This window comes from Adiantum capillus-veneris, chromosome 9 (genome assembly GCF_014529385.1).
Source record: "Adiantum capillus-veneris isolate H3 chromosome 9, ASM1452938v2, whole genome shotgun sequence".
NCBI classification, from domain to species: Eukaryota; Viridiplantae; Streptophyta; class Polypodiopsida; order Polypodiales; family Pteridaceae; genus Adiantum; species Adiantum capillus-veneris.
Genome location: NC_140939.1, coordinates 49,172,767 through 49,316,945, shown reverse-complemented (window position 1 = coordinate 49,316,945; position 144,179 = coordinate 49,172,767). Strand labels below are relative to the sequence as shown.

General features: G+C 41.8%; 1 long non-coding RNA gene across 13 annotated transcripts; it reads left to right on the top strand.

The window, feature by feature from the left end:
* The first annotated feature begins 36,330 nt into the window (after positions 1-36,330).
* Positions 36,331-104,758, top strand: LOC147450458 (uncharacterized). 13 transcript variants are annotated; one of them, XR_015189276.1, is made up of 5 exons: positions 36,350-36,521; positions 36,688-36,758; positions 36,869-36,939; positions 39,648-39,747; positions 104,470-104,758. It is a non-coding gene; the product is annotated as an uncharacterized LOC147450458 (long non-coding RNA). The 13 variants fall into 13 exon arrangements; XR_015189278.1 differs by having other exon boundaries at positions 36,352-36,499; positions 36,869-36,944; XR_015189272.1 differs by having other exon boundaries at positions 36,353-36,521; positions 36,861-36,939.
* Positions 104,759-144,179: the final 39,421 nt, after the last annotated feature.

Below are 144,179 nucleotides of genomic sequence, written 5' to 3'. Positions count from 1 at the left end.
CTTGAAAAGCAGAGATTTCTAGGGTGAACAACTGCTGCATCTCATTCCCAAAAACCTCATCTACATCCTCAGATATCTCCATATTGTCTCCCGCCATTGATAACATTTCATCTTTCACAATGGTCATCAAACGGCCCAGATACTTCTTTGGTCTATAACCATTAGCACGATATTTATGATGTATACAGCTCAAATTTTCCAACTGATATGTGCCATTATCAAATTTATTCACAATAGTAAAAGGGCCTTCCCATTTGATTTGAAACTTTTTTTGGAAGGTATTGTCCAGTTTACTATTGTATCGCAACACCAAGTCACCCTTTTCAATTTTCTTGTCCTCCACGCATTCATTGGCTTTTACTTGAGCCTTCTTTGATACTTCCTCATAGTAGCTCAAAGCTAAAACTCTGCCAATTGCAAACATCGTAAATCCAAAAATCTTTTCTACCAGGCATTTGCTTGATCTTCATCTCCCAATGACAACAACTTGAGTGCAGGAATTTCCACTCCAATTGGCAATAAATCTTCCTTGCCATAAACCAAGTGGTAAGGAGACAATCCTATGCTTGTTTTGATAGCAGTCATGTAGGCCCATAACGCACAAGGCAATTCTGAATCCCAAGTCTTTCCATGTGTCTGGGTCACCTTTGTCAAAATCTTTACTAACTCTCCATTGAACCTCTCATTGAGACCATTGCATTGTGGATAATAAGGAGAACTATACCTATTCTTATTTTGATAGCAGTCGTGTAGGCCCATAACGCACAAGGCAATTCTGAATCCCAAGTCTTTCCATGTGTCTGGGTCATCTTTGTCAAAATCTTTCCTAACTCTCCATTGAACCTCTCATTGAGACCATTGCATTGTGGATAATAAGGAGAACTATATCTATGCTATATATTGAGCTTGTCACATAAGAAATCAAACAGCTCTCCTCTAAATCTTGGTTATCTATCAGAAAGTAGCTCTAGTGGCACACCAAATTTGCAACATATATGCTCATAAACAAATTTTCCCATTTCCTTACTAGTAATTTGTTTAACAACCTTCGCTTCTGCCCATCGTGACAAATAATCAATTGCCTGTAGGTATTTCTTTTACTAATCATAGGTAAGGGTCCAATAGCTCAAGGTCCCCTTTTTCAAACACATCAAAAGCTAGAATTGTCTTTTGCAATTCAGGCTTCAAAATTCTCTTTCCCATCCTCTAGCAAGTCAAACACAACTTGCACCAATGATTAACATCCCGTTGAATGTTTGGCCATACATAGCCTTCTTTCAAAATTTTATGCAACATGATTTTCATGGCAAAATGGCCTCCACAAGATCCCTCATGATTTTCTTCCAAAAATTTGTAAATCTCCTCTTCCCAAGGCACACGACGCAGAACCAAATCACTTCCTTTCATGTAAAGCACATCATCAAGCATTTTGTATTTCTTGGCTTTCCTTGTGAATGCATACTTTTTGGAAGATGATAAATCTTCAGGTAGGAGACCTGTCATAGAAAATCCATTTCCTTTGATAACATTTCCCTCCCATGATATAAAGGAGCATCTGCCTTTAGCACAAACACACAAGTGATCATTTCTTGGGCAGCATCATGAGCTTCCTCATTTTGAGATCTTTCAAACTCCATGCTTCAAACTTTTTGAGCAACACTTTCACTTTGAAGCATAAATTCTTCAGTTTAGGGTTATTGTTCTTCCATACTCCCAATACTTGCTTCACAATCAACAAAGCATCTCCTTTAATTTAGAAGCGTCTAATTCCCAGTTGTAAGCAAATATACAAACCACCTTCAAGAGCCATGTATTCTACTTCATTGTTACTTTTTTCATCAAGTTTCAGCCCTTGATTTCTCATAAGCTTCCCTTGTGCATCATAAATACATTGCCTCTTGAAGCAACATCATAACTTCTTCAATAAGAACCATCAAATTATAATAGTGAAGCATTAGAGATGGCAAGAGTCTCGACTTTCTTTATTCGCACCACCTCTTCTTTAACTAAAACAAGAGTGTCTTTATAAGTGAGAAGATCTGCCACGGTAGCCCGAGTACTTTCCTCCACCAAAAAAGTGAACTAAAACTCTTGAAGATCAATAACCCATTTCATCACTGTTTTTGTCATATTTGAATTATTGAACCGTTGGGGAAGCAATGAATAACTAGTGATAAAGATGAATGTATTTCGCATCAAGTAGTGCCTAAATCGTCTGCAAGCATAAACCATACTGGTCATCACCAATTCAATTTCAAAAAATATCTTTCATGAGGAGTCTTCACTCTACTAGCATAATGAACATGCTTCATATATTGAGATTCCTTTCTCCTTTGCAATAACATAGCCCCAATATCATCATCCCCCACGGACGCATTAACATAAAACTCCTTTTCCCAATCAGGAGTTTGCATAATGGGAAGTGTACTCAAAACCTCCTTGACTTTATCAAAAACATCGTCACAGTGTCGGGAGATATGTGTGCTCTACGTGAGCCGGGCAGGCGCCGAGCCTCTAGCTATGGGTGGTGTGAAAGAGAGAGAACAAGAGACACTGATAGCTCTAGCAATCACCGCAATCATCAATTAATTGAATATTACCTTGAGTACAACTTAGTCCTTAGCCAAGGCGGGATGATATCAGCACCGTCACTTGGATCATTTGCTTACTATGAGTTTAAGCTCCCATTTACAGGATTAACCGGGCCGTTAACGACACCAGACTTAACAAAATGCTAATTCAATCTCTAACGGATGACGGTGATGGAAATTCCCTCATGTTGCTTCATCTGCTTCGGTTGCCCTTAGATTCAGCAAGCTTCAACTCTGTGAGTTATTTCGCAGCTTCTTGCTCCTGATTGTCTAATCCAGGTATCCAAAGTTCTAGAATCATGTGAAAAGATGTGGTGTTTGAGACTCTTCAAGCTGATCTAGGTGGCTTCTCAATCGGAGCAACCGTGTGAAAGTTATAGCAGTCGGAAGGTAGAGTGCTTTACAGGTCCTTGCCAGATTGGATAGATGTAGGTGGGTAGTCAAATCCAATGTAAGTAGAAATGCTTAAAGTGCTTGAATTATGGAGCATGTTGGTCGTTTTGGATTGTCAATCAGAGCTCAAATAGACAAGTTATGGGCCGATAACGTTTTCAAGGGGGGCTAGTTCGAGCATGATTTGACCACCTTGGGAGGCATGACAACATGAGTCTTTTTGGGCTTGCAAAGATTTCAAAAGGTTATGGTAGGTTGAAGTTTGGAACTATTGCTCGTGGAGTAGTGCTAGATGAATTGTCTCATTTTCTCCCACTTATCCAAACCCCTTAAAAGGACCTTTTAAGACCTCAAATTTTTCCTGGTGTTTCTTACGTCTCCTTACACTTCTCATGCTTCTTCTTACAATTCACATTTCTTCTTACAATTCACATTTTTTTCTTACATGACACATGTCCCTTCTTACAAGTTCTTATACTCCTTAGAAGTCCTTACTATATGCCAAGTAAGTTAGAGGGATACTTTTGTAAGAGAAAAGTATTGTCTTGCAAGAAAAGCATTTTCTTGAGAAAATTCAATTAAGCGAGAGGATTATTCCATTAGTGAGAAAAAAACAAAAAGTGGACACCTCTTTATAGAATCCAATTTTGGAATTGTGCCAAGTCCATAGGAGGTTTGGTCCACTTCTCTTGATCTTTTCAATAGTGGGAGAAAGTCAAAAGGCAGAGCATGGTGACATGATTGCAAGTACGCCCCTGGAGAAATGTTGAGATATCAAAAAGTATAACAAGTCATAAGTATCAAAGGCCAACAAATAGGAATAGAACATGAAATGCAATGAAAGATCATGCAAAGTGAATTTTTCTTCCAAAAGATGGATCCAATCATAGCCAAATACTAAACAAAAAAAACACCTAAACTATTATGAAGATTAAACCACTAATTTTTCTTTAGATTTATGCATTAATATAAGCAATCAATTATGAACTTAAGGTAATACAAGGTCATAAACCTACTAACCTAGTAACCTACAAACCATGTTTTAATGAAGCTCGTAGAAGATTTGTTTTTAATATTTGCAAAGAAAAAATTAAAGCACATTACAAGGCGACCACCCAAGGCAAGTCAAGCTACTACATCTCTTGGCTCTTTCGATCCTCAAGGAGGTTTTCCAAAAGTCTACTAGTGTACCAAGGCAATGGCTAACCCCTAGCATCCCAAAGCATCAGTTTAGGACGTTGACCAAGCGAGCCAAAGGTGATTCCCCTCGCCTAATAAGCGCCAATAAGGCACTAGGCCTAGCATAAACACAAAGCTAGCATAAATATTTGATTTTCATTGTGTCAAAGAGCATTTTTGCTACTCTTTGTGGACGGTTTCTTGATTCATTTGTTCATTTTTTAGCTTTTTTTTTTCTTCCATAGAATTAGAGATACTTTTGGAAAATGGCTAAGGGAATAAAGCCTTAACATAGCCCTACATCATATTAGAAATAAATGAAGTATTAAGGTGATCACTCAGTGAGCATTTGGAGTCTAGGACTAACAAGTATTGATCCTGCATTAACCTAAGTTCAAGGACAATTACCTATGGTTAATATGAATAAAGCCAAACTTCTAATGAGTTAAACTTTCATAAACCCAAGTGTTGGTGGAACTTTAGTGTATGTCTATCCTTTGGAATGGAAAGAACCATAGCTTAGAAGCACATTCACTTGATCCAAGCATGCACGGAGTGTAGAGATTAGAAGGAGCAAAGAATGGAAGGATTTCACGTCTTTATTGACGTGCTACCTTGGGGGCACGAGATGAGAAGTTGAGGAATTAAATGTATTTTTTAGTTTTACCAATCTTACGATTTAGGCCAGAATCTGATACGACAACATGATGACTAGGTTTTGGGGACATTAAATGGGGTTTGATGCATGCAAGCCAAGATGATGCATTTTATTAGGCCAAAATTGTAGTGCTCAACATGCTCTCCATGCATGCCTTCACGACTCATCAAACGGAGTCTAAACGAGGAATTCCCGTCTGGAAGTAGAAGTACTTTGGGGGGCCAATCTTGTTGTTCTTAGATCCACCTTTGCATGTGTTCCAGGTAAGTTGAATCAAGTTTAATAGACGTTCAGTTACTAGTTCTTGGAAAGGGATACAACATGTGTTGTACATAGCTCAGATCGGGCATTAATTGCTCAACTTATGGCCGGTTAAGTTTTCTTCGCAGCTTGAACATCCATGGACACAAAAATTGATGTAGATGCAATTAAAGTTATGCTTGGTGATGCTTGGGTTGATATGTATACCATATGTGATGCTTTTATAAAAGAACAAGCTATTCTTGAAAGGCTTCCCATCTAGAATGACATTATTTGGATAATATAATGTTGATTGTGGGATATTCCAAACAGAGAAATGACAAGGCGTCTATGATTTGTTTGAGCCAGATCCGAAGGGAAGGACTCTCACCAATGAAAATTTCTTATGTTCACAGGGCATTGATATGGGTGAGAGAATTAAAGATGAGATTAATCGTTAGAGTTTGTTGGTGGGAGATGTTGTGCTAGCAATGCTTTGGTTGAAATGAAGCTGTGCTTGATATTTTCGTGGTTGATATGTAAGGCAAACGTGATGTATCTTGAAGTCTATGGGCAAAGGCCTCCCCAAACCTCAAGAAGTAATGGCTTACCAATAGGGTTTTTAGAAGGTATTTCCAATGTGAATGAAGGGGGGGGAAATAGAGAAAGAGGGCACAGGCAGCACACCGAGTGCAAGGCAAGGGAAGATCAACTTGTGGTAGCCCTTTGTCGTGAAGTGATAAATGCTCAACATGACGAGATGCCCTTGTTCAATATTGTCTGCATTAAAATTCGTGCCCTAGATTCCCATGTAGAGCAGATGTCAAGTTCAAGAAAAGAAAGCCATCATTCCCGTTCTCATGATGCATCCTCATTAAATTTTGAAAAGCCTTTAAATTTTGAAAAGCCTTTACTCGCTCCTATACTCCAAGGCCAGTTTACCTCTCAATTAAGCCCAATTATTATTTTTTTCTCTCAATCAAACTCTTTAGTCCTTATATACCAAGAATCCTAGCAGATCATTAGGAAAATTTTGAACTCATTTTTGGGCCTTTTAAGAGTGCCACATCATCAAAGTTGTACAAAAGAAAGCAACCCGGTAGACCCCTCTAAATATTGCTTAGAACCCCATGATATGACCTATCATTGGAAATTTCTTGAAAAACGGATTCTAAAGAGCCAAGGTCCGAAAAGTTTGGATGACTTCTATGAAAGTTATGCCATTTTTTTTCAATCAACCAGGTTTTGTTACCGTTACGGTAATCTAAAATCACCTTTTTCTAGATCTACATGAAGGCAATGTCCGATACATGCATGCTATATATCAATAGATAGCATTTGAAGAGTAGATTCTAAATATCCAACCTCCGACAATTTTGGATCTTATTTGCAAAAAATTTACCGATCCCCACTTTTTGAAAGCTATGCCACATCAACAATTCTTACAAGGCCCATTTTTGAGTCGAAACTTTTCCTAATGTATTTACTACCTTGTGTTCAATTAAGTTCTATGTCTCACTAACTCTCTCTAATAATCATTATCTCTTATCTATTGGAAATAAGCTACCCAGACTTTGAGATATTCAAAAAGATTAACGAAGATTCATGGTTTTGATCAGCTGGCAATCACAATTTTCTTCAATCGTGGATAGTTTTGATTAAAGGTTTGCAAATTGAGATGCATGCCGATGATGCGTATGGACTTAAGTTGTATTCGGTTATCAGAGTTCATGATTGAAGCTTTTGTTGGGTTCCACCACCAACTATTTGTTGTTTATCTATCGTGTATTGCTAATTACAACCTTAAAGAGGTGTGCCAATTTGTGTCTATCTTTTGTAATTTCTCTCTAATCACCACTATATACTCTAATTAATCCTTAATATATGACTATTATCATTCTTTCCCCTTGGTTTGAGCCTTTGCTAAGTGTCCGTCTACAACCAGAAGCCCTAGCGCTTTCCCCAGTCAACCATGTCAAAAATCCAAGGACAGAGATGTAGAAGATTTTTGGGCTAATGGCTACGATTTTACAAAAGCAGAATATTAAAATCAAGTGGAGGATATTATCAAAATTTGGGTATCATTTTGAAGGTTGAGAATGGGGAATTGTAGCACTCTAGAAAGGGGGAATTGAGGAACTCTACAAAGGGAAATCGGCCAAAATTGAAGAGCAAGATAACTCAATTTTTAAAAAAAAATTTTTAAAGTATCAGAGTCAACAATAGAAAAGAAGTAATCTGAAGATCCAGAAAGCTGGAACCCAGAGATGTTGCAAAAATTGATTCTTGAAAATGCTAAACGCTCAATTTTTTCTAAGTGGAACATTTTTAATGTCTATGATCTAGCATGATATTTGGAGTGCTACAAAGAGTCGGAGTTGCATGGGGTGCCAAAAGAAAAGTGGATTCTAAAGTTTGATAGATTTGTGATATGAAACTCCATTGAGCAAGTTTAGGAGCTTCAATTGCAGAACATTGATAGCTGGAGCAAGTTTAAAGCCACCGTTATTTGAGAACAATGGGATCAAGTATGTATGAAGATATTTTGGATTGTGTTGATGAACCTATCTATGCAAAGGTTTTGAAGTAGATTTGGGATAAGCTTAAAACTATTGTTAATGAGGGCTTGTTTGAGAATGACGAGCTACTACAAGATAAAGATGATGAAGAAGTTATCCGATCTATTTATACAAAGCTTGGAATTGTAGATCCATTGCCAATGGCTAAAATTAAAGATTTACAAGGACAAAAAATGGATAAATATTTATAGATTTTGGACACACGAGAGGACTTGCAAGGAAAGAAAAGGCATGAAGGTTAACAGGGTCTCCACACACATGAGGGCTCATAGGTTGTGGATGTACAAGACCATTTAGAGGGCTTGGGTATACCATATCTATAAGGCTTGGATGTTCAAGAGTATGGATTTCAAGAACTCCAAGGTGATGATTTAGAGGGGGTGCATACTCCTCCTTTAGCAAAAATTTGTGATGTGAAACTTAGAATGTGCCAGACTGAGCTTGAACTTTTTGATGATGCCTACTCAGCGGGGGTGCAAGATGATGTATAGTCCTTTGATTCTACTTGTGAGTGGATTTGCTATGATAATGAGATGCAAAACAAAATTGATATCATTTTTTATATGCATGCTGAGTCTTGTGCTACTGTTGTTCAAAGGTATTTAATGGAGGGTGAGAAGGACCCAAACTTACTTCTAGAATGGAAGGATCCTATGTGTGATATATATGATGAGGATTATTCTCACCATGAAATAGATAGACCACATGTTGACAAAAAGGATGATATACACAGGTTATGGATGTTTTGAATTATGCTTTAGAAAAATTTTAAGTCTCTTATCACCAAAAAATTCAAAACTGTGTGAGAGATGATGAGGATGATGAGGAGTTGATGAAGACACTTGATGATGCTACATAGGATTTTAAGTCTACTACAAACATGATACCTACAAATTTTAAGGTACCAAATAGGGTAATTTTTGTTATGGATGCTAATGATCTATTGATACATACTGAGGATGTTGTTAGAGGAGGGGATGATATGGATTTGTTGGTACCTTGTGGTCCAAGGGGCTGTTACGGCCCATGAGAAGATGCTTTTGTGTTTTATAGCTCAAGAACATTTTGTGACCTATGGTAGTTTACTTGTAAGAGATATTATCCAGGGGAAACTGAGGGCTAAAGCCAATTTGAGAGACCTAGGCAGACACATGACAACATAAATGTATGCATAATGGGGTTTTTTGGGCTAAGAGGCTCCAAGAAGGGCCAAATGAGTTGGCAGGTCAAAGTATCTGGAGTGTTGTGCTAGCGCTTGAGAATGTGGTGTTCGAGATGCTCTAGACGCTCGTCTAGATGGCTCATCAAATGAAGCCATATTGAGATTCAAATTTAGAAGGTTTTGCATATCCCCACCAGGCAAGGCAAATGGGGACAGATGCCAAGGCTGATTTTAGTAGGTAAATGTGAAGTACTCAAGTTGCAGGTCACATCGGTCCTTTCAGATGGAGAATCGCATCCCAAATGAGCAAGTTATGGGGAGTTGAATGTTCGATAGGGACCGATTCTGAGTCGATTTGACCGCTTTGGAAAACATGTCATCAGTTGTTTTTGGAAGCTCGACAAGGTTTATAGGGCTAGTGCTCAGCATAAGGGGTGAGCAAAAAGTGGATGCTCGCCAATTGGATGCCGGGATAGAGAGTTATAGCTGGCAGAGGGAGCTGGTGGAAATGTAGTCCAGTATGCTAGGTCCAAGGGGTTTTGTCTACTCGACAGTTGGGATGACTGTACACGAAAGGGAAGTGCCATGAAACTGTGACAAAAGATATATTTTTTTGAAATATTTGGGTGAATTTTTTGAGCTTTGGGCGGATAGGTGAACCATATGCTTGCATGTGGCTAGCAAAAGTTTCACATGCACCAAAACAGGACAAGATTTTGGGCTATTTGACCTAGGGCATGCTCCCTTTATGGGAATCAAGGCGTGGGAGAGAAGGAGCTCTCTGCACAAGGCTATGGCAGTGGACAGCAGGCGAGCCCCTGGCACTATGTCCGATGTTTGGAGGCCATTTTGGTATGTGTGGGCGAGCCTCTCGGTGGTGCTTGTGGACGATTGGCGTGCGGTGGATGATGACATGGCATTTCAGTAGGGGTCGATGCCCGCGGGCACCCAAACGAGCCCAATATTTTTATGGAGGATGGAGGTGCTCTCTCGTGGGTTGTCACGGTGCCAGGACAACCAAAGCGGGCCCCTTGAGGTGCTTCATGTGTGATGCTAAATCGAAGAGTTGACCAAGTTGGCCAAGCAAACAAAAAATGCAAAAAGTGGAGTTGATCCCATGTGTATACAAAGGATAAATGTACCGAACTACAGAACAAAGAAAAACCCACCTTTTTGTTTTTTTTAAAGTGGAATTATAGGCTATAAGAGGGTTTTTTTTTAAATTGTAGGGGCCTTTTTTCTAGGCAAGTTTTCACAGCAGGTGAAAGAAGATTTCCTTTGTGTAAGCCATGGAATTTTTGTAAGATCTTGTACCAAGAAACTCATCAGTTCCCCTCTCGTGTACCAAGAAACTCATCAATTCCCCTCTCGTGGTGTGTTGATTCCCTTCTCCCCCTTCCTTCCTTTACTCTTTGCTTGTGTAGCCGATTGGTGCGGTTATGTGCAACCCCAAACTGAAGTCTATGTGTAGAGAGAGAGAGAAGAGAGAGAGAGAGAGAGAGGTTTTGTGTGATCAGCGGTGTGTAATAGAGGCATGGACATGTGATGTGGAGATTCCAGTAAAGTGTGGTTGTGCACGTTGGTGCAACAAAACAAGTGTGTACATGTGAAACTTTGTGGATTTTTAAATGTGAATTCCAATGGATTGGGGTGTTGTGTATACCTTGAGTTGTAGTGAGGTATTTCGTTGTGTTCTGGGTGTGTACCCTTTCCCCCTTTCCAACGTCATTAGCAGGCATCGATATATGCATTGCTAAAACTGGAGGGAGATCCAACTTTAAAAAAATCAAATTTAAAGGGAAAATTACCAAAATACCCCTCTAATTTGTGGAAATTCCCAAAATACCCTTCAAATTTCAAAAATTCCCTATATACCCCTAATATTTTGTCAAAAATTCCCAAAATGCCCTTCAGTTTTTCCAAAATTCCCAAAATACCCCTGGTTGTGAGAGTAAATTTTATCCAAAAATTAAAAAAATGTAGCTTTTCATAAGAAGACTGATTGTCTATGAATACAAGATAGTAAAACTAGAATTTGAGCTGGTTATGTAGGCTTTGGAGATGAATTGCTTCATTATTTAAAGGCATAATTGTCTTTATTTGGGAGGTAATTTGTGAAAATTACATGCTAAGCACTAAAAAACGGATATACATTGTCAAAAACGAATAAAGATTAGGAAATCGTGAACAATCCAGCTAAAATAGATACAAGGGTATTCTGGGAATTTTTGAAATTTGAGGGGTATTTTGGGAATTTCCACAAATTAGAGGGGTATTTTGGTAATTTTCCCTATTTTAAAATATCAATGTTTATTTAGACGCTCATATTGACGCATATATCGACCATTATTTAGATGCTCATATTGACGCATATATCGACAATTATTCGGACATGCATTTCGATGCCTATAACAATGTGTACATGTAAAACAAAATCGATGAGTTTATTTTCGCGTTTTGGCCCTATTTTTCCTCTTCTTCTTCTTCTTGCTTGTTTACTGCCAATATCCGCCATAACTACAGATTTTCAATGTTGGAGCCTTTTTGGCTTTGGATTTCCACTCACGCCCTCTTGCAACAAAAAGGTAACCTTTTTTTGAGATTTATGCCAGATTGATTGCGTATTTATGAGGCAATCTCCCAAGATCTCTGTGCTCACATAGGCCAAATGTGAGTGCTCTAGCTTTTTCTTTTCCTGCATACACAAACACATAATCACATACACATGCACATAACACATAAATAAATACACACACACACATATTTGTATATAATTAAACACACTACCTGCATACACACATATTTTAAATAAAACATTAAAATTTATTAAAAGAATAAATTAAATTCATCATTGCTAAAATGTTGACTAAATGTTATCATAAACAAACAAATATATTGAAATTTGTTTATCACAAAAAAAAAATGTTGAGTGGGTTTTGATTCAAATCTATTTACGATTAATTATTTTACATTTATGCAATTTGTATTTAAATTTTGTGTGACACTTTTAAGTTGTGACCTGTCGTAGGTCAAATTGTTAATTATTTTTGCGACCTATGGTTACCAGATACAAAGTGGTTGGAAATGTTATTGTTACGATACTTTATGTTAAAGATTGATATAGTTTTACGTTATAATGTTAGGGTTCAATTCTTCATCTGTTTAGAAGTTGTTGTTTATGTTAGATTATTATGGTTTGGCCATCTTAATCGGTTTAGAACTCGCCATTTAGGTTACGTTATTAGGGTTTGGTCATCTTAATCCATATGGCCATCTTATAGTACTAGTTTGGTTGTTAGGAGTTGGCTGTGCAAAGTTGGCTAAAGTTGACAACTCTTATTGGCTTTTGATCGCATTAGTTTGGCTATTTCAATCTGTGTTAAGGGCTAGCAGTTTAGGGTTAGTGGCTTTCTGTTTGGCTGCTAATAGTTGACTGTTCGTGTTAGATCTCTTAAGGTTAAAGCGGCTTTTGATTTGGCCGCTAGGAGTTGACGGTCCCTGTTAGATTGCTTAGTGTAAGGCCGCTTTTGCTTTGGCGAGTTGGCAGTTGTTAGATCGCTTAGGGTAAATTAGCATTTGGTTTGGCTGCTAGGTGTTAGCCTTGTAAAGGTTGACCATATGAAAATACTCTAAAAATAATTTAGAACTGCTATAGTTCGGCCATTTCACTCTGCCTAGATCTAACTAATTGGAGTTAGTAGCCTATGTTTTGGCCATTTCAATCCTCTTAGGGTTGGCCGTGTAAAGGCAATTAGGGTTGACCGATCTAAACCAACTTAGGGTCATATAGATTTGTCCATTTCATTTTGCTTAGGGCTAACTGCATAGTATTAATAGTTATTAGTTTGGATGCTAATAGTTGATCGTGTTAAGCTGCTTAGGTTTGGTCATGTTTGGCCGCTTAAGGTTGTTTGCTCTACAATGGCTTAATGCTGTATTAATTTAGCCATTTCAATCTACTTAGGGTAAGCAGATTGTGGTTTCAATTCTTATTGGCTAGGGTTTTTAGGCTGCTTAGGACTAGCCTGTAAGGGTTAGTTGCTTTTGGTTTGGCCGCTCTAAACTAGCTTAGTGTCGCACTAGCTTAGCCATTTCAATCTGCTTAGGGTAAGCGGCTTATGGTTATAGTTCTTCTTGGTTGGCCTGTTTCATTCTGCTTAGGACTTGCTGCTTATCATTAATGGCTTTTGGTTTGGCTGCTCTAAATCGGCTTAGTGTTGCATTAGTTTAGCCATTTAGATCCGCTTAGGTTAAGCAGCTTATGATTTCAATTCTTCTTGATTGAATTGTTTTAGTCCGCTTATGGCTACCTACTTAGGATTAGAAACTTTTGGTTTGGCTGCTCTAAATCGGCTTAGAATTGCATTACTGAAGCCTTTCCAATTTGCTTAGAGTTAGCCGCTCAGGGTAAGCAGCTTATGCTTTTAGTTCTTCTTCATTGGGTTGTTTTAGTCCTCTTAGGGTTAGCAGCTTTTGTTTTGGCCGCTAGGAGTTGGCCTTGTAAAGACGCTTAGGGTGGCCGTGTAAAGATACTTTAAATCGACTTAGGATCTCTTTAGATCGGCCATTTTAATTTTCTTAGATCTAACTAATTGGAGCTAGTAGCTTATGTTTTGGCCATTTCAATCTACTTAGGGTTGGTCATGTAAAGGCGATGAGGGTTGTCCATTTCAATCTGCTTAGGGTTGGTTGTGTAAAGGCGATTAGGGTTGGCCGATCTAAATTGACCTAGGGTCGTGTAGATTTGTACATTTAAGTTTGCTTAGGGCTATCCTCTTAGTGTTAAGGATGCTAGTTTGCGTGCTAATAACTGTCTGTATTTAGTCGCTTAGGGTTGGTCATGTTTGGCCGCTTAGGATTACCTGATCTAAATAAGCTTAGGGTTGTATTAGTTTAGTCATTTCAATCTGCTTAAGGCTAGATGCTTCGGGAAGTACATTGATAGTAGGTTATGGCCAATACGGGTGTGGCAAGGAACATGCTTGCTGTGCTTTGAAGATTACGTTTGCTCTATGAATTGCTTGTAATGCTTGGATCTACGTGTATGCTATATTGTGATGGCAATGATTGAGTGGTACTTATGTGGTGCTCTCATGAAAGCATAAAGGGATCTTGGTGGGCATCCTTGAAACGTTGTCACTTGGAGCACATTGATTGCGGTCTATGTGAAACATAGCTAACATGATGTGCTTCTTAATGCTTTGGCCAAGCGAGGAAGCTTTGAATCATTTCTTTTATGGCCATGGAAGTAAAATACAGTATTTGCTTGGCTACTATGAGAGTGCTAAACAACACTACCTTGATTAAGAGGTATGCCAAATTTGATGGAGCCTTTGGGTCAAAGGGAAATGCCGCTCACAAGGAGTGTGAACGGCCGCCTACAACTGAAAATTAAAAAGCAAGGATTTGATATTAAAATTGGGTAGAAGTAAAAATAAATTGAGCCAATGAGAGACATGCAGAGGGAAATTTCTTTCCAGACATAAATCATCAACAGAGGAAAGCAGAAGGTCAAGTAGACTTTTGACGAGGGTGACCAATGCAAGGGGCTACAATACAGAGGTGATGAAGAAAGGGGGAGAGAAGCTATTGATGATGGTCGCACAATGACATTGGTAATTTTGGGCGACAATCTATAGCACAAACTTTGACCGTTGGCCAAAAACGAGCCTTTAACCCAAGTTGAATGAGATCACTGCTCGTCGATTTTTCTTTAGAGGAAAACAAGTAGGAAAGTGAATGAATATCCTTGATATGTGTGTGTGTGTGTGTGTGTGTGTGTGTGTGTGTGTGTGTGTGTGTGTGTGTGTGTGTGTGTGTGTGTGTGTGTGTGTGTGTGTGTGTGTGTGTGTGTGTGTGTGTGTGTGTGTGTGTGTGTGTGTGTGTGTGTGTATAACGAGGCCATTCCCATAGAATCATAAAGGGAAGAAACAACCGGTTAAAATTAACTTAGAGGGGCATAGTAGGTCTCGACAAGTGATTTTTTTTACCCAAGTTAGCAACTAAAGAATTTACTGGACATTGGGACGAAGCAGAGAATAGGAAGTGTTCGGTGATGAAGTAAGAACAGGGGGTGGGAGAAAGAGTCTGCTTTCACTCACGTTCTTTTATCTTGGCATTGTTTCTTGTGCTTCCTTATCAAGTTTCAATGAGGCTCTAGGCAATATAAACGCGCTTCCTCTCATCACAATCAAGAATAAGCTAGAAACATTTATCTTTGGTTGTACTTAAACATTAAATTCCAGATTCTAAGTTGTCAAAATTTATAAAAACAATTTTTGAAGCAATGTTTGTGTCTTTTACTACTATTTTCTCACAATTAATTGCTCGATTTGACTCGGCTCACTAATACCACATAATTACCCTAACATCTTTGTTAAACTTGACGTGAAACCAAGCCGGGATGGGACTTTGGTAGCGAAGGATGATGACACCACAAGAACTAGTGATGCAACAGATGATGCAAAAAATTGCGGCTTATATGCAACAGCAGTGGGCTTCTCAATAACAATTGCAATAAAGCGTACGTATCTTCCAAACACAATATGTAATAACTAAACAACTAAAAAGGTTTGAAGGTCATGATATTTCAAAGTTCGACTACACTATTTATGAACAATCTATGGAGGATTATGGTGTTAACGATCATGACACGCTCAAAGGTTTTCACTTAATTGCGGTTCTTGAGCTTAGGGCTCAAATTGAAGAAATTCGGTAGCGCATGGTGCAAGATGGCAAGAGTTTAAGAAGGTCTTACAAGAAGATAATTTCCTTGGAAATTCATAGTAAGTCACCAAACAAAATTTTATGAAGCATTTATCTTTGGTTGTACTTAGACATTGAGTTCCAAATTTTAAGTTGTCAAAAAGTAGTTTTTTTTTGAAGCAATGTTTTGGTCTTTTGCTACTATTTTCTCACATTAAACAGCTCAATGTTGACTCGTCTCACTAACAACACATAATTATCCTAAGATCTTTGTCGTGAAACCAAGCCAGGATGGGACTTTGGTAGCAAAAGATGACAGCACCACAAGAAGCAGCAATGTAGTTGATAATGAAACAATTTGTAAGTTATATGCAATAATAGTAGGCTTCTCATCAATGATGTCAACAAAGCAAACGTATTTGCACCACACATTATGTAGTAGCAAAAAAACTGCAAAGGCTTGAAAGTCGTGATATTTCAAAGTTATGCACTATTTTATGAACAATCTATGTGAAAGACAAAAGGGTAGACTGACATCTAGTTTTCCTCCCAACCTCCCTACTTACAGCCCTTGGCCCTTGCAAGTAGGTCCCATTAATGCATTTCTAGCCCTCAGCTCCTAGCCGTACTGAGCCATTCAGTCCCTAGCCCTTGGCCTGCTGCCCGGTCCTACCATTGGCCTGACATTACTCCCCCCTTGGAGAAGCGCTTTGGTCCTCGAAAACACAAGTGATGGTATCTTCATAAGAACACTAATGTCTTCCACCTACCGCCCTGTCCTACCATTGGTCTATCACTATGGAGGAATATGGAGTTAATGATCATAACACATTCAAAGGTTTTCACTTAATTGTGTTTCTTGAGCTAAGGGCTCAAATTAAAGAAATTTGGGTAGTGCATGGTGCGCATTGTCAAGAGTTCAAGAAGGCTTTAAAAGAAGAGAATTTCCTGAAATATTCACAGCAAGTCACCAAACAAAGTTTTATGAAGTGGATACAAAAAACAAGGGTTTATATGCAAGGGAGTTGCTATGAGCATTTGAGAAAAAGTTTCAACAGCTATCTACTAGCAAGCAAAAAATGATGTAGCTAGAAACGATCAACCTATTCATTCAAGCGGCTGATCCACGTCTTCAAAAGAGTTTGTGTGAGTTGTTGGAGGATCCATGAGGTGAGTTAGGCCTAAATTCTGACTGGAAAATGGTTTGTAAAGTAGTTAATATGATTGTTAAGCGATAGAAGAGGGAGGATAAGTTTATAGTGATTGATCCTATGGATGCACTTGAAGAGGAAACAACGGAGAAGCCAAAGCCCAAGCTAGAAGATCCGGTTCTAGATGAATTAGTAAAAGATATACAAGAATTTGAATTTGAAACTTGTTAAGCTTGAAGTTTTAAATGCAAGTGTATCTTCATTAGCAAAGACCAGACAACACTCTCCATGAAGGGACTTGAATAAGGGTTGTATGTGGTGTGACAGTCTAGATCATGTACGTAAATATTCTAATGATTTTAATGAAGTCTACAAGAAAAACATATTTTTTTGGAAGGATAACAAGATCCATCTTAGGGAAATTGGTGAATGTTTGTGATTCAACGACGGGAAAGGCGATATGAAGAAGCTAGTTTAGAATATGCATTGTAATGTCAATATGGTTGACAACACAACTTATGGATTACAGGTATGAAAAAGCTAGTTGAGAAGGTGTAGCATAATGTTAGTATGATCAACACAACAACTTATGGATTATCGGTATGCGATACAAAGGATAATTAAAGTGTTAGAGCCAAGGGTAATATGTGGCCCTATACTTTGAGGACAATTGAGAAAGGTAAATTGACTCATAAAACATTATTTCAAGTTGGGAATTGTATTCCAAAAACTACAAAGTGGTCAGATCCTATGTATTCTCTTTTGGTGTATGCTTTTCTTGCAAAATGTCAAACCAATGAAGCTATGGTGGAAGAGAAGTGTAAGAGAGATGAAGATATAATGGGCTCATCAAATAGATCTATGAGGCATAGCAACAATGATAAGGAAGATGGATCAACTTCCAAAGAAATTCTTGCACCTAAAATTGTTATGGAGAAGGCGTCCAAAGCCAAGAAGCAAGGTAAGCCTAGAAGACCTTCCTATAAGTTAAAATTGACATTGAGCTAGCTATATATATGAAGAAGTTTTTTGAGGACTACATCCTCAATAGAAAGGTGGAACTCACTAAACATATTGTGTATTGTTAAGAATGAGTTTCATGAAGAAACTTTTGGCATTATAAAGCAAAAGCGGCAAGTACTAGTTGAGTAGGAGCCTGATTCAGTCAAGAGCCAAATGATTCAACCCCGGGGGATTCACCATGGAAAACTTACCTCACCACGTAAGTGCAGGGGAGGGGGGGGGTTTTTACAAGTTACATAAGCGTATAAGCTAGGGACGGGCCCTCAATAATTTAACTCCCAAGCTTGAAAATAAGGGAGGGGGTATCATATTTTCGTGGGGTGGGGGGGGGGGGGGGGGAAGTGAGAAAAGGGAAAAATTTTGTGTTTCAAAATCATGGATTCCCAAAAGAGTCTACCCTCAAACTTGTGACTGAATAGCTACAAAGGTACATGCAAGAACTAACATTGATTTGATGGTACATCTAATTATCAACAGAGGTGGTTCCTTAGTATGTTGCCAGTCACTATGCTACAAACTCTTTGGCTAATTTAACTCAATTAGATCATGTGAGACCTAAATTTTATATGTAAGATATGTAGTTTCTTCATTGATTGTTGTATAAGCGTAGAAAGGGGGGTAATATTCCCTAATATGAGTCGTATATAGCACTTTTATCAAAGTTACCCGCTCGGAGGTGGCGATAGAGTGAATTCCCCGGGGATTCAACATATTAAGTCAATTATGGATTCTTATGAAGCAAAGATTGACGAATAATGAATGCAATATATAGTGGTCTCAAATCAGGTCACATTCGAGGTAAGAAATGCTCATTTTGATGATAATGTTGAAGATGATGAAACAAGAAACAGAAGGAAGACGGCAACTCAGAGTAGGAAGAAGATGGAGAAGGAGAAGACACAGAGCTTGTGTACGAGATCTCTGTAGTCTATCTCTCTGTATTAGAATAATAGTGTATACAAACTCAGAGCTACAAAGCTTATATGAAACCCTAAGAGATAAGGTGTCCTTTCACACCAAGTGTCCAGGGGGAAAAACCCAGTGGGAGAAAAGTGCCCCTGGTGAAGCGCGTATACACACTAACACTACTACATGTCTACAAATCCCCCCTGTAGTGATAGTGTGAATCCGTACAAGGTAGCAGATCATCATGTGTATGAGAGTAAGCCCAAAGCTTTTCGGAAAGCTTCAAACTTTTCTCGTGATAACGCTTTCGTAAATAGATCTGCAATGTTATCCTGTGTAGGACAGTAAGTTAGTGTGATCTCCCCTGCATGTAGCCTTTCCCTGACATAGTGGTAGTGAACCTCTATGTGCTTTGTTCTTGCATGAAATACTGGATTCCTTGCAACTGCCATAGCACTCTGACTGTCAGTGAAAATGGTAGTGGGTGCCTGTTGACACTCACAAAGATCTTCCAATAACCTGCGTATCCATACACAATCAACTGTTGCCGTGAAAGCTGCCTTGTACTTAGCTTCACAAGTTGATGTAGCCACTGTGGGTTGCTTCTTGCTTAGCCAAGATATACATGCATTTCCCAAGAAAAAACAATTGCCACTTGTGGAATGTCGTGTGTCAAAATCATCAGCCCAATCTGAATCGCTGTAACCAAGAAGCTGCATAGAACTGTGCTTTCCATACATGTCCCCCCTTGGAAAGAACATGGCAAGATTAGGGGTACCTGAAAGGTAACGAAGTATGCGCTTCACAGCCTGCCAATGATGCATACCTGGGCTGTGCATAAATCTGCTTGCTTGTGAACCCCAAATTGAATGTTTGGACGAGTGTTGCCTGCCAAATATATCAAGCAACCAACGGCTGCTACATAATTATGTACATCAAAAGGTTCTCCAGCATCGTGCATGCTCAACTTTGATCCAGTTTCTACGGGTGTAGAGATTGGCTTACAATTTTGCATACCAAACTTGTCCAAAATTTTATGCAAATATTTTGCCTGCAACATGTATATGCCATCCTCTGATTGCACAAACTGAATACCCAAGTAATAATGTAGCAAACCAAGATCAGACATCTCAAAGGTTTTTCTCAAAGCATCTTTAAACGCTTCAATTTCATCTGCACTATTGCCTGTAAGAAGCATATCATCCACATAAAGTGTTAGCATAATGAGAACTCCATCTCTCTTTTTGACATACAAAGTACTTTCTGTTGGACTATTCTGAAATCCCTGGCCAATCAAATAAGTATGTATCTTCTCATACCATGCTCTTGGAGCCTGTTTGAGACTATACAAAGCTTTACGCAATCTACATACCTTTTGCTCTTGACCTTTTACAACAAAACCACTTGGTTGAATTACATAAACTTCTTCCTGCAAATCACCATTCAAAAAAGCAGTTTTGATATCCAACTGATGCACTTTTCAACCATGATGAGCAGCAATTGCAACTAGTGATCTAACTGTGGACGCACGAGAAGTAGGAGCAAAGGTTTCATCATAATCTATGCCTTTTTGTTGCGCATAGCCTTTTGCCACAAGCCTTGCTTTGTACCTATCAATAGTACCATCTTGTTTCCTCTTTACCTTAAAAACCCACTTTGTACCAATAGGCTTTTTACCTGTAGGCAAGTCCACTAGATCCCATGTATGATTCTTATGAATAGAATCAATTTCTTGTTGCATAGCATCTTTCCACTGAACACACTCTAAAGCTTGTTCAAATGAATCAGGCTCATCTGCATCACAAAGAGTGCTAAAGCAAGCCAAATCTACTTGCTCTCTACCAAAAGTAGTACCAGCACGTGTTTTTCGTGGCAACGGTGCATCCAACTTGCTATCCTGCAAAGTTTTCTGAACCCATTTAGGCAAGGTTCTTTCTTCCCTGAGAACTTCTTGCTCTTCACGCACAATTTCCTCTACATCATGAGGTGTCACATGCTGATCAAAAGATTGATCAAGATTATCAACCTGTTGTGATTCTTGATTCTCCACAAAAGAAGGAAGCAAACCTTCAAATACATCATGTGTCTGCATATGAGGTACATCAAAAGCAACCATAGGTTGAGCAGTAGTTTCTGCAAGAATTACATCACGACTTTCAAAAATCTTGTTTGTAGCAGGATTGTAAAGTCTATAACCTTTACTTCCACTACTGTACCCCACAAATATACATTTGATTGCCTTATCATCAAGCTTCCCACGTAACTGCTGAGGGATGTGAGCATAAGCAAGACAACCAAAAACACGAAGATAACTGACTGAAGGTTTTCTGTCATACCAAGCTTCATATGCAGTAATGGTCTTCAAGGCACGAGTAGGACACTTGTTCAAAACATGTGCTGCACAAGCAACTGCCTCCATCCATAGCTTATGAGGCAAACTCTTAGCCTTGAGTATACATCTAGCTGTCTCCATTAAAGACCTGTTCTTCCTTTCTGCAACACCATTCTGTTGTGGTGTGTATGGCATAGTGCATTGGTGTTTAATGCCTTTCTTTCCCAAAAAATCCTTAAATGCACATGACATGTATTCACCTCCTCGATCGGTACGAAGAGTCTGTACTTTGCAACCTGTTTCATTTTCAACCATTGCGACATAATGTTGAAAAACTGCAAACACATCTGACTTTGCTTTGAGTGGATACACCCAACAAAACCTGGAAAAGTCATCAATGAAGGTCACAAAATAAAGGCTGTTTCCTATAGATGGCGTCCTCATAGGACCACATACATCACTATGTACAAGCTGCAACTTTCGTGTCGCTCTAACTGAACCATCCTGCGAAAATGCAAATCTGTGCATCTTTCCAAGAACGCAACCTTCACATACATGTCTTGGTGGCATCTCCAATAAAGACAAATCATGCACCATATTATGACGTTGTAAAGTCATCAAACTGCCATAACCAACATGCCCAAATCTAGCATGCCACAACTCAGCATCCTGCATGGCCTGAGTCTTTGTATCCAATGAACAAAACAAATCCTTCCTTGAAGTAATATGCCTGGATGCACCACTATCAAAGTACCAAATCATTTGTGTCTTGTCAACACTGTAAGCAGAAAAATCTGAACATACTACAAAAGCATAAGAATCCTGCACAAAGTTTGCAGACTCTTCTTTAGCTGTAGAAGAATCACCAGAAGCTGAAACAACCAAACTTGACTCTTTCTTCTTTTCTTTAGCAATTCGCTTTTTACACTCACTAATGTAGTGACCAGGTTTCTTGCAGTAGTGACATTTACCTTTCTTCTTGGACTTGTCGGAATCACCTTTAGAAGACTGTCCTGCACCAGACTTGGAGTGATGAGCACTCTCTTTACCCTTGTTTTTGTTCTGTACAACAAGAGCATGATCCATACCATCCACCTGTAAAGACTTGTTCTTACGTGATTGATCCTCCTGCAATAGCAAAGCCACTAACTCTTCAAAATGAAGAGGGTTAGGATTAGCTCGCAAAGACAGAGTCAAAGAAGTCTGAAAAGTCAAATAAGATGGTGGTAGTGAATTGAGTGTTTTGGAACCAAGTCCTTCTCTAGAATCACTTCATCAATGCTAAGCAATTGCTCTTTAAGATCCCTGATTTTTGTAAGATGCTCGACGATATCGTCACCTTCGTCCATCTGTATTTTGTCAAGTTGTTTCTTCAAAAACTCTATTCTGGCAGCGTTTCTTCCTCCAAACATAGCTTGCAGAGTGTTCCAAGCATCCTCAGAAGTTCTGCAAGATCTGATATGTGGTGTGATTGTCCTCTTTATGGTTAAGGCAATCACAGCCATAGCCTGTGCATCTTTAGTATCCCATCTCTTTTGCTCTGGAGTGACTTGTGAGGGTCCTGCACCAATAGCTGCACCACGACCAGGCGTGGCAGGTGCAATGCTACCTGGACGAACTTCATCTCCAGATACATAATCCCACAATCCTTTACCAACCAAAACATTTTTGGCCATAAAAGACCAAAGAGAATAGTTGGTACCATCCAATTTGTCTTCGGATGTAAACGCACCAAAAATCTCTTTCTCCGTAGATTGAGCCATACTGTAGATGCACACAAGAGAGCAAAAGAACCTCCAAGAGATTCACAAATCTCCTCTCCAATGCAAGCAAAACTCTACAAAAAATCTCAGCACAAAGCTAAGACAAGCTGCTTCCCAAAAGAACTGTTTACCTGAAGAAAATCTGTCAAAAAGCACACCCTCTTGATCTAAACGCCTTCGAAAAGTAACTTCTGCTATGCTGCTCAGAACAAAATTCTGAGGGCTCGAACGGCTTCGAAAGGGGGGAAAAACCGCACGTCGCCTACTCAGAATACTCCCGGAACGTCGAGGATGCTCCCACGGGCAAATTTTCCAAAAATTGCCTGAAAACTGCGATTGCGTGCGCGGACGCGAAAACGCAAGTAGAGGCTCTGGAAATCACCTTGCTCTGATACCAATTGTTGAAGATGATGAAACAGGAAACAGAAGGAAGACAGCAACTCAGAGTAGGAAGAAGATGGAGAAGGAGAAGACACAGAGCTTGTGTACGAGATCTCTGTAGTCTATCTCTCTGTATTAGAATAATAGTGTATACAAACTCAGAGCTACAAAGCTTATATGAAACCCTAAGAGATAAGGTGTCCTTTCACACCAAGTGTCCAGGGGGAAAAATCCAGTGGGAGAAAAGTGCCCCTGGTGAAGCGCGTATACACACTAACACTACTACATGTCTACAGATAATAGTGGTGAATTTATTTTATCTAGGAGTCATCTTTTTAGAACACATTCGGCAAGAACCACCACAGAGATGGTTGTTAAGCTTGGTGACATTGATGAGCCTATTCTAGTGCTTGTGGATCATGGTTCAAAGATAAATTTAATGTCAAAAAAATCTTACCAGGGAGAAAAGTGGTCTATTGATATGGATCATGGTTGGCGGATTCAAGCTGCTAACACCCAGCCTGGCAAACTATTGGCAGATTGGCTATACAGGCATTCACTTGGCCGAATATGCAGCCAGTCGGACACCACATTTGTACTCTATTACGTTTTCAAGCTAGTGTAGCTACACTATGTGTAGATCTTCATTTCAGAGGTGTATGTCAATTGCCTGAGTTGTAATTGTGGTATGACACTTGTAAAAGTCCATGTGAGTCGATTGTTGGCCAGTAGGTATAGAGGTCAGTAGCTTTAATCTAAAATGAGGCTTCTCGTTTGAAGAGAAAGAAGCTCTATTATACGTATGATCAAGAAACTACAAAGCTCCAACTTGTAATCAACACACCTAACGATTAGGTAATTTGTATTCAATATTGAAACTTGCATTGTGTTCCTCTCTCTATGCTCTTTCATTCAAGTGTAAGAATTGTTAGTTTTGTTGAGGTTCACAATTATACATTGTCAGGCATTTTTTGAATGAAGATAAAGTCATTAATCCATGCTAAAAAACTTGCCCACTAGCCCTCTAGTACATAGGTATACATAATGCTTTGAGCTTTAAGAGTGCCCCTGTTAAAAAAAATTATAAAGGCTTGGTCGTGCTAAGTTTTTTGCTGGAGTTTTAGGTTGGTTGAACTTTCAAAATATGGTTCTCAATGAGCATTTTTAGTCGTGCTTGATAGCATGTGGATCGGACTCATACATCATGAGTTACATGATTTTGAAGTGGGCGGTCCCTTACTTAGAAAGTGGTTGTGGATGCATATGAGGAAAGGCAAGTGGGTTGATTTGATGAATTTAATTAGAAATGATGTGGTCAAGAATTTTTGGTGATGGTTGAAGTGATAAGCTCCAAGCCGTGCTTTACGATGTCGCATTTGGTGCTCGAAGTCATCCGCCTTGCTTCCACCAAGGTTGCTAGGTGTAGGAGACAAAACAAAAAAATTGTATGCATGGGTAGGGAGATCGGAGGATGGTGCAAAGTGGCAATGGAATAGTCCCACATGGGTTGGAGTAAGTGCAAAATGGGGGGTATAAGGGGGGGAGTGGGTACCCCATAAGGTTGAATCAAAGGGGGAAATGGAGCTCTCACTCCTTGGCTATGGGGCTCGTGGGTGTTGAGGGAGAGAGGGGGCGCCCATTTTGGGTTCCCACCAGCTGGCCAGGCACCTAGACCTTTTTCTGGGCATTTGGATACTCCACTTTAACCACTCCCCAAGTCAAAGTGACTGACATAGAGCCCCTCTTTCCCAAAAAATGGTCAAAATGAGCCAATAAAAAGGGGAGATGAGAGAGAAAGATGTCGACTAAGATAAGGAAGATAAATCCACTCCAATAAAGTAGAAAATTATCCCATTATTTTAGCTTCAATTCCCTGCACACCCCTCTTTTCTTACAGAGACTTGCGTTTTTGGAGCTTTGGGAGATTAGACTCCCATCTTCAAAAGATTGTAACTCTCTGATGTGTTATCAAAATCAAGCATATGGATACTCTACGGAGATCTACATGACACAAGATTTGTCTTTATGGTCTTGATTTTCAACAATTTTAATCATGGGTCGGGTTAGAGCTGATTTTCGTCCGACTTTACAAGTGTTTGGCATATGTGTTTTTTGCAGCTTAACAATGTTTCTTCTCATTTTACTTCTTATTTGCATACTATCATTGTTTTGGTGCCCCCACTGAGGAGCAAGCGCTCTTATGCTCCCACTTCTATGAAATATGTTTATTCTGTAGGCAGTGAATGTAAAAGGAATGTGGGTCCTTACGGACAACCGCCTATGTATGTGCAAATTGTGGACAACACTTGAGGTGGTCGTATAATTGGATTGTAGCCTTTGGAGGGTCATGAGGTTTTCTGAAGCCAAGCACTGGAATCCGGGTTACCCAATGTGAGGTGGATTAGGTACTAGAGCGATCCATCGACATCCCTTGAGTTTTCCTCAGTAGATTCCTAACCGGGCTAATGATTATGCATTGGATATACGAGGGGATCAAGGTATTGAACAAGAAAATCAAGCCTCAACCTTTGGTGGTCATGTGGGTATTATGCGGGTTGAAAAGAAAGAAGCAGATGTGTTGCCAGTAGGTAAAAGAGAGAGGGAAGGCTATGCCGTGCCAGGGCCTAGCAGAAAGAAAGGGAAGGAGAAAGAGGGTGAAGATTTGAAAGCCAAGAGGAAGAGAAAACCTCGTAGACGATTCGAAGTGGACGACTTGGCCAAATAGCTTACACTTTATAGGAAGACATAATTGGAAGGAAAGTAGATTGCACTTTTCGACAATTGATGAATATGGTGCCCAAACTTAAAAGTCAATGAAAGTCATTAGTGAATCCAGAGAAAGAGCCGAAGCATGGACACGTCAGAGTGTTGTCTGTGGGTGAGTTACCCAACATCTATCCTGTGGTGAACGCTTGGCACAAAGGTGTGGGCATGGGAGAAGCCTACATCGATGGAGGTGCTCAAGTTTGTGCGATCACACACTCATGTGTTGAGAGATTGGGTCTCATTACATGCAAAAGCTTTGGGTTTTGGCTTCGACTAGCAAACCATGCTAAGGTGAAATGTTTGGGGATGATCAAGAATTTGGAAGTCGAAGTCTTTAACGTGAAGGTTATAGTAAACTTTCATGTTGTGCCAGGTGGTCTGGGAGCTTTTCCTCTCATTTTGGGATGACCTTGTTTGAGAGTTGTTGGTGCCGTGCAAGATTGGCGCAAGGACACAATCTGTGTGTATGGCAAGAAGGGTGAAACAAGAGTATTTGATATGATTACCAAACAACACTTGAAGATGTGAGCGAGAATGATAAATCTGGAACTACCAGTGATGATAGATTTGAAGACTCAAAAAGTAGCACTCCTTTGAGTTCCGGTGATGAGGGTGAAGTGTCATTTTTGTTGTTGAACAAGGAACAGAGAGAAGTTAGTGAAGTGTTGCAATTATAAGGGAAAATAAATGCTTCAAGCCGTTTGGAGCAACTGAAAGAGTTGATGCAACCAAAACAAGAAATGCCACCAGTGAAGAAAGAGTTAATTCAAAATATTCCGAGTACTAATTTGATACAAGGAGAAAGAAAGGAGTACTTAGCAATGTTGCACAGGTTTCCAAATCTTTTGATTACCTCTTATCAAGAAATAAGGGGTTTTGTTGGGGATCCTGGGAAGATCGAGCTAGTTGAAGGGAAAAAATCAATAAGACAGAAATTAAGGAGGATGGGTAAGGAACAAATGAATGCTTTAAAGGAAGAAGTGGATAAGATTTTGGATGCAGGGTTCATTGTGCCAGTGGATAATGCTGAATGGGTGAGCCCTGTGGTGGTCACTTCAAAGAAAGATGGGCGTTGGAGATTTTGTGTTGATTACAAGCCATTAAATGTGGTAATTAAAAAAGATCCTTACCCTTTGCCTTTTATTGACCAATTGTTAGATGTAGTGGTTGGTTTTGAGAGATACAGTGATGGTTATTCAGGATATTTTAAGCTTATCCTTGCTCCTGAAGACTAGAAAAACACTACTTTTATCACGCCATGGGGTTGTTTTTGCTTTTGATGCCTCCCTTTTGGGTTAACAAATGAACCTGGAGATTTTGAAAGAAAAGTAGATCGGGTCTTTACCCCATTCCTTGGGAATTTTTTCAAAGGATTCATAGATGATTTTTGTGTACACAGTTAAAGAAAACAGCATGTTCAAAAGCTTGAAATGACTTTTGCAAGGTATGATGAATATGGGAAGTCAGTTAAACCCTAAAAAATGTCATTTGGCACAACCCCGAGTGAAGCTCCTTGGACATGTGATATGAAAAAATGGCATTGAAGTGAATCCACAAAAAGTGGGGGCTTTATTGATGCTGTCATCTCCAAAAGATACCATACAATTGGCCACTTTCATATAAAAAGTTGAATATTTATCTTGCTTCATACCTTTGGTATAGCAGCTATTATATCCCTTACAGTAGACAGTCAAGAGTGGTCCCTTGGAATGGTCTCTGTTGTCGTGCAGCTCCGCTTCCATGATAAGAAAAAGAGCAAAGAAATGCAAGCTAAGATTCTTTGAAGCCTACACATTTACTGAGCAGTGATCATGGCTTGTTAATAGGACAAGTTTAATGATTAATGTATGCCAGATGCGGCTTAAAAGGGCCAACATATGCCTTAATGATACCAAAAATGATTATGCTTGAAGTGAGCACAGATGGGAGTTTATGATCTAGAACTGTAGTGCTTGAAGTGCTCTACCAGCCTGTCTTTACGGCTCATCGATTGGAGCTACGGTGAAGAAGTTATGGCATATTGAAGTTTAAGTCGATTGCAGATACACACCGGATTGGGCAACTGCAAATGAGGTGACAGAATTGAAACGAATGCACGGGCCTGAAGTGCTCACTTTGTGGAGCGCGTCGGTCTTTTCAGATCAGTGATCGGAGTTACTGTTGTCAAGATATTAGCCGTTAAAGATTCACCGGGGGCTGGCTCTGTACCAGTACGGTCCGCTCGGTCAGTGTGTCAACTGATGGTTTTGGAGCCTTGCCAGGTGATGTCTATGTTCTAAGCAGTATATGAAGGTCATAGGAAGTGACGACATGACAAACAGAATCATGACGGGCAAGTTGTGGCAATTTCAAATCGACGACTGTCATTAGCCGGGAGGGATCTGTGCGGTGCTCGTACGGAAGCACATAAGGTTACGACGAGTATCATGTCCGGAATGACATCTTTTGGAATGCAATAATTACGGGGAATGCTAACACGGTTGCGACAAGGAAGCTCTAGGGAAGTTAACTATATGCAAAGGGAACGTTTTCCGCTAAATGCAATCACCTATACCTACATCTTGAGGGCATGTGGCACTATTCAAGACCTTCTTACATGCAATAGAATTCACGATGATACTATCTGTCATTGGTTGCTTTGGTCGGTATGTATGCCAAATGTGAAGTCCCTTGAGGGGAACTGCCTGCCCAGTGAGGCACTAAGGCCGCCCAAAAGCCGGTGTCCGCCCATGAGCTAAAGAGAATGGCCGCCCGATATTATTTAAAATATATCTATTTAGTGTGAAGGGGTGAAAATAAAGGGAAGGCCATGGCGTTGCAGCGTGCAGAGGGAGCAGGGAAGGTGAACGGGGCTCACACAGGCCGCTGGGATGCTCAAACGGCTTGGGCCATGAAGGGCAAGTTTCAGAGCAGGCCAAGGCGGTGACTTTTGGCGCTAACCGCAGAGCATTCTGCACTGGTCGGGATCCGGCCCTGCCACGTCATACGGGTCAATTCCATTCTCCCTAGCAACGACGACGCTGTCGTTGCTAAGGGAGATAGGAGCTATTAATAACAAGGCGCTTATGGCATGCAAAGCAAGGGTTATTGTAGAAACGAAAAGGAAGGGAGTCGAGGGACGAAGAAGAGGTCTCCGGGAAGCAAGCTTGGGAGGAAGGGGACGAAGAAGAAGGTCTCCGGGAAGCAAATCTTGGGAGGAAGGTTACGAAGAAGAAAGCATACGGGAAGCAAGGAGAGAAGGACCAAGAAAAATCTCTCTAAAGCTCTCTCATCCTCTTGTCCTTGGTTAGCGAATGAAGGGAGAACTCCACTGAAGGCGGAGCAAGGCTTGGAGAAGGCGGATCTCGGCATGCTAAGGCGAGCAATAAAGAAGGAGGAAAACCATGCATGACTATCCCGGACTAACAGAATGCTCAGGTGATCTATTTACACTCCTCACTCAGACACTGTAAATCTTGGTTTTTCTCAAGCTGATCTATTAGATCATGTGTATACATGCATGCTTCAAACAAGCGGATATAGAGCATGTGTCACACGTGGACCTAGACTGAATGCACGTAGAGCACCCTCATTGAAGAAGCAAATCTACGAAGGTCATCAAGCGTATCTTCCAGAGAATCATGTGTTACGCGACGGCTTTTTGGGAAGAGAGCCACCGAGGATGTCTGCACAAGCATGGTTAGAGTAGAAGGAGATGTGTGATGACGGATTGCCCCCAGGGATGAAGAGACTATCTCTATGGTACGAGTTACCATACTGGCCCCAACTCATGATCAATCACTTGCTCGATCCAATGCACATATTCAAGAATGTGGGTAATCTACTATGGGACCATCTGACCGGCAAGAAAGATACTTTGGGAGCCAGGGTTGACCTTAGAAATGTGGATCGTATGGAGCAATATTGGCCACAAACAACGTCCGATGGATCGATAAAACTCCCTAAAGCACCATGGATTTTCACAGGAGCCCAAGAACGCAAAGTAAAAGAGACCATTCGATCTTTGCGGACCCCCACTGGCGTAATGCACTCGCTCCAAACGTGTTTTACTAAAGAAGGAAAGCTTACCGGATTGAAGTCACACGACTGGCATAAAATGTGTCAGGTATGTTCATAGTGGAATATATCATAGTGGGAATTGTGTAACAAACTTGTGTATGGACTTTAATATCATTGCTGCACGTGTTTTGCAGTTTATTTTACCGGTTTCCATTGAGGGATGTTTGTCTCTTGACGTCCATAACACAATCTACAAACTTGCAAAGTTGGTGCAATGGATCTCACAAAAGGAAATCAACGTAGACTCCATACCATTCGCCAAACTAAACGCTGTGGAGGTTGTGTGCATGTTTGAGAAACATTTTCCTACTACCATGCTAACCATTCAGGTGCATCTTCTTGTTCACATAGTTGATGAGGTGGAAATAGCTGGCACAATACATTCCAGATGGATGTTCTTTTTAGAACTTTTCATGAAAACGCCAAGGGATATGTGCATCAGAAGGCACGTCCGGAGGGTAGCATGGCAAAAGGTTGGCTGGTATCAGAGTCTCTAGTGTACATTGGAGAGTGGCTAGACGAATTTGATAAAGCCCGGGACACGCTATGGCGAACCATAGATGATGAGCGCATATCTAGGATTGTCATGTGCAATCTCGGTGTTGAGAAGAAGATGATGGAAGATCTAGAGGCTAAAATCAACCGATTTTGCATGCTTCACAATCCAGTGATGCAAAAGTGGATTTCACAATATGAGGATGCAAAGCAAGGGTGACAAAGGGCACGAATTGAGTGGAGACGGGGAAGACGACCACCGATGCACTATCTGACGGGTATGGAGAGCCTACCAACATTCATGAGCTTAAGATGGTTGCACAACCAATTGAAAAGCGCACAACAGTGCGGTGAAGAAGTGACTGAGGAAGAGTGGGAGTACTCTTGGGGTTGCGCAACCAAGGTAAGTTTGCAATGTATGACTAGTGACTTTCTAGATGTTTGAACGGCCACTCATAATCTTTGTTGGTTGTAGTATAAGTCATACAAAACAACATGGTGTAAAGGTCGACATTTTAGGGTGGAACGGATCGACAAAAAGCTTTTTACTCAAGATTGTGAAATCATGGCAAAATTTGAACAGTCTAGTCGACGACTGTCCTCTGATGCAGATCCTGTGGTGGCAGAACTCACTTACTTCGGCACGCTTCAAGAGATTTTGAGGATCGATTATAGAGGATTTTTTGTCGACTTGTTCGACGTGCAATGGTTCAAGATAATCATAGAGGGTCGCAACGCTACTGTGCGTAGAGGAGAGTCTGGTTTTCTTGAGGTGGATTCAACTACGAAGAAATGGACTGACCTAAGAGACACTTTCGTACTACCTGAGCATTGTGAACAAGTAAGTATGTAAATAGTTAACATCCCATTTTAGAATTTATGTGCTTGGAAGCTCTCATGTAAGTTATGTGGCTCTGGCAGGTGATATTTCATCCTACAAAGTCTGCATCAAACTGGTGGTACGTCATAGAGGTAGCCCCTCGTAGTGCACGGACGTATGAAGGCTACCATGTGCCAATCATAGCGGCATCAATGGAGGAGATCGGAGAAGATGCTCAGTCAGAAGCCGTTGAGGTGGTGCCAGACGAACATCAAGCTGCTACTCTCTATGGGGTGCATGCAAAGGATCTACAAAATGAAACGGAGGACATCTGTTTAAACGGAGAGCTCTATATAGATATAGGAAGTTATGGTGAGCTATGCGAGCATGAGAGAGAGATCTCTTAAAGCCATAAATACTGTATTTGAACAATTTTGCTCCGTTTTGTAAAAACTCTAGCTCTCTAAGTACCTTCCATGTTGTATAACGCTCTTTTGATTTTGCGCTCACATCCTGGGCAATCCATGGCCACATGCAGCCCCACCACCTGGTTTTTCGACTGCAAGATTTGATTGTGTGCGCTCTTTCTCTCTCTCTCTCTCTCTCTCTCTCTCTCTTTCGATTGAAAATTCTGAGTTATCGACTTGCCTCTTTCATCACTCAAGTTGAATAGAAGAAGAACGCGTTCTGTTGCTGCTAGCCTTTGAACATTCCAAAGCTACAAGCACCTTCAAGTTCTACGTCAAAAAAGAAAGAGATAGTTCGGATTCTTGTATGATTCTCCATTTTGAACAATTTTGCTCCGTTTTGTAAAAACTCTGGCTCTCTAAGTACCTTCCATGTTGTATAACGCTCTTTTGATTTTGCGCTCACATCCTGGGCAATCCATGGCCACATGCAGCTCCACCACCTGTTTTTTCGAATGCAAGATTTGATTGCGTGCGCTCTCTCTCTCTCTCTCTCTCTCTCTCTCTCTCTCTCTCTTTCGATTGAAAATTCTGAGTTATCAACTTGCCTCTTCCATCACTCAAGTTGAATAGAAGAAGAACGCGTCATTGCGTCATTATATTTATATGCATCATTGCGTCATTGTATTGAATGGTCTTTGCGCCACTCCAGGTACGTATGCTCTAGGTATGTTCTCACAAGCAGGGACGACGAGCACCTCCTCTCTCTCTCTCTCTATCTATCTATCTACTTGTCCATGTTTTCTACTCCATTCATTCAATATTAAGTTTAAATGTTCGTGTATTTAATGCAGGTATGGATGATGAGGAGTTTCTTTCTTCTTTGTCACCCTAGCAGAGACAGTGGTACGTGGAGCGTCATCACTCTGGCGCACGATCGCGCGTTCCTACTCCATCCACATCTCCCTCTGTTTCGAGCATTCAGCGCGCTCCGAAGCTTCGATGTCGACGAGAGGATCTTCACACTCGTTTAGGCGCCGACGCTCTAGTGATGGCGCTGGCGGTTGTTGTGGGGATGCCGCCGCCGATGCTTCGACACCGCCTCGTGTTCGACGAGGCTCTTTACCCTCCCCTTCTTTTCCCACCCGGATACCAGCCACGGCATCGCCATCGACACCAGGTTTTGCGCGGCTGACTGTCGTTCCTAGCAGCTACACACCACTAGCTACTCTCCAGGAGTCACTCTAGTGGACACTCCTCGCTTCGGGGCTCAAACTCCAGTGGAGACACTTGACGTCCGTACCCTCGTCGACACGCCGCGAGAGATCCCTGCCGGGACACCCAGGTTCACGCGTCAACGGCGAGAGGGCTTGCCTTACTCCGACGACTTTAGCGGCGGCATCATCTTGGATGATGAAGGCAAGAAGGTGATTTCGCGCATGCGCGGTCTTTTCTCTCAGGTGTTTAGACACTACATACTAAACAGATGGAGTGAAGTACCGAATGATTTAAAAGACAGAGTCATCAGCATTCTTCGTGACAAGTTTCTCGTTCCAACACGGGATGAGCGCTTCAATGAAGACGTGATGAAGGTTCGAATGCGCGAATACTGCAAGCCTAAGCGTTTCGAAGTGCAAAAAGCAATCAAGAATGGGTGGAACAGACCAGATTGGCTGGCCGAAGAAGATTGGAAGAATGCGAAGAAAGCAGCGCGCAAGAATCCTGACAAGTGGAAGCAACAAAAGGAGGCAGCCAGAGCGTGAGTAGAGGCAGGGAGCTCGCACCACTTGGGGAGTGACGGGTGGAAATCATTTGAGGCCGATTTTGTAAGTGTTTTCGCATTTCTCTCTATGTTTGATAGTTTAGGGTTTATGGGTTTTTAAATTCTAACATAATGGATTCTTTGTATGTTTTGACAGTGGTCGATGGCAGGACGTGATTCCACACCGTACGAGCGCGAGCACGTAGGCAGGAAGGGCTTAAATGCCCTGATGGACATTTTGAGTTCTCGCGGCGGCATGGTTAGTATTAGGGTTTACTCTTTTCTATTTGTTGTATTGTTTTATAAACGTTGCTATATGTTTATACTTACAAAAAGCTGTCTTATTGTTTCTTTTTGCAGAATCCGACAGATACGCCGCTTGGACGGGATGAGACGTCTCATTAAACGACGTCAGTCTAGCCGTAGCTAGATAGCATTAGTTTCTTTTTGTCATAGCTTATGTATCATGAGACGACTTTAATTATCCGTCTTTTTGAAAACCATGCATATTTTTTCAATAATGACAATGGTGTTGTAACTATTACATTTGCAAAGTTTAACAATCAAGTGATTTTGGCTATGATGTGTACAATTTTCATTGGTTTACTTTCATCAATTCACTCTTGTCAGTTTTGTATCTTTATTTTGCAAACAATACGTACTATGGATGATGGAGCTAATGGTTATATTGTCTTGTGGGTAACTATTTTGGGTCTATATCTACCTTTGCACTTTTTTTCAAAGGTGAATCAATTAATGAAACATTCAATATGGTTGATGGGTGAATGCCCTGCCACCAAAATTTTTTCCTCTCGAGCGTCGCTATGAACGTCGCTATATAAGGCTCTGCAGCCTCGCTATAAACGTCGCTATAGATGGCCTGCAAACGTCGCTATAGGTGTTGCTATATAGCGACGCTTATAGCGACGTCCCTGTATCGACGCTTTTAGTGACGCTCTTAGCGACGTAGGGGGTTATAAAACCCAATGTATTTCCGTCGCTAAAAGCGTCACAAGAGCACACAACCTCTTGTAGTGTTCATAGAGCTAGAAAGACACAATTTGCTTTAGCCAAAGAGAAGAGAGTTGCGAGAGTAGCACCAAAGGACCATGCTTGATTCTATCCTAAAGGATTGGAATCCTTCTTGGAAAGATCCCATGCCAAAAACAGGAGAGCAACACCTTGCTCAAGAACTTCTTGGTTTAGAACTCTCTACGTATGACATGAGAAAGTGGATAAGGATGCATTTGTTAAGGCACACACATTTGGCCTGTGTTAAAAAGTATTAATATAGGAGCACAGACAAAGTGTTTACATTTACAATTTGAAAAATGAGTTAATAGAGCAATCCATTGGAACCAAGTTTTAGTTGTCATTGGAGAAATTGGTTAAGGAAAACAACACATGTTATGCAATATCTAGCAAAAGTAGGGTACACAACAAAAGGAAAGATTGGTTGCACACAACGTCAAAGAATGGCCACAATGTCCATAGCCAAGAGGGTTGCTGAAGATTTTGGTTGCATGCTTAGTGAAGAGGTTGATTACATGATTAAAGGCTAGACAGGGCCCGAGACAGCATATGACAGATGGAGGGTAAAAGCATGAATAGGTGGTACATTAGCAATGTGGTAGCTACCAACAAAAGAACTCACCAAAAATCACAAAAAGAGTAGGAAGAAGTCATCCAAACAATATTTTTTAACACTTGGAAGAACAAATAACAAGTGTATAGTAGTGTGGTAGCTACATGTTCAAAAATTATTGCAATCAATAAATACTAAGGTGGTATTTATGTGGTAGCCACTTGTTCGGGACACAAATAGCTATACCACCTATTCGTGGGATAGACCTTGGAATGCTTTTGAGAGAAGTGCTTCAAGTGGATAGCGAGCTCTTAGCATATTTTGTTAACACACTTGATGAAGCACATGAAAGAAAAATGCACACCAATCTCCTCTTTGGTTTGATGAAGGACCTAGTAAGGCGATAAAAATATTTGCATCTTATAGTCACCCATACTACACTTGACACCGAGAAGTTTTCTGGGTACTTTTTTTTACTAAAATTATACTTGCACTTTTTCTTTTTTTATTGTTTATTTTTACAAGACTCACAATTGTGAGCGATATGATCATATGTTCATCACAAAAACAATTACAAAGAGGCCCTGCTCATACCACCTACAATTGACAAGGAAGCCACTTTGACACCCGTAAACTAGTTGAACTGGGAGCCGCCGAATCAATGAGAACAACATACGAACAATCATGAAAAAAAGCTTAACCCATATCTTTTGATCTCTCTTCACAACATCTTTTCCATTAGCAATCATATGTATAGCAATTTGTGACACATGCACAATCTCTTCCTTTTGATCACAAAAGCCACAAATTGCACAAAGCAACCACGATCCATGACACAAGAAACCCTACCTTGGTGAAAATTGAACAACTTAAGTTCGTGTGTTTGATGCCCTTTTGAAGAGCTAGGGGTTCTATGTTGGTAAAGGTTGATGTTGTTTTGAAGAGCTAGAGTTTTTATCATCTTGATTTTTCTTGATTCGGTCTCTTTGTGCTCATTATTGTTGTCTCACTGCCAACATATCCATTGTAGGTGACCATAGAGAAGCGAATTCGCTCTGCCTAGGCACGACTAGGTCAACTTAGTTGTGACCTACAATGTTGTCTTTGAGGGAATGCGAGTTTGAACTGAGAGTTGCTTTACACAAAGGAAGGAAGAGTCAATGTGGCTACATGTCCGAGAGTAGACTTCGTTTAGTTTGGGTATTGCAATTTGTTGGGGTTAAATTTTTTCACATTGCCATGCGTTCTTGAAAATGTGACCCACTTGGTGACTGTATGCTTCAATGATGTGCTCTCTCTCTCTCTCTCTCTCTCTCTCGAATAACAGGTCTTGAGCTCAACTCTCCTCGTGGGATTAAGGTCTCTTGGAATAGTTTCCTACGACTCTTCTTCTTCTTCTTGTCTCTCTCTTTCTCGGTACATATAAGAGTTAATGGCCTGGTATACTTAAAAACGCGATTCTCTCCCTTCGCCCTCTCTCCAGCGTTCAAATGGAAGACCTCTCTGTTGCAGCAGTTCATCCTTGACCGACTGTCTAAAGCGGTGCGATGCAGCTCGCTACGAGGTTCCTTTGACCTTCTTTGTGCTCGTGCGCGTGTCATGTTGATTCACTTGAGTGCAAGCAGCTCACACTCGAATGCATGCACAAACACATGCATGATTTCTTTCATAGCCTTAATCTAAAGCCTGTCATAATTTTTGCTAAACGTAAGTGTGGACGTACACACCAGGTTTTTGCATCTCTGAGAATTGAAGGTCATTTGGCCGGCCGAGACTCGAATGCAGCATACAATATTAACAGGTGAGGAACCTCTTTCTCACCGTGCTAAATTTCCACTGTTTGTAACCAAAGTCTTAGTGGATGATTTGTAAGGGCGTTACATGTATATTGTTTGTCTGTAAGAGAGACAGTCACCTATAAAAGAAAACTTGCAAGCCAGTCATCCACAAGACAGTTATAACGGCCATCGACTCCATCATATGTAAGGTAGACTATAACCACAGCTTTTTCAACCAAGACTTTCCTTTGGATGCATTTGTACGTGCATTTGCATCACATGTACATTGTTTGATTGAGAGAGAGAGAGAGAGAGAGAGAGAGAGAGAGAGAGCAGTTACCTAGACACGAAAACTTGCAAGCTCGTCATCCGTAACCATCAGCTCCATCACGTGTAATGTTTACCATAAGGCTTTTTCAACTAAGACTTTTGTTTGAATGCACTATATCAGAATATCTTCTATATGCCATTCCTCATTGCAATCCCACAAGACTAAATAACAATGCATTTATGGGGATGGTGACAAAGCCATTACGTAGTGTTGGCCATGCCCCAACCTCGACTCTAAGGAAACTCCAACAAAAGCTTGATGTGACCCTTGGCCCCTTGGAGTCAAACCCACAAGCTTTTCTTTGAAGGTGGTCTTAGTGATGAACTAACCATTTCGCTTGTCCAACCATGTTGAGAGGGAGAAAGGCTAGCTAGGGGTGTTATTCAATTTAAATGAGGACAGGATTTGTCTGGGTTTAGTTTTTGGATGGGTTTAATGCCTCACGATATACTTTAAGGGCCCTTGTGAGTGGGTACTTTATTCTGCTTCCACGCATGTGGCGGTCTTCTAGTCCATGCTCACAAGTCTGTGGGTTGTTGGTCGAGAATTGACTCTCTCGACTGTTATTTTACTGTTTAATATATTTTTTTTGATTTTTTTAAAGGATATCGAATAAAAGTTTATACCTTTTTTAGTTTCAATGTTTCTTTATAGACAACACTGGAGAAATTTTGTTTCATCTTTCCAAAGCATGGCAAAGCAAAACTGACGCTTGAAGTTTAATATTCCCAAAGTATGTTGAGCTATATTAAGTTGTTGAATGGGCAATAGAGAAGAATGATCAACATTGGTAACATATGATCTATGGAGAGACATATTTCTTTTTTGATCTCCTATTCTCTTTTTTTTGTTTCATGCATGCCTATCCTTGGAGAGTTTGAATTGTTATCTTCTTCTTTTGTTTCATTTTAAAATGTAATATTTGATCCATCTATTCTTCATTATTTAATTTATTGTTGAAATGAAATATAGATTATACGACATACCAATATGTTATATATTTGATAAAGATTTAACACAGGATCTTTTTAGTTTCATTAATTCTGTTCGCTGCTTTTGTGACTTGTTGTTGTTTCTTTATTTGTGTTCTCTCTCCCTTACTAGTTTTTGGCTTATTTTTTGTGAGTAATTTAAAAGCTTACAAAGATGTTCGAAATATTATTATTTTGCTCTCAAAATAATTGTATTTAAAAAAAAATACAACATATTATTATTCATGTGTGTGTGTGTGTATATATAGTTTTAAATGGTTTTGATAAAATTGTGAAAATTTGTATAGTATAGATATTGTGTGTACTTGGTTTTTTTGCTATATTGAGTGATTTTCTTTGATTTATTTCAAATCCATCAAGGTTCAATTGTTGTGCTCTTTTGAAAATTTTTCTCTCAGTTTCTATTTGTTGATGATCTTTTCTTGAACTTTTAGGAATACTTTGAAGTTCTTCTATATATTTTGTTTCCATATGTATTTATAGTAACAAAATGATGTCATCATTTTAAAATTGAAATATCAATACACAAATATACTTATTAAATAGATAAATATACATGTATGCAAATACCTACTACTTACAAACATACAAACTCTATGCTCATACGTATGTACATAGATACATACATTTATACATATATAGTCATAAAAGTGGCAACGAGTTTAAACTCTTGATGTTGTGATCTTAGGTAGATGGGGCTTTTATATATACGCACATTATCTACGGCTGCTCCACCGTCTGCACTTGCGGCGACAATCTTTTGATGCACACGCATGCATGGCCGTTTCCTAAAAGATTGATCAACCTTTTCATGATTTTGTTGAGTTTCTCAGCAATCAGTGTCCCGTTTGCTAAGTGCTATGCTGGTTCCCATAAAAGCTTTCCTTGAAACCCACACCCTTTTCTCATAAGCCGCTATCTAATCTCGTGAGTCATCACGTAAAATGCATTTGTTTGCTTTGTTTTGAGGATGTGTTTTTGGCCCTGGCCCTGGCACCCATAAAAGCTTTCCTTGAACCCCACACCCTTTTCTCATAAGCGGCTATCTGAGCTCGTGAGTTATCACGTAAAATGCATTTGTTTACTTTGTTTTGAGGATGTGTTTGTGGCCCTGGCCCCTTTCAATGGCTTTAATGTGGAAATTTGTAACTTTTTGGGTGTTTCTCTTTATCTACATTTGCCCACGTCTACTTTAGTAACATTTGTAGCAAGGTTTGGTAAAGACAATGTATATCACCATGACCCCTTTTTTTTGTGCAAGTTTCTCCTAGTAGCCCAATTATCTGTCTTGCCACTTGTAATGAAATCGCACTTTACATAGATAAATTTGACTATCCAAGATGCCCAAGTACTTGTAAGGCAATCTACAATATTTACTTGGGTACACATATATAAAAGAATGCACATACCAAATGAGGGAGCATCATGCCATATATATGCACATATGAATTTAGTGTATAAAGGACGTTGGTTATATATGCGTGCGTGTGTAGTATTGGCATACATAATTGTTGGGCAAATTTACTTTTGATCAAAAAGCAATATTTACTTGATCTAAGATTTTTCTTTTCATGGTCAAATTGCATCAGGTCATCTTGTGGCGGTTTGGAACCTGGCCTTTTGTTTCGAAGATTTTTGGTTCAAATATTTTAGCATTGGGTTGTCTGCCTCAGATTATAAATGAACGGGGTATGGCAAAAAATATGATGAAATTACAATGTTATTGAATAAAACGGAATTTTTGATCAAGTATTCATGTGTGACTTGGAACAAATGTGAGAGGAAAATTAGTTGGGCATCAACAACACTACATTTACCCCCCCCCCCCCCTCTCTCTCTCTCTCTCTCTCACACACACACACACACACAGTTTGCGTGTAGTACTGTCTCTGCATTGTCGACACCTCCAAGTTCTGCAACACAGTGGGTACAAAATGGACTCTGGGAGCTAGCCAACTGCAGTCGTTGCGCGCGCGCGCGTGTGTGTGTTATAAACACACTCAGGCGAAGTGAGAATATCAAAGGAGGAAATACTGAAGAAGCAAGATCAGAGAATGGTGGTATATTCAGGAGGAGCGAAATGAGCAGGCATGAAGCAGCGAAATGGCACGAGCATGAAGCAGGAGCAGGCACTGTGCACGCGCGCACACACACACATAGAGAGAGAGAGAGAGAGAGAGAGAGAGAGAGAGAGAGAGAGAGAGAGAGAGAGAGAGAGAGAGAGAGAGAGAGAGAGAGAGAGAGAGAGAGAGAGAGAGAGAGATATGATGATGAAATGAAATGTAATATTAACGTCTTCAAAAGGCCAAAATGACCTATGCGACCAAAAGGTTACATGTGGTTGAAAAGGCCAAAATGACCTATGAAACTAATACCAGGTCTGGGTACAAAAAGTACAAAGAACTAAAAAGAAAATAGTGGGTAGGGGGGTGGGGTGAAAGCTGATACAAGGGGAATACAAAGGGTGAGCTGATATAATGGAGCTCTCTGACAGTCGAGGCATCATATACATATACGTCAGTATCCAAAAGGTTATAGAGATTCAATGTCCTCCAAGGTAGGCACTCTGTCGGGACGGCTCCTAGGTCGCGCCAGTATGGTATGGATCCTTTGTCTCAGTCTGCGTCGATGTCGAGAGGGCCCCCTCATCCATGGGCGACGGGACCGCCCCAACTCTATCGCCCGATTAAGCAGTATGCCTCTGGTGTTGTTATGCTGTTGGGGCTGCTCGGACTCCTCTGTCTGTGATTGAAAGAAATTTGTAATCTTCCGCTGTTGCTGGATCTCTCTCATTGTGCCCCTCTTCAAGAGATCCTCTCTATGTTTGCAAATCTCCAGTAAGTATAATCCGAGGCATTTCTGATCCTGGTATCTCATGACTCTAGAAAGTGGTCCAAAACCCTCTCTGAATAGACAGTGAAAGAGGCCTCGTATCTTATAGTATATTGGGCAATGACATATGTAATGTAGCTCTGTCTCTGGCTCTATCTGGCACACCTGAAAAATCCTGGACTCAACGGGTACTCATCTAAATCCGCGTGTCTTGATCTCTAGCTGATGTGAGGATGTGCGTATCTGACCAATAGCACATCGTATTCCGTGGGATAGATGAGTGTCCATGTATCTTGGTCTGATCACAAAACCATCCTCCGTGAGTTGGAGAAGATGCTCTCTATAGAAAGTCATCTTCGTACCTAGCTCATGTGTAGGTTGTATCCATGTCCTCTTCGTATCCAGCTGAATCAAGTCCTGTCTGATGAGCCTGGTAATCTCTGCCCTAGTGAGGGATATGGAGGGTGCATCCACAGAGTACTGAAATGGGGGTAGCCAATCCATACTAAAGCCATGTAATTGAAACCAAGATGCCATCTTTGCATACCAACATGATCTATCTCCCTGCAATGCGAGTTGTCGGGAAGACTCTAGTGCTAATCGAGCATATCTGTCTCTTGGGAGAGCCCAAGTGCATAAATGAAACTGATCGAGTGAGTACCTCCTCTACCAATGGAGGAGCAGCGAGCTCCGCCCTAACAATGTCATGTGGTATTGAGGCCTTGGCCCTAATTATCCGAGAAATCATAGACACCAAGGGCTTCTGCATATATCTCCATCCATCAATACTGCCAGTTCTGCTGTGATGATCAACTGAGGGGCCCCATATCTCCACTCCGTACAGCATGGCCGAAGTGACCAAAGTGTCAAGAGCCAAAGCTTTATCCGAGGTTCTTTGAACTAAACCTGCGAACATATCCTCTCAAGTCTCCCCAATGCTGCATAGGCTCTGGTCAATCGGGTATTTCTGCACGCCTCAGGGAAAATACTGGACCACTGAAAACCACCCCAAGATAAGTGTATGTATCTGCATACTCCACAGTCTCTCTACCATATGTAAAAGTGGGGGCAGACCTCCTTACCCACTGTGCCCTGGTGTTAAACACCAGTACCTTGGTCTTACCAAGGTACTTGTACCCACTGCAGACGCATATGGAATCTTATCCATTTCAGCCTGTTCGTCCTCAGACACAGGACAATCTTGTTTGCTAAGTTTCACATATGGTGGCAATGGAACACTCAGTGCCTTTCCCTTCTCCATATTGAAACGTTGCAAAACCTTGTCTATATACTCTGTTTGAGATAACCAAATCAACTTCTTTGATCTGTCTCTCTCAATGCGCATACCAAGTATATGACTTGCCTCACCCATGTCTTTGATGTCAAACGATTTTGCCATCTTTGACTTCAAAGCTGAAATTTCTTCCAAGTGCTTGCCAACAATCATGTCATCCACATACAAAATAAGCATCAGCCAACTACTATCCTTAGCTTTCTTTGTATATAGACAGTGATCGAACTCACTACGTTTGTAGCCTTGAGAAAGCATAAACTTGTGGAATTTATGGTACCATGCCCTCGGTGATTGTTTTAAGCCATAAAGACTCTTTAAAAACTGGCATACCCAATCTTCCTTGCCTTTCTCAACAAACCCTTCTGGCTGCTGCATGTAAATTTCCACATCTAAATCACCATGCAAGAACGCTGTCTTGACATCCATTTGGTGCAACACCAAATCTAATATGGCAACCAATGCAAGAAAGCATCTTAATGTAGTCATCTTGACCACCGGAGAGAAGACTTCATCAAAGTCAATGCCTTGTTCTTGCTTAAAGCCCTTGGCAACAAGCCTTGCTTTGTACTTTGGCTGACTATCATGAGCGGTGATCTTATACCTGTAAACCCATTTACAAGGTAGAGCCTTTTTGCCCTGTGGTAATTTAACTAGCTTCCATGTCTTGTTTCTATGCAGAGCTGTCATCTTTGACTGCATGGCCAATTGCCAATTCCCGGAGTCCTTCATTTGCACTGCTTCCTTGTAACATGAAGGCTCATTGCAATCAGTCAACATGACATAGTTCATAGATGGAACAAACCTATCAGGAGGTCGTGTGACACGTCCAGATCTACGCACAATAGGTGGCTCAGGCTCAGCCACAACCTGTGGTTCCACTCTATCCTGTCCTTGCTCCTCTTGAGCCCTGACATTTTGTCTTGCACGTGCAGGTCCATCTTCTTGGAAGACAACTCTTCTAATCTCCTCAACCCTCTCTGGTTTAGAATGATATTTGGATTCATTAAAGTGAACATCATTGCTGCGGACAACCTTTCTGGATTCGGGATCCCAAAGTCTGTACCCCATCTCACCAGAATTACCATAGCCTAGAAAGATGCACTTTCTACTCTTTGGCTCAAGTTTGTTCCTAAATTCCTTTGGAACATGAGTATATGCCTCACAGCCAAAGACTCTGAGATGCTTGTATGAGGGTATTTTGCCTGACCATACCATCTCTGGCATTGAATCCTTCTGCAAAACCTTGCTAGGAGATCTATTTACAAGATGAACAGCTGTTGATACAGCTTCAACCCAAAACCCATTTGGCAACTGTGCATTAGACAACATACTTCTGACCTTCTCTTGTATGGTCCTATTCATCCTCTCAGCAACACCATTTTGAGGAGGATTGTAAGGAGCAATAAGTTCACGTTTTATACCTTTTGACTCACAAAAGTCCTGAAAGGCCTTTGAAACATACTCTCCACCATTGTAAGTGCGTAAGCATTTAAGCTTCTTGCCACTCTGATTCTCCACAAGTGTCACAAACGTTTTGAAAACACTAAACGCTTCATCCTTGTGCTTGAGAAAGTAAACCCATACTTTCCTCGAGTAATCATCTATAAATGTCATAAAGTAAGAAGCTCCCCCTAGAGATAGGTTAGGCATAGGTCCACACAAATCACTATGAACAAGTGCCAACTGTGTATCTCTTCTACTGCTTCTATGCTTATGTGGCTGCTGTGTTTGCTTACCATACAGACAATGTTCACAGAATTCAAAATCATTAAATGAAAAGCCAGGCAAATAACCAGAACGAGACAAGATTTCCATTCCCTTCTTGGACATATGTCCTAACCGGCTATGCCACAAAGAAAAGTTCGGCTGCTCGGTTACATTGATTACATTTTTAGAGACATTTGATACATAAATCATGTAAAGTCCTCCAGACTTTACTCCATGTGTTACTGTCATAGAACCCTTGGATATCTTCCACATGTTCTGTCCAAAAGTGGTGACGTAGCCAGCATCATCAAGTAAACCTGTGCTGATCAAGCTCTTTGTAATTGTGGGAACATGTCTCACATTCTTCAGCGTGAAAGAAGAGCCATTCTGAAACTTCAATTGAACATCTCCAACACCTAAGATCTCACATGTCTGCCCATTGCCTAGCCGAACATGATCTTTAGTGGTCACATAAGAGGTAAACCACTCCTTGTTTGGAGACACATGAAGTGATGCCCCTGAGTCTATAATCCAGTCACTCAGTGCATTTCCATCAGATGCTGTAAGAAGAGCTGAGTCCATTGTATTCTTCAAGAAGTAGATGTCTCCTGACACTAGACTGTCATCCTCTGCAACAGTGCTTGTCACATTTATTTCTTGAATCTTCACTGAGGACTTGTTCTTCTCACCATGGTCTTCAGCTTTCTCTTTGCATTTTTCTGCTTTCCATTCTCTGCAGTCTCTTTTCATGTGACCCTTCTTGCCACAATGGTAGCATTCTATGTCACTCTTGCCTTTAGCACTGCGGGACTTGCTACGAGACTGATTCCTCTTTCCACCTTTGTACTTTTCTTTGGTCCTTCCCCCGACAACTAAGGCTGTTCCTTTGCCTTTGTCCATTGTCTTTCTATTGGTTTCTTCAGTAAGCAGACTTCCTTCTACACCTGCTATGTTCAAACCATCTGGAGGTGCAGAATTACTCAAAGCTGTGCGAAAAGTGTCCCAACTTTCCGGCAATGTGATCAACAGGAATATAGCTCTAACAGGTTCATCAAACTTGACACCTTGAGCTGACAACTGACTATAGATTGTGTTGAATTCATTCAGATGATTGGACATAGGTGTCCCTTCTTTCATCTTCAAGTCAACAAGCTTCTTAAGCCAGTATACCTGTGAAGCTGCACTCTGCTTCTCATAAAGATCACTCAGCTTTCACCATGCTTGATAAGCCGACATCTCGTCTGCTACATTGAAGTAAACGCTTTCTGCCAAAGTCAGCATAATGGTAGAAAGTGCCAATTCATCCATTTCGCTCCATTCATCTTCGTCCATATCTTCTGGTTTTATCCCCTTGAGCTTTATAGGTTTTATCTGCTTCTTTTGTACCAACACGTGCCAAATCTGCTGCTTCCACAATGGGAAATTGGTTCCATCCAGCTTCTTGATATTGTAAAGAGCAGTGTCCTGTGATCTAGCCATAGCTACGATTCACAGTAGTTTACTTTCCTGGGAAAAATTCGGCAGAGTTTCCCCTGTAAACTGACCTCTGAACCAATATCAACCTGTCAAATGAACCAAGAAAGCTTCAGATTCTGCAGAAATTTTGGCAGAGTCTCCTTTGTAAAATGGCTCTGGTGTACTAAAAACAGACCAAAAAACAGCTTAAAAAACCACTATCTCTCTAACACTATAAGCTGTGGGTAAACCTGTCCTGCACCTGTACTGTCTCTGACTGTCCTGTCACTGTCCTGTAAGCATAGACTGCGACAATGCCTCAACGGCAGTAAAGCAAAGATGCAATCCCAACTGTCTAACTCACAGTCAATACATCCTAGCTGCCTATCTAAGGGTGCTTGAGGGATCGCTCCAAGACCTGTATCACCGAAAGGATCTCAACATTCGAGAATCCCCCAGCTCAATAAAACCTCACTCGACCCTCAACAAAGGCTGCAGTAAATCTGACAGTACATAGACTTCCCACAAAGTCATACATCCACAAATTTCCCACTGTATGCTGTAACCGTTGCGGCGGTTGTTTGCTGCGTGACTCACATCCAGCAAACCCTCAACATACATACATCATCTCTGACAATACATCCCATGTGGAATTACCTGTAATGTCAGGATGAAATCTGGAATATCAAGCAGCAAACACAAGCTACCTGATGAACTAGTGGATGTCGCCTACAGTCTGTGTGTAGATGCGCCCGTGTCGTATGTGACACGCCTCCAAGAACTGTGAGCCGTCCTTCGATGTGTAGACAGCCACAAATCAACACTCTGGGAGTGTCGATATCCTCAGCATCTGCAGTCGTAGGCCGAAAACCCCAAATTTGCAGAGTCGGATCTGCACCCGTCGAGACCACGTAGTCGAAAATGGCCTGCGCAGACCTTTGTCGAAGACGAACGGTGGCCGAGATGACCTCAGAATGAAATTCTGAGAACACCAAGCCCTTCAGGCGCTCCCACGAGATTTGGGGCCGTGTCTTCGCCTGTCGAATTTCACTCCAATATGAGTTGGTGACTCTAGCCTCCTGCAGTGCTGCCCCGAGCCTCGATCTGAGCTCTGATACCAGTTGAAGGAGTACGAGCGGAAGTGCGACGCGAGAGAGAGTGCGAGAGGAAGAGCACGACAATATGGTGAACTCGCTCTACTGTAATGTGTAGAGCAGAGTGAGTTCTTATTAGGTTTTTACAAAAGAATATGTGTACATACTTGGCGGCCCGCCCACTTACCTGGGCGACCACATTGGGCTTTATACCCCAATACAAAGAACCCCCACAAGAAGATTCGATGGATCCCGAAGAAGCGATCTTGGCTCTCGAGCCTTGGTCCAAAGAACCATCACAGGAAGTATTATGTGCTCGCATGATTGATACGCACGCATTGTTCGAGTGTTTCATTCGTGATCGTTTCCTGTATTTTAGTCATCATCGTTATGTGATCCCTTTTCCTAGGCATGACATATTGTATATTGAGCACGTTTCTCTCACGGATGAGCACGAATGTATGCAGATTGTTCATGAAAAGCTGAAAAGTTTGTATGTAAGGAAGTGGCACTCCATGTCTCTTCCTTGGCATGAAATAGTTTGCGAACGAGCACATGATTGTATGAGCACCAAGCATGGGCATTTCCATTGTGATTTGCCACAGTTGATTGATTTCGATCAAACAGAAAAGATTCGATCGCATTGTTTGCATGTGTTTGATGAACGGATTGTCACTCCGTCTCTATGTTCATCTACATTGCATACACAGTCTTTAGAGAAGACAAGATTTTTTTCCTTCACTTTACATGGAATGGGTATATTCATGGTTTTGTGTTGGAGTTGGTTTCATGAATTTTCAGCCATGGAGATTCTTGAAGACGAAAGAAGCAGGATTCTAGACGAAGTTGAAGCAAGAAAGGAGATTCAGAAGGCTTTGGGTCGCTTTCGGCGCGGCCCAAAGAAGCAAGCGTTGCAGACCTTTATGAAGTTCAAGTATCGCTTGACCCACACAGCAAAGTGGGCCGGCGAAGAGTCCCTTCTAGGATTCCGGATGCTGTTGGCGATCTTCCTCGACGCCATACAGTTCGGTACCAGTACCTCACTTTGAAAAGGAGGGGATGTCACGTGACACATCCCAACCCTATGTGTCCGTGGACAAGCTACACCACAGCAGGGTTCAGTCAGTCAGATCAAGTTAGAATAGCAGTGATCTCGCACTTTTGTGAGTCTATTCGTAGACCGTGCATGCCCAGTCACTTAGCATAGATGCATATCCTCCGGTTGCACACAGCATGATCATCGGAATTCCCATCAGAATCCATTAGCATCAGTCAGGGGAATTTTCCAGTTCATTTAGCCTATTTTCCTATTTATTGGTATTTTCACTTATTATTTTTAAGTGACTTTCCAACAAAAGTAGATAGGGCAATTTTGCTAAGTTAATATATAAGCAAACCCAAGTTAGCACTTTCTGGCACAAGAGGCAGCAGGAGCACCTTGCTCAACAGGCAACTTCTCAGCAAGACCAACCCCCACGACTACTCTGGCGCTTTCTCCATAGAAGACCTGGCGTTTTTGCATCAGATCAGCCTTGGCGATTTGTGCACAGCAGATCAGCCCCGGCGTCATCACGACACAGCAGATCAGCCTAGCGTTTTTGCATTTGCAGAACCTCGGCGACAGAAGGACCAATTTCAGCCCCTGGCGTTTTTGGATTTCAACAGCAAATTAAGACCGGCATTATTCACCTAAAGTGTAGCAGATTCAGCCCGTAAAGACCATCAGTTTTCAGCCCTAAGAAACCTCATTTTTCAGCCAAGAAAACGCAGCCAAAACAGTCATTTTCAGCCACCGAAACAGTCCCGAAATTCAGCGATTAGAAGATCTCAGATTTCAGCCATCGTCGTCGTCGTCATCGTCATCGTCGTCGTCGTCACCGTCGTCGTCATCGACATAGACCAAGTTGCATAGTCCATTGCATACGCATTGTACACCTTTGTGCAATCAAAGTAGACCACTCTCGCCAACGAGAGTGGGGCCTTCAGAGGAGGGTTTTACAACCTCTCGGGTGTCGTATCTCTTCTCTCTCCTTCTCTAAGTCTCATTTACTTGCATGCACAATCCACTCACTTTGTTCGTGATCATAGCACTCTCTACAAGACGGAAAGCTCTCTCTTTCCCTAAGAACTAAAAGGAACCTTGAGCAATAAAGATCACTAATCTTGAGAAAACTTAACATTCATTCCGCTGCACCTAACGTGCGTGATTTGCCAAATGTCAAGTTTGACAGGCAAAAGGCACCAGGGTTGTTACAGCCACTGCCGATTCGGGATAAGCCATGGGAAAGCATTGCTATGGACTTTATCTTTCATCTTCCAAGAACGCCAACAGGGAATGATGGTATATGGACCATTATTAGCAGATTCAGCAAGCAGGCCCATTTTATCCCTGTCAGGAAGAAGGTAAAATTTGATCAGATGGCCCGCTTGTTCATGTACAATGTGTTTAAGTACCATGGTATGCCACAATCGATTGTCAGTGATCGTGATCCTCGCATGACCAATTTGTTCTGGAGAGGATTGTTTGAGAACATGGGTACTACACTCAAGTTCTCGTCTTCGTTTCATCCACAAACTGATGGACAGTCAGAAAAGGCTAATTCTACTGTCTTAGATTTGCTAAAATGCCGTGTCTGATAATAAGGACAAGTGGGAACAGTATTTGCCTATGCTTGAGTATGCATACAATAATACGATGCATTCATCGATTGGCAAGGCACCTTTTGAGATTGTTGAAGGTGGCAAAAAAGTTCCTCCCATTTTGCATACAATGGACAAGATCTTTGAGGCAGATCGATATGTCGAGAATATGGATAAAATGTATAAGAAAATTAAAGTTGCCTTGGAGAAGACTCAAGCAAAGCAGAAAAAGGCTGCTGATTGTCACCGTCGTGAATTGCTTTAATCACTTGGTGATTGGGTACTGTTAAGGTTCGAAAAGACAAGGTTAAAGAAGATGGAGGGCAAGGAACGGTTGTTTCCTAAGCTCAGTATGTGTTACTATGGGCCTTTTCAAGTGCTTGACAAGATCAACGATGTGGCTTACAGGCTGAAATTGCCTGATGCGTGGAAGATTCATAACGCGTTTCACGTGAGTCTTCTAAGACCCTTCGTGGGTGATGTGCCTGAAGATATGCCACATGAGGATCAGCCAGAAGTTGAGGAACTTGATGAGATCGTGGTATCTGAGCAAGTTTTGGCACATAAGGACAAAAAAGTTAAAGGACAGGTTGCAAGCCGCTACTTGGTGAAGTTCAAAACTATAGATGCCTATGGATGCAAAGTGGATAAAAGAGCATGAACTGTTAGAGTCACCATATGTATTGCAGCTTTACCTTGAAGCCTTTGGGTTACAACCTACTTATGCCCCAACCCAACGTGTGCAAAGGAGGGGTTATGATAGAGCTACCACATCAAATGTACATATGAATTCAGTGTAATAGATGGAAAGGGACAAAAGTATGAAGGTCTCATTAAGTCATTTGTATCTATGTGTTACGATCTTTCTTGCGGATACATGCGATGATAAAAGAGTGCTAACAACACAAGATCATCAATGGCGTGTATTTATGGTATGCAATCGAGGACGTTTGCGATTTCAAGAGGGGGGTATGTCTCGAGGACGTGGCAACTGTTAACTATGTCACGAGGACGTGACAACTGCTAACCTTAGTTGTTCGTTTCTTTCCAATGATTTTGCTTTTATTTTTGAGACCGTCTTTTTGAAGTTGCAAATGGTCGGACATTGTATGGCCAATGTGAACGGTAGTTTCACCCGCAGACTTGGTCGGCACTGGAATTCGTATAGTAAGAGGATGTCTAGGCTCAGTCCAAGGTCATGTAGGTCCCGCCGTCGCACTTAGCAAGTTGGTGGATACTAGGAAGTGAACTCAATAAAGGCATAAAGTCAAGGTGGGATCACCAACAGAAAGTATCCGACAGTTGGGCCACATTGCACTTTGGGATGCGGTCCCAATGGGGATAGATGGTCAAAAGACTAGTGGGAGCCCAACAGAAGCCTCTCCTAAAAATTAGGGAACTGCTATTCTGGGCCGTGAAAGTGTTTGCGTCATTACCTTCGGAATGACAAGGCGAACATTTTACAACTCTACCGCGAAGTCAACCGGTCGGGAGATTTTTAGGCGGCAACCCCGAAACGGGAAAATGCACGTAATCGTGCCAAGTGGCGTATTTTAATGCACTTTCCTCATGCATGAAGAGGTAGCGCGCTGATTTTTAAGCTGGGAGGCTCATGTTGCAAGAACTCTCACAGGTTAAGAGCTATGGAGTGCTTCCTTTCCACTCTATGTACACTGTGGTGCTAGGAGTGATGCCCTGCACAGTACACATTGCTCTCTCTCTCTCCCCTATGTGCAGTTATGTGATGCCCCACAAGAGGGCTCTTCATTTGACTAATGTACAGTTGTGTGGGTTCATGCGCCATTGCCGAGGCAAGAGCCTCTTGCATAGGTACTGAATTAGCTAGTTGCTAATCCCCCGCAGGTATAGGTGAATTCGGAGAGGTTTCACATGAGAAATCTCGTCCGATTTAAAGGACAAGTAGCCCTACAGGTGCGGGAGCTCAAGGGCTTGCTACAGATGCGACCGGCTTGCGAAACGGAGTCCAAAACAGGGAATTACAGCCTGCGGTGTATTTTTGCAGATTTAGGGCTTTGGCCCTAAACGGTCCCTAATACCCCCAGGAGGTCAGGGGACGCGAGGGGACTGCTTTAGAGGTGATCTGGCGCATTTTTGGGGCAGAAAACAGAGAAGTCAGTGTGCTGCGGATTCTCGCCATGTTTTGCAAAGTGTCCATATGCGTGGGGAATTAAGTCATCTATTGCGTGGGGATATTGTTTGTGAAGTGTCCTAGTACAGTTATGCTACCGAAATCAGGCCAGAACAGGTGGATTTCAGCCCGGATTATGTGGGACAGCTCGTAGGAAATCACAGGTTTTATTCCCTCTGTTAAAGTATAAAGAAATACCAAAAGGGGCGCCAATTTTGGGGCCTACAGGTTGTCGGTGTTTGCTCGGAGCATTCTAGCTTCCGAGCCGTGTGTGTGCAGAAGTGTTAATTCCCGTCGTAGGTTCCCTTTGCAAAGTGCTGTGTGTGTGTGTGTGTGTGTGTAAAGTAAAGAATTTTGGGTGAAAGCCAAAGCCTACCGCCCCACGGGCCGGTTTCAAACTACAAAGGCAAGATACCCGTCAGAGGATCAACTCACGTAGTGGAGAACGAAGAAGAAGACGAAGTCCAAGGCGATAACAACCTGGTCTTCTGCGACAACATACTGTGAAGATTGTAGCCTCTTCAAGGGGAGGAATTTTTTGTCATCCTTTGTGGATTTGTCATCCTTAGTGGATATGTATTGACATCCTGTGTGGATACTATGTGTCATCCTTAGTGTGGATAAAGAATCTTCATCGTATTGTCCTAGTCCAAACCTCAAGGGGAGGATTGTAAGCTGTGAGCTTTGTCATAGAGTCACTTGAGTATGAGTCAAGGAGAGAAATGGTGGAATCATCCCACATGTAGTGGTGCAAGGCTGTAGAGCTCCTTAAAGCTCATTTCATGAATAAACAAATTCATCCCATGTTTGCATTACATCTCTCTTGTTTATGGTGAGCTTGTGATGGGTTGGCAAATACTCAAGGTCGTGTTTATGAGTCCAGGTTAATCTATCTTGGAACCTAATTCGCTTGAGTGATAATCTAGCCTACACACACTCAATTGTGTGCACCATGTTTGCCTTTCATCCCACCCTAGCTAGCACGATCTCATTCCCATCAGTGAACATACAAGACAGAGACATTATTCCATTAAAGGTGGACTATTGTTAGAAATGGAAAAGTCTGTGTGTCAAAAATCAATGAAAATTCGACAAAGGATTTTGTTGGAATGCCATGACGTTCTTAGCGTTGGGCGCCCAAGCATCCAAAGAACTTTAACATTGGTCAAACGATATTTCTATTTAACAAGGATGAGCTCTTTCATAGAGAGCTATGTGAAGAAATGCACTTAGTGTGAAGTGAAAAAGACAAAGCGCCTTCAGAAAACTAGCATGCTACATCCATAAGGAATCCATGATGCTAAGCGGCAGAGTATTTCTTAAGTTGGTTTGGCACCTTCAGAAAACTAGCATGCTACATCCATAAGGAATCCATCATGCTAAGCGGCATAGTATTTCTTAAGTTGGTTTGGCAAATACTAATCCTGACAATGGTACCATTGGGTCCTTGGTTGATAAGACTAACAAAAATGGCAAAGCTTACACCAATGAAAGTGAGTGTAGAGCCATGAGTTGGGCGGGTTTATTTGTTAATCAGCTTTTGCCAAAGAATATTCTTAGTGATCAAGAAAGAAAATTCACGGGATGATTGTTGCGAGTCTTGATGGCAACCAGAAAGGATGAATCAAATATTAGAGTTTTTGTTTCTTATTGACAATCTGACATGGAAAGTCACCTTCCGCAATTAGACTTTGGCTATAATAGTAGCAAGCATTTTGCTATTCAATTTATCCCATTCATGTTGATATATGGATTTGAGCCTATATCCCCTATTGCTTTTGGGTTAGAGAACCGTGGACAAGCTTCAGCATAACAGGGTTCAGTTCAGTCCAGTCAGTCTAGATTAGAAGTGATCTGGCACTTTTTTGAGTCTATTCGTAGACCGTGCATGCCCAGTCACTTAGCATAGATGCATATCCTCTGGTTGCACTCAACATGATCATCAATATTCCCATCAGAATCCATCAGATTCCATCAAGGGAATTTTCCCGTGCATTTAGCCTATTTTCCCTATTTTTGACATTTTTCACTTACTAATTTAAGTGACTTCCCAACAAAAGTAGGTAGGGCAATTTTGCTAAGTTTGTATATAAGCAAACCCAAGTTAGCACTAAATGGCAGAAGAGGCAGCAGGAGCACATGCTCAATAGGCACCTTCTCAACAGAACCCCAACAGAACCCAATGACTCTAGCGTTTTTGCTCCTCAGCAGCTTGGCTAGCGTTTTTGGACCAGACACCGCAGATCAGCCAACGTTTTGCCCTTGTAGATCCCTGGCGACAATACCCCAGCAGATCAGCCTAGCGTTTTTGCATTTGCAGAACCGCGGTGACAGAAACACCATTTTCAGCCCTAGCGTTTTTGCATCTGCCAGCAACCTCAGCGTTTTGCAGATCTATCGAGACAGAATCAGCCCAGGATCAGCGTTTTCAGTTTTCAGCAGTCAGATAGCCGATCAAGTCCCGAACTTGGCAGATCTCACCTTCCTGTAGCAGTTCCTCGCCGCACGGTCAGTTTTCGCAAGGTTTACAGTTTCAGCCCGGAAAGCGCAGATTTCAGAATCTGCGTTTTCAGCGCGTTGTCGTCGCATCGTCGTCATCGACATCGTCACCGACATAGAGTCAGAATTCAGCAGATAGAAGATTAGCAGATTTCAACCCATAGCGTTTTTGGACAGCAGTATAAAGATGGCAGATTTCAGCCCTTAGGTCGACTTCGTCATCATCGTCGTCATCACCGACATAGCCTAGACTTGCATCAGTCTCATGCATACCATTTGTACCAGATTGTGCAATCATAAGTAGACCACTCTCACCGACGAGAGTGGGGCCTTCGGAGGAGGGTTTTACAACGTCTCTGGTGTCGTATCTCTCTTCTCTCTATCTCTCAGTCTCATACACTTGACGCACAGTGTCCATTCACTTTGTTGTGATCATAGCATTCTCTCATTAAGAACGGAAGGCTCTCCCTTCCATAAGAACAAAAGGAACCTTGAGCACAGTTCGGAGCACTCATCTTGAGCAAAGCGCAAACAATCATTCCGCTGCACCTAACACATCGTGAGTGAGTGGTCTTAGATAGACTATGGTCACACGATGCTCTGTTTGGGCATCGTGAGTGAGTGGGCTTAGATAGCCTAAGGTCACACCAAGCTTCATTATCAGTTATTGATAACTAAGCCAGCTATTCCCAGACAGACTGTTAAATTAGTAACTAAGCCTCTTGCATGGTTTTGACCAAGCCTCTCAATGCATGAGTCAGAACCAGGCGAATAGGGGCCTTAATAATTTCCCAAGGGCCCCCTTTGCTTGGTTTCTGACCATATGTGCCAAATGGATGCGGATATATCGTGAATTGTAATGATAAATTCTCTTGGGTCAGAACCAAGCGAAGAAGGGCTTGAAGAATTCTTCAAGCCCTCTCTTAGCTTGGTTCTGATTTCAAATGGGCGTGGGTACATCGTGAATAGTACTGAGATGATCACGTTGGTCAGAACCAAGAAAATATGGTCCGTAGGGGGACTCTTCACGTCCTTACTCGCTTGGTTCTGACTTTTACCACGTCATCAGTTCTACTAAACAAGCGGGTCAGAACCAAGCGAATAAGACCTTTAGGGAATCTCAAGGCTCCATATTCACTTGGTTTCGGCCCCTATTACCGTTCATTATATAATAGTAGCTTTGTCTTACTGTTTCTTTAAGACATGTGGAACATAGTACTAGAGACGAACGATGCATGGGAGGCTACATGTGAAGAAAAATTGTACACTTTCCTATACAGTACCCGTGCTCATTACCGTGCACCATAGCTATCAGAAACGTTTAATGCAGAGTTTTGTATCCAGCGCATCGTTGATTCCTCAATGGAGTACCTACAAACGCATTTGCAACAGTACGAAGCAGTCATTTGTGATAGCTCTTGACAATTGATGGCATGCAATTTGTGCACCCAACCGATCTTGATCCTGAGAAGCATGCTGCAAGAAGGTTGAATCGCTGTTTGGAAAAGTGTCCCTCCAATGTACTGCTTGTCAAAGAAAGATGTCCTAGGCACTCTAAAAAGTGTTGCTTAGTGGAATCAACCATGGGTTTGTTTGTCACTTGTACCTGTTGATGGATGGTGAGTAAGAGACTTCCCAGTCGTCAAATTTTGGTAGTTGCCCATTGGCACAGGAGGAAGCGGTAGAGGACGTGGAGTTACAGTTTGACCCAGAAGAAGAGCAGGTAGAGATATTGAAGGAGACATTTGATGCAGGGTTAACTCTTCCTTCTCTTGCGAATGCAGCACTTAAAAGCAAGCAAGAAAGCCCGAATGAGGAAGGGTCTTTGCCTCTGAATTGCGCTCCCAGTTTTGCTATGGCCGATAACATTCACTACATTCTTCTCACAGATATTATGCATGAGCTGAATATACCGGAGGACTACTGCTTAGCTGCAATTGCAAATTTTTGTGAGACAGACATGGAATTTATGCAGGATGGAGTGGACAAACATCTCCTTGCTCACATTTTCACGACACACAGTTCACTTCAGGGGGTCAACTGATCAAATATATATTCAACGAAGCAAAGTCTCGAGAAGTCGAATTTCCAATAGAGGAGCATTTCCAATCGACCGCAAGAAAACTTCCCTAGCCTAGTTGGCGAATAGCCACTTAATTCACTTGAGGAGAAGGTCCATGTTGGAAATGGACGAGAGTTGATAGGTGCTTGTGTATGATGATAGTTTCCTTAGAAGAGCAGCAGGCTCAAGGCAAGGACTTGTCACTAAAGTGCAAGGCAAGGATGTGGGGTTGTCCGAGTACATAAGGCTTTTTTACCCACAAAAAGGTTTGTAGAAACAATTTAAGTACTTGACACTATTGTACGCATATTAGTAATAACCCATGAATGTTTTGATATTGTTTTGTAGATCATAATATACCACAATGAATACTTTGAGGATAATGCAAAGTTCCCTTTATTTGCAATGAAAGTTATTACAAGATTGTGCGGTGGGGATCCCGTGCCACTGAACGCAGAAAGGATAATCTTGATATAGAAACAATTTGCTCGCATCGGGTATGGGTCCCAAGCACTCAGGGCCTCTTATTTCATGTCGTACACACCTCATGCCCTGGCGATAGGTGTCGAAGATCCGGAGAGCCTGGATCCATACAACAAAAGGCTATTTTTAAGTGATAGAATATGCTTGATGCCCGCGGGGATACTGCCATCAACAGAGGAAAGAGTTAGACTAAGGGGCGTGCACGCCGAAGAGGTACACAGTGAGGAAGAAGGGGGTGTAGCAAAGAGAATAAAAACAACAGGATCATGCCCATCTTCTCCCGCTCCAGACTCGTGACTGTCGCCACCTGGCATGGCGCTCCCCCGCATTTGGGTTTCCCCAAGCTCTTTGCTTCCTCTCTTTGTGGACGAGTTGTAAAGAACGTGTAAATTTTTGAACTCTTACGAAGCTCCTTCTGCCTTGCTCTATGTATAAGTCATCTATACGTCTATTGATGTAACTCTAATAGGCTATTGGCTCTATCTTTGCCTCCAATGTGTCTAGTGTGCTTAAAGTAACCTGTTCTTGCCATGTGGCCTCCTCCGTGGACAGGCCTTCGCAAGATGGCCCATCTAGTGACAAATGAAACTCTAATTCGGAAAGCCCCAATGGCGGAGCCAACCACCACTCACACGATGTAGAAGAATGATCTTCGAGAGGGTGTGGGTGTCTTGCACCAGAACACGTACTGTGGGAATGCAAGCTGCCTTGGCAACTACAGAGGCTACCGTACGAGGTGTCTCTAGGACGGTCCCGATCTCTGAGCCGATCCTGGACAGGAGCGAAGGTACTCTCTCCTCAATCCGGAGAAGCAGACCGAAATGGGAAGGTCTGTCTCCTCGACAAGAGCATCGGTAGCTGGGCCGAAACTGTGAAGCCATTGTCAAAAGTGAGCTTGAACTGCTCGGATGGCCAGGGGGCTCATCGCAATGACCTTGGACGTCATCTTGGGAGTCTCAAACTCTATCTTGTAGTAGCCATGTCTGAGAAGCTCAACATCGAGGATCTTGCTCGCCTCTGCGAGAAGGCGGGGTTGACGGAGATCACGCACCTCCCCTCTTCTAGGTTTGGTGCCGAGAATCTTGCAGATAACAGAGGTGGCATGAAGGCACGCCCTCTCTGCCTCTAAGCTCACTTGCTCTGTCGGCGAGAGAGAAAGTCGGATGGTGGGTTCTACGGGGTCGAGCGAGGGGGGCTTCAATGGAGTCCCTCTGTGGCGGGGCAGAATCCTCAATGTGTTTCTGTTGCTTCGAAGGCGAGCGAAGGGGAGTCGAAGGCGTCTTTCCCAATGAAGCAAGTCGGTGTCGCTGTGAACCAACTTTGATAGAGACACGAGGTGGGGGTGGGGGAATGTGGGCAACAAGGTATAGTGAATATTACCATTGGTTCGACTATAGAAGGATCCACATATCCTAGCTCATGTGGCTCAAATGCAAAAGCTTTTTCATGCTTGAAGAGCATTTCCTTTCAACTTGCGTCGTGGATTCATTGCTTCCAACTTTTAACATCTTCAATGAATCTTGCGTAAACTTATGCCTTCTTCTTTTTGTCTCTCAAGACTAGGTTGCAAAGAAGCCTGCTCCATCTTTTCCTTGCAATCAGTATGAACTCAGTGTGTGATGGATTGGGATCCCCGGAAATGATTACTCGCAGACGATAGTGCTTGAGTACGGATGGAATGATTGACCAAATGATTGCAGCATTTCGGTCTCTGAAATCTATGGACATGATTTGCAATATTGGACTAGTCAATCCAACTCAGTGAGATCTGGAATAGATCTAGATGCGATTGCTAAATACGTTGCAAGGAATCATTGTCCTAGATCATAATAGAATCCATGGACGCCATCGAGATATGGGATTAATAAAATCGACATCGAGATATGGGATCTAGATGCGATTGCTAAATACGTCGCCAAGAATCACTGTTTTAGATTCAATGTGATGTGATTTGACTGTGATCTGAATGTGATGTGATGTGACTATTGTCTTCGTACAAGTGATGGATTTGTGTCGTCTAGTGCGTTGGTACTTAGAGTTAGTGTCTACTGAACTGGTTTATGGCTTTTGTTTGGTTTTGCAGGCGTAATCGAGGGCGATTACAGTTCTTTCAAGACTGGGATATGTCACAAAATGGTGACATGGCATGACCACCTGCAAATAGAGATGATGACGTTGTAGCGGGCTGTACGAACAACAGGCTCATAAATCACGCTAGTGGCAGGCCACATGGCAGCAGTACGGATTTCCACATAATGCGCTGACATGTTGATGTGGTAGCAATACAAAAATTTTGCAAATTGCGTTGCTGGCTTTTTGGGGCAGATTTTTGACCAATTGCTTTCGGGATTCTGGGCCAATACCTCTGGCCATGGAACTGCACCGGGCCGTGTCTACTTAATTGAACTGTGAAGTATTTTAAAGTGATTCTTTCTCGTGTGTCGTGCCGGATTCTCAACTTGGGGTGCCCAAGTTGTGACACATACAAAACATTTCACATCATGGATGTGCCATGTCACGAGGGGATGCGCAACATCACACTCCCACTCCTCTGTCTGTCTGTCAAAGTAAGAATCACTGCCGCATGATCTGAGAAAGAAGTTCCCGCGAGAATGCAAAGAGATCCTCCCATGTTAGAGAGAAGGTCACTTGCGTAGAAGCGATCTATCTGAGATAGATTCACTCCTACTCTGCAGTCAGAGCGAGAGAAAGATAAGTTGCTTGGAGGCTGCACAAAACCTGCATGTTGCCAAACATCGGAAATCCTCAAGGTCATACATAACCGCTCCCAAGCTGCTAACTCAGCCCCGTGCATAGTAGAATGATTACCTCTTACAATCCTGTATGAGGGGTCCTCCAACATGTTGAAATATCCCCCAACACACCATTGCTATGCATGCGGAAAAGATTCTACAATATGTGACCAGAACTCAGCTCGTGCACTTGCCACATTGCGCGCATAGATGTTCAGGTCCCAGGAAGCCCATGAGGCAACCATGAACCTGCATAGTAATCCACTGGACCCTACCTGGCACAATAATATCTTTGCCCACAATGGCCTACTGCCATGAATCTGCAATAGTCATACATACCCCTCCTTGAATACCTCCAAGCCCAAAAGCAGTTGACCAAAAAGTCTCAGAGCGGCCATGCAGAATATGACCACATCGCCGAATGTGTCTCTCACGAAGATGATGCTCCTGGAGCATAAGAATAAAAATCATACCACCCACAAGGAATCTCTGAAGCTCCTGGCGCAAGCGGCCCCTTTAGTGCTCAAATTGGGGCCCTCCTAAACCCTGTACATTCTGTGAGACAATCCCTATGGGACCAGTGAGAAAAGACCGATGGGGCAACAACAGTCAATCTCGCTATCTTCGAGGCCAGTCCGGATGGGAAGAAATCCGCATCCGAGCGACCTCTAGACAAACGCATATGAAGTAATTGTCTCACCCAGGCCCAAGCAGAGCATGCAGTCTGTAGGGCTATATCCTTTGTCTAAGAATCCTCATGGACACATATATAGCAAAGGGGGCTCTAAGTGTCCGCAAACAAGTGAACCACAAGGTGTCTACATCCTGCTACATCTGGTGGCATCACACTGAACTTAGCTAGAGGCCAAAGTGTCTACCAAATTTGTCATCCACAAGTCCCGGTGTGGTGTGAGAACTCAATAGCGTGGACTTGGAGCTAGTTAAGAACTGTGTACAAGGTCCACTTTGTGTGATCCCTACCGCACAACGGAAAGGAGAAATCTATCGCTGTATACAGAGCCTTGGTGTCCCTATGACACGAACATAGAGAGTGGATCTCCCGGCTACACGAACCGCCTACAGACACGCGTCGGACAAACCACCCGACCATAGCCACCATTCGGCAGTTCCCCCATGCTGGGGCCACCGTCCACGGACGTAGGCGTGCACCTGTAAGACCGAGTAGTCCCATACCACTCGGCCTCACCTCCTCGAGGTGACCTTGCGCACTCCTAGCCTCGCGGGCTAACCAATGGCACTCTGCCAATGGGGGTCAATAACTGCAAATGAGGCCTTGGTCTCCCTTTTATAATAATGGCCGGCCACACTGGCCGTGTTCACACTACGTCTGCTCGGACACTGGATGCCCATCCCGACGGCGTCTGGGCTAGATTCCCTCTCCTAAGAGCGGGACATAAGATACTTCCCCCCTTAAGAACCATTGATGTCCTCATCAATGAAGTGGGGATACTGAGCTTTCAGAGCTCTAACTGGTTCCCAAGTAGCCTTTTAGATTGACCCTTCCATTTAATTAAGTACTCGTCATAAGCCTTTTGGCGCGAATGACGGGTACGATGATCTAAAACTGCCTTTGGTTCTCGAGGAATATACTCAGTTTGCATATCTTGCCATACATTTTCCTCGATGGGCACAACAATGTCGGTTTCGCCCAGTTTTACTTTAAGGCTGCTGATGTGAAACACTGGATGTACACTAACATCCGAAGGAAGAGCCAGTTTATAGGCAAATTGGCCAATTTTCTTTGTGATCAAGAACGGACCAGCTTATAATGCTTTCCTGTTCGCATAGTCTTCGAATCCTTGGGTATCTTCAGAGAGACGCATTGTCCCACATCTAGAGTCCTGGGAGATCTCTTTTGATTAGCATAAGTAGTGACTCGATCACGAGCCATTCTTATACTATCCTTAGCCAATTCGAGAATTTCTTGCATGTCATACAAAAAATCACGAGCTTGGCATTCCTTGACTTTTTCTAAGCCAATAGAAATTGGGGATTTAGGCTCAAATCCATACATAAGCATGAACGGGCTAAATCCAATAGCAGAATGCTTGCTACTATTGTAGGCAAACTCTAACTGTGGTAGATACCTTTCCCAATCAGACTGCGTGTGAGAGACATAGGCTCTCAACATGTCCTCTAACGTCTGATTCATCCTCTTAGTTTGTCCGTCGGACTCAGGATGGTCAGAAGACGACATACTCAATTGACTTCGTCTAAAGATGAGCAAACACATCTCGGCGAAATCGGTCAGTGATCTTAGTATCTCGATCACTGACGATATCCTCTAGCAGACCATACAGTTTATAAAGCTGATCAACAAATAAAACCGCCAACTCATGGCTTTTTACTGTCGACTTCGTTGGTATAAACTTCACCATTTTTGTGAGTCTATCGACCACAACCCAAATGGCGTCATTGCCCCGATTCGTATTTGGAAAACCAACAATGAAGTCCATGGAAATACTCTACCACTTGGCATCTGGGATTTCCAATGGATGTAGCAGGCTAGCTTTCCTAAGGCGCTCTGCCTTATTGACCTGACACTGAGCGCATCTCTTTACATAGCTCTCTATGCAAGAGCGCATCCTTGGCCAATAGATATATCGCTTGACCAAAGCCAAAGTTCTTTGAATGCCTGGGTGCCTAGCGCTAGGAACATCGTGGCATTTGCACAAAATCCTTTGTCGAACCTCATCGATTTTCGGCACATAGACTTTTCCATTTTTGAACAATAGTCCACCTCTAATGGAACATTGTCGCTGTCTCGTCTCTCTGGCACGACTCACTTGGGTGTCCGGATCACCCAAGATTGTATGCGAGTCATGCCCCGCTTCGATCTCGTTCCATATCTTGCCAATTGCCATCGGAACGACATAACCCTCGGAGAGAGAGAGATAGGAATCTGTCCAGATGTCAGCTATTGACAAGGCATTAACCTCAGGAATCCTGCTAAGTGCATCGGCAACTTGATTGCGGGATCCTTTTCTATAGCGGATCTCTAAGTCAAACTCTTGCATAAGCTCAACCCATCTAGCCTTCCTGCCTCTGAGATCACCTTGATCACAGACATAGCGCAAGGAGTGATGATCTATCCATGCAACAAACGTAGAGCCACACAAGTAGTGCTGCCATTTCCTCAAGGCGTGGACTACGGCGTAAAGCTCCTTATCATACGTTGGATAACGTATCTCAGCGTCAGAAAGTGTCTTACTTTCAAACGCAACAGGACGTCCATCCTGGCATAATGCCACACCAATGGGGTAATCACTAGCATCCGTTTCAACCACAAACGGTTTGCTAGGATCCACAATGTGCAATATTGGCACAGTAGTAACCAAGTGCTTTAGTGTCCAAAAGCTCTCGTCGAGACGCTCATTCCAGACAACACGGGGGTTACCTTTACATGAGGACCCGAAGCCTTCGGCCCTTTCACCCCTCCTTTTAAAAGTTGCGTAAGCGGAGCAACAACTTTAGAGTAATCCTTGATAAACTTGCGAAAGAATCCAGTAAAGTCTAAAATGGACTTTACTTGGTGCACCTTCTTCAGAATGGACCAATTTCGCACTTTATCCAACTTTTCGGGGTCAACGCGAATTCCATTGTGAGTAATGATGTGACCCGAGTACAGAAGCTCTTACCTAAAGAATTCGCACTTAGAAGCCTTAGCGTAAAGCTTCTCAGTTCTCAGTACTTCGAGAACAGCGCGTATATGCGCTAAATGTAGATCAAGATGTCATCGAGAAATACATCAACGAAGTTGCCTAGAAACGGTCTTAGCAGATCATTCATCATCTGTTGAAATGTAGCTGGAGCATTGGTCAAACCAAAAGGCAAGATCAAAAACTCATAGTGACCATAACGCGTATGGAAACCTGTCTTAGGAATATCTTCCAGTTTGATACGTATCTGGTGATAGCCTGATTGTAGGTCTATCTTTATAAAATACAACGCTCCATGGAGCCGATCTATCAGATCTTCCATACATGGGAGCGGATACTTATTTTTGACAGTGAGCTTATTCAACCCGTTGTAATCCATGCAGAGGCGCATAGTGTTATCCTTCTTTCAAGAAAGTAACACTCGCGCTTCCCACGGGGATTTACTTAGTCGAAGAAAACCTCTGTCGAGATAATCTTTCAGCTTCTGTTGAATCTTGTCCTCCTCGGTTTTACTAAACCGATAGGGTTGCTTTGAGAAGGGCTGACTATCATCCACCAACTCAATGCCATGATCTACTCCTCTCCAAGGCGGCAAGCCAGGAGGTAGATTATCAGGAAAAACATCCTTGAAAGCAGTCATGATTTCTAAGATAAGGTTGGATTCGTCGGAATCCCCAAGTTCAACAGAAGAACATGAAACATTTTTACGAAATTCAGTGACACAAGTACCAAGCACTAATGAATCAAACCAAGCAGATGGTACACATTGATAAAAGTCAACATCAAAAGACTTTGTATCTTTATACATTTCCGAATCAGTAACAAGAAGTACTGCAAAACCATTATTTACAAAATTCTGATTCTAAAGCGACACAGATACATGAGACATGTCCTGCTTAACAAAAACAAGAGAGTGATATACCTAGTCTATATACAATGAGTCTTGTTTATCATAAAACTATGGAATTCCTAAAATAACATCTGCTCTGTCCAAGCGCATGATGTGGAAATCCAGGTTCTCTTTGTAATCAACTAGCTTGAGCGACAAATCTGGAACCATCGGATTCCATACATCCGTATCCTCACCTCGAGCCATCTTCACGCGATACTCATGGTCACTGTCCCGAGGCCGCAGGCTTGTTTTCTACACCAATTTTGCATCCACAAAATTGTGTGAGCTTTCATTATCAAGGAGTATGGTCATGTCGTGACCATTGATCTTCCCAAGGAAACGGAGAAGATCATTGTTAGGTGCAGCGGAATGATTGTTTGCGCTTTGCTCAAGATGAGTGCTCCGAACTGTGCTCAAGATTCCTTTTAGTTCTTATGGAAGGGAGAGCCTTCTGTTCTTAATGATTGTTTGCGCTTTGCTTAAGATGAGTGCTCCGAACTGTGCTCAAGATTCCTTTTAGTTCTTATGGAAGGGAGAGCCTTCTGTTCTTAATGGAAAGTGCTATGATCACGAACAAAGTGAATGGATATTGTGCGTGCAAGTGAATGAGACGAGAGAAGGAGAGAGAAGAGATACGACACCGAGAGGTTGTAAAACCCTCCTCCGAAGGCCCCACTCTCATCGGCGAGAGTGGTCTACTTGATTGCACAAAGGTGTACAATGCGTATGCAATGGACTGATGCAATGGGACTATGCCGATGATGACGACGGTGATGACGACGACGACTTGATGGCTGAAATCTGGGATCTTCTAATCGCTGAATTCGGGGACTGTTTCGATGGCTGAAAATGAGTGTTTTGGCTGCGTTTTCTTGGGCTAAACTTGGGGGATCATCTGCAACTGAATGGGGGGAATCCGCTACAATTCTAACTGCTGAAAACCTGCGTTTCCCAATGGCTGAAATCTGCGTTTTTGTTCATGCTGAAAAACGCTGGAAAGCTGAGATTCTGCTGGTCAAAAAACGCTGAGATTTGCATCTGGTAGGCTGGCGTTTTTGTGGGAAAAACGCTGGCTGATATGGTTTGCTGAGGGAAAAAACGCCAGGGCTGAATTCTGCTAGGGGGGCGATCCTGCAAGGGATGAGGGATCTGGATCTATGGCGATGTCTGCAAAGCTGAAAGTGCCAATGCTGGGAACTGGCCCGGCGAGGATGGAATCCAAAACGTTGGGGGTGCTGGGGGGTACCGTTGAGAAGTTGCCTGTTGAGTAGGAGCTCCTGCTGCCTCTTTTGCCAGAAAGTGTGAACTTTGGTTTGCTTATATATTAACTTAGCAAAATTGCCCTACCTACTTTTGTTGGAAAGTCACTTAAAAATAATAAGTGAACATCCCAATAAATAGGAAAATAGGCTAAATGCACTGGAAAATTCCCCTAACTGATGCTAATGGATTCTGATGGGAATTCCGATGACCATGCTGTGTGCAACCGGAGGATATGCATCTATGCTAAGTGACTGGGTATGCACGGTCTACGAATAGACTCACAAAAGTGCCAGATCATTGCTAATCTAGACTTGACTGAACTGACTGAACCTTGCTGTGGTGTAGCTTGTCCACGGACACATAGGGTTGGGATGTGTCACGTGACATCCCCTCCTTTTCAAAGTGAGGTACTGGTACCGAACTGTATGGCGTCGAAGGAGATCGCCAACAGCATCCGGAATCCTGGAAGGGACTCTTCGCCGACCCACTTTGGTGTGTGGGTCGTGCGGTACTTAAACTTCATAAAGGTCTGCAACGCTTGCTGCTTTGGGCCGCGCCGAAAGCGACTCAAAGTCTTCTGTGGCTCCTTTGATGCTTCAACTTCGTCTAGAGACCTGCTTCTTTCGTCTTCAAGAATCTCCATGGCTGAAAATTCCTGAAACCATCTCCAACACAAAACCATGAACATACCCATTCCATGTAAAGTGAAGGAAAAAAATCTTGTCTTCTTTAAAGACTGTGTATGCAATGTAGATGAACCTAAAGACGGAGTGACAAACCGTTCATCCAACACATGCAAAAAATGCGATCGAATCTTTTTGTTTGATCGAAATCAATCAACTGTGGCAAATCACAATGGAAATGCCCATGCTTGGTGCTCATACTATCATGTGCTCGTTCGGAAACTGTGTTATGCCAAGGAAGAGACAAGGAATGTGACTTTCTTGAATGCATACTTTTCAGCTTTTCACGAACAATCCGAATACATTCGTGCTCATCCATGAGAGAAACGTGCTCAACATATAGTATGTCATGCCTAGGAAAAGGGATCACATAACGATGCTGACTAAAATACAGGAAACCTTCACGAATGAAACACTCGAACAATGCGTGCGTAACAATCATGCGAACACACAATACTTCCTGTGATGGTTCTTTGGACCAAGGCTCGAGAGCCAAGATCGGATCTTCGTGATCTATCAAATCTTCTTGTGGGAGATCTGTGGACCTTGACTCGAAATCCAAGATCGATTCTTGGTGATTGATCGAATCTAAAACGAGGTTAGCTTCGCTAGAAAAAGCATCAACTAACACATCATCTTTGTGAACAATCACATCATCTTCATGCAATTCGTCATGCTTGTCTTTTTCATCCAAATCATCATGCAAATCATTATCCTTCAAATCATCATGCTTAGCAATATCATTCAAATCATCATCATGCTTCAAACAATCATGCAAATCCTGTGTATTCTGCTTTGGAGAAGAAGAGACTGACACAGTTTCCTTTCCGTGATTCTGTGCAAAGTACGCTTGTACTTGAGAAAAAAGTCGCAAGAACTCTTTGTTTTGTCGATCGCTCTGTTCTTATAGTGCTTTGGTCTCACGCGCTATGGCTGCCATTCTGTCTTGGTACTTACGCTCGATGGCTGCCATATCTTCTTCGTAGGCTTTTCTTTCTGCTTCTCTTTCTTGGTCCAACTCCTCTATAGGAGTTAGTGCAATCTTTGTTGTAGATGGAAAAGGGGGAAGGTCGGAAAAACCTCCTGGTGGGGAAAATTCTTCTTCGCCCCTCTCATGCTCATCACCTCCAAGTGAAGTATCCATTCCGCTTCTAGTGATGACCATTCTCCAATCGTGGGTTCTTGTGGGTTCTTGGGGTCTTGGGTTCTTAAGTCCACAAGGAACTTGGGTTCTTAAGTTCACGAGGAACTTGGGTTCTTGGGGGTCTTGAGGTTCTTGAGGTGCTTGAGGTGTTCTTTCGCTTGCAAATCGCGTTTGAGAAGGATCTTCTCTTCACCCGAGTTCTACTCCTTTCTGCGGGCGCACCCCTTGGCGGCCTTGCGCTCACACCAAGGTTCCTTTTTCCCACCTCACGTCGATTGGCCGGCCGCTAAGTGACGGTCCGCTCTCAATGAGTGAAAAGAGACACAAGGGGAGGTTGGACAAGCCCTTCTTTCTTGGGATTCCTGTCACTCTTCAACAAAACACGATTAGGAATCGCCACGCCCAAGTAAACTTGGGTTCGTGCGATTGCAACAAGCAAAAAAAATTATTGTGGTTCTTTCCTTGAGTAATGCAGAACACTGCCAAAGCTTTGATACCAATGTTAGGTGCAGCGGAATGATTGTTTGCGCTTTGCTCAAGATGAGTGCTCCGGACTGTGCTCAAGATTCCTTTTAGTTCTTATGGAAGGGAGAGCCTTCCGTTCTTAATGGAAAGTGCTATGATCATGAACAAAGTGAATGGATATTGTGCGTGCAAGTGAATGAGACTGAGAGAAGAGATACGACACCGAGAGGTTGTAAAACCCTCCTCCGAAGGCCCCACTCTCGTCGGCGAGAGTGGTCTACTTGATTGCACAAAGGTGTACAATTCGTATGCAATGGACTGATGCAATGGGACTATGCCGATGACGACGACGGTGACGACGACGACGACTTGATGGTTGGCTGAAATCTGGGATCTTCTAGTCGTTGAATTCGGGGACTGTTTCGATGGCTGAAAATGACTGTTTTGGCTGTGTTTTCTTGGGCTAAACTTGGGGGATCACCTGCAACTGAATGGGGGGAATCTGCTACAATTCTAACTGCTGAAAACCTGCGTTTCCCAATGGCTGAAATCTGCGTTTTTGTTCATGCTGAAAAACGCTGGAAAGCTGAGATTCTGCTGGTCAAAAAACACTGAGATCTGCATCTGGTAGGCTGGCGTTTTTGTGGGAAAAACGCTGGCTGGTATGGTTTGCTGAGGGAAAAAACGCCAGGGCTGAATTCTGCCAGGGGGGCAATCCTGCAAGGGATGAGGGATCTGGATCTATGGTGATGTTTGCAAAGCTGAAAACGCTGAGATCTGCATCTGGTAGGCTGGCCTTTTTGTGGGAAAAACATTGGCTGATATGGTTTGCTGAGGGAAAAAACGCGAGGGCTGAATTCTGCTAGGGGGGCGATCCTGCAAGGGATGAGGGATCTGGATCTATGGCGATGTTTGCAAAGCTGAAAAGGCCAATGGTGGAAACTGGCCCGGCGAGGATGGAATCCAAAACGCTCGGGGTGCTGGGGGGCATTGCTGAGAAGTTGCCTATTGAGCGGGAGCTCCTGCTGCCTCTTCTGCCAGAAAGTGTGAACTTTGGTTTGCTTATATATTAACTTAGCAAAATTGCCCTACCTACTTTTGTTGGAAAGTCACTTAAAAATAATAAGTGAAAATCCCAATAAATAGGAAAATAGGCTAAATGCACTGGAAAATCCCCCTAACTGATGCTAATGGATTCTGATGGGAATTCTGATGATCATGTTGTGTGCAACCGGAGGATATGCATCTATGCTAAGTGACTGGGTATGCACGGTCTACGAATAGACTCACAAAAGTGCCAGATCATTGCTAATCTAGACTTGACTGAACTGACTGAACCCTGCTGTGGTGTAGCTTGTCCGCGGACACATAGGGTTGGGATGTGTCACGTGACAATCATGCTTATCAAACACTTTGGTGCGAAAAGTACAATTAGTGCATGAAGTGTGTGCTAAATGATGGATTTCAACTTGAATAACATCAGAATTACCTGAAATCTTGTGAATCTGAACTGAAGGATGACCTTGCGATTTCTTTGTCTTCTTCTTCTGGCAATCCTTGTTTGGGTGACCTGTCTGGCCACATCCAAAGCAAGCCCCCTTCTTCACTGCATCATCAACTGAAGCATTTTTGGCTTTCTTATTCTCCTAAGAAGATCTCGGCGGTGATTTGGACTTTTGCTAGAATCGGGGTCGCTTCCCCAAGCACCCTCACCGGATTGATGGTCTGCAGTTCTTTTCTTCTCATAGTTCGTTCCATTTATCAAATGGAACGTCCTAGCCTTTGCCACTGCATCCTTGATGTCAGTCGGGGCTTTGTCCTTGATTAAGGCCCAACGATAATCTTCATGTAATCCTAGCAAGTACATGTGCACAACGTGCGTGGAATCCACCTTGCAGAAGGTGAGCGCTTCTTTGAAAGCCGTGGTGTACTTCTCAAATGACAAAGCTTTCATCTAAAGACTCTACAATTTGGCGTAAGCTTTCAAAGGATCCATTTTGGCGAAATCCCTCTTGAATTTCACACAGAAGTCCACCCATGTCGTAGGCTTCTCTGTCATGTCGCGCCACCAGGTAAGCGCCTTACTGTGCAAGTAGAAAGGGAATCGTCTAAATCCTCCATTCATCATGCTTCCCATGGAGATCAAAGTTTTTGGTCCACTGATGTAGCCAGTTATTTACAGCCAATTCCGTACATTCTTTCTCCTCTCTTGAGAAATTTGTAGTTTTGTACAGAATCGTGGTTGTTGAACCACCCTGTGAAAACGTCCAAAAGCAGCAATCTGCGTCTGCAATTGCTGGAGATGGGTTTCTCCCTCGGAAATTCGCACAATCGTTGACTGAGCCGTATTTTCCAGAGCAGTAAGTCAGGAACTAAGCCCTTGCACGACCCCTTCGAGAGAGGTTAAGCGAATCTTCGTCTGAACTTCGCGTTTTCTAGAGCGATAACACGCTGGTCGAAACTCTGGAAAGTATTTGTAATCCATGTGTATAGAGCATGCGTGAACGGAATTTGAACATTACTTGGCGCGCTGTTACGTTGCACATTCGAGCTGGAGGAATCCATGGCGAAGTCCATGAAAAATTGAAGGTTTAACACGAAACTGGGGCCTTTTCTGTACTTTCCGATCGCAAAAAGTTGTATTGTGAGTAGCTCTATGCGTCGGCATGAGCGTCTGAAGGCAAGCAGGTGATGGCGGGAGCACGAGCGGGTGAGAGAGAGGAGCAATGGGAGAGAGGCAGAGGATTGAAAACTGAGTTTTTGTTGCAAAAACTCACTCTCTGTAAGTGGTCTTGTATAATTTGCAGGTTTCATACTCATTTAAAAAAAGCTTAAGTGTCCTGGCCACTTTAAAATAAAAGGGGCACTTATAAAGAAGACATCTTAAGTGAGTTAAAAAAAAAAAACCCCAACGCAAGGCTGCCAGCGGAAAAAAAAAAGTTTGAGCGCACGATCTGCAGTCCATGCCGCGTGGAGGAAGAGAGAGAAAAGGCTACGCGTGGCAAATTCTGGCTTTCACTTATGTGCGTGTGCGGGCTTGTGCCAAGCACTCCACACTTCGCCCGTTGGAGCCTATGCCACCCTCCACGTTGGAAAAAAGATCACGCTATCGCTGCAGTAGAGACCTGCTTTTGTACAGGGAAACAAGAGAGAGGTAATTCTCTCTCTCTCTCTCTCTCTCTCCTTCGCACAGAGGAAGAATGTTTTACTGCATGCTGAATTTCAATCTAAAATCAGCAATTCAATAAGCAATTCACTAATTTTGGTCGAAAATCAGTAAATTTAATGAAAAACTCATCTTTTTTGCCTGCTAAAGTGCTGAAGTTAATTAAAAATCAGCAACAAGCACATCACATTCACCTGCAAACATACTCATGAGAAGAAAATAATTGATTAAACACTTATATCATCAAAATTACATAGAACAGTGATTATCTAACTCTAAACAGCCTGTAGGTGCGCACACGGTCCTTCGTGCAGCCAAGCCGGCTCTCATACCATGAAACGAACATAGAGAGTGGATCTCCCGACTACACGAACCGCCTACAGACACGCGTCGGACGAACCACCCGACCATAGCCACCATCCGGCAGGTCCTCCGTGCTGGGGCTAGCGTCCGAGGATGTAGGCGTGCACCTGTAAGACCGAGTGTCCCATACCACCCGGCCTCACCTCCTTGAGGTGACCTTGCGCACGCCTAGCCTCACGGGCTAACCACTAGCACTCTACCAGTGGGGGTCGATAACTACAAATGAGGCCTTGGCCTCACTTTTATACTAATGGCCGGCCACAATGGCCGTGTTCACACTACGTTTGCCCGGACACTGGATGCCCATCCCGACGGCATTTGGGCTAGATCCCCTCGTGGGACATAACACCCTAGCTCCTAGCAAGAGGACGTGCACTCGAAAGCAAGCTCCCTCAAGGTCGGGAGAAGGGTCACCAAGGAAATGGGTGAAGCTATAGTCGAAAGAATCCCAACGTTTGTCAGTATCAAAACTGGTCAGCCCGCGGGGGACTGTTGCAAAAGCAGAGGCTTGAACCAAAAGTAGTGTCCTCTAGTAGGGCCGTCCCTCTCGAGCCATTCGGCTCGTAGCAAAAGCACTACCAAGAGAGCCTCTAGCTGCGGCTGAGTGTCCAGACACGTGTTGGAGGAGGAGTGTGGCATGCGTTGGGTGATGAGGCTAAGTGCCCATCGAGCCTCGGTTGCACTTACAGTCCCTCATGTCCAATATTTTAGAGCATTTTTGGCGGACCTCGTCTACCAAGAAGGGTCTTCGGCTTCTTTCTATGGATAAGCTGTGTTCTCCCAAGCGGCTTGGAGGGTTAAATATTTTGGACTTGCGACGTCATCTTTTGGCTCGGAGAGCTATGTTGTTGCCAGTTTTGGTGGAGCAGCAGCAACCCTGGGCTCTCATGGTCACACATTTGTGTACGCACATTGTCACCCCAACTTTTGGTCATTGGCAACCGACTTATTGGGATGTTTTTGGGAAGCTTGAAGGACACATTCCTGGATGTCCCTTTACTTCTTCTCTCATTGTTGATTGGAAGGTTGTCACTTCGTATTTGGCTTGGAATGGTCGATAATCCAATGTGGGTAACTCTCTTCGTTCGGAGAGTATGCATTGGATCAGGGCCTTCGCTTCGACTTTGGTTCAACGATCTTCTCGCCAAGCATATTTTCTTTCCCAAAAAGGAATCTGTGAGGTGCATCAGGTGCTTGATGACTCGGGTTCTGTTCTTTCGTTTGTTGATGCAGTGTCCCGCGTTCGGTTGGGTCCTCACTATTCTCCTCTCTGGCGGGAAATTCAAAGGATGCTTGCTGATCACTCACCCATTCCTCCTTTGGATGTGGACTCTCGCTTCTCTGATTGGAATCTGGCTACTACCAGATTGGACTGCATCTCAGTTGGCAGTGTATATGCCATCCTTCAGTCTGATATATGGATTGTGCATCATGGTAATCAGTTGTGGTTTCTTTTCGAGTCGTCCTTGTGGTGGCAACGCACGTTGTCTCGCATCTGGCATAGTCATCTGCCTTTGAAGGAACGTGTTTTCTTGTGGCGCTGCTTGGTGGGAGCTCTAACTGTTGGCAGTGTGTTACATGCTCGGCATATTGTGCCTTCCCACTGCCCCAGATGCCTTGAAGCTGAGGAGATTGTGCCACACTTGCTATGGCATTGTCGCCACTCCAAAGCCTTCATACGGCAAGTGTCGACTGCTCTTCGGCTCCGTTTTCCTTCCGGCTCTTTTCACAGACGCTTTTGGCCTTTCGGGGTGCTCCAGTCACTGCATTTTCAGTTTGCGATGTTCTTCACCTAAGTCAGATTTTGGACTCTGTGGGCTATCTGGCACCATAGAAACTCCTTCATGTTCCAAGGCACTTATGTTGACCCCTTCCCCTATTTCAAATTATCTCTTGGTCAAGCACTACATTTTGCTTATGACGCTGGAGACATCACTCTTGATGCCTACAGGATTTACTTTGACTGCTTCTAGCTTTTAGAGCCTCATAGTGCTTTGCTCTATGTATCCCTTTCTTTTCGTGGGTTTTCCTCGCTTTGAGGTTTCCCACTTGTAAAGTAATCAAAGCAGATTTACAAAGAAAAAGGGTGTGGGTGTGGGTGCTAATAAGAAGAGGAAAATGATAACGCCCAAGTGTGCTAGATTGGTTATGCCATTTCCCTCTTGAATAACAGGTCTTGGGTTCAACTCTCCTCGTCGTATAGATCTATAAGGTCTCCTCGAATAGTTTCCTACGACGTTAAAATTCTCTTCTTCTCCTTCTCGGGTATGTGTGTGTGTGTGTGTGTGTGTGTGTGTGTGTGTGCTAATAAGAAGAGGAAAATGGTATAACCTTTCTATCACCCGAGTGTGGTAGATTGGTTATGCCATTTCCCTCTTGAATAATAGGTCTTGAGTTCAACTTTCCTCGTCGGATAGATCTATAAGGTCTCCTTGGATAGTTTCCTACGACGTTAAAATTCTCTTCTTCTTCTCTCTCTCTCTCTCTCTCTCTCACACACACACACACACACACACACACACACACTTTTTTCTCAATTTTTGTTGTTGATGAATACCCTGTAAGCATCACTAGCTTTGTGTCCACATGGAGACATCAAATCCATTGACAAATCAAGGGCCGAAGCAAATATTCCCCACACAAGTCAAGTTGAGCATGATGAGGAGTCAAAAGGTTTTGTGCAAAGTCAATAGGATACACACTAAGATTTGCAGTAGGTTACTTCAAAACGAAGCATATTTAAGGAGCACATTGGTATGTATGCATGCCAAATGCGGTGCTCTCACGAAAGAATGAGGTGCTCTTGCAGGGCTCCTTATCTGGAATGTCATCATTTGGAACATGTCGATTGCAAAATATGCCCAATACGAACTCATCCTTGATTGTGATTTTCAAAAAGCCCCCCCCCCCTTCCCACTCTGCCTTCGTCCCTACCCTACCGCAGCCCGTTGCCCTGCTCCCTGTAAAACCTCACCCCCCCTCCCCCCCCTCTTTCCCTTGCCCCCTCAGCCCCTTCGCCATTGGATTTTCAAGAAAATGCCTAACCCCAACTTCCTCACAGTAGAAGACACAGATGGAAACTCGTGCTCCGCCACAGAGGGACTCAGATGAATCCCGTCGAGCCCACCAGCCAGCAGAGCAAGCGAGCCTTGCAGTAGAGGTGGAGCGCCTTCAAGCCATCTCTGTCATCCGCAAGATCATGGTAGTCATCCCCGTAGAGGTGAGGTACGCGACCTCCTCCAGACCTGCCTGCTAGTAGAGGTGGGAAAGATTATTGACATCCAGCTTCTCGGAATACTACCAAATTGAATTCGAGACTCCCGAGATGGCTGCCAAGGTCATTTTGATGAGCCCGTTGGCCATCCGAGCGATCAGAGCTCATTTCCGATAGTGGCGCCATGGTTTTGATCCAGCTTTGGATGTTCTTGTCACGGAGGCAGATCTACCAATTTCGGCCTGCTTCCCCGGCCTGAGGAGAGAGTACTTACTGCTTCTGTCTAGGATTGGTTCTGAGATCGCGACGGTCTTGGAGACCCCGTGCACAGCAGTTTCAATTGCAACCAAGGCTACTGGTGTGCCTTCGGTACGCGTTCTGGTTCGTGACACTCGTAGCCTCCCGAAGATGGTTCTTCTACCTAGGGTAAGTGGGGGGTGGTAACGGCGTACGCCAGAGGGTGGAGTATTTAGGACTCCCGAATCAAGTGCTTCATTTGCAGGAAGATGGGCACTTAGCGAAGGCCTTTCCTTGAAGGAGATCTCGACCCACAACGCATGCTCAGCCTCCCAAGACTAAACATGCCTAGTAGATAGGTACCCATGACACACAGGCTGGCACTTCGATAAAGGCCAACGAGTAGCCAGGTAACGACTGGCACCAAATGCCCGGCCGTCGTCGAGAGTGACGGGTCTCGACGACGGGCTCATCACAGTGCCCTTCTCGGTGACCGACCTCCTCCAACTTAGCAACACTGGGTTCCGGGAATCGTTTTGACCCCTTGTAGTCTGAGGAGCCTCCCTCCACCTCAACCTCACTGAAACCGGCCCGTGGGGCGGTAGGCTTTGGCTTTCACCCGAAATTCTTTACTTTAGACACACACACAGAGCACTTTGCAAAGGGAACCTGCGACGGGAATTAACACTTATGCACACACACGGCTCAGAAGCTACAATGCTCCGAGCAAACGCCGACAACCTGTAGGCCCCAAAATTGGCGCCCTTTTCGGTATTTCTTTATACTTTGAGAGGGTAAACTACCAAGTAGAGTGCTGGGAATTCTTTACCTGTATCTAGCTAGATACCACCTGTTTTGGCCAAATTTTGGCAGCATAATAGCCCCAAAACTTGCGCGAAACCTATTCCTCTGTTGGAACTCACTTCCACTGGCATAAACCCTCTGATTTCTACCCTAAAACAGTAAATTCAGCTCGCTGTATTTACTGGTTTTTGCCCTATTTTCAGCCATAAACAGTCCCCGAACTGTCCCCTGTCCTCAGTGGGACACTGTTCCAATGGTTCTGGCGTCCGTATGGTTGAGAGAAAGTCGAAATACAATGCATAACCAGCGCTGAAATTGCACCTATACGGTGAGGTTATCACCCTCACCGGTGCTTGCTTTTGGAGTAGCAATTAACTACTCCTGTTCTTGCTCAAGAAGTCTCTTGCCTTAGCACAAAAGCATGAAACCACACAGTTGTACATCAGTCAAATGAAGAGCCCACTTGTAGGGCATCGCTTAACTGCACGTAGGGGGGAGAGAGAGCAGTGTGTAGTGTGCAGGGCATCACTCCTAGCACCACACTATACATAGAGTGGAAAGAAAGCACTCCATCGCTCTTAACCTGTGTGACAGGTTCTCAATGAAGCATCTCCCCAGCATAAATAAAGCGCTCCCTCTTCTGCGCTTAACCTGTAACACATTTGTGAACAAATAGATGCAAAAGGGGAAGATTTTCATGGTTGCCAAAACCTGCGTATCGTTGAAAACGCAGCAAAACAGCTTTGTAAATACGTATCTGATGCCTTCCAATGCTGAAAATGAGCTCCTTGGTCCTAGGTAAAGTCATGGGAAGCTCAAAAATGGACAGAAATGGTTGAAAATCAGAGTTATCAGCCCCCAAAATTGCTCCAAAAAGTCAGTTACGAGTTCTGTTCTCCCAGACTTGGTAAATTAGCCAAAAAGTGCCACTTGGCATTCATACATGCAATTTCCCCGCATTGGGCTTCTTACTTAAAAATCTCTTAAATGGTGCATCAGTTGACTTTGCAGCAGAGTTGTAAAATTTTTCCCTTGTCATTCCGAAAGTAATGACGCGAATACATTTTATGGCCCAAAATAGCAGTTTCCTAATTTTTAGGAGATGCTTTCGTTGGGCTCTTATTGCTCTTCTGACCATCTATCCTCATTGGGATGGCATCCAAAAGTGCAATGTGGCCCAACTGCCGGATACTTTCTGTTGGTGATCCCACCTTGACTTTATGCCTTTATTGAGTTCACTTCCTAGTATCCCCCAACTTGCTAAGTGCGACGGGGGGACCTACATGATCTTGCACTGAGCCTAGACATCCTCTTACTATACGAATTCCAGTGCCGGCCCACTTCCCGTCTGCGGGTGAAACTACCGTTCACATTGGCCATACAATGTCCGACCATTTGCAACTTCAAAAAGCAGGTCTCAAAAATTAAACAAAAATCATTGGAAAGAAACCAACAACTAAGGTTAGCAGTTGCTATGCCCTCGTGACACTCGCCACCACCACCACCCTCCCCCCCCCCCCCACCTTCCCCCCTTTCCCCTCCTCTCCACAAAGACAAGTAAAACTGCACATAAGCCACAAGGATGCATTGGACAATCCTGAGACGTACATGAAGTGGTCACGTGGACAGATTCCAATAATTCAACTTGGAATGGAGGCGTTGGAGCACCCAATCCAGTTTCTGCATAGCCGATACATTCCAACCCAACGGATAACCCAAATGGCGAACCAGAACATGTGGAGGAACAATCTCCCCAGGCCACAATATCTTATGCCAAACACTCCTTCAGCCAATAGCTTGGATTTAGAAAAGTTAACTTTGAGACCTGCTGCCAATCCAAACAAGTGAAGAGTATGCATAATTTGTTGTACATCATCATTATGATTGCGAGGCATAAACAAAGAGTCATCCGCATAGGCTTGACCAGCAAATTGCCGTCCCGAAGGTAAAGTCAGGCCATGTAGCCTACCAATGGAAGTCAAGGAATCCAAATACATAAACAAGGGGTGAGTAGCGATCGCGTAAAGCAAAGCACTCAAAGGGCAGCCCTACCTCACCGACCGTCCCAAAGGCCAAGATTTTGTAAGAGATCCGTCCAGCAAGCCTGCTGAAGTGCTGTGTGCATACAAGAAAAGCACGACACGGGATATCCTAGGCCCAAATCCCAAGTGTTGCATGGTATCCGCAATATAATCCCAAAGAACAGTATCAAATGCCTTTTCAATGTCAACTTACATGACCAAGACATCTTGTCGAGTATATTTTGCATATTCCATACCAACGATAACATTCGCGAGGTTATCAGTAATTTGACGTCGTGGAATGAAGCCGTATTGGGATTGATGCAAGCCTTCATGCAGAAAGCACTTGACTCGGTTAGCTAGCATTTTTGCCATTAATTTATATGCCACAGGCATGAGTGTAATAGGCCGCCAATGAGGGAATTCTTCACACAATGCATGCTTAGGTATCAGCTTGAGCAAACCTTGTTTCCAAGAGGAGGGCAGTTCCTGTTGTTCCCAAGCTGTATTTATCATGAACAACAGAGGCAACTTCAAATAATCCCTGAAAGAAAAGAAAAATTCCACAAAGAGACCATCCCAACCAGGAGCTCTCTATCGACCCAAATCAAGCAAGCTCGCATGCATTCCGACTCGGTGAAAACAACTTCCAAGTCTTGAGCCTGCCGCATTGAAAGGATGGGAGTAACATGTGATAGAAATATGTGACGTGCTTGGCAAGCTTCTCTTGTGGGAGAAGAAGGGGCCGCAAAAATCTTGCCATAATGAGAATGCAGGGCTAGTGCTAGCTCTTGTAAAGTGGAGGTCCACTCCCCTGACTTCAATTTAACTCTCCGTATAGCTTGAGACTGCCTGGAGTGATGCAAATGCTGGAAAAATTGTTTAGAGGAACATCCTTTATCTGCAAAAGCCTATTGTCGAGCTCGAGTCTGCCATTTGGCCAATTTCCTCTCATCATTGTGTCGTAACATAGCGCGAGTAGAAAAAAACTCAGTCACTTGAGTGTCAGTAAGAGAGGAATGATTCGCCAAGCACATCAATCTGCTACAAGCATCCTTTGCTTGATTAACTTGTTCCCTTAATTGTGACAAATAATCCCTGCCATAATCCTCGATAACACATTGAACACGCATAACAAAGCGGAACCAGGCTATGTCCATATCAACATACATCTGGGAGATCAAAGGCAGGATGATATCCACAATCATAGCGCGAAAAGGCTCATGCTTGAGATAAGCATTATTGACATGTAGAAGCCTCTTCTTGGGTAGGCGATCATTGACATCAAAGGATCGAAGTTTCAAGCATACAGGAAAATGATCCGAAAGACACATAGCATAATCAATCCTTATCTCGCATACAAAGTCATCATACTGTTGCATGTGAAAAAGATACCAGCGATCCAGCCGAGCACGATACATAGATTGAGCATTATGTTGAAAATTGAATCATGGATCACTCGCATGCAATAAGGGCCACAAGTCAAGCCCATTACAGGTCAACATAAATTGATCCCATAATTACCGTTCTGTATGAAGCATGTAAGAATGCCCAGTAGTGTTATCCGCAAGGTCTGGTGCATTATTAAAATCCCCACAGAGAAATACATTGGAACGCCAACAATAAGAAGAGATAGCACTCCACAACCGTGCCCTATCTGCAAAAGCTGTGTATGCATATAAGCCTCCAAATTCAAAATCTTCCCCATTAACAATGCATTGGATGACCATCCATCTCCTAGCAGGATCATTGAAAGCCAAGGTCGGAAAGAGTTCGTGTCGAACAAGCATAAGCACGCCAGAATAGCCAGCTGATCCTGCATAAGCTATCTAGTAGCCCGCAAAGTAAGAAGTTCGTCCTGCAAATTGATGTTGCTTATGCTCTCGAAGAACCACAATGTCCGCTTGACATGCATGTACATAGTGCCAGGTCAGCCGCCACTTGTCGTGATTGCATAACCCACACACATTATAGGAGATGCAATTCAAAGAACTATGCATTCTGATATGGTATATAAAGTGGGCGAGGAAATAAGAAAATGGGAGAAAACTCCAGTACCAGTGCCCATCGACACATCCTCCCCAGCTGCAGGCACTTGAGGAGGTGGGTCAAGACCTGGACCCGGATGATTGAAAATAAAGGCACCTTGCGATGAAGAGGCTTCGCCTGTAACAACTTCCTTGTAAGAGCGGACCACCTTGTCCCAAGCTTCAGCCAAAGAAGTGTTGTCATTACAAGGGAGTTTTTTATGAGCAACATTCTTCAAAGGGGGTACATAATTTACGAGAGGATGTCGGAATATGGGTTGTAGCAGTTTTAACGGGTTTTTTGGGCACCATCCAAGTGTGGGAGGTTGAAACCTGTTCTTTGCCTTTGTCTTTAATATTTGGAGGAACAGAAAGTGCAGATGATTGTAATCGTTTCCTTTTGCCTTTATTGGCCCCGGTTGTCGGAGAAGAGGCTGAAGCACCTTTGGTTTGAACCTCAACAGAAGATTTCGAAGTTGAGTGAGGTTGAGGAATAGGAACAGCTGAAGGCAGTGGTTGCAGGTTTGGTTTCGGACATTCGGACTGCATATGACCAAATTTGCCACAGCGGAAGCAAGAATTCGCAAATTTGCCCCATTTAAGCTTAAATGGAAGCTTGCCAACCACTGCATCCCCTGAATCGATTGAAATATCAGTTGCTGTGGGGATATCTATGTCCCACAGAATACAAAAACGGTTTGTGTTTGGGTCCAACTTAGGAGGGCAAATGACTTTGATCAGCTGAGCAGCCAGCAAAGGAAGAAAGTGACGCCAAGTGCGAGGAAAATTGACCACCTCAACCCAGACGGGACACTTGTGACGAATGAGACTATGATAGTCCTTGGTGAGAGCCCAAGGTAGTACATGAGTCATTTGCGTATTGAAGAAAAGAGGAGACATTTCAAGCAAAGCATCCTGAGCATCCATGTCGGCCAGCAAGACTTCATAGAACCCTCGCAAGCCAAGGTAAACCCCTCGGACAGCTTGCCGTTTGAGTAGGAAATAAACCCATTGGCCGACATCCTGTGCCGTAGGCATTCTACCAGGGAAAAAAAGAATCACCGCGTTAAGTGCATATTGAGCAACAAGATCCATAAGCTCTTGTATAGGGATGCGCACTTTCATGATGGGAGCGGATCCTTCCTAGGCTTGACGTGCATCCTCGAAGTCCTCATGCAAATATTATGACACACCCACACCCACACACATACCCGAGAAGAAGAGAATTTTAACGTCGTAGGAAACTATCCGAGGAGACCTTAGAGAGAGAGAGAGAGAGAGAGAGAGAGAGAGAGAGAGAGAGAGAGAGAGAGAGAGAGAGAGAGAGAGAGAGAGAGAGAGAGAGAGAGAGAGAGAGAGAGAGAGAGAGAGAGAGAGAGAGAGAGAGAGAGAGAGAGAAATGAAATGATATATTAACGTCTTCAAAAGGCCAAAATGACCTATGAGACCATCAGATACAAAGTGGTGAATCTAATACAATGTCTGAAGTACAAGTACAAAAAGTACTGAAAGTAAAAATGAAAAACTGAAATGAAGTGTGAAATGTGAGATGTGAAAATGTAGAATAGGCCCTCAATGACAGTCTGGGTGTCGAGCTAGAATGCCTTTGATTCTCTGTTGGAGTCTCCGTCGATGTAGTGTGCTCCTTTGTCTCGGTCGTGGTCGTCTCGATCTCCCGAGCTCAATCGCCCTGTCAATGAGGGTGCCTCTGGTATGAATGCGGGTACAACCCTGTGGTGATGGTTGGTCTCTTGGCTCCCTCGATCCAAAGAAATCTGTGATCTGTCTCTGCGACTGTCGTACTCCATGTCTCCCCAACAGACTGTCTCTATGTCGGTGTAGCTCAAGTAGATATAAGCCAAGGCATCTCTGGTCCTGATACCTCATGACTCTATCTAGGGGTCCAAAACTCTCTCTGAATAAGCAATGGAAGCGCCCTCGTATCTCATAATACACAGTGCAATGGCATATGTAGTGTAGCTCTGTCTCTGGCTCTTTACCGCATAGTTGACATATCCTAGCCTCTGGTGGTATCCCTCTGAATCTACCCGTCTAAATCTCCAACTGGTGTGAGGATGTGCGAATCTGACCAATAGCACATTACTTAATGATTATCAGCCAGTTTGCAGATTTGTTTGAGAGTCAATTTAGAGAAGCCTCAGGGAAGTTGGTTTCATCAGAGAGATGCGCATCTTGGTATTTTCCCTTGGATTTTCCCCCTGCCTCTCTTACAGCTATAATGGTATCCCTAACCTCTGAAGTTGCCAAAAGAGCCTCTCCTGTGAGATTGTGTCAACCGCTTTGTGGAAATCCACAAAGCGGCAATGAAGCTTTTCTTCTGCATATTTGCCTCAACATGAGGCAGCGCAAAACGAAGATATGGATGTTGGTGGAGCTTGTAGGCCCTCAAGGCTCAATCTCTCCATATAAGCTTAACCTCAAGTACTGCCCCATACAGTTTGGCCATTCTATGGCCAATCATGATAGTTTTGTAGTTCCGTGGGTCTAGAGTGTCTCCAGATTTGTGGATTGGCACAAAGGTGTGCCGAGTCCTCTCCTTTGGGAAGCCCTCCCTTATAACCCGGTTGAATACACGTGTAGACAACGGGGCTATAGTGGCGGCTGCATAAATGAGGTGCTCACTCAGTAGTTCAACATGATCTGAAGACTGACAATGGATGGCCTTCTTGACCATCTCTGTAATGATGAAGCAAGAGCTCCTAAGTCGAGGCCAGGTGGCTGTGGAATCGGAGACTGATCTGGCACCTCATAGAATCTCTCTGCATAATCATGTCATGCCTGTGGATCCTCAATAGGAGTAGTCGGTCGTGGCTCTTGAAAGGTGTGCCATGCTGTTGCATTGTCCATGATCACAAATAAGCGGTGTAGCTCTAGCTCCCGTGCCTCCTCCAAAGCGGAGATCCGCTTTCGGCATGTGAGTGTGCTCATCTGGCGTCTGGTCTCTCAATCACTTATTTCTCCAAGGGCTCATTGCGCACTCAGCAACATACTAGCAATTTTGTGGCATAGTCCCTGGGAGGGGGGGGGGGGCAAGAAAGAGCTAATGGCTGACGTATGAAGGACAAATGTGATGTGGGAGGTGAGCATGGGTAGTGGCGTATAAGGGTGGAGTAAAAGGAGTTCCTTCTTGATCTCTGTCGAGTATAAGGGGGACTAGCTCATGTGTGAAATGGATTGTGGTTGCCGACTAAAAATGCGCAATTGGTTGACAACCAGTTTTGAGCCTATTCCTAGTTGAGGAGATGGAGGAGGTTGGCAACCACGAAAATGGCAAGGCAATCTCCGTAGCTATTGACACAATGCTTTCCTTTCCAAGTTAACGAAAGAGAAGATGTTGCTTTTAAATTATTTATGTCATCTTTTCTGGCATCTGTTGGACTTCGTGTGAATAGAATCTGCTTGGCTGTTGGTTTCCAACTTGTGCGCAACTTTTTACCCTCGTGAAAAACTTGTGTGCAACTTTTTACCCTCGTGAACCAGCTCCAAGACGTTGTTGAGACACGTCTTGGGGACGGGGCTGGGTTTGGGCCGGGGGCAGAGATGGGTGGGTGGGGGGGGATAGTGGACCATTGACCGGTTTTTGAAAAACTGGCCACTAGAGGGTGTTTTGGCCAGCTTTGAACATTGGCCATTAGAGGGATTCACACCATGAGTTCTAGCCTCGATACCCTCAAGGCTCAGCCTCTTGCGTAGTCCCTTGACTCTTGACTCATGTACACTCCCCTTCCATTTTGCCATTTTTGTGTAGACAGTACAATCAAGTTTGTGATAAATCTAGTTTTGGCCGTATCCTCGAGTGCAATCTTTAGTTGATTGTAGCCACTATAGCTGTCCATAAAGCTATACATTTCATGGTCTGCAATCTTATCTAGCATCATGTCTGTGAATGGTAATGGAAAGGGATCCTTAATGGTCTGGGCATTCAGCTTTCTATAGTCAACACAGTTTCAGTTTTCCATTCTTCCTAGGGACTACCACTATAGGAAACATCTAGTCACTACTTGCTACCCCTGTGATGAACCCAGCTTTGAGAAGGTTGTCGATTTCTTCCTTAACCTTTTTAGCGTAATTAGGGTTCATTCTGTAACTTTGCAACCTAACTGCTCTAGCGTCTTCAGTGGTATCCGATGTTGGCAGACCTTTGGATTGACTTCTTTCAGACCCGTATGCTCCCATACGAATACATCTTTGTACTTTTGGAGTAGTGCCTTGGCCTTTTCTTTAATCTCCGCCTTCAGATGCTTGTTGATCTTGATCATTCTAGGATTTTCCTTTGAGTCGAGATTCGAGTCCTCTAAGTCTTGAGCATTTGGAAGTAACGAGTTTGACCCACCTCCCTTTATTTTGGCCACGAGTCTGCTTCTTTCTCAGTTTGAATGCCCGAGGCATAGTCATTGAAAAGATTACTGATTTCGAGAAGATCATTCGGAATATTCGATTCCAGTGTCACTGGATTTTTCTCCATCAGAATTTACTGAAGTGGTTTCTCCCTCTCGTTTGAAATTTAACTTATCTGATGCTGGCTATTCTGTCATACGTCCATCAATCTGAATTGTTCGTTCTCTAGAATTCAGCTCAGTGAACTGCTCCGGATACTGTTGCTTCTGTTTTTTGGCTTGCTCTTTATCCATAAACACGGCACTCAAATCAATTTCTGTGAAAGGGAAAATATTCATGGAAGCGAGCATTCTTTAATCTTTTGGTTCCATACTTCTTGCGTAATTCCTCAGGTCTCAGAGCCTTCATGAATAGCACCAGAATTTCTGAGCCAAGGTCTTTCTAACAACATACCATAGGCTTCTTGCACATGCAGTACCAAAAAACTGGTTTTGAACTTCTCCTTCCTACTCTGATTTGCATATTCTCAATGAGCCCAGCAGCCTAAACTATTCTATGGTCAGCCATTCTCACTCTCAATGGGACTCGCTTCCTGTCAGTTATCTCCGGCTTCTGCCTTAGATGCTCACTGAGGTTATTCATTCTAGCTTGTAAGGTGCAACGGAAGTGAATGTTGAACTTTGCTCAAGATGAGTGCTCCGAACTGTGCTCAAAGTTCCTTTTGTTCTTATGGAAGGGAGAGCCTTCCTTTCTTAATGAGAGAGTGCAATGGACACAAACAAAGTGAATGGACACTGTGCGTGAAAGTGTATGAGACTGAGAGATAGAGAAGAGAATACGACACCAGAGACGTAAAACCTCCTCCGAAGGTCCCACTCTCTATGGCGAGAGCGGTCTACTTATGATTGCACAAATTTCTACAATGCTTGGACTTGCCGACGATGTCGACGACAATGAGGACGACGACGAGACGGGCTGAAATCTGAAAACGCTAAGGGCTGAAATCTGCAAATCTTTATCTGCTGAATTCTGACTCTATGTTGGTGACGACGGCGGTGACGACGATGCAACGACGATGTGCTGAAAACGCAGATGCTGAAATCTGCGTTTTCCGGGCTGAATCTGCAAACTTCGATGGATCTAACCATGTGGCAAGGATTTGCTGCGGAGAGGTGAGACCTGCGAGGTTTGGGGGTTCTACTGCGGGTATTGACTGCTGAAAACTGAAAACGCTGAGTCTAGGACTGATTCCGTCGCGAAGATCTGCAAAAACGCTGAGGTGTCTTGCAGATGCATAAACGCTAGGGCTGAAAATCTTCTGTTGCGGTGGAAATCTGCTAACTGCTGTGGAAACTGCTAACGCTAGGGGATCTGCTGTGTTGTGGTTGCCGGGGCTGCTCTGCAATGCAAAAACGCCAAGGCTGATCTGGAACTGAAAATGCTAGCCTCTGCTGTTGAGCAAAAACGCTAGGCCTCTGTGGTGGTCCTGTTGAGAAGTTGCCTGCTGAGCAAGGTGCTCTTGTTGCCTCTTCTGCCAGAAAGTTTTAGCTCTGGTTTGCTTATATATTATCTTAGCAAGATTTCCCTACCTACTTTCCAACAAAAGTCACTTAAAAATAATAAGTGAAAAATGTCAAAAATAGAAAAAATAGGTCTATGCACTGTAAAAATGCTACTGATAAGATCTGATTGGAATCTGATCTTCATGTTGTGTGCAACCAGAGGATATGCATCTAATCTAAGTGTCTGGACATGCACGGTCTGCGAACAGACTCACAAAAGTGCCAGATCACTTCCTATTCTAGACTGACTTGACTGAACTGAACCCTTGTCATGTTGTAGCTTGTCCATGGACACGTAGGGTTGGATGTGTCATGTGACATCCCCTCCTTTTCAAAAGTGACGTATTGGTACCGAACTGTGTAACAAACTTGGACACTCCAAGTCAAGAATCAACCGCGACAGCACCAAATAACCACTTCAAAACAATTCACAGATCACAATAGATTTGCACTTGCCCGGCGGAGTTCCGTGCCTAGAGATATTGGCCCCAAAGACTGGCGCCCCTTTCGGTATTTCTTTTTGTATTAATCAATCATCAAAGTACAAGAGAGCGGTTAGGGTTTCACTCTCAGACTCTGCGTCCAGATGCCCTGAGAAGTGAGGCCCTCACCACTAATTTAAAGGTTACAAGGGATGCCCAAAAGCAGAGCCCCAAAAGCTTTTAAAATCAAAAGCATCAGTTCTCTCTCTCTCTTAGAGAGTCTTTTCTCTTTTTTTTTTTAATAAAAAAAAACAAAAGCAAAATTCGCGTCGCTCATCATTTTCCAAAATTTTTTTTTTTTTTTTTAATAATCCGCCTCCGCGATTTCTGGAATTTAGGGTTTTTGGCAAAAATTAGGGTTTGCAGGAATTTTAGGGTTTCTGGCAGAAATTAGGGTTTTTGCTGTCCGCCACGTCATCACTTTGTGACATACCCCCCTCTTGAAAGCATTGTAATCGACTGCGATTACGCCTGCAAAACCGACAAAAGCCATAAACCGTCTTAGCAGACACTGACTGTTAGTACCTACGTACTAGGAACACACATCTAGCACATGTACAAAATCGACAGTCACATCACATGACATCACAGGACATCACCAGACATCACAGGACATCACATGACATTCAACATTCATTCGGATCTTAGACCATGATTTATCGGCAATGTAGCTAGCAATCACATCTAGGTCCAATAGGGACCTCATCGATGTCCGATTGACTAACCCCTATTGCAACCATGTCTATTCGAGATCAATCAGACCAAAATGCTGCAGTCATTTCGTCTATCAGTTCCTGTACTCACAAGAAGTCAAGAACAAATCAGTATCATAATCAGGAATTCCATTTCATAAAGTCATCCAGCAGAATACTGTCAGCTCTCAGTATCCCTGAAGCTCAAAGAGACATCAGTGACTTCAGTATCAAAATCGAGGCATCTGTTGACAAAGGAGCGGAGTAACTCCCCTCTTGTGCATCCCACTGCACCAGATCTTCGGCCAAGCTGAGTTTCTGGGTTTCGTTTGGAGTAGACTATGCTAAACCAAAACATCGAGGTAAAGTTTCACAATCTGAGGAGTATCTGCTAGGTCCTCCTCCTCCATCCACTTCGCATCAAATGCAGGAAAGTTCTTGAACTTAACCAAGAACCGCCTTCGGACTTTACCCTTATTCTTCGTATCATTATGTGCCAAAATCTGTTCACAACAAGGATCTCCTCGTTTTCTTCCACTTTGGGTTGCTCATCAGGCTCCCCATCATCAGGCACATCACCCTTAACAGGGTTCAAGAGACTCACATGCAATGCATTATGAATCCTCCAAGTATCTGGCAGTTTCAATCGGAAGGAGACATCATTTATCTTGTCAGTAATCTGGAAAGGTCTGTAGTATCACATACTAAGCTTTGGAAAAAGCCTCTCCTTTCCCTTTTTCTTTCTTAGGCGTGGCTTCTCAAAAGTAACAGCACCCAACCATCCTCCTTCAGTTTCCAGTCGCGACGATGGCGATCCGCTGCCTTTTTCTGTCGTTCTTGAGACTTCTGTAAAGTCTCGCGAACCTTGGCAAAAGCCGTATCCAAATCTCGCGAATATTCATCCGCTTCAAATTTCTAATCTTTCGTGCTCAGGAAGGATGGAACCTTCGCAGCAGTTTCAACAATCTCACATGGCGTCTTCCCCGTCGAAGAGTGTATCGTGTTACTATAAGCAAATTCCACCAAAGGTAAGTTCTTTTCCCATTGAGTCTTCTGATCCGAGATACAAGACTTCAATAAATCTAAAATCACTGAATTGACAATCTCAAATTGCCCGTCAGTCTGCAAGTGGAACGATGACGAGAACTGCAACTGCGTGCCAATGTTCTCCCAAATTGCTTTCCAAAACAAACTCATAAATCTGGGGTCTCTGTCGGAGACAATCGTCTCAGGCGTGCCATGTAATCGGAAAATCATCGTGATCATTCTGTATTCTCGGGAGATAAAAAAAAATGAAATCCATTTCAATATTTTCCCAGGGGCGGGTGGGTATGGGTAAAGGCTGTAACAATCCCTGTGCTTTATGCCTGTCAAACTTGACCTTCTGGCATACCAAGCAACTGCGCACAAACTCTTCCACATCCTTCTTCAGTCTCCACCAAAAGAAATCTCTCTCTACCCCTTTCATGGTGGTAGCAATGCCGCGGTGACCCGTAAAAGGTGGACAGTGGCAATCAGTCATAACCTTTTCCCTCAACGGCTGTGTAACGCACAACATAGTCTTTTTCATCAAGTAGCCTTCCCAAAGGGAGTATACAGCTACTGTCTCCCCATCCCGTATCCGTGTGAACATATCTGCAAAACCTGTATTTGTGGCATACTGATCGACCATATCCTCGAAGCTCCTATGATGTATCGCGGAAATAGCCAGAACCAACGGTTTCCGAGACAAAGCATCTGCCACCACATTCTTTTGACCCTGCACGTGGACAATCTGGAAGTGGAACTGTGACAAGATGTTCACCCACCGCATCTGCTTTTCCGAAAGCTGCTTCTGTGACAAGAAGTAGCGCAAACTCTGATGGTCTGTAAAGACAGTAAAATCCGCTCCGAGTAGGTAATGCCGCCACTGAGTAAGAGCGTGGATAACCGCCAAAAGCTCTTTTCCATAGATCTGTGCTGTCATCTCCGGCCTAGAGAACAAACGGCTCTCGTAAGCTATGACATGGCCTTCTTGCATCAAGACGTACCCAGACTACGACCACAAGCATCACAATATACTTCAAATGTCTTCTGCAAGTCCGGCAAAGTCAAAATATGGTCCTGTAGTCAATTTCTCTTTCAATGTCTGAAAGGCAGTCACCTCTGTGGGTCCCCACGAAAAAGGTACTCCTTTCTGTGTCAAGGTATGCAAAGGGGAAGCAACCTCTGCAAACTTTCGTATGAACCGCCTGTAGTACGAACATAGTCCCAAGAAGCTTCTAACTTCATGGACATTCCTCAAATCGGGCCAATCACGGATAGTCTCTATCTTGGCCGGGTCCATTCGCACTCCTGCTGCTGACACAATGTGTCCCAAAAAGTGTATCTCTAGTAGGAAAAATCCTGTCCATCATCCGGTTAAATGTCGCAGGAGCATTGGTTAAGCCAAAAGGCATCACCAAAAACTCAAATAACCCAAAAGTCGTCCGAAAAGCTGTCTTGTAGACATCTCCTGGTGCTATCCTGATCTGATGATATCCACTCTTCAAGTCAATCCTGCTAAAGCACGAGGATCCCTGTAACCTGTCGAGTATATCATCGATCCTAGGAATCGGAAATCTGTTCTTGACGGTGATTTCGTTGAGAGTGCTATAATCGATACACATTCTCCAAGATCCGTCTTTCTTCAAAACCAACAACACTGGAGAGCAATACGGTGAAGTACTAGGCTGGACAAGACCCTTTTCCAAGAGGTCTTTCACTGAGTTCATAATCTTTTCATTCTGGACTCGGCTCACACGATAAGGTGGCCGATTCGGTGGCGTGCTTCCAGATATCAGATCAATGGTATGATCTTCAGGCCCTCTCAAAAGCAATCGGCATGAGTGTGGAGAAAAAAATCTTGGCGTTCTTTTCTTCAGGTCAAAACATATTCAACTTTTATCCATCGTTCAGTTCTCCCAAAAGAATGAGTAAGAAAACTGAAGTTCATCAAGTACAATCTCTAAGCCCTTCATTTATCAAAGTCGCTTTCTCGGCCCGGTAGTCAACCACGGCGTAGTTCTTGTGGTACCAAGGGATCCCGAGTAGAACGTCACTCACGTGCCCTGAACACCCCTGTCATTGCAAACGAAGTTTGCCAATGCTCGGTGTAATGGCAACATCCCATCCGGGTGCCAGTCGAACTACCTCCGCCTGTGGCGTCAGTCTGTCGGGCGTAGTTCCAAATCGAGCCGCCAATTCCAAGTGAAAAGAAGTTGGCCTTGGCTCCTTCAAAAGAGCTTCCTGATCCTTCACTTTGCCCTGAAAGCGGCAAAGTTTGTACTTTCATTCATTAGATTCGGTGCAGGTCCCACGCCATGTGGTACCAGTTCTGCTGTTCTATCTGCCTTTTCTGCCACATTCCTCAGCTGCGCTCGAACTCTCAGACCTGTCGTCATCTTTATCATTTTGTTCTTTCTGTGCCTTATCAGGGCACTTTGCGGAAATATGTCCATGTTTCCCGCATCCAAAGCACTTCCCCTCTCTGATGAAGTGAGCTCTCTCCTCAGGAGTAAGCTTGGGTCGTGCATCCTTTTTTTTTCTCTGGGTTGCTCTTTTTCATTCTACTTTCATTCCCAGAAGTCTGTTTGGCTCGTTGTGTCATGGCCTTATCTGTGGGGTAAGTCAGACTGCCAGAGTGAATGGCAAAGCCCCGCTTCTCATGACTCATCAACTCCTGAATAGAAGCTGACTTCTGTTCCAAGCAGTGGTCTCGGATCTCTGTAGGTAGACCCAATGTAAACCGCTCAATTTGTTCTCTGAACGAGATCTTCTTGAATGAAGAGGCAGGTAGAAAAGAGTTCCAGAATCTTTCACAGTAAGAATTCACTGTATCGCTCTTGGTCATCCGGAGATGGTTCCAAGCAGCTCGTATATCTCGCTCAAACTCTTGAGTCAACCAAGAAGAAATAAAAAGCCTCTTTGAATTTCAGCCATGTAACCGGCACAGTCTTGCTTAATAGAAGCGTGGACCACCAAGTGCGAGCATTCCCCTTAAAATAAGAGGCAGCTCTTCGAATCTTGGAGTGCTCTGAATAGCGTCCTCTCGCGAAAGCGATGTCAAACTGCTGTATAAAAGACAAAGCCTTCGAAGCATCTGAGTATCCTGAAAAGTATCAAACTTGATCGAGTGGCCACCTTCCTTAAACTCTCGGACTTTCTTGCTTTTATCTTCGAGAAAGTCATACTGGTTGGCTTTGTAAAAATTCTTCTTGTTCGCATAAAACTTTCCGTCATCGGAATCTGAGCTGTCTGTAGACGAGTCCTCAGTAGAACTGTCAGTCTCTGGGCGAGATGTAGCCTTCTTTGCCTTTTTCTTGCCCGTTCCGAAGCGTTGCTTCTTGCTTCGCTTTTTACCTTTTCTGTCTTCTTCGCTCGAATCCGAGGAGCTAGAAGAACTGTCAGAAGAAGAAGAAGAAGAACTGGGTAGGTCTTCAAACTTGACGCGCTTCTTCAATTTCTTTGCCTTGTCAAATGTCGACCGACGACCTAAATATCCCGGGAAGTCAAGTGCCTTTCTTCTGCTTTTTGCCGTGCTTTTTGGCTTTCTTTTGCGTGTCAAAAAGCTGAGCAATCCGTGCATCAACCACGTTCTCCAGTTCCTTCTCCGTATATTTCTTGGAGGCAGAAGGTTTCTTGAGAGCGGGTTTCGGGAGTGGTGTTGTGGTTCTCTGCCACTCCATCTGTACCTCTTCCAAAGAGGTCTGGTTCATATATTTTGCCATCTTCGCTTCCTTGGCAAAATTGAGCATCATCATTGTTGCATCGCTGATCAATTGACGACGCTCCATCTCTGTTTGCTCCGCCTGAGTAGGCCGAGGCGGGCCATACTCTCTTGTCTGAATCTTCGTTGTGATCCCAGCCCGCATCTCCAGATGCAGAGGGAGTCGACTGATCATTGCCTGAAGCCATAGGTGCCGCGGAAAAAAAAAATTTCGGGGATCGGATTTCCCGTAGAAGAGAAATCGGCCGTGCTTTGATACCACTGTAACAAACTTGGACACTCCAAGTCAAGAATCAACCGCGACAGCACCAAATAACCACTTCAAAACAATTCACAGATCACAATAGATTTGCACTGGCCCGGCGGAGTTCCGTGCCTAGAGATATTGGCCCCAAAGACTGGCGCCCCTTTCGGTATTTCTTTTTGTATTAATCAATCATCAAAGTACAAGAGAGCGGTTAGGGTTTCACTCTCAGACTCTGCGTCCAGATGCCCTGAGAAGTGAGGCCCTCACCACTAATTTAAAGGTTACAAGGGATGCCCAAAAGCAGAGCCCCAAAAGCTTTTAAAATCAAAAGCATCAGTTCTCTCTCTCTCTTAGAGAGTCTTTTCTCTTTTTTTTTTAATAAAAAAAAACAAAAGCAAAATTCGCGTCGCTCATCATTTTCCAAAATTTTTTTTTTTTTTTTTTTTATAATAATCCGCCTCCGCGATTTCCGGAATTTAGGGTTTTTGGCAAAAATTAGGGTTTGCAGGAATTTTAGGGTTTCTGGCAGAAATTAGGGTTTTTGCTGTCCGCCACGTCATCACTTTGTGACAAACTGTATGGCGTCGAGGGAGATCACCAACAATATCCGGAATCCTGGAAAGGACTCTTGGCCGGCCTACTCTAATGTGTGGGTCATTCGATACTTGAACTTCATAAAGGTCTGCAACGCTTGCTTCTTTGGGCCACACTGAAAGTGACACAAAGTCTTCTGAGTTTCCTTCCTTACTTCAACTTCGTCTCGAGTCGTGCTTCTTCTTTCTTCAAGAATCTCCATGGTTGAAAATTCCTGAAACCACTTCCAACACCAAAACATGAACATACCCATTTCATGTAAAGTGAGTAGAAAAAATCTTGTCTTCCTCAAAGACTGCGCATGCAATGTAGATGAACAAAGAGACGGAGTGCTAACCCATTCACCACACACACGCAAACTTGTGGTGCTGATCTGAATCAATCAACCGTGTCAAAACACAATGGAAATGCCCATGCTTGGTGTTGATACTTTCATGTGCTCTTTCTACAACCGTGTCGTGCCAAGGAAGAGACATGAAATGTGACTTCCTTGAATGCATACTTTTCAGCTTTCCATGAACAATCCGCATACATTCGTGCTCCTTCATGAGTGAAACGTGCTCAACGTACAATATGTCATGCCTAGGAAAAGGAATAACATAAAGACGCTGATTAAAATACAAGAAACGATCACGAATGAAACACTCGAACAATGCGTGCTGACGAATCATTCGAACACATAATACTTCCTGTGAGGGTTCTTTGGACTTAGGCTCGAGAGCCAAGATCAGTTCTTCGTGTTTGACCGAATCTTCCTGTGGGGGTTCTGTGGACCTCGACTCGAGAGCCAAGATCGGTTTTTCGTGATTGATTGAATCTGCAATGAGGTTAGCTTCACTAGAGAAAGTATCAACTAACACATCATCCTTGTGAACAATCACATCATCCTCATGCAAATCATCATGCTTGTGAGAAATCACATCTTGATCATCATGCAAATCATCATGCTTGTGAGAAATCACATCTTGATCATGCAAATCATCATGCTTGTCCTTATCATCCAAATCATCATCAAATCCTGTGTATCATGCTTTGGAGAAGAAGAGACTGAGAGAGTCTCCTTTTCCCGAATCTCTTGCATTTGTGCCTGCACTTGAGAAAAGAGTCGCAACAACTCTTGCATGTGTCGCGCTTGCTCATGCTCACGCTCTATGGCTGCCTTTCTTTCTGCTTTTCTTTCTGCGTGTCTGCGATGATCAAATTCTGTCATTCTTGCTACTCTTCTTGCTTCGCGTTCTAACTTCCTGTCCATAAACATCTGCTCCAACTCCTCCATAGGAGTTAGTGCAATCCTTGGCATAGATGGGGAAGGGGGAGGGTCAGAAAAACCTCTTGGTGGGGAAAATTCTTCTTTGCCTCTCTCATGCTCATCACCTTCAAGCGAAGTATCCATTCCGCTTCAAGTGATGACCATCCACTGAAGTCGTGGGTTCTTGTGGTCTAGGGTTCTTAAGTTCACGAGGAACTTGGGTTCTTGCGGGTCTTGGTTCTTGGGGTTCTTGGGTTCTTGAGGTTCTTGCGGGTCTTGAGGTTCTTCTTCTGCTTGGAATCTGTGTTAGAGAAGGATCTTCTCTTCACCTGAGTTCTATTCTTTTCCGCGGGTGCACCCCTTGGCGGCCTTGCGCTCACACCAAGGTTGCTTTTTCCCATCTCACGTCAATTGGCCGGCCGCTAAGTGCACGGTCCGCTCTCAATGAGTGAAAAGAGGCACAAGGGGAGGCTGGACAAGCCCTTCTTTCTTGGGTTTCCTGCTACTCTTCAAAACACGATTAGGAATCGACACGCCCAAGTGAACTTGGGTTACGTGCGACCTCAACAAGCAAAAAAAATTATGTGGTTCTTGTGGTTCTTTCCTTGAGTGATACAAAACACTGCCAAAGCTCTCATACCAATGTAAGGTGCAGCGGAAGTGAATGTCGAACTTTGCTCAAGATGAGTGCTCTGAATTGTGCTCAAAGTTCCTTTTGTTCTTATGGAAGGGAGAGCCTTCGGTGCTTAATGAGAGAGTGCAATGGACACAAACAAAGTGAATGGACATTGTGCGTGAAAGTGTATGAGACTGAGAGATAGAAAAGAGAATACGACACTAGAGACGTTGTAAAACCCTCCTCCGAAGGCCCCACCCTCTATGGCGAGAGCGGTCTACTTATGATTGCACAAATCTCTACAATGCTTGGACTTGCCGACGATGTCGACGACGATGAGGACGACGATGAGATGGGCTGAACTTTGAAAACGCTAAGGGCTGAAATCTGCAAATCTTTATCTGCTGAATTCTGACTCTATGTCCATGAGGACGTTGCAACGACGACGCGCTGAAAACACAGATGCTGAAATCTACGTTTTCTGGGCTGAATCTGCAAATTTCGATGGATCTGACCGTGCGGCGAGGATGTGCTGCGGAAAGGTGAGATCTACGAGGTTTGGGGGTTCTTCTGCGGGTATTGACTGCTGAAAACTGAAAACGCTGAGTCTAGGGCTGATTCCGTCGCGAAGATCTGCAAAACCGCTGAGGAGGTGTCTTGCAGATGTAAAAACACTAGGGCTGAAAATCTTTTGGTGCAGTGGAAATCTTCTAACTGTTGTGGAAACTGCTAACGCTAGGGGATCTGTTTTCTTGTGGTTGCCGGGGCTGCTCTGCAATGCAAAAACGCCAGGGTTGATCTGGAACTGAAAATGCTAGCCTTTGCTGTTAAGCAAAAACGCTAGGCCTCTGTGGTGGTCCTGTTGAGAAGTTGCCTGCTGAGCAAAATGCTTCTTCTGCCAGAAAGTGCTAGCTTTGGTTTGCTTATATATTATCTTAGCAAAATTTCCCTACGTACTTTCCAACAAAAGTCACTTAAAAATAATAAGTGAAAAATGTCAAAAATAGGAAAAATAGGTCTATGCACTGTAAAAATGCTACTGATGGGATCTGACTGGAATCTGATGGTCATGCTGTGTGTGTGTGCAACCAGAGGATATGCATCTAATCTAAGTGTCTGGACATGCATGGTCTGCGAACAGACTCACAAAAGTGCAAGATCACTTACTATTCTAGACTGACTTGACTGAACTGAACTCTGGTCATGCTGTAGCTTGTCCACGGACACATAGGGTTGGATGTGTCACGTGACATAGCTCCTCCATCCAAAATTACTCGAGATAACAGTTCTCATTGCTTTTGTGCTTGTAATATATCTGAATCACTAGAACCTCATCATCCCAAATAGCTGGCAAGCCTACTACTCTTTTGTGTGATAAATTTCGCAGCCTCTGGCAATGTGCGTCTGATATCATTCAGTTTTACTGTCAACTTCTGAATGCGTTCACCGACCTGCACATAGATCTCATCTTGTTTGTTGCTAGAGCTGCCGTTGTCCGAACTAGAAGATTTCTCCTCTTGAGTATGTTCATAGTTCCATCCCATTTCCTCTTTGGTTGCTGGTTGGCTTTGTGATGAATTCTCTTGTTGATCCTTCATCTGACCAGTGGCTCCAGCTTCGGCCAAGTCTGCTCTGACTTTCCGTGTCTCATTTACCAGACTTCCCACCGCAGCGATCATGGACTCCTCCAAGCCAGATGTTGCTGTCTTCTTTGAGGTTTTCAAGACTGGGCAGTAGCCCACACTCATTCTACCACTACCGGCACTCTCATCGACCGAGCACTGAAGCTACGGAGATCCAGACGGCCACGATTGAGGACAGGGGCTACACAGCATCGACGGAGACTACATCGGAGGTTTCGAGCCATACTCTCTCGACATCCAGAGTGCAGATGAGGATGGATTCTAGTAGTAGTATTTTTGTTCTAATCTTTTTGTCCCCAGACATGGTATCAGATTCACAATTTTATAACAGTTTGGTCTCATAGGTCATTTTGGCCTTTTGAAGACGTTAATATAACATTTCATTTCATTTCATTTCTCATAACAAGTCTTGAGTTCAACTCTCGTCGGATAGATCTTTGAGGTCTCTTGGGATAGTTTCCCACGATGTTAAAAATTCTCTTCTTGGGGGGGAGTGTGTGTGTGGGTGTGTGAGTGTGTTAATAAAAAGAGGAAAATGGTATAACCTTTCTATCACCCAAGTGTGGTAGATTGGTTAGATTTGTTTTTTGCATTGAGCGTACGCTTTTGAACTTCCGTGAGTTCCGTGCTTTGAGCAGTAATGAGCAAACACAACTCTAAAGGTCGATCGATTTTGGGCCTCTAATAACCACTTTCCGCATGTAGGGGGAGCAACAACCATCCATTAGAAACTAATATCTCTAGTCAAAGATGCAACTTGAAGGCTGTCAAGGTGTGATCTCTCCAAAAGATGTAGAAGCCAGTGCTTACCATAGAGGTACTAGTAGTTGTGTTAATGATGCGATTGAGGTGGTGGCATGAAGCCTGCGAGAAATCTAGTCCTTTTTTGCATACAACTAGATTCTATATGTTCAGTCCAATCGATGTCGCCGCCACCACCCCATACGTCCATTTCTCCTTCTCAAGCGCTGGCGTCCCTCCAATCCATAGCACCCCAGCCAACCCCTCTATCCAGACAACCGTCCTCGAATTTGTGCTGATGTAATGGATCTTATATGCTAAGCCAGTAAGAGATGCAAAGAAAGCTGACTCATCTCTACAAGAAAACCGAGATAAGATGCAGCATCATGAGGAATGTATTTGCACACGAGGGCACTTGGCACCCAACATATATGATATATTGAGTGTATAACTAAATAAAATAATTTATGAACCTTGAGGTAGCAAAATGCATTCAACAGTAGGCAAACTTTGTACAATCCTCTTGACGCTGAACTTGGTTCCGCACTCGGACAATATATTAGCAACAGTATGCACTGCGCTATGGAATGTTAAGTCGCTGTTGGCGATAATTACATTCGACCGATTCGGCATACTACAGCTGCTATATGGAGTTTTTACCTCGACTGCATGCTGTACAAAAGACCTTTGAGAAGATGTGAATAGATTTTCCTCCAAGGGGAAATGAGGGTTTGTATCGGCTACAATACCAAATTGAAGTTTGCGCCCATCTGCAGTCATTTGAACTTGATCCGCTGGCTTCTGTGTACATGGACCTTTGCTCATAGGATCCGCCACCGAATCGTGGTTATTGGCAAGAAGGGCGCTCCGAAGCAGTAACTGTTGTGCATTCAAATCCTCGCCACCAGCATTCCCTGCTTCGTATGTAGTTGCTGAAGAGCAACGCTGCAGTATACTGTTGTTGCTAATCTCAACTGCACCCGCATTGGTTGCTGCCTGCACGCGGTTTAGCAAGAGAAGCTCTTTACAGGTCGCAATTTTGGCCATATTGTTCGTAAAGTTTCTGCTATCCCACCTAGTTGTTGAATGGCCAGCAGTGAACTGCTGCTAGTTCACTGCTGGAGGCTAATAAGTGTTACATATTGGTATGCCTGTCTCCAAAAATGCCATTACTCCACAGTCTGTGTTCTTCGGCTTCTCCAGCATCAAATCTCCTTGGAGCTACACATTAACCAACTCTTGCGGACACCATAATTTGCGTTGAATTGGTCATGAGAGATGTTTCTGTTTGTCTGTAGATCGTTCCGAAATGCTTGCCTCATCAAATTTTCAGATAGGCTATCAACAGAGCTGGACGAGAAGTGCGACTGAAACCAACGGCTCATCCGACCATGACTTGCACTATAAGTCGCGATATTCCCCAATGCCTTTCCCTCGACATTGAGCTCTCTGCCACTAATCCCCTCGCACTCTCTGCTAAAAGCGCAGGCAGCTAGCACTGAAGCTGCTGGCTTAATTACTTGAGGATAACCATCATAAGCTTAATTCGGTGTGATCGATCCTGCTAAGCTTTTCTGCCCTCATGTCCACTTTGACGTTTACTCTTTCCATTACTTCGGCCTCTGCCGTCTGCATCGCCAACAGCCTGATGTCCACTTTGACATTTACTCTTTCCATTACTTCGATCTCTGCCGTCTGCATCGCCAACAGCCTGATGTCACAAGACGGGCACCACGTCTCTGCACCTTCTCCAGGAAGCATGCCAGAGAATGAGCCCTAACCTCATATTTAAAGGCCCTTGGCCTAAAAAGCAATTACAGTGAAAAGCCTTCAAACTCAAAAGCATCTGGTCCAAAAGCAAAGCCAACAATTTGCTAGCGTAAATCACGGAAATCTGTACAGCTTGCCACGTCATCAACAAGCGCAAAACGTGGAATTCCGGACAGCTTGCCACGTCATTATGACGACGCAATTTTCGGAAAATCTGCCATGTCATCAATTTGTGCGTGTGTGCGGGTCCTGCTTTATTTGAATCCTTTATGTCACTTGGGGCCCCATCGGACGGGTCCCCATAAGTTCGTAGAACTTCTTCTTCTGTTACTTGTTCTTCTTAGGGTTTAGGCCCCTCGGCCGGCATCTGTAAGTTGGCTCCATTCTTTAGGCTTTAACACGTTAGCAGTTTGTGACATCTCCCCTTCTTGAAAGAGAGTAATCGTCCGCGATTACAACATATCTGCAAAACAACTCAAGTTAGCTTAAAAATTTCCGAGGGACAATCAGTTTGCTCTTTTTATTAAGGAGTTAGCTTCTCCTTTCTGCTCTTTTGATCAAGAAGTTAGATTCTCCTTTTGGCTGTTTTGATCAAGGAGTTAGCTTCTCCTTTCTGCCCTTTTGATCAAGGAGTAGCTTCTCCTTTCGTCCAGATTTGAACTCTTGATATTCTGGCGTAGTAAAATTAGCCATCACACCCAGACCGTACTAATCTTCCACGGGTGTCTTGATGCACTAGCATTACATACCCAGGCAATCTCATCCAATTAGGAATATTTAGTAATTGGCACATCACAATGCAACACAAATGCTCACATATGCATGTTACAAGACATAGAAACATAAAGTCGCCGATGAACACTCCCCCCGCAAATAACCATCCAGGTCCGAGCCATGAGATGTTCAACGACTCCCTCATCACTCCTCCCGCAAATAACCTAAAAAGGTCTGGGCCATGAGATATAGAAGCCTTTTACAACCAAACGCCCCCCCAGACCGCAGCCTGCGTCGTTTGGAGGTGCTGAGAGTAACCACTACTCAGGCTTCTTAATACTCCCTCCGTAAATAACCATGCAAGTCCGGGCCATGAGTAACAACAACAATACTCCCTCGGTAAATAACCACAAGGGTCCAGGCCATGAGTAAAGACAACACTTTTCAATCATTCAATACCCCCCCCGTTAATAACCACAAGGGTCCGGGCCATGAGTACGAACAAGCATTCTCAAACATTATTTCTCACTACTCCACGCGGGAGTAAAATCACCAGTCATTGAAACCAGTATAAAACCAGAGTCAAACAATTCAAATTGGCACCAAGACAGGTTCAAAACAGATACCATTCATTTCAAACAAATTCCAAACAGGATCACCAAACAAGTTCTCAAACAAATTTCAAACTTAAAAAGCAATCTCGACATCACTCGAGCTCGAAAAGTCGACTGACTTTCCATCTTGAAACCTGCACCAAAAAAAATTAGTGTTATGTTCATTCCATAGGGTGGTAGCCGAGCACAACATGGTCATCAGCTCTTGGACAAACAGTATTTCTTTGGCGGCGATGGTAGTCCCAAGATAGCAGTCGCACTGGACCCCCAAGGTCATTTGCTCATGAAGAGACATCTACTGGGAGATGTCGAGAAATTTTAAGTTATAATCTGCTAGGGTTTCCATGGCAAGCATTTCAGGATACTCCACTCTGCCAAAAGTTGCACTCCAAAGGAAGATGTCAGAAACCATATAACTTAGGGAATTTTTTTTTTTTCTTGAAAGCTTGCCAAGTACTTGGAGTATGTTGCTTGGTAGCTATAGACATCAACATCTGCATGGCACTGCTTTCGAGAAAAACAGTGACTTGAAACAAATATGGATCCTTCTCTTGCAAGTGATCTTAATCGGCTTATGCCCTGTAAGACATGAGCGGTGAAGACGGGAGCGCGCCTGATGCACGATGAAGTAAGGGTGGGAGTGGCTAATAAGTCGGGGTTCGAGGCGAAGATACCCTCAAATAAAATTCCAATAGCTCTGTCTGCTCTTTTGTAGGACCGATATGTTTTCAGAAAATCACACGCCAGATGCTTTGATACCACTGTTACAAGGCGGGCACCACGTGCCAATAGAAAAGAACAGACTGAACAGACTTTTAGCACTTCAATAACAACTGAACTGAGAGAGAGAGACGACAGGCGACATGGAGTGGCGGAATTCCACCCCAGAGAGTATTGGCCCCAAACCTTGGCGCCCCTTTCGGTATTTCTTTATATTGAACAAGCCGGTACTCCAGTCTCTGCACCTTCTCCAGGAAGCATGCTAGAGAATGAGGCCTAACCTCATATTTAAAGGCCCTTGGCCTAAAAAGCAATTACAGTGAAAAGCCTTCAAACTCAAAAGCATCTGGTCCAAAAGCAAAGCCAAAAAGTTGCCAGTGTAAATCACGGAAATCCGTACAGCCTGCCACGTCATCAGCCAACGCAAAACGCGGAATTCCGTACAGCTTGCCACGTCATCATGACAACGCAGTTTTCGGAAAATGTGCCATGTCATCAATATGTGTGTGTGTGCGGGTCCTGCTTTATTTGAATCCTTATGTCACTTAGGGCCCCATCGGACGGGGTCCCCATAAGTTGGTAGGACTTCTTCTGTTACTTGTTCTTCTTAGGGTTAAGGCCCCTCGACCGGCATCTGTAAGTTGGCTCCATTCTTTAGGCTTTGACACGTCAGCAATTTGTGACACTTGATAGCATTAGCAGAAAAATGTGTTGAACAGGCCTGCGAAGGCAATGAGTTTTGGTGATTTGACTCTAGACTAGGCCAACTGATCATCGATTGAAATCTGATGTCTTCTGTTTCAGTAGCACTAGAACAGACCTCTGCCAATGGGTTGATCGCACGAAATATCCGATCTTTGAGAGTGCTCAACACGTTGCAAGCATCCAAAATACCCTCCAGCTTGATGATCTGTGAAATATAACCAGTGTTTGCAAGGTCTCTGGTACTCCTTTCCGGTTCTGCCCAGCTTGCTGCTTCACGGGCAAACTGTGTGGTAAAGAATTGGTTGTGAATCTTGAGAATTAGGCATGGGGACCTGCTGCATATCATTTCCATGAACATTGAAGGATGGCGGAGGGCACAGGGTTGTTGAATCTGCATGAGCTATCCTTTGAGTGGCATAATGCTGGGCATAACTAGTTGCACCTGCAGAAACGAGCTGAGTAAGGTAGTTGAAGCTGGTGAATAAAACAGCCTTAAGCTTTCTAGCCCTGCTCCTGTTGTGTTTATCCTGCAATCAATCCATGCAGGATATGGAAGCAAAGAGGAACACATCTGGTGTCATGCCAATGCTGCACATCTACTCAAAACATCTCAGAGCGTCATCAAAAAGCTTATGCTGGGTGTATCCTGCAATCAGTGAATTCCAAGAGACTACATCCCTGAACGGAAGCCTGTTGAATATCTCCCGTGCTTCTACCACACTTTGCAATCATATCAAGCACGGAGTTGGCAGTAACAATGTCTCTTTCTAAAAACCGATCATTCAAAATCTTAGCATGTATCTGCTGGCCCTTAAATGGAGCACATCTTACAAACTGCATTCTTTTAAAGCATATGATAGCCTTGTCCCACATCTCATAGTGAGTATATGCGTATTTCATGAAACCACATCTTGAATTGCCATATCCTGGAACGCTTTTTGAGCTCTACCAAGTAGACCACAATTAGCATACATATCCATCAATGCATTGGAGACAAGAATGCTTTTTCCTATAAATTCTCTCCAATAATCTGAGCATTGATCCCTTATTATTGTTGCCCCAATGATGCCACAAGATTTCAAGATACAAGCAAAAGTGACAGAATTTGGATAGAGACCCTGTTTTTCCGTCTCCTTCAAATACTCAAATACTTCCTTGCAAAGACCATGTCCAATAAGCACATTCAAGGTGACAATATCTTGAACAAGAAGTTTGCAAACACTTCTCGCACTTTTTCAGGGAACCACACCTAGCGTACAACACAGTACCCACAACAACATCCTGTTCCAACAAGCGGCTCTTGCCAAGTTGAGCATGTATGAGTTGTCCCTTGTCCATTGCACCTCTACTGGCACATAGCTTTAATATGCAGGTAAAAGTGCCTGCACTTGGAGATAGACCTTGGCATTGCATTTCATAAATACAAGCAATCGCTTTGTCCAAACGTCCATCCTGCACATAAGCAGAAATTAACCCATATTGTTTCAACTTTCAAAGGTCTCCCATCTGTTTTGTATAAGTCTCGTTGGGCAGAATCATTGTATGCTAGTCTGCCTCGTCACGTATAGTTGTATGCCTTTGATGAATGATCAGGTGAGTTTCCAAACCTGTCACTCTCTTGCCTCACGCCTTGGCTTCATGCAGCCTGCGTCGGCGTCGCTAATATGGACGCATCGCTAATATTGTTGCAGTGTGCTTTATTTGTCATGGCCATGCGATTTGGGTATAGGGCAAGGGCCCAGATCATGCCAAGTGGCCAGCTCTAGGCTCAAATAAGTAAAAAAGCCCATTAGGCTCACCAAGTAACCATTTATGGAAAACCATCGCTAGAAAAAGGAGCTGCACACAAGCTGATATGCGGCGAAGGAGATCCTTTAGTAGCGCAGCAATCCCACAACAGGTGGCAAGGATTCTCATCCGCAGTCAAGTTACAGACACAAGAAGAAGGGTGGATATGACATGCACAAAGAAAAATGCCCACCGGGAAAACTCCAAGCAAATAGTGCCAAAGAAACGGTTGCTCCTTTCAAACACAAGCGGCTTTTCCACAGGACAGAGAGAAGCTTCCTCCACCAAATATCAGATTTATGCATGTGCAAAGGAGGAGAAGAGCATAAACTCGACTGACAGAAATATCTTGAAAAGGCGTTTCCCGAAGACTCCAATCAGACATGCAATCACCATCAGGCAAAGGTGAAATGGGCAAAAAATCAACCAGCATGTGCTGAAGTTCTCTCCAGAACTGACAGTAATGCATGGAGCAATTCAAAACGGCGAGCGGCAAAGGGAAAATCAAAAGTGTATTTGGCCACATCCACCACACGAATGCCACGACAAGAGAGGAAGTATGCCTAGCGACTCGCAGAGTTATAGGGGGTGGCCATTTCCCTGTCCCCGTTCCCCGTTCCCATCCTAATTTCCCGTTTCGTGTTTCAGATGTGAGTATCCAAAACAGGGAATGGCATTTCATGCATGTTGCCGTTCCCCGTTCCCTGTTCCGGGTAACTATGCCAGCGAGGCGAGCGGTCAACCAAAGAGAGAAAGCTCCAATGAAGTCTCTCCAAACGGAGCGGATTTCCTTTCGTCAAGCATTCCATGATAGATGAATCCTAAGGTCTTTCCAAGCACATGCCAAAGTGGAAGCAAGAGGACATCCAGGAATGCGCCCTTCCATCTTATCAAATACAACCTCCCAAATAGATGATTGCCAATGGCCAAATGAGGAAGTAACAACATGTTGACCAAGGTATGCAAACATAAGAGTTCAGGGCTGAATTTGTTATGCAAGTGCAGGCAACAACATAACCTTCCTAGCAAGAACATGCCTGCCCAAGTCCAAGATATTGAGACCACCAAAACATTTAGGAGTGCAAAGCTTCTTCATCTGACATCAAACGCAAGCCTTTTTTGTGAGCATGAGTTCGCCACAAATGAGACAAAATGGCTGACATAAGAGAATTGACACACACACACACACACACACACACACACATATTGAAATAGTGATCTGCTTATAACTCATTGATGGATAAGCTTGTGACTTGATTCTTTCGGTGTGTGTATTAAAGTGATTGCGCGCACACACACACATATTAAAGTAATGGTTTGTTTATAACTGATGGATAAGCACGTGACTTGATTCTTCTGATGGTCTGGAAAGCCTTTTTCCTAAATGCCCAGCCTTCCTCCTCTTAAGATGCGATTTGTAGACTTGAAATACTAGTAGATATGTCCAAATTTGCACGTTTTTGAACTATTGTCTTGTATATTTTGCAAGTTTTTCTGCCCTTCACCATGGTTTGCAATTGGCTAATCTTGATTTTCAATCGGCTCAAGGCTAAGCTGAGGGACACCTTTCCCGAACGTTGGGACTCAACAAGATTGATTTGAACCTTTCTCTTTGAACAATCACAAGAGATAGTCCTTGAACAGGACAACCTAAAAACATTGAATCTAGTCTGCATCTAGCCACAAAAGTGGCTCATGCACTCTTAAGAGTCAGTATTTGATGTCAAAAGTCCAAAATAAGAACATTCAATATAAAATTTTACAAAAAAGTGCAGTTTTATTGGAAGAGTTGCAGGATCTATAACATCCATTTAGATCCATTTAGATAGCTTTGTGCCCAATAATAAATAACAAAATCAAATGATGTTCCATTCAAAATGATGTCATTCAAATGATGTTCCATTCAAAACTGAAAAAGCAAAGACTACTGCCCATTTGAAACAGTTTCTGTATATGCACAAAAACGTCAAATTTCGATTTTACCAAAAAGACAGAATTCAATTATGGTTTGAATCCAACAATGCTCGAGACTTATGCAGAAGAAAAAAGACTTACAAGGACCTTTCAATTAGTCTGCTCTAATTTCCTCTTTGAATGGTCCATAACTTACTGAGGGGAGATTGGTTTGGACATTCATATAGAGTAAAATTGTTAAGACCTTCAATGTTCAATTCCTGTTCGACACACAAGCTGATGTTGAAGTCGTGTAGCCAATCTTGACGAGGTTTGCTTCTTTTGCAGATCTCTCTCTAGCAAGGCCATCAATTCACGGCCAATAGTAGTGTGCCACAAGATGTTTGATGCTGGCTTTCTTGTGTTACCATCTCGCAAGGTGCAGAGCTTTGAAGCTCGTGGGAACTCGGCGTAGAGACAGGAAGCTCATTGTAAAGAGCTGTAAGGTCGTGAAATCCTTTTCACAGCTGTTGATACACAGCTCACTTGCAATGCTGACAAGTCCACCTTGGAATGTCAGCTTTAAGATGCCATCCTCAGGTGTTGGAGGTGCATTGTTGTGAAGTTATATTTATATGATTTTCTTTATATCTGTGATTGCTCAATGATTTGTGATTGTATCTTATATAACATGAAGAACTCTATCTCTTGGTTAACCTTTGCTTGAGAAAAATTTTGTGAGCATAATTTTAGCAAAATAAAGAGAAGAATATTATGTGACTTGTTTCATAAGCTAGTCTCACGCCATAGAAACTTTGTTAGCTTTATTTACAAGAAAATTATTGCTAAGGGAGCATAACTAGACACCAAATTTGCCACATGTAACGTGCCACAAATGCTTTTCTTTACTACTCAGAGTTGATAGCTTTCCAAGTAAAATCTTTTGTCAAACAGACCATAGCAAAGACCTAAATCACATTTCAATCTACAACGTTGTCAACAACGATGGTGTCAAGGCCACAAACAATGGTTACGAGGTTCATAATGATGACGTTAAGGCCAATAACGATGGTAGACAGGAAGTGAAATATGATGGGGCAAGTGAAAAAGTCCCAAAGAAGAGCATAATGTCCATTAGGGAAGGAAACTAGAAAAGTTGTAAAGCCAAGTTAACTACAGAAGCATGCCTCCATCATTGCATGCCACTCTTGTGTTGTTTGATTACATTCTTTGAAGATAACAAGTATGTTAAAATAGTGTAATACCACACTTTGTCAAGATACTTGAAAACGTCGATGTGGTGCAGTACTTTGCTTGGCGGTAAGGAGTACAAGAATGGTACAATCAGAATGAAAAAAGGATCATAATTAACCTCCAAAAGACCAAATTCCACCTCTGCACCTTTTGCCACCAAATTGCCAAAAGGCACCTTATACTACAAATGGACGGTGCCATTTGGGTGCTTTGCTAATAGCCACAAGCTCATACTGTACAATGATCTCCACTAGTACATAGATACTATGTTTTGATATTGTCCCATCCCATATTTATGATGTGCAATACCAAAAGTAGTAGTCTCAAATGGTAAGTTTCACAAAATCGTCCCCAAATAGTTGGTCTAATGGTAAGGCTTTGGCTTCTCAATCTACGGGTTGTGGGTTCAAATCCCCTGGTTGTGTCCCCTCTGGAGGGGCACTTGTGCTATAGAGCATGTGTCGTCGTCAAGGGTAGTATCTATACCTATCACAAACTCAAACTTGTGTAACAAATATTTTTTGACAAAATAAGGTTACTTATGGTGCACTTTTGTACTTCAAATGTAATAGTGAGGTGGTAGCTTCTCTATACATGAGAGATTTTACCATGCATAACGTCCAAAATGCTATCCCAATGACTATTCAGACGAATCATATATGTGTTGGGCTTTACAAACACCTATAATCAATGTCTCTTGTTATGTGAAAGCACTCTCAAATGGTTTTTGCATTGTGTTCTCAATGACAACACCCTTGCAAAGTAGTGCTATTATTTGGCAATTATGCCAAAAAGTCAAATCTTTAAAAATAATTTGTATAAGCACTACTGGCTTTGGTGTGAAGGGGTGCTAAGAATAGTGGGCGAGTGACACATATCTTCCCTCCCACCCCCCCCAACACCCACCCACACACACACACACACACCACCACCACCAAAAAAAGAAAAAGAAAAAAGAAAAAAGAAAAAGAAGTTTCTACCTCAAATAAATAGTATGGGATTTCTGAAGTAATAACACAACCTATTCTATGCACTTCACATGCGTTTGAAATACATCATTCCTAATGTGATGGTTACTGGCTTAAGGAGACTAAGTTCTTTTCACAATGATAAAGTTGTTATATTTACTTGTTAATATGATGAATGGATTCATTTGAGAGCTTTACAACAACCCACTTTGATAAGGTACCCCATCTTCTAGGCGTTTTATGCCTTACAAATAATGTTTGGCAAGAGCTTTGGGGAACAATCTTGTGCACCTTGTCTCTTATCTTACCTTCTTGTTTAGCTCTATGACTAAAAAGAAATTCCGGGAATGCATCCAACAGAGACCACAATTTAAACAAATATTACATGGTGCTAAATACAAACACCGACAAACCATAACTCACTACCATTAGACTATGTGATAGCATTGCATGGGCACAACTTTTAAAGACATCCCGTCAAATTTTCATTAAGCTATATCTATAGTGTATTTATCACATCTATGCATAGGCCATATATCATATAGAGATGTCCAATGGAGATCATGCACCACTATGGATGAATATTCTTGCAATCACTACAAATGATTAAATTCCCCTCTCTTTCAAGAAGTGCTTTTAGCCTAAAACATATTTACTCTTAGTGATCTACATGATAGTGTCACCTGTCCAATGCTAAACTCTTAGAGCAAACAACACTCCAGTTTCTTGTGTCCTTTCATGAAACTTTTCTATAGATATGCATATACTGTTTAAACTTAGTTTTACTTCTTATGGATTTCAAAATGGAGTTTCGTATCATAAGACATTGTGAAAACTACTAGCCACTTATCATTCATTATCATCTTGCAAACAAAAAATAGCTTACTACAAAGTTGTAACTCACTTTGAAGAATAGACAATAATCAAATAAATTGTTGGTTGCTACTGCATTTTTTCATGCTCTAACGACGTGATCATATCCATTAAACTACTAAGCTCCCCTTCATGAGATTTTCATGCAAAAGCATCTTAAGGTCTAGTTATCAATTGCTAAATTTTGGCTATGATGCCTTTCAATATCATGTTTCCTCACATTGATATCTATATCTAATATGATAGCTCCCTCTAGCTCCATTTCATCCCTCAACCACATCCTTCAATTGATCTTGTACTTTCCTTAGAGAATCACCTTGCTAAATTAAAGTTTCATTTGTGATGTCATCTCTACATTGTGATTTGTAAGCTTCTCGAATTCAATGTTAAACAACATATTTATCTCTATAAGACAATGTGAGAGGGTTGAAGTTTTGCTAGTTTTTGTGAGTAATTTTTCCTCCAAAACTTTAATTTTTTGACCGATTCCTGTTTTTCATCGTTTGACTGCTTTATAACCTCTTTTTCATCTTTATCTCTATAAGCCAGTGTGAGGATTGAAGTTATTGATAGTTTTTGTGAAAACTTTTTCTCCAAAACTTTAATTTTTGGGCCAATTCCTCTTTTTCATCTTTTGATCGCTTTGTAGCTTGTATCAATTGTTTCTTGAGATACTAGACCTTACCTTTTACCATTATTGCATTTGCAAGTTGACTTTCAAACGCTTGAACCCTATTCTCTATTTGCCATGTCCTCTTCTCAATCTATACATTGCTTTGTTGGTTGATGAAGAAGTCCCCCATCACCCTCCATGCTTCCTTTGCCTTCAAAATTGATACTTATTTACACTACATCTTTTTTTGCACTCCAAACATGTCTTGATTCTCCATCACTTGAACTTTTCTTGAGAATTTTCTGCTTTGCCCCTATTCATCTTTAGTTTGATACTCTTCTTTTGCCCAGATATAGGTGAAAAAGTTCCTGGATTTGTCCCTATCATATCCCTTTCAACCAAAAATAGTGGATCCACCATTTGTTTGTGATTGAAAAACACTTTTTTTAAAAACTTTTCCTAGAATAGCGTGCCCCAAATAAATCCTCCGGTATTCTAGCAAGATCATTTTTTGTTGCTATAAAATCAAGATTTGTCTTCACTAGTGGTGGTTTATCTTCACTATCATCCTTTGTGCTATCTTCCTCCAATGTAGTTTTGTAAGAAATTATCTTTCTCAGAAGGTTATCCCCATTCATAAATTCCAATTGTTTCACCTTCTAAAAAAGTGGTCTCAATACACGTGCTAATCTTGTTGTATTATCCACCCTCCTTTTATCTTTCTTTTTAATTTTTAAGACCATCTTTCGATGGAAGATTCTCCCCCATGCATCTATTTTTTCCTCTTTTTGCTGCATACAAGTAGGTGTAGTCTCTGTTTTTAACATAATCTCCTTTTAGTACTAGCAAAAACGTGTTATGCAAACCATTCATACTGATTTGTCGTATCCAGTGATTTGAACCAAACTCAAAAGTCTCTCCAAAGTTAGATTCATTTGTGCTTTCATCAATATTTACATTAGGTAATCAATATTTACTTCTTGGAAAACTGACAAGTTGTTTATCTTTAGAGCTATTACAACAAGAACCAGATGCTCTCTACACCATCTTCCTCTTGAATATTATTCATTTCCTTCACTATTCCAATCCCGATTTCTCTTTGTACATCCGACTATATGGGATCCTCATTCCTAGATGACTTCTCAAACAAAGACCATTGGTTTTTGCATGGATCTTATAGCTATTGCAGAGCCAATTACTTGTATGGTACTTCTTCAATCTAAATGTACTGATGATAATGATCACAACGGATGTGTGGATCAAAATTATACTTCATCATAATTTTTGTTGATGTTTCCTCTAAATCCCTCAAAACCACCATATTTAATTAGTCCACTCAAAACATGTGACTACATATCTGTGGTTTTTGTAGCCACATTTCCCTTTACATCATCCCCAAAACCATTCTTTACATGAGTATGCCAACTTTTCAATTCAGCAAAAGGATCCCTCCTCACCTCCACTTGATGTGTGAAGGGGTTACAACATTTATACCCTTTCTTCTCAAGGGAATACCCAATAAAAACATAGTTTTTAGCTTTTAGGTCCAAGTTCATTTTCAACTTAATTGGCACATGTGCATAGGAAATACAACCGAACACTTTAAGCTGTTGCAAATCAAGTTTTCTTCTAGTAAACTTCTCCTCATATAAAGACTACCTTAACTCAATAACAATGAGGCATGTTCTTCTCATACATCATTTCCAATTGGTGCAATGTGTCTGTTCTTCTATGCAATAACACTATTTTCTTGTTACCATATACATGTGCTAGTGATGTGTGTGAACACAATAGGACCACCGGGGCATTTTTTCCCTCTTTAGGAGGTTTTTGCCCCCGTGCATTGTATATATGCCCATCACTCTAGGGCTATCTATCTTTCCATTGCACACTAAGTAACATACTCTCAGTTGTGTGCCTTGAACTTCCTTTGTCTTCTCCAAGCTGTGTGCATTTCTTTGCAACCCTAATTCCAGCAATTGTTATCAGAACAGGTTGCGTCCTCCCGGGCTTAGTCCAACAGCTCCAGCACATGCCTTCTCACCTTCTCCGATTTCAGTGAGCTTTGGCGAGCGTTCATAGGTGAACAAAAAATTTGGGCATGCTTGTAGAGCTTAGTCTGCTCAGATTTCTGATTCGGGCTCATTTCGGCCTCCATTTCCACTACATGCAGATCTGCACATGCAATTTTGTCATTTTGTGCAAAATTTATGTCAGTGCCGTTTTTTGCAGAACAGGTCCTATACAGTTTCTTGCGGGTTTTGCTATATAGTAGTGCTAGTCTCACTCAGTTTCTCCTCATTTCGGGCAGTTTTCACATCAGATGCATACATTTTCCATGGCTGGCAACAACACAGATGTGTTCAAAATCTTTGCTGCTGCTGAGGACAGGTTGGATGGGGACAATTAACCTATGTGGGCTTACATGATGCAACATGTTCTTGTGTCAAAGGGTGTCTGGAATATTTTGCAGGGCATTGATGTACGTCTTGGTTCTGGGGATGTAGGCAACGTTGAGGATGTTGCACGTCTTGCTGCAATAATTGCTTCTATTAGAGTTGTTTTGTCTACATCAAAACAAGCTCGTTTTGGGAATAAAAAGGATGCACATGCTCATGCATTGATTGTGTTGTCTGTGAGGTGTATCATTACGCCTCACATTCGTTCAACGAAATCTGCAAAACAGACTTGGGATATTCTAGCAGGTCTTTATGCAAGCCACAATGAGGCTAAAATTGCTTTGTTGCGGCATAAAGAGCTAGAATTGAAGATTATGCATGAGGAAGATGATATGGACACTTTCCTTGCTGGTGTCAAGGATACCAATAAGCAACTTATTTCTGCAGGTGAAGTCATTTCAGATAGTTCCCTTGTGTAGACTGTCCTCGATGCCTTACCAGATTCTTACCAGACTTATGCTAGTACTTGGAGAATTATGACCCAAGGAAATGGTGAAGTTGTCACGTTTGATGCATTATGCACATTGGTGTTGCAAGAGTCACTTTCTAGAAAAAACAAGACTAGGCAGTGTGCAGTTGAAGAGGCTTTTATTGCTTCTCAAAGAAAGGGTGGTAATAGCAATGCAGCCACTTCTTATGGTTCTGGTGTGAGTGAAAAAATTCTGTTCCTAATGCTTCTACTGGCAAAAATCATTTGGAAATTCTGGTGATAAGGGCAAAAGAAGCGTTGCCATTATTGTAAAGCTAATGATTGCTTGATCAAGCAGTGAGTTGAAGGCCAAAGAGGCTAAGAAGAAAGAGGGTGGTTCCACTGCAAATGTTGGTTCCACTACAAATGCAGCCATTGTTGAGTCTTCTGGGAAAGGAGAATGTGATGCTGATGTTGATGCAGAATGGGCTTTTAGTGCAGAGTGCACTTACAATCATGTTTTCCATGATGCATGCATGTCGGTTGATGCACATTCACATGTGTGGTATTTCAATAGTGGTGCTACAAAGCACATTACCTCACATCGTGAATTGTTCACCTCTCTCGAGTATGTCTCTCATGGAGATTCAATTACTTGTGCCAACAATGCCTCTTTCAATGAGTTGAAAAGATTGTGCTTACTGTTGCAAATGGCAGTTCTTTCACACTTGTTGATGCACTTTATGTACCTGGGATCAAGAAGAATATTTTATTTATATCTGCACTTGCTAGACTTGGACTTGTAGTCAAATTTGTGGATGACAGATGTATAGTTCATGATCTCAGTTTTGATGATGAAAAATTGTTGCATCTGGCTGTTTGTGTCGTGGGCTATATAAGCTTACTTTTTATGACAAGTGTGGACAAAATTTTGCAAATGCAGTTGCAGATTCAAGGGTTGTTTCAGATGCAAAACTATGGCATGCACGTTTTGGGCATCTGAATTTTGCCAGTTTTCTACGTTTGCAGAAATCTGATATGGTTGCTTCTTTGCCGCCTCTTGAAGCACCTGTCAAACATGTTTGTTAAGGCTGTAGTTAGGGCCACATGCAGGTTGCAGGTTGTGCATAGTGATGTTTGTGGGCCCATGCAAACTCCTTCCTTGAGCAATTACGTGTACTTTGCGACTTTCATTGATGATTACTCCAGGCATGCATCAATATTTCCACTTAAACAGAGGCATGATGATTACTCCAGGCATGCCATTCTGTTTGGCTTGAGGCCATCATGTGTGCCACTTATGTACTTAACAAGTGTCCTACGAAAGCTTTACAGTCTATTACTCCATATGAATCATGGCATGATAGAAAGCCTTCTATTGAGGACATGCGTGTTTTTGGCTATTTGGCATATGTGTTGGTGTCACAAACATAGCGCATAAAATTGGATGATAAGGCTATCAAATGTATTTTTGTTGGTTATAGTGTTGAAAGAAAAGGTTACTTGTTGTATCATCCACAAACAAAACGTATTCTAGTTTCATGGGATGTCTTGTTTGTGGAAGATTTTGTTCAACCCTTGTTGTCATGTACTAGAGAGAGAGTAATGTAAGCTCTCAGGACATTTATGACACTTTGTTGCCTCTTTTCAATGGTGGAAATTCAAATGTAAATTCCAATGAGGCAAATGTACAGCCTTTGGGGGTTTCCAAAAATGTTCCAAATCATCCTATTACTGATGCAGATGTACATGATGTACTTGATGAGGAAAGGGCTGAAAATGAGCAGGCTAGAGGTATGCCAAAATGGCTGGTGCATATGTTGCATGATAGTAAATTGGATGCAACTTTGTCTAGTGGTACTCGTTCAGGCTCTTGCCATGCATCTTATGCATCAGATTGTTATGATTTGGTTGTGTCTAGCTTACTGATGTTGAGGAACCTCTGTCTTTTGATGAAGCACAGAATTCAGAAAATTGGATGACTGCCATGCAATCAGAATATGATGCACTTATAGAAAATGACACATGGACTTTATGTGATTTGCCTACTGGCAAAAAGGCCATTGGTACAAAGTGGGCTTACAAGTTGAAATGCAAGCCGGATGGTGAGATTGATCGCCATAAGGCTCGACTTGTTGCAAAGGGTTATGCATAGCAAAAAGGCATATATTATGAAGATACTTTTGCTCCCACCTGTCGTATGACTGTTGTTCATTTTCTATGTGCATTGGCAGCTCATTTTGGTTGGGATGTACATCAATCAGACATTGTTATTTCTTTCTTGAATGGTGACATATCTGAGGAAGTTTATGTAACGCAGCCTCGCGGTCTTGTCAAGAAAGTACAAGAGGACAAAGTGTGCAAATGTAAGATGGCTTTGTATGGGTTGAAAAAATCTTCTCGTGCTTGGTATGAGAAAGCTGACACTCATTTGGTCAAACGAGGCTTTCGTAACAGTCCAACAGAAAGCACATTGTATGTAAAGTGTGAGGGTGATGTACTTCTCATTGTGGTTCTTTATGTAGATGATTTGTTGATCACTGGACCAAATGAGAGACATATTGCTGAATTTAAGGCTGATTTAAATGCTACTTTCAAGATGAAAGGTTTGGGGTTGTCACATCACTACTTGGGCATACAGTTTAAGGAGTGTAATGGTGGTATTGCCTTGTGTCAAAAAAGTTACATAGAGACATTGCTATGTAAGTTTGGACTTGAGGATTGCAAACCTATTGCCACTCCAATGGAAACAGGTTTAAAAATTGAGTCTTCATGATGCTGGTGATCTTGCAGATGTCACTCTTTAGATGCCTCATTTATGTATGCAATACGAGGCCGGATATTCAATTTGCGGTCTCACAAGTCAGCAGATTTAGCATGACCCAGGGTCTAAGCATTGGTAGACTGTCAAGAGGATTTTCCACTACCTTAGTGGCACTTTACATCTTGGTTTGTTTTATCCCAATGGGGGATCATTGCTGCCAGACTTACATGCTTTTTTGGACTCAAATTGGGCTGGTTGTTTTGACACGCGAGTGTTCACAAGTGGTTTTTGTTTCATGCTTGGCAGTTCATGTATATCATGGTTGAGCAAGAAGCAACCTAGTATGGCCACTTCGAGTTGTGAGGCTGAGTATAGGGCAGTCTTCACAACTACGGTTGAGTGTGTATGACTCAGACGCCTTATGGCTGATTTGGGTGTTGGACATGACATTGCCAACACTATCTACACTGATAGTCAGAGCGCATTGGCAATTGCAAAGAACCTAGTTTTTCATGCTCGCACAAAGCACATTGAGGTGCATTACCACTATGTCAGTGAGAGGCTCTCAGCAGGAGAGATCAACTTGGCTTATGTGAAAACACATGACAACCTTGCAGATATTTTCACAAAGGCTTTGTCTCATGAGAAGATTGAAGTTTTCCGCAAAGCTTTGGGCTTACTCCCCTTTGTGGACTGATTATGTCCTCAGGGCATGGAGCTTCCCTTTAGTCATGTGCAAGCTCTCGTTCACTGCCTCACTCAAGGGGGGATTTGTTACCATATACATATGGTAGTGATGTGTGTGAACACACTAGGACTGCCGAGGTATTTTCTCCCTCTTTAGGAGGTTTTCCCCCCCGTGCATTGTATATACGCCCATCACTCTAGGGCTATCTATCTTTCCATTGCACACTAAGTAACATACTCTTAGTTGTGTGCCTTGAGCTTCCTTCTCCCAGCTGTGTGCGTTTCTTTGCAACCCTAATTCCAACATTTCTTGTGGAGTATACTAGCATGAGATTTGCCTTTCAAGAAAATGCTAAATTTATTTGAGAAGTACTCTCCTCCTCCATTTGACCTCACCCTCTCTACACATTTCCTTGTGTGTTTTTCACCCATAATCTTGAACATTTGGAAGTGAGTGAACAAATCACTCTTTCCCTTCATGAACTACACCCATACCTTCCTTGTATGTCCAAGAATTAAGGTAACATGAAACATGCAACTACTCATAGGTGTAGTCTTTGTAGGACTCCCACATTAGAATGCAGTATCTCTAGTACATTTCTGCTTTTATGCTTGTCAAGAGGAAATGATGCATTTGCGTTCTTTCAAATTGACAACCCCACAAAACTTATGCATTTTAATCACCTGTCACAAGTTCTTGACTCTACATAGTATTCATCCTTTTCACATTTGCATGTCCAATATGCTTATGCCAAATGTCAATATCTCGAACAACTCATGACCCTTGTGCAAACATGGAAATTTTCCCCTCTAGTATATGTACCGCAAGGGTGAACATTCTTCCCACCTTTTTGCCTTGTGCAATCAACCTTCCATTCTACTTGTACTCCTCTACATAGAGGCCATACGCCGAATTGAATCGCACCTGCAAACCGTGAAACAGTTTCCCAACAAACATGAAGTCCTTTGTAATGTTGGGCACATGCAATACATTAACCGAATACTTTACTTTTCCATCTTCCAATGACAATGGCGCATTTTCTATATGCATAGTAGGATGCATTGTATGAACCCCTAGTTTCAACATAAGTAGGATTGTCAAAGGTTTTCCATTCACCTTGGTTGGTCATGTGATTCAATGCATATGAATCCACATATCATACCTTGTCACCATACTTTGATACATTTTCAGGCATTTATTTCACCATATGCTACATAACAAACAATCCTTTTGGCTCACCTCTTATATTATTTTGCTACCTTCTATTTAGATAGTCATGCTCGAGGTGGTCTTGGCTCTACTACATGTCTAGCATACCTTTCCATTATTCTACACATTGCTTTGACAAAAAATCCCTTAAATTCTTTGATTCCCTATGTCTTGAAATATTTCTTTACCACCTTTATTTTGCCTTTGATTCTCAAGCATATCCAAATTACCCTGATTCTAATTTTCACGGCCATGGCCACCACCGTGGCATGCACCACATCCTCCACCTCTACCTTTGTTGTTGTTGTGAAAGACATTTTGTAGATTATGTGTATTTTGTGAAGATGAATCTTCAATTATGTTATTCTCTTCCACAATCAACAATCACACAAAATCTGTGAAACTTGGAATCAAATAGAGGTCTTGAGCTACTTGTATGTTGGCCCTAAATCATGAAATCATGCATCGCCTTGTCATCATCATCAATCATAACACCAATAGATGAAAGAGATTTATATATGTCCTTTATCTTTCAAACCTAATTATTCATTGACAGACCCATCTTCTTGACAACGTTCATCTCTATCTTCAACTATAACTTCCTTGCATAGTTGTTGGTTACATGTACAGAGACCAAAGTGCTCGCCACCTACATAGGAGAATTTCTAGCATGTATTTGTCCAATAATAGTATTTTCCACACTAATGGACACCTAGGGGGCTTGAACTTATGTGCTCCTTGGTTCCAAGTCCTTAATGCCTTCACCAATGGAGGAGTAGGATTCTCCTTGGGAGCAATGGTGCATCTTCATGTCCGCCTTCGACAATGTACTACCAATAACTTCTACCCATTAGGAAATAGGTAATTTTGAAATTCCAAGAATGGATGTTTTTTTTGTCCAAAGTCTTATTGACAATACCATCAATTCCATCATTGATAGACATGTTTACAAAAAATAAGAATTCTACACAAAAAACTGTAATTGACCTAAATAGCATGTATTTGTCACAACTTGGGACCAGAAGATGTGTACATACACCCATACAACACCTCATACTATTATATTTTAGTCGTGAAATTTGTAGCACCAACTGATCTTCTTGCTACACCAAAACGAGAGATTTGTAGAAACCTAAACCTTTGTATTCTTGAATGCAACGACACACTCCAAATCCAGAACAAAGCTCAAAACATGTTCAAAACTAAAATAAGGTTTTAAAATTGTAATCCTAAAAACTACATAGAATCTTGAGCCGCAAAATATTCTGTAGAAACCATCATAATTGGAGATAGTTGGCCATACCACTTATTATGAATCTCCTACCCGCTACTCATCACAACTACTTAACATGTAAAGAGATAGAGAAGGAGAGAGCTTGAGCTCTTGCAAGTACACATGTTGTGAAGGACTGGGGGCTACTCTCCACAATACCTCAAACCACCATAAATAAAAGAGGAAGAGGTAAAAAGCTTTCTCAAGAGAATATGGGTTGACATTTTCTCACAAATGTTTGTCAACCTTACACACACTCAACCTTGACTAGCCTTGACTAGCTTCCCTCTACAATGTTACAACTCTCATCATACTTGGTGGCACTAAAGGAAGAAGAGGGGTCACAAAATTCAAGCAAAAAAGAGAGAAAAAAATTGGAAATCTTTTCACTTCTTTTCAAACTCCCTTCCTTGTGCTAGTAGAGACTCCATAGGTGCCCCCATATATACACATAGTTTGACCAAAATTCATTCAAATCAAAGCCCAATTTGAAAGCACAATTTGTTTTAAATGTTTTCAAAAAATTGAGTGAAACCTTGCCCTTTTGTACATGTACAAGCAAGCTTTTGCTATCGCTGCACCATAGGGAGCTGTAAACAACATAGCTAACATGCCTTAAAGCAAGATGAGGAGATGTCAATATGCAGAGATAAGAAGAAGATTTCACCAAATCATTGAGGAGAGACACACTCTCAACTCACCATGCTAACTCACAAAGCGAGAGGTGCATCTCCACAGCAAAACCCCCCACCCTTCTTCCCGCAGGCTACTCGAACATAGAGCTTCTTCTTTCTTGATGAACTCCATTCTTCACTCACAACCCAAATCTCATAAAAGTTTTTATTCATCTTTTAAGTAAACTTTCTCACTCTTTGCGAAAAGTCTTGACACTTCTATGTACAAAAAAAAAATATAATTATTTTTTACTACAATTAAAATGTGAAGTTGTGTGGGTTTGATATGCAACCTTTTGAAACGCTATTGATGGCAAAGTAAAATGTGTATTTCATGTAACGACTTGATGTTATGCAAGTTATCTTTGATAAATTGTGTCAAATCCTCAGAACTTTGAGCATTAAAATACTCTTTTTTAGTTCATGAAAATTTAGTATTAGAATCGAATTTAATTTTGAACTTTTTTTTAGTTCATGAGAGATTATCATTTCAATTGAACTCAATTTTGGAAATTTTACTCATATTAGTTGTATATAATATTCATACTACATGTAGACATGATTCTCCTCTCTCTCAACATTTTCAAGATTTGGATGTTTTTCTTAAAGTGCCTACACGTTTTTAATATCCATAAGAATTCATAACAATTCAAAACGTTATTTTGGTAAGAAAACATAGGTATTTTATAAGAATTTGACAAAATGTCACTAGGCATTTGCATACTTTAAAAAACATTTACCACCAAATATTAAAATAGCATTGGTTTTTACATGAAAAAAATGTAATTGTATTTTTCACATCATAATTGACCCAAAGTATAAGGATAACGCATAATCTAATTTTTAGCTTCACTAGATATTTGTAGTTCGTGGAAAAATACGACACTTGAGTGCCTGATTACAGGACTAGTGCTAATAATCTTTGTCTCACATCACCAAATTGATTTGCAATAAGTCTTGCTGCAACTATTTCTCGAATGCCATTTCAACCAGTATTGCAAACAATCTCATGTTAGTATGTATGGAAGATTTTTCCTCTTCCTCAATATTATCTAGTTGGTTTAGATTTTCCCCATCCTCACTAATGCGAGAGTTTTGAGGATTCAGTTATTCTTCCCTATTCTCTTGGTGCACACACAATTTATTTCCAAAGCGAATTTGAAATCGTGTACCATATCGATGTTTAGGAAATTGAAACTCCTTTGCTTATTTTCACATCTACATGTGCAGCTTCAATAGTGACAAGCATAAGTCCTATAGTGAGATACACAATTGTTCAAATAATCTTGAAATAATCATGGTACTTGTTCTAATCCAAATGCTCTCAATTTTTTATTCTCCCTTTTCCAAACTACCATTGCAATTCTCAATTTGGTAAGTACTCTCTAAGAAATTCCTATATGTACACTTAAATTCTTCCTTCTTTGTTGCCCAATTTTGAAATACTTCTAACCATTTGTCCATATTCTTGCCTTGAGTTTTCCCATGGATTTTGACCAAAGCAGGAGTGCCAAAGTGTTAGGGTAAACTTGGCACCCTAAAATTTAAAACCCTAGAGTTATACTCTTCAAATAAGTACAAATTTGTCCTCCATTGAGGAAAATCATACCCACTTATAGAATTTTACTTCAACACTATATACAAGAAATATCCTCATCATTACATAGTCGCACTATCAAATAAGTAAGAGAAATCTCCTCATTCAAAAAGTTTTCCTATAAAGGAAAAATAGATAATCACACAAAGCATTCCATAAAAAGCATAGAGTGTTGTAAGAAAACATTTTCTTCACCATTTCAATGTATACATATCCGAAAATGTATCAAACTTAGTCTCTTACCTACCATTAGGAGTTTTCCTATCACATAATTTTAGGTTTAAAATGTCTTCAAAAACATAATTAAAACCCCTAGATTTAAAATAATAAGCACTTATTTAAAATAGAGGTGTGTGTGTGTGTGTGTGTGTGTGTGTGAGAGAGAGAGAGAGAGAGAGAGAGAGAGAGAGAGAGAGAGAGAGAGAGAGAGAGAGAGAGACGATTGATGTGATGTGATGTGCTTGAGAGGGAGATCTAGTGGGCGTATTTTCATGCAAAAGGTGAGTATCTTTATTTGGTATTTGGCCCAAGATTCATATCCACTTTGAATGTATCTCATTGTTTATTAATGCTTGTTTTTACTACCATACTTGTGGTTGCTTCCATCTTCCCTTCAACTCTACTCAAAGGAAAACCACTTCAATTCCTCTCCTCTAGTACCTTCATGATTGTGCATGTCCACATTGGTCCTGTGATGTTTGCTAACATGTCCACAAAGTACCTCAGTGATTGAAGCATATTCTTCTACTCCCAAAATTATGTGATACCCACTAAGCCAGGGGGTTAGGTAAACTTGAGACCATTGATTCCTCTAGAATCCAAAGTCTTGAATGGCCAATATGGTCATTGCTTGCTTAAAGAAAATGTTGGACTTAGGGTTATAGGGATTCACACACAACTTGGAGAAGGTGAAGAAGCTCATGGCACACAACAGAGAGTGTATTGCATAATGCACAAGTAGAAATATAATTTAGCCCTGAAATGATAGGCATATATATAATGCACAAGGGAGAAAACATCTTAGCGAGAGGAAAGTGTCTTGACGGTCCTATATGTGTTCACACACTTTTGAACTACCACATATATGGTAGCAAATCCCCCTTGGGAGTGATGTGGTAAACGAGAGCTAACACATAGTGTATAGGGAAGTGCCATGCCCTGAGGACATGATCAATCCACAAAGGAAAGTAAGCCCAAAGGTTTGTGTAAAGATTCAAATTTCTCACAAGGAAATGCATTTGTGAATAGATCTGCACGGTTGTCCTCTGTTGGCAACAAGCCAAGATGATCTCTTCTACTGATTAGACTATTAGGAAAGCCTTGTTTAATCAAATGAACATCAACTTTGTCATACCAAGCATGAGGAGATTGCTTCAACCCATACAAAGAATTCTTATATTTGTAAACTCTTGTTTCTTGTCCTTTCTTGACAAATTGCGAGGCTACATTACCTACACATCCTGAAATATATCACCATTCAAAGAAAGTAGTAACAATGTTTGATTGATGTACATTCCATCCAAAGTGAGCTACCAATGCACATAGAAAATGAATAGTAGTCATATAAAAATTGAGAGTAGAATTCTCTTCAAATTCAATGCCTTTTTGTTGTGCATAACTTTTTGTAACAAGTCTAGCCTTGTAGCGATCAATCTCACCATCCGGCTTACATGTCAGCTTGTAAACCCACCTCATATCAATGACCTTTTTTCCAAGAGGAAAATCACATAAACTCCATGCTTCATTCTGTATAAGTGCATCAGATTTTGACTGCCTCAAAGCCATCCAATTTTTTGAATTCTTTGCTTCATCAAAAGAAAAAGGTGCCTCTTCATCATGTAAACTAGTGAGGCGGTCCGGGGCGGGCAACAAGAAGAGTGGCCTCTAAGAACTTTTCTAGGCTCCCGTGCTGTTCAATTGGGTTGGGGTTGGAAAAAACAGCAAACACACACACACAAACCCGCAACCTAACCCTACACAAATTTGGGGCACCACCTAGTTTTGGATGTGAACTAGGACGCGCAGAGAGAGAGAGAGAGAGAGAGAGAGAGAGAGAGAGAGAGAGAGAGAGAGAGAGAGAGAGAGAGAGAGAGAGAGAGAGAGAGAGAGAGAGAGAGTGCTCGGGCTGCTATGAAATGTTCAACAGTGATCAAGCAAACACAATTATATATGTAAGAAAAAGTGGGAAGGGGGAGGGGATGCTTGTTGCATTAATACCTTCTTACAAATCTGTCACGACCAATCAAAGTGAGATTAGTATTTGTTCAACATAGCTTGAGTAAATTACACCACAACACATCACAAGAAAAGCCACCCCAATCACTGTTTTAAGGTCAGGGGAGTCCTTTCCACCCTGTTGCCTTCTTACAGTATGTGGAATTTATGGCTAAATTGATGACAACACCCAGAGACAAGCTATCAAGAACTTAAAAAAAACCAAGACACTTACACATCATTGTTGTCCATTACTTTACGTTGGAAGAGAGACAAAGTATCCAAGCTTAGTCCAAATCCACCCTCCTTGATTCAACAAATGTTGGGCTTACACTAGTAGGAGAAATGATAGATTTCCTACTCTCAATTGAATGATCACTCTCTATTACAATGGCATAGATTTCCCTTGCTAATCACCCCTAATACAACACATGCATATGCATAAGGCAATGAGCTTCCACTCAAGAGCTCCTTCTAGAGAGGTTGAGCTTGGATTCTCAAGCTATAGCATAGTGCTCTTGCTTATGGCTCCCCCCTTGTGCTAGCTACACCCTCCTTTTATAGCAATTTTGAGGGCTAGGGTTACTCCTCTAACCATGGTTGGGTTAGATTTCCAGCACTTATCTAATTTCTTTTGCTTGGAATTATCAAGAAGTTGGTGGGGATAGATGAAGAAGAGAGAGAGGAGAGAAGTGGAGGTGATAGGACTTTTCATAGTAGGTTAGTGTTAGTAAATTAGTAGAGTTAGTATTTTTATTGATCTACAAATGGAATTGCATATTTATAATGGGAGTATCCATGTAGGATACAAATAAGGAAGAAAAACTCTTAATAGGTAAGAAAATATGGATTTCTTACAATGTTGATGCTCCAAGTGTCTTGAGTAGGGTCAATTTTGACACTTGTTGACGGTCCACTAGCTTTGACGGTATGTTTTTTCTCCACTCTTGACCTTCCTTGAGAGCCAAGGTGATTGAATATGAGTAATCAATCAACATGGTGCTGTCTTTCAAGAGAAGAGGCTGAATTTTGTGGTTTTTTGATAGATATGGGTAATATGGAAGAGGAAAAATGAGACTAGGTGGTCAATTTTGGAATGGAAGTGTGTGTAGGAGATATGAGTTCACCATGGTTTCTCTTATTCTTCAAGGTTGAGAAGAAGGTGAGTAGGGTGCAGAGAGGAGTGGTGAGAGAGGTGGGGATGATGAGTGGAGAAGTGTGTGTGCAAGAGGAAAATGATAAAGTGGAAGAGGGAGTGTGGCTGCATAGCATGGGCAAACTGTGGTCCACCAATAAAATCATAGCTCACAGCTCGTAGCTCAAAAAAATATGAGGTGAAATTTCAGCTCACGAGCTACAACTTTTGTTTGTATCACCTTTTCAAATTCGGGGAGCATGTGATCTTTAAAAATTCAGCAAAACCGATTGTTTTTTCCACTACACAAAGTCCTTGTGAGGTCCTTCTTTGGATGATTCTTTTGAATATCTCCAAGAGTGAGCTCCCCATGGTGCATGCATGCATGACACATACCCTTGACCTTATTTGGTATGTCTATAATTGAAGATATTATTGAGATCGTGATATAAGTGAATAGTACAACTAAGAAAATCAAATATTGAGGGGTCTAAAAAAATATGTACATGTCAAATATAAATAATATAGGTGGGAAAAATATAAAGGGGTCAAAATAAATCTCTCTCATTATAAGTCTACCATAAAAAGATAAATATTTTTGGTGGTCTAATTTATGAGAGTAATAGAGAATAGATGTAGGAAGGAAAAAATCACAATAGTGAAAAACTATACACATAAATAGAACTAGTTTTTTTGGATTTTTGTTGGCATGGAGTTACACCAAAAATAAGAGAAGCTTGCATGAAATTATTTTTATATGGAATAAAGAGTATGCAAAATGGTAAGAAAAAATATGGTAATGGTGAGTCAATTTACATAGCATAAATAACACACCATAGGTAGAAATATTTAAATAAATACCAAAATAATTATGAAAAATCCTTTTATTTAGGCCCTATATACAATGAAATATTTATACACAAATGGGCCATAATATTTTTTATTATTTTTATTATTTTTATTTTTTTGGCTCAACTAACCCAGTGACTAGCTAGCTGAGGGTTTTAAGAAAATATGGAGAAAGTCCCTAACTCACACACGCCTATGTACAGTGAAATGGTAGGGATAACCAAAATGTTTGAGTGATTTGATAGGGTGAGGTATCTTACTATGGCAATTATGGAAAGCCAAAAAACGGCTATCACTAGAAACAACCAAAGCATAGAAATCCCATGCACATGATGCATGGCGAGAACTTGAACAAGTAAGACTAGACATAGATGCATCCTATTTAGTATCACAAAAAGTAAGCACCAACCAGTTTTTCATACCCCTAGCCTCTTCATTATCATCCCATCACGTCCATCTGCATTAGTAATAGACTAATCCATAACATTTCTAGAAACTTTTATAGGCTATAATGTGTCTCATTGGAACTTACATTGAAGTTTCCACCATTAAAAAGAGGCAACAAAGTGCCATAAATGTCCTATAAACTTACATTACTATCTTTAGTACATGATAAAAAAGGCTAAAAAACTCTTCCACAAATAGATCTCCACGTGAAACTTAGATACATTTTGTTTGCGGATGGTATAATGTGTAACCTTTGCTTTCAAGACTATAACCAACAAGAATTCATTTGACAGCGTTATCATCCGATTTTTTCCACTGCATTTGTAGCACCAAAGCATAAGCTAAACAACCCAAAATGTGCATGTAATCAATAGATGGCAATTATCAATGCTTCAAAAGGAGTGATAGATTTCAAGGCTTTGGTAGGACACCTATTAAGTTCATAAGTAGCACACATGAACCTCAAGACAAAACCAAAATGCCATACATCATGCCATACCTTTTTTTTTAGCAACACTATTTTGTTAAGGCCCATATATGGCACTACATTAGTGTTTCATCCCACGACTAGACAAAAATGCATTAGATTCATGATCCATATACTGTCCCCCTCAAACAAGGGGTGCCCATTGTGCATTTTGAGACATTTTCATCCATAATCATTTTTTAAGAAACACATGAACACTTCAAACTTACCTTTGATTGGATACATCCATGTATGCCTAGAGTAATTATCAATAAAATTCACATAATTATCAAGGATGGAGTTTTCATAGGCCCACAAACATCACTATGCATGCATGTAGTCCTCAGTGAAACATCCTTTGGAATATTTGAATGCTACATCTTACCCAAAATAAAGCCTTCACAAACATGCTTGAAATGAGCTTCAAGAGGTGGATAAGAAGTAACCATATCAGACTTTTGTAAACGTAGCAAACTGACAAAATTTTACAAATGCAGTTGTGATTCAAAGGTTGTTCTCCTTGTTGTTTTAGAAATATGTATGCTATGATGAAACTTTTAGATCTTTTTGCTCCCGCTTTGAGGGAAATTCTACTGTGGGTGGTAGCAAGATAGACTTGGTGGCACCCTTCTTGGGGTTTTGTAGCTATCATAAGTATCAGATATATGTTGATGGTGGTGACTGCTTATGATGTTGGATTCTCATGATAGGATTGCTTCATAAGTTTTTTGTAACTATTTTTTGTTAGTATATACTTCCCACCCACACCAACGTGTGGGTATTGCGAAAGAAAAAAGATTGACTACACCACTTTAATAGAGAGGAGCCCATTTTGACTTTATCCCATCTCAACTCTAGACTTTCTACCATAATTTGCAATGAATTTATTATGATCAAACTAGAAGAAGCTAGATTGGATATGATACAGTCAAAGAGTTTCAAAGAGGTTTAAAGACTCTAGGAGCCAAAAAACATTATGGAGAATTGATGTTCTTCGTGCAATAATTGAGTGATTTGATTAGGGTTTCACCAAAAAAAGGGGAATGCTCACAATTGAGGAAGCTGGGGTATGTGATCTTTAAAACTAGTATTGGATATGTGATGATTACATCATGTGCACCACCATCCGAGTGCTTGAGAACCAAGAAGAATCCAACGGCATTTTTCTTGATGTCAAGTTTTATTGGACCCACAAAAAGAGATATTACACTTGTGCAGTCCGAATACACCCTAATATTTTGTGATAGCAATTGGACCAATCTATTTGGAATCTGCATTTGATGGGTAGATTGAAATAGATTCTATCCTCAAGAATAACGGACAACAATGGAGGTTTCGCTTCCTAAGGAAACGTGGTAGTGCAGATAAGGAAATGCTCTAGTTGAAAGAATGGTTGTGGTAGGTAATGTCGTGACCATGTGGTGTTGGACTAGCTATTCTTGCAAGCAAGACAAGATAGTTTCAAGCATAGGGAGGGACAATATAGATGATTACACAATCCCAAGACCCATATATCTCACTTTATCATCCTCTCATGTTATTGGGCTAGTTCACCTTTTGATATCTCTCTCTCTCTCTCTCCCTCTCTCTACATCTCTCTCTCTCTCTCTCTCTCTCTCTCTCTCTCTCTCTCCCCCCCCCCCCCCTCTCTCCCTCTCCCTCTCTCCTCTCTCTCTCTCTCTCTCTCTCTCTCTAAAAACATAATTGCACGAGGTAAATGAGGATATTCAATCAATGGTGACAATTTTATCTTTGAAAAAATGAATGCCATAGATAATGGAACCCCTTCCATTGCTCCACCCAAGTGGTGGAGATCTTTTATGTGAACCCACTTTAGGTAAGGATACACTTGTTGTGCAATTCTGATGCAAAAGGATCAACAATCATCTTTTATGTCCCCTATATACTTTGCAAGAAGAATTATGATTGGGCTTGAGAAAGGATATACTACTATTGAACAAATGGTTTTAGTAGTAATGTTTGTTGTAACAAAGTTCAAACCTTACCTAGTACCTAGAAATTTTGTTTTTTTGGCTTTAGAAGAAGTGTTTTACAACATATGGATGTGGGGTCCCATGTATTGCTAAGTGGATTCCTAGAATACATGAATTCGAGTACACATTATAGGTAGAGAAATCCACTTGAGCTAGCTTGGCATGTATTCTCACCCATATCCACTTTGAAAAGAAGATAAAGATAACCTTAGCTAAGGATAATTTCCCTACTGTTCGTGAGGAAGTGAAGCTAGAGTTAATCCATGCTCTTTACTTTGATGGAGCCTACAAGAGGACCATTGACAATAATTTGTAGTAGGCATTGTGGTCTATAATGACTCATGTGATAAATTCTTCTTTGTAGGGAATATGTTGGAGTCTTCCCACTCTAACAATGAGGCTGAATATGAAACTCTAAGATCTTGAGTGGTTCTTAGGACATGGTATTAATAGACTAAATGTATATGGTGATGCTACGCTTTTAGTAAAATAAGCATTCAAGAATCATGGTTTACTTCGTCACTTTAAAGTCAGAAGTCTCATGCATAACTTTCAAGCTATTCAACTCCATCATGTGCCTAGAAGCCAGAATATAGAAGCTGATGCACTAGAAACCATGAAGCTAATGGAAGCTCCGATAGGAGCTATTATACTCAAAGAACCTTAGTTTAAAGGTAGGGATTGTCTGTAGGATATTATGCATTTTGGGAAATAAGAGAATGCCCTGGAATTCTCACCAAGAGCCAAAAGCAATGGCTAGTTTGCAAGGCATCTAGATATCGACTAAACAATGAAGATCTCTATTGCAAGGCTGAGTATCAAGTACTTAGGAGGGTGCATCTCTCAATTAAAACTAGGAAAATCCTGGATCTATCATGAAGGTGTTTACAGTAGGCATTTTGTGCTAGATATCACTAGTAGGAAAACATTGCAAGTTGGTTTTGTGTGGCCTAGCTTACAATGAGATGCACACTATTGGGTAAAATATGCTAGGAGTGTCAAAAATATGGTGACAAGAGACTCAATTATGAGCCACAAATTTCTAAATTTTGTATGGACAGTTTGAAAAGTAGAAAATTGATTCTATTGGGCCCTCACCACAAGTCCAATCTGGTAAACAATATATAATAATGGGAGTAGACTTCATGACTGAATGGGGGCATAAGCAGTAGTGACTACATGGATTATAGCTAAGAAAGGAGCTAAGGTCATTTTGGAACACATTTGCTAGCACTACCATCTTTTTGGTTTTTGATCGTCTCTCATAAGGATTATGGCCATGGCTTGTCCACTTTAGGAACTGGTTGCATCTCCAAAGATTTACCCTCATCTATTGTGTTTGCAAAAATTCTAATAGTACAAGACTCCTCTTTGTTTGTTTCCACAAATTTGATTTTAATTGGATTTTGAGTGCAATTTATGAGCAAATGATCCCTTCCACATCGGTTATAGAATCCTTGAATTTTATGTTTTTGTCTATTTTGGTTTCTCCCTCTGTTCCTGTGTTCTCTTTTCCCAACTCATGCATTACAGGCTCATGAGTTTTTGGACCTCCAGGCTGTAGTAAGGCTTGAGAAGTTTCTATGAGTCTTTTGCATACCTCTATTCTTTTGGTTTTGTCTTTTGGACACGGATATGTCAGTAGTCTTTGTTATAAATTTTGGTTGCAACATAGCATCTAATTGCTCGTTCACCTTTTCCACAAAGACTAAACCACCTGATGTTATTTTGGATGATTTTTCTTTCTTCGTTCATTCCCTCTTTTCCTTTGCTTGTTTCAGCTCCTCTTTAGCTTGTTGCAACTCGATTTCTAAGGCATTTTTCTCTTTCAGCCTTTTTGCCTTAATTTGGTCTCGTTTGATTTTCTACGATTTTCTTTTAATTCTCCCTGATAAGTTTTTTAATTTTGTTTGAGGTGGCAATATGTTTTCCTCCTCAACGGGTGCATTTTTGGTAGCTTCTTGAGCTTGAGTCATCACCTTTATAGGAATTGTGAGTCCTACCTCACATCCGCTTGAAGAAGGAATCACTCTTACAATGTTCATTGTTGCTTTTCCCTTATTGTTTGGGTGTTTTGGATAGTCGTGAACCAGTTGTGAAGCAACATATTCTAGACAATATTGAAATATCTCCACGTGATGAAGACAATCTATTGGCCAATGATGTCCGCCACACTTGTAGCATGGTCCTACTTGTTTTGTAATTGGCGGTGTAGCAAATGATTGTTCTTGCCTAATAAGAATGGTCTTTGAAACATAATTTTGATTGCCTATGAACATGAGCGTGTTCCCATCCATGGAGTACTGGTTTCTCGTGGGTTGTGGCACATATGCTAGATGAGTGTAGTTGACTACTACTCTACCATCATTTAGTAGATGTGGGTTTTGCTATAGCATATATTGTGGTTTTGGCTGAGTTTTACACCATAGGGTGGTATAATCCCCTCCACAGGTATCACACATTCTCGTTGGCTTTTGTTGTTCATTCAAGTTCTATTTGTAGCCTTGGTTTATTCTTCTAATCACCTCCTCAACCACTTGATCAATGCTTAGTTCCCAAGGAGTTTGAGAATCTTGCTTTATTGTAGATTCACTCTTTGAAGAACAGGCACTACTTGTCACATTGTCTATATCTTCAGTCACCTCTCCATAGGCCTTACAACTGTCACCTAGATAAAGAACTTCTCTAGTAGTGACTTGCTCAAATATTGTGTATCCTTTCAAATGTATCTTTTTTAGAGTATCATTCCTCAAGCCCTCAATGAAGAGAACTGATAATCTCTCATCTTGTGGTAACTCTTGTGCATGACATGTCTCTATGTATTGTTTGAAGCGAATCAAAGCTTCTTTCACTCTCTCATTCTTTTTTATTTGAAAGCGTAAATTTGTGACAGCATTTGTGTTTGATACCCCTTTTTGAGAACTCATCTACAAATACATGTAAGAGATGTGCTATGTTTGGAAAATCAACTTTATTCAGTGGTTGAAACTACATCAAGGCCATCCCTTCTAATGTTAACGCAAATCCCTCATATTAGATGTGAAAATTTGCAATTTGTTCAACTCTCAATACTTGTTTAAAGAGTGAGACATGAGAATATGTGTCCCTTGACCCACTATACATTGTATTGAGACATTGGGCCACTTGATATGATCTGATCCACTCACCAATCTAACCAATTTGTTGTCTCTCACAAGGACATCTCTTGTTCTCTCTTCTCGTCTTGGAGAAAATCTTGGTGGAATCCTCTCTGATGCGTGCTCTAACATTGTTTTTGGCTGAAAGTAAGTAGAGATTAGAGTACCCTTGTATTTGTATCATTTTAAGTCAATTGGATCAACGAGTTTGTACTCTCATTCATACTTATCTACCATGAAAACTTGCACTCCTTGGAATTTGTATACATGAATGCATAGAGGTTCTTATGAAATGTCAGCTCTCTAGAAATGGGTTCTACACACTTGTAGAAGGTATATTGATTTTTGTTTGTGAACTTATATAATTCCTCATGAGCATAATCCATAAGCACTCTCACGGATTCATTGGTTTTGATTAATCTCACAATTGGTTTGCTGATTAGAGGATGCCTCTCCTCTAGGTCTTCATCAATTCTCACTCTTGAAGGTATTGCAACATTTCTTGTGATTCTCATGTCTCTGAGTTCAGTAGAAAATCTTGCTAGTGGATGATTTGTCATGGTTAAGGCTCACTCAAATCTCTCAAGATAGTCTTTGACAAGCCCACTTTGGCTTAGTGCACTTATCTCTTTTTGCCCTGGTCAAGTCTCTCAAAGCTAGGTCTTTGTGGATCTTTGGTCTTTATAAACCGTTCTTGGGGTACCCTCAAAACCCTTTATTCCTAGCTATGCCTGACTCAATTTGGACTTGTCTACCAAAATTTAGAGCAATTTTGGAGAAATGTACTTGAAACAACACTCAAAACAGTTTCAGAATTAGGACACAAGAACTTTGGCTTGTATCTTGGTCTTCAAAAGGTACTTTTAGCTCAAACTTGAGATTTGAGATGTTCTCAAGTATGTCTACAAGCTCATCAACTCAAATACCCCCACTATAAAGTGTACATGGATCACAATCCATGAACTCTTGTCAAATTTAGACTCCAAATATTGACAAGGTCATATGAAGGCTCTATACCAATTTTCATCAAGTTCGGGGTTTATGGATCACAATCCATGCTCAATCACATCTGGACTTGATCTCTTGGTACCTTGTTGCATTCTATGTCCACAAGATATATCTCAAATTTTTTGGGATTTAAACTTGTTTTGGCAGGTCAAATGCTCAACACTATGTTTGCATGGTGGTTTTTAGTATGTCACCTATTTTGATGTCTTCTAATCCAAATTTTCTCACTTTTTTCCAAAACTAAACTTGGGGATATGTTTTCTTATGTGTGCACTACTGATATGGAAAATTCTAGGTCAACCTGTCACTATGGGGACATGGATAGCGATCCATGTCAAAATAACTTTTCTTGGTACCATCAAAATCAACATGATTAGTAGGTGATATGGTATCAATGTTTTTTGAAAATGGACCTTTGGATTGAAATTAGCTCAGTTCTTGCACTTGCTCAAAATGTTGGACAACTTTGGGCTTTTGACTTGGTTTTTGATATCCAAATTCAATTTTGAAAAGACCACTAGGCTCCTTGGGACCTGCTCTAGCTATGCTGCAATTTTTGCATCACAGGAAGATATGGATTGTATGGTTTTGGTGCAGCTTGGACTTGATTAGGTCATACCCCATGTCTGTTTTAATGGTTTTTCACTTTGAATTGTTTTTGGCCTTTGGATGAGTTTTCTGGACTTTTTTAACAAACCTCCTTTGAAAACTTTTGTTCAAAATGATCTATGCTATAGGCTAATATAGATTTTGTCCCAAAATTCACATGGGAGACATGTATCGAGATCCATGTTCCACCACTTTTGGACTTCATATTTGGTGAGCTGATAGGTCCCCATTTAAAAAAAAACTTGGATCGATTTTGACCAACCAAAAGTGAATTCTATAGTTTATGTGAAAATTTTGACAATGTTCTATTTTTTGCTCTTTTGACCACTTTTTTGCAAATGATTCTTTTGGGAGAAGTGTTTGTCTATGTCTTAGCTACGTATTGCTAAAATCTCAGCCAAAAATCATGATGGGGGCATGGATCGTGATCCATGTTCCATCAAATTTGAACACCAAATTTGCTTGATGATTACCTGTAGTATCAATAGTCTACTCTACCACTTATTTTTGGATTTGGACAACTTTTTGTCAGTCAAAAGCAAGTTTTTTGGTCTGCCATGTGATTTTTGACTAGTTTATGTATTTACCTATTTTGACACACTTTTTTTAGTTTTTTGCTATGGTGCCTTTTGATAAAGTTCTTTCAAATGGATCAGCTATCTAATAGTCAAATCAACTCCGGATGGTCAAGGGGGACATGGATAGAGATCCATGTTCCACCACTTCTGAACATGAAATTTGGTCAGCAGTATGCTTGCACTTTGGGGACATCAAATTTGAACTCATTTCTTGATTTGGATCACAAAATCTCAAGATTTGACCAATTTTGTGTATGCAATTCCTTTTTTTGATGTTTTTGCCCTATCAACAAATTTTGATGTGATTTTTGAGTTTTTGTTTCAAGAAAACTTTCTCAGAGCAATGTCCCACTGATGCACAGTGTCACTGATCACTTTCCTGCAAAAATGGTCTCTAGGGGGCATGGATTGCAATCCATGTTTCTCCACAAAATCAGGCCCAACTTTCTAGATTGCTTCTAGAGAGTCTGCTAATATCCTTGATCAACAAATTTTTGACTTTGGATACGTTTTAGGTCTCTACCATCAAATTTTTAGAATTTTAGAGCTATAGTCATTTCAGCCAAAATATGATTTTCAATAGTTTTGCACATGATCTTTCATTCCAAATTTGATGGTTGTAGTTTCTACTTACCCTACTTTTAAGTATTGAAATGAAACTAGGAGGAAAATAAAATGAAACAAATCAAATTAAAGTCAAAACAAAAAATGGTACAACACTTTGAAAGTAATGAGAAAATCAAAGAATGAAATTCTTTTGGGTGTCTTACTCACAACCCTCTTTACTCAAGATTGGATTTAGCAAGTACTGGAATCCTGAACTCTACCAAGCACTAAACTATGTATCTAGCTGCTTCACTGCTAAAGTGTAAATGGAATGGAAGAAAAATATTCAAAAAAGAACACTCTAAATACGCACTAGGTCACTCACCATCTAAGGATCATTCCTCGGTAGCAGTACCAATGTTAACGAGTTGCCACAATGGATGTATGTGGGATAGCTATCTGGAACTAACATAATGTCAATACTCAGGGAAGTGTTTTGGATAGGGCACGAAGACTATTTGAGGTTGTCAATCCTCAAGAAATGAACCTATCAAGCTAATGCAAAAAATAAAAAAGAAAACCACTACTCAATGATCGGAAAACCTACCAATGTACTTCTTTCATTGCTTTAGGTCATCACACCATTTTGGCACTCGAGTGGAATTGAAATGCAATGAAATTTTAGGAGAAGTTCTAAGGAACCTTGGGGAACTTCCTTACCAAGTCTAGTTGCAATCCTTCAAGGTACCAAAATCATAATCCATCATGAAAAAGGTCGCAAAAACTGCAACAGATCTATCCAGAAAGGTTGCCCTATGGTCTAGGAACATTTTTCTATGGTCAAAATGTAGAAAAAAGTGATTTAAGCACTCAAATCTGATGATTTGGCTCACTAACGTGTGGTCGCAAACCTCAATAAATCTCAATGCTTACACTTGAATGAAAGAGCAAGGACAGAGGAACACCATGCAATTCTCAAAATTGAAAACGAATTACCCAATCATTAGTTGCAATGACTACAAATTGGAGCTTCATAGTTGCTTGAGCATACGTACAACAAAACTCTCTTCTATATAAAAAAAGCCTCCTTTCACTTTAAAGTTATTGACCTTTATACCTAGGGATTTCTAAATGTACAATGCCTGGCTCACATGGACTATTACAAATGTCATGACATGGTTACAACTCAAGCAATCGACCTGCTACTCTAGAATCAAGATTTACATAGAGTATTACTACACCAGCTCAAAAAATTAATAGATCAGTACAAATGTGGTGCTCGACTATGTGTTCGGTGGAAGCCCGTTCGGTCAATCCACTAACAGGGATGGATCCAATGGTGCATCAAATCAGTCTTGGAGGTGTCTCTTTCTAAGGGGTTATCATGGTGGTGACATTCCATTTTTGTAATAAAAAACAAATACCACATTGGCAACGTTGTGGGGGGGCCTTGAGAGGGTTGGTTGGGACCATGTCTGGTGTCATTTTCCTCTTCTCTCTCTCTTTCTCCCTGTACACATCTCTACCACTCTCTCTCATTCCCTCTCTTCATGGAAAGTAAAAGGAAGCATCATTCATACTACAAGCAATCAATGAAGCAAGGAAAGAAGTAAAGATTTGTGGAAGTGTAAAGTCTAAATCTTCACCATACTCCATTCTTTTGCACCACCCATTGGTATCAGAACTTTGTGACTTTGCAGTAATGCACTAATATTTGATTTTCTCTCTCTCTAGTGTTTGTCTGTGTATTGTAGCATTTGGACTTATGATGCTTCTCTCACTCAGTGAACTATAGGATGTGCGATTGCACATAGGACCATGCGCCTTGAGCATAGGAAATGCAAACACTGTTTACTTAGGATTACAATTGTGGTGCACCTGCAAGAGGGTAGTTAACTTGGTTTGTGCGCTCAAACACCTCGACATAAAGAAATCCTAGCATGGACATTGTTGATGGCTGAGCATAGAAGAATCCTTTCCCAAAAATTTTGTATCACTTATTTTTTAGAAACAATATAATCTTTTGTAATGGGTTTGAGTGGACACAACTTGGAGAAGACGAAGGAAGCTCAAGGCACAAAACTGAGAGTATGTTACTTAGTGTGCAATGGAAAGATAGATAGCCCTAGAGTGATGGGCGTATATACAATGCACAATAAAAAAAATCTCCTAAAGAGGGAAAAAATGCCTCGTCGGTCCTAGTGTGTTCGCACACATCACTACCACATGTATATGGTAACAAATCCCCCCTGGAGTGATGCGGTGAATGAGAGTGGGCACATGAGAAAAGGGAAGTGCCATGCCCTCAGGATATGATCAGTCCACAAAGGGAGTAAGCCCAAAGCTTTGCAGAAATATTTGAGCTTCTCACGAGACAATGTTTTTGTGAAAAGATCTGCAAGGTTGTCCTGTGTTGGCACATAAGCCAAGCTGATCTCTCCTATTGAGAGACTCTCCTTGACATAGTGGTAATGCACCTCAATGTGCTTTGTGTGAGCATGAGAAAACTGGGTTCCTCGCAACTGCATGAAGACTGAACTTTAAACTTGTTTCCATGGGAGTGGCAATAGTTTTGCAATCCTCAAGTCCAAAATTACATAGCAATGTCTCTATATAACTTTTCTGACACAAGGAAATACCACCATCACACTGCTTAAACTGTATGCCCAAGTAATGATGCACCAGGCCCAAATCTTTCATCTTGAAAGTAGCATTCAAATCAGCCTTAAATTCAATGATATGTCTCTCATTTGTCTCTCATTTGGTCCAGTGATCAACAAATCATCTACATAAGAACCACAACGAGAAGTACATCACCTTCACGCTTTACATACAATGTGCCTTCTGCTGGACTGTTACAAAAGCCTCGTTTGACCAAATGAGTGTTAGCTTTCTCATACCAAGCAGAGGGAGATTGCTTCAACCATACAAAGACTTCTTAAATCTGAAACTTTGTACTCTTGTCTTTCTTGAAAACACTGCGAGGCTGCGCTACATAAAATTCCTCAAATATGTCACCATTCAAGAAAGCAGTAACAATGTCTGACTGATGTACATCCCAACCAAAATGTGTTGCCAATGCACTCATTTTCAGCCCTTTCCTCATCAAGTACATCATGTACATCTGCATCAATAGTAGGCCGATCTGTAACATTTTTAGAAACCCCCATAGGCTATACATTTGCCTTTACATTCGAACTTCCACCACTGAAAAGAGGCAACAAAGTGTCATAAACTGTCTCTAGTACATGACAACAAGGGCTGAATAGAATCTTCCATAAACACTACATCCCGTAAAACCAGTATACACTTTTTTTGCGAATGATACAACATGTAACCTTTTCTTTCAACACTATAACCAACAAAAATACATTTGATAGCCCCATCATCCAATTTTTTGCGCTGTGTTTGTGGCACCAAAGCATATGCCAAACAACCAAAAACACACATGTGATCAATAGAAGGCTTTTTATCATGCCATGCTTCATATGGAGTAATAGACTGCCAACTTTTGTAGGACACCTGTTAAGTACATAAGTGGCACAAATGATGGCCTCAAGCCAAAAAGAATGCGACAAAGCTTGACTTTTGACCATACATCGTGCCATTTCTGTAAGTGACCTATTTTTCTCTCAGCAACACCATTTTTCTGAGGTGTATAAGGCACTATACATTGGTGTTTTATCCCACGACTAGCCAAAAATGCATTAAATTCTAGAAGTAGTAGCTAAGTGTTTGTTTCCTTATGCTTGTGGATCTTGGTAATTACTTCAATTTATAATAATTAGTGTTGATTATATGATATAGTTATTCATCTTGAAATTAAAGACAATTTATTCTTTGTTGTTATGATATAGTAATTACTAGTGAGATTATGATAATTAAACATCGTAATTGAACAGATTAAACTTAATGAAAATACTCAATAATAAGAAGAGATTAGCATACTGGCTTATAAGATAGGATATTGTAAAAGATTAAGTAGTAGAGAGGGGATTAAAAAGGATTAATGAAGGAATTTTGACTGTTAATATCATTAACACTTGTTAATGTGCATATCTAGATGATTAATAGTGCGGATCAAAGTAAGAAGAAATCCGTGTAATTTTATTTTATTATTTATCCACTTCTCTGCAGTGAGTCCCATTCTGCAACTTAAAACAATCTATTGACGTTGACCTTTAGAGGATGTCCTCCGAGCAAGGATTAGCCCACTCCCAACTTCGATCATCCACCAGATTGCAAATTGTAGGCGTATCGGGTTTCTTTCTCGTGAGAACTGAACATGTCGGCCTCGGCCGCAGTTTCTCAACCAGTACGGTAGCTGCATATCCTTTAATCTCACTCCAACTTTCTCCCTCTATCTCTCTCTCTCCTCAACCTGTATCTGTCTCCCTCATAGCCGGGGATGGTCACCTCGCACTTGCCGCTCCTCACTGCCATCATCGTCATCATGGCATCTGTCCTTGTTATCATTGCTAATGCTCTGCGATATTGTCACCAATGATTATGTTGTTGGACTTGTGTATGGTAGGTGGGTCCCGGATCTCGTTAGCTGCGCCCTCGTGGGTTCTATTCTCTCAGAGCTTCTGCATGATATTCATCTTCAAGTACACGTCCCTGCATCATTTCTAAAGCTTGTATACATCCTTTTGCATAATTACACATCCTATATACTCACACAAGTCATTCAGAGTGGCGTTCCTCCTTCATCAATGTGGGATTAAGCTGGGCGTAAATTATATGGCCCCACATGTGCTCATGGTGATCCTCCTCCTCAGTTCTCTCTCTTTTGCAACTACCAGCACATGGGCCAGATTTGGCAGAGGCAGTTACCCTAACATGTGTGGTGTTGTTACAAGAGCATGCTCTAGTGGAGAATTTTGAACTCATTGTCGTGCCTTAATTACGTAGATGGATTGAGAAACTGAGAACTGCACATGGTGCTACGTGGGTATCATTTAAACAAGCTCTCAAGGATGAATATTTTCTTGGGGATAAGGAGCGCGTTACAAAGAAGAGTTGTTTGAAGTGGGTACAACAGCATAACAAGGGGCTATCTTCTCTTGAATTGTTGAAAGAATTTGAAAAGAGATTTGCTCAATTTTTTGCAACCGAATGCGTTGCACTTAATTCAGAGAAAGTAGAACTTTTTGTGCAGACTGCAGATCCAAAATTGCAAAAAAGCTTAGTGGATCTCCTCGAGGATAACATAGGGGAATTGAGGCTGAAGTCAAATTGGAAAGAAGTGATTGAAGTAGTTGGATTGTAGCCAATTAACTCTGTTCTAATCTGTGTTGTTCTCTTGCAATTCTCTCTAAATGCCTCTATATCTGTTACAAAATTGCTATTTTATTATTTATTGCAGCTGTGACAAGTGGAAAGGACTGGACTGAGCTAGGCCTTTGCGAATGGAAATATATATAGTGTACATTTTATTATTCAAGTGCTCTTTTATGAGCTTTGGCCATTTATGACCGGCCGGCCAGTTTGTAGTCACATTTGACCATTCAAGAAATCTATAAAACAAATACGTGCAAGAGGGAAATGGTCACTCTTGCACGGGGGGAGATTGCACCCAGTGCTTGTGTCTTCCTCTCTCCTCTCCTCTCTTCTCTCTCGTCGTGCCGGCATAGTACTCCATTCTAGGAAGTGCGCCTACACGAGCCGTATTACTCTCTCTCGCTCTCTATCTCTCTCTGTTCGTCTATCTCGCGATTATGCGTCTTTGTGGTTGCCAGGTATGTCGCTTAGTCTGTTTATGGTTTTTAGTATGCTATTTCGAATGTTTCGTAGGGAACTCCATGCCTCCGGGTGTAGCAGTGGTATCAGAGCGTAGGCTACGCTCCAAGACTGAAGATTTTCTACAAGTAGCAGCTAAGTGTTTTTTTCCTTATGCTTGTAGATTTTGGTAATTGCTTCAATTTATAATAATTAGTGTTGATTATATGATATAGTTAGTCATCTTGAAATAAAGACAATTTATTCTTTGTTGTTATGATATAGTAATTACTAGTGAGATTATGAAAATTAAACATTGTAATTGAATAGATTAAACTTAATGAAAATACTCAATAATAAGAAGGGATTAGCATACGGCCTTAGATAGGATATTATAAAAGATTAAGTAGTAGAGAGGGGATTAAAAAGGATTAATCAAGGAATTATGATTGTTAATATCATTAACACTTGCTAACGTGCATAGCTAGATGATTAATAGTGCGGATCAAAGTAAGAAGAAATCCGTGTTATTTTACTTTATTATTTATCCACTTCTCTGCACTGAGTCCCATTCTGCAACTTAAAACGATCTATTGACGTTGACCTTTAGAGGATGTCCTCCGAGCAAGAATTAGCCCACTCCCAACTTCGATCATCCACCAGATTACAAATCGCAGGCGTATCGAGTTTCTTTCTCGTGAGAACTGAACAGGTCAGCCTAGGCTGCATTTTCTCAAACAGTACTGTAGCTGCATACCCTTTAATCTCACTCCAACTCTCTCTCTCTCTCTCTCTCTCTCTCTCTCTCTCTCTCTCTCTCTCTCTCTCTCTCTCTCTCTTTGTCTCTCCTCAACCTATATCTCTCTCCCTCATAGCCGGGGACGGTCACTTTGCGCTTGCCAATGCTCACTGCGATCATCGTCATCGTGGCATCTGTCCTTGTTCTCATTGCTGATGCTCTACGATACTGTCACCAATGATTATGTTGCTGGACTTGTGTATGGTAGGTGGGTCCCGGCTCTCCTTAGCTGCACCCTCGTGGGTTCTATTCCCGCAGAGCTTCTGCATGATATTCATCTTCAAGTACACATCCCTGCATCATTTCTAAAGCTTGTATACATCCTTTTGCACAATTACACATCCTATATACTCACACAAGTCATTCAGAGTGGCGTTCCTACTTCATCAATGTGGGATTAATCTGGACGTAAATTAGATGGCCCCACATGTGCTCATGGTGATCCTCCTCCTCAGTTCTCTCTCTTCTGCAACTACCGGCACATGGGCCGGATCTGGCTGAGGTAGTTACCCTAACGTGTGTGTTGTCTCGACGAGGGCGTGTTATCGAGAGGAAATGACGGGCGACGAAGTGATAAAAATTCTTGATGACACCACCACTGACGTTGTATTGTGATCAACTAAGGGTGCCTCCTCCTACAGTTGTGCTTTATGCAATGCGGCTATCTCGTATACCCGTCGCAACACCACCATAACCCTCTATTCCCGTCACGACACCATATAACTTGGGTATCTCCCACTTCCTTGGTATCATCATCTTATTTGAATCCATCCTAGGCTCTTCGATTGTTGACAAGGGAAGGTTGATCTCGATTTGGGCTGCTCTCTTCTATTTTGGAGAAGAAGCCACTTTATGAAGCCTTGATCTTTGATTATTTCTTGATGAAAATGAAAATAAGAATTGTGGAGTAGTCAAAGACATCAACAATGGGTGGCGGTGCTGGTGATCAAAAACACGAACAATGAGTACAAGGGTGAAGATGGGTTTGAAAGCTTTAGAATACTCATCCCTAGCTGCAGTTCATATGCAACGCTTGTTTTCAACATATCCAGGGGGCATTACTTTAAGATATCATTACTACCATTGGTTTTTCCACTCTCAAGTTGTTATCATGTATGAGTTCCTTCAAGATCGAACACTAATCATAAGGCTTTGTACACTTTTATTGTCTTGTGCCTTTGTATAAGTTATAACCCTAGGTTACAAGCTCTCCATTGACCTACTCATTCCTGAGGATTGTTCTACCCAGGTCACAAGGTGCTACAATGTATCAAGCTCTAGTGTAATTTTTAGTTTTTTTTTTCCACGGCATCAAGCCATCTACCTATTAACCATCATCGATACCGTCTATTATTATTTTTTAAATTTATTTAAAATTTTAAAAAAAGAAACAAAGAGAGATAAAGATTATGTTGAACCTCCCAGAGGAAGTTGCCATTGTCATTCTAAGTTTGAAAAAAAATTTCTCATTGTTTCTCTACCTCTCCATTGTATTCATATACCCTAACACGATCATATTCATCATCTTCCAACAAGCAAACATTATACATGTTTTATAATGGTGATGCATAAACTTTCATCTTTTGATTGTGTCTTTATCTCTCTCTCTTTGGTGGGTTTTGCTACAGACTACATCAATATCGTAGCCCAGGACACTTAACAAGAGGCTCTTTTAATTAAGAAGAGTGATACTTCTAATGCAAAAAATCATATTCAAAGCCTGATTTTGTATACAACTTTTTGTAATTTCTCCTTCATGCTACACTACAATATATGACACCCATCTGTGCGACTTGAACTTTATGAAATCGACATATTTAGGAAACTTTCCTTCATTTTAGACTATTTAAATAGACTATTCTTATATTTTTCTCATTGCTAATTACATCCAAAGTGGTTTAACATTTGTACTTTGGTTTGTTATATTTTGAACAAAATTAATCAAATGATGAATTTTGCTGCTAACCTTTATTTTCAAGAACTTGTTTAACATTTGAGGATTTGGATACTAGTCACTTCTTCAAACCACCTCCAGGTATGTAATTCATCATTGTTTTCCATGGACTTTTAATTCTCCTTAATGAATCCATTCATATCTATATCTACCATTATCATAATTCTGAAGATCTTATCAATTATGCAACATATCTCATCTACCTATACTCTCTTAATACACTATTACGATAATACTCACTTTCTCTACTTCCTTGGAAGCTTATCTTTTTTGTTGGTGCATATATTTAAGGACACAAAGTCAAGCAGTTTGCAATAGAGATAATATCTTTGGAAAATTTGAAAGGGAACACACCTTTTGCTTCTTTGCATTTTCTTAAGGCATATGAAATTACCATCCCTAAAGTTCTGGCTTGTGCTTGCATTGCATGTAATTTCTATTGAGACGATTTTGCATTAAGCTATGCAACTACTCATATGAGCTGTGGTGCTTTGACTCCATGAACAACAATTTGTAAATACTCTGCTACTCAACTATACTTCAATGTGGTGTACACAGGTAGAAATTGATTTGTCTTTCTTTTATATCTAGCCTAGTCCATTGGTCACCAACATACAGATTCACCGATTTAAGCAATGTGTAAATACTCATCTTGGTGCAGATCCGCCGATTTAGGCAGCACATTGATAAACTTCAGATTTATTATTTTTAAACAATATCCAATGCAGATCCGTGGATTTAGGTACCATTAGTGCAGATTCGCCGATTTAGGCAGCACACTTTATTGGTGTAGACTCGCCGGATGAGGCAACACCGATCACAAAATCATGTTGCAGTGGCTGGCCACCACTGTAACTGGTATGATTTTGTTCCCCAGGTACATAATGAAAGTGATTTGAATTTGGACTTATATCATGGAATTGGAATTGGATTGGGATTTGATATTTGATGATTATTTTATCACGGTAGTATTTATGTGATGAGACTTGACATTATCAGATTGATGATGAGTGTGACCAATGATATCCTGATTCATCAGGGTATGACATATACTGCTTATTCTAGTGGTATGGGACACTAGAATAGGTAGTATATGGATGACAAAAGGCATAAGCAATGTTGTCTAATTTTATGGATTTTTCTTTTACTATTTGATACAAATTTACAATCATTATTTTTGACAAGTATTGTTTGCAAATTTTTATCTTCGCAACTGAGGACAGTTGCTTTTCGATGGAGAGGTATGTTACAAAATTGATATTTTATTATTTATTGTAGCTGTGAGAGGTAGAAAGGACTGGACCGAGCTAGGCCTATGCAAATGGAAATATATATATTGTACATTTTATTATTCAAGTGCTCTTTTATGAGCTTTGGTCATTTATGATCGGCCGGCCAGTTTTTACTCACATTTGATCATTCAAGAAATCTATAAAACAAATACGTGCAAGAGGGAAATGGTCACTCTTGCATGTGGGGAGATTGCACCCAGTGCTTGTGTCTTCCTCTCTCCTCTGGTCTATTCTCTCTCGCCGTGCCGGTGTAGTACTCCATTCTAGGAGGTGCGCGTGCACGAGCCGTGTTACTCTCTCTCGCTCTCTATCTCTCTCTGTTCGTTTATCTCGCGATTATGCATCTATGTGGTTGCCAGGTATATCAAATAGTCTGTTTATGGTTTGTAGTATGCTATTGCGGATGTTTTGCAGGGAACTCCACGCCTCCGGGTGCAGCAGTGGTATCATAGCGTAGGCTACGCTCCAAGACTGAAGATTTTCTAAGTAGCAACTAAGTGTTTGTTTCCTTATGCTTGTAGATTTTGGTAATTGCTTCAATTTATAATAATTAGTGTTGATTATATGATATAGTTAGTCATCTTGAAATTAAAGACAATTTATTCTTTGTTGTTATGATATAGTAATTACTAGTGAGATTATGAAAATTAAACATTGTAATTGAATAGATTAAACTTAATGAAAATACTCAATAATAAGAAGGGATTAGCATACGGCCTTAGATAGGATATTATAAAAGATTAAGTAGTAGAGAGGGGATTAAAAAGGATTAATCAAGGAATTATGATTGTTAATATCATTAACACTTGCTAACGTGCATAGTTAGATGATTAATAGTGCGGATCGACGTAATAAGAAATCCGTGTTATTTTACTTTATTATTTATCCACTTCTCTGCACTGAGTCCCATTCTGCAACTTAAAGCGATCTATTGATGTTGACCTTTAGAGGATGTCCTCCAAGCAAGGATTAGCCCACTCCCAACTTTGATCATCCACCAGATTATAAATCGCAGGCGTATCGAGTTTCTTCCTCGTGAGAACTGCCCATTGCATAAAATATAATAGTTTATATATAATGCAATTGAAGCCTTCAAAAATTAGCACTGATTGCAGCATATCGCCAATCCAGTGAGGTGTATATAGCGGAGCTAGGCACAATACAGTCTCTGTCTCTCTCTACAATCACATTTCTCTCTCTCTTTCTCTCGCAGTCCGCCTCACAATGCCATGCAACATTATGCCATCATTGCCCAACCCACCTGTTGAACATTTATGGTCAACCAAAAAAGTGTTTATTGACTTTGAAATTGCAATACTAGAAGAAATCTAAGCAAATACAAAAAACTACAATCATATGTACAAGTTTTAACTCTTGTTTCTTGCAACTTTTCTTTAGGTGGGCTGGCTAACCCCTTGCACCACTTTTGTATAATCACCTAGATCAAAGGGAGAGCTTCTTTGCGCATAGTATACTCCTGCCTCCCACAAGCCATAGTGTTCACCTTTGGGATCAAATAGATAACTTTGGGCATGGCCATCCATTTCCAACAGCCTCTTATACTTCTTCATCCAAGCAAAGAACCAATGATGTATGTAAAACACATACAATATTTGCTCACGTCTCTAAGAAGCCTTTGGCATATTTCTTGCTTCAAAAACGGTATTGTGTTTGCACATCATTATCATGTTCCATCCCAACCATGTAGTGATGAAGAGGTTCCTAAGCAAGAAACCACCTCAAAAAACACATGTACTTGATACATAGCCCATTGTACACTTACTTTTATAAGTATATCCAGCAACCACGAAGCACATACCTCTTTACCCTCTTTTTAGGAATCTAACCACGAAAGCACTGGGTAAGCTCAGAAAAGATGTCGACCTCAACAAACACAATGCGTGGGACCTCTTTGCTCAGAGCATCCAGAAAGCAATCAAAACCTCGGGCCCCCGAATCAAGAAAGTTAGGGAGGGACACCTTATGCATCTTGCAGTGGAGGTACAACTGCTTACCTCCAAAAAAGCCAATGGGCTTGCTACTGAGGAGGAGCACAAACGATGGCTCGAAGCCAAATCTAACCTTGCTAATGAGCAGTTAAAAGATATCATAAAGGCAAGGCTTCTCTCTAGGGAGATTTCCTTCAACCGGAAGCCTCTAATCAAGCTCAATTTTTTAGGGCTTCAAAAATCAAGAAGAGTCGGGGCCACGTCTGCTCGCTCTATGATGATAAAGGGACAGCAGTTCATAACCAGGATGAGATGGCTGGTCTGATGTTGAGATATCTTAGTCAAATCATTGGAAAGCCAGAGATCCAGTCCCAAGAAGTGGAAGAAGCCAGAGGGACCTTACTTCATAGTGTCAAGAAGAAGATTCCCCACTCAGAAGCTAATAGCTTGGAAAGGTAATTTTCTGAAGACGAATGTTCTCTTGCAATGCAAGCCTTTGGCAAGGAAAAGTCACCTGGTTGGGATGGGATGACGGTAGAATTCTCTAGAGAATTTTGGGATGGTCTCAAGGGCCCAATC